The sequence below is a fragment of the Dasypus novemcinctus genome, chromosome 10 (genome assembly GCF_030445035.2).
Source record: "Dasypus novemcinctus isolate mDasNov1 chromosome 10, mDasNov1.1.hap2, whole genome shotgun sequence".
NCBI lineage: Eukaryota > Metazoa > Chordata > Mammalia > Cingulata > Dasypodidae > Dasypus > Dasypus novemcinctus.
Window position 1 is genome coordinate 89,144,330 of NC_080682.1, and position 144,179 is coordinate 89,288,508.

At 37.8% G+C, this 144,179-nt stretch overlaps 4 protein-coding genes, 1 long non-coding RNA gene and 2 pseudogenes across 6 annotated transcripts; 3 read left to right on the forward strand and 4 right to left on the reverse strand.

Annotated features, from left to right (window-relative positions):
* The first annotated feature begins 7,052 nt into the window (after nt 1–7,052).
* On the forward strand, nt 7,053–65,834 carry LOC139439875 (uncharacterized). Of its 2 annotated transcripts, none has more exons than XR_011649948.1 (4): nt 7,053–7,224; nt 19,813–19,966; nt 54,679–54,789; nt 64,886–65,834. It is a non-coding gene; the product is annotated as an uncharacterized lncRNA (long non-coding RNA). The 2 variants fall into 2 exon arrangements; XR_011649949.1 differs by lacking the exon at nt 64,886–65,834 and adding an exon at nt 55,067–55,252.
* LOC101418817 (monoacylglycerol lipase ABHD2 pseudogene) lies at nt 9,221–10,149 on the forward strand (annotated as a pseudogene).
* Nucleotides 22,095–53,022, reverse strand: ZNF215 (zinc finger protein 215). Its single transcript, XM_058306328.2, has 5 exons — nt 52,447–53,022; nt 44,285–44,373; nt 42,537–42,669; nt 42,130–42,225; nt 22,095–23,026 (listed from the first exon to the last, which is right to left on the reverse strand). Exons 1-5 carry the CDS (start codon nt 52,844–52,846, stop codon nt 22,095–22,097), a joined length of 1,650 nt encoding a protein of 549 aa, XP_058162311.1. The 5' UTR covers nt 52,847–53,022.
* Nucleotides 65,835–70,527: 4,693 nt separating the features above from the next.
* OR2D3 (olfactory receptor family 2 subfamily D member 3) lies at nt 70,528–71,499 on the reverse strand. The gene has a single exon (XM_004467403.3). The coding sequence runs from the start codon at nt 71,470–71,472 to the stop codon at nt 70,528–70,530; it is 945 nt and encodes a 314-aa protein (XP_004467460.1). The 5' UTR covers nt 71,473–71,499.
* A 29,763-nt stretch (nt 71,500–101,262) lies between these two features.
* OR2D2 (olfactory receptor family 2 subfamily D member 2) lies at nt 101,263–102,210 on the forward strand. Its single transcript, XM_004467404.1, has one exon. It carries the CDS (start codon nt 101,263–101,265, stop codon nt 102,208–102,210), a length of 948 nt encoding a protein of 315 aa, XP_004467461.1.
* Nucleotides 102,211–105,404: 3,194 nt separating this feature from the next.
* Nucleotides 105,405–106,352, reverse strand: OR10A4 (olfactory receptor family 10 subfamily A member 4). The gene has a single exon (XM_058306329.1). It carries the CDS (start codon nt 106,350–106,352, stop codon nt 105,405–105,407), a length of 948 nt encoding a protein of 315 aa, XP_058162312.1.
* Nucleotides 106,353–118,779: 12,427 nt separating this feature from the next.
* Nucleotides 118,780–119,702, reverse strand: LOC101424864 (olfactory receptor 10A5-like; annotated as a pseudogene).
* Between the last annotated feature and the right edge of the window lie 24,477 nt (nt 119,703–144,179).

Sequence of the window (144,179 nt, forward strand, 5' to 3'; positions counted from 1 at the left end):
TTTGGTTCACAAACTTCTCCCTGTCTCCTGTAAACCTATTTTCCAGACACTAGCTCTGTGAGTTTGCTCAATTTGCTTAATTCATATCAGTGAGGTCATGTAATATTTGTCCTTCAGTGCCTGGCTTGCTTCATTCAACATATGGTCTTCAAGATTCATCCATGTTATCCTGTGTGTTAATACAACATTTCTCCTTAACAGCTGAGTAATATTCCCTTTTATGTATATACCACAATTTGTTTATCCATTCATCTGTTGATGGACATTTGAGTTGTTTCCAACTTTTGGAAATAGTGAATAATGCCACTATGAATACTGGTGTGTGTGTGTCTGTTCATGGGTCTGCTTCAGTTCTACCCAGCAGTGGGATTGCTGGATCATATGGTAGTTCTATAGTTAGCTTCCTAAGGAACCTCCAAACTGTCCTCCACAATGGCTTGTACCATTCTATATTCCCACCAGCAATGGATAACGGTTCCAATTCCTCCACATCCTCTCCAACACTTGTAGTCCTTGGTTTTTTTTTCATTGCTGCCAGTCTAATGAGTTAAATTTCATAAAACTTTATAAAAGTATATGGTCCAAAATGTAAACCATAGTGTAAACCATTGACCATGGTTAGTAGCAATGATTCAATATTAGTACATCAACTGTAACAAATGTACCAGCTACATGTAAAATGTTATCAAAAGGGGAAAGGGGAAAAGCAGGAGGATGTTGTGTGTATGAGAATCCTCTATATTCTGTACATCACTTTTCTGTAACCTAAAGCTCCTTCGAAGACAAAATGAAAAAAAAAAGGCACTGGGGGAATAAATGGAAGAAAATGTCACTGTACCTACAAGACAACAGATCTTACAGTGAGGAATGATATAATGCAAAACAGTTTATTTAATTTTATATTTTAAAATAATTTTTAATTCCAATTTAAACTTTTTCTTGTATTTATTTTTAAAACTATCATTTCATTTTCTTATTAATTGTATTTGGTTATTTTGTTGGCTTCATTTTTTAAGAAGTTTTGGATTACAGAAGGGTTACAATTGTGGCAGGGGAAGACCAGTTGTGTGGGATGTCAAATATGGGGAATACAAAAGGAGCAGGTTCACATGGAGCATACCTATAGGGCATATAAATGTGCTCAAGTGTTCATGGGGTAATGTCACGGTGGGTGGAGATTCACACACTAACCAAAAGAATATTGAATTACCATCCTGGGGAGCTCTGCCTCATTCTCTAGTGGGACAGCAAGAATCCCCCAAGTACAGGGGCAGTGACTAGTGAAGGAGGATGGACCACTGATGGGCCTTGGTATCGATGACTATACTTATCAACCTTTACTTTTGAAATGGAAACTTAGCCTGGTATTATAGGGTGCCTAAGAGTTACCTCCTGAGAGCCTCCTTGTTGCTCAAATGTGGCCTCTCTGTAAGCCAAACTCAGCATATAAATGCATTACCTTCCCCTCCAGTGTGGGATATGACTCCTGGTGATGAGCCTTCCTGGCACTCAGGGATTACTACCAAGAACCAACTAGCAATACAATTGGAAAAAGACCTCTGCCAAAAGGGGGAAAAGGTAAAGACAAATGAGTTTAAATGGCTAAGAGACTTCAAAGTGAGTCAAGTGGTCATTCTAGAGGTTATGCTGATGCACGTTTCAGCGGGATCTCAATAATTGCCAAAGTAAATATTGCTTCAAGTAGCTGGGCTCCTGAGGGCTCTGGAGACATCCAGACAACAAAGGCAGGGCAGATAGCTCAGGAATTTGGTGCCCTACCTGTGGGCCCTACTTGGAAATTTATGGTCCCCAGTGTAACAGAATTGGACTCAGTTGTCGTTTCCTTACACATGGCTCTTCTGCCCCTTCCATTTGAACCTGTAGTTAGTACTAGAGTTAATAGGTGTATATCCAAGAGACTCAAATCTTTGGGTTGTCCATGTGCCAGCTGGGCCCTGAATCCCAAAAGAGTTGCACCACCTTCTCTCTAGTTCATTGGACTCACCCAGGAGATGATGATGGACAACGCCCATCCCAAGAGACAAAGAGAGTCTGCACCTGCAAGCAAGATAGTCCCATCTATCTGCCCCATGAGATCTAAGTCCATGCTCATTTAGAGGTGGAGCAGGCTTCACCATCTCAGAATCCTCAGTATTGGGGAATGAACAATGGACTAAAGTAAACTTACTGGTATTCGACCATAAACTTATTTTGATTCTAGCAATGGAAGAACTTTTTTTTTTCATTTTTTAAAATAAAATTTTATTGAAGTATATCATTCATACATGAACATACATAAACAATAAGTGTATAGTAAAAGTTGTGAATTTACAAAACAAACATATGCATGATTTTTCCCCTTTGACTAATAACACATGTTCCTGTGGCAAATTCATTCCAAGTGTTTCAAAGGGTCAGGACCACACACAAAACACAGGCAAACACACAGGTGTGCACAGATTCAGGCTTGGCCTATCAGAATACTTTATCCATCTAGCTATGGTGGTTCTGGGAACTGCAGTATGTCCCAGTATCATTCACCTCTGTGAAATGGAGATAATACATTAAAAACTACCTGTGATATACGTACTATTTTTTTATCTGTAAAATGGGGAGGAATAAATTAGTTAATATACATGAAGTGCTAGAACTGTGACAGGAACATACTAAACTACATAATTTTTGTGTATGTGACCCAAGCATGGCCAATGAGAAGATTCCAAGAAATTTTATGATGTGGATGCTGGAAGAGTATCATAAGCTGGAAGGACAATGTAAGATGAAAATGTTGTAGAATTTGAGAGAAGTTCAATTATTTGAGTATAGAGAGGCCAGGACTCAGGAATGATTTTGAGAAGGAAAAATGGTTTATTGACGGCCGGCCGGACTCGGGAGCTTTCTGTTTGAATCCCGAGCCCTGAACAAGATTTTCAAACGTCTTTTATACAGAGAGGAAAGGTCAAATGGTCCCTTTGTTTCAGTTCTCAATAGGCTTCAATTAGCATATATATCTTCCACATCTTAGGTAAGCTTTTAGCATGGACTCCAGAAGCTTTTAGCATATTTGGTTTTTGCATTTCCCCTAAATACTTAAAGTTTATAGCCCTTGCATTGTTAAACTGTTTCCTGGGACTGGAGCCGTTGCCATTGTCCCTAAGGGCAGGACTGCAGCCTCTTACTGTTCCACACCCACAAGTCAAACAGCTTAGGTTATCTCTGAAGAGACAAAGAGCCTTCCACCCATAGCCCACATCAAAACTACTTGTGGTCTCCATATTCTTAATTCCCTTTCAGGAAGCTGTCTACTAGGAAGAAATAAGTTCAACACACAAGCATCAAAATGTGTCAGTCCTTTCTGCCAGTCAACTCAAGTGTCCATTTGCTCCTTTCAACTTCTGTTTCTTTTCACTAGGCACTACAATGGCTTCACAAATGATTTCTTCATCCCTCTCTGTTAATTCACTCAGAAACATAGGTGTTGTTCAGGCAAACAAAGTTTTTGGTCCTGGCTTGTCAGTGAGGATGAAATAATAAGATAAAAACATGTCCCTTCCCTCATGGAGCTTATACAGTGGCTCAGATGTTATCCCCTTAAAGCATCACTTAGAATATTTTATTTCTCTATTTTAAAAGTTTCAATACTTCCCTAATCCCTTTAGGATTAAACCCATTTTCCTTGATTTGTAAGTCAATTTACTCTATAATCTAAAGTAGCCTTTACAGCAACTCCTCTAAGTGTTTAGCCCTTTTAATTCCAGGTAAATTGTATCCTTGGCTGACCACCTTTTATGCTTTTCTATCCCTGTAAGTCTCTTCCAGATACTCTTTTGAATTTTAAGACCCAACTTAAGCCTCTTCTTTGCTAAGAACTTCAAACCCACTTCAGCCTCAATGATTCTCCTCCTTCTGGTCTAGAAGCATGTATGGTTCCCATTTAATGGCTGGGTTAGGAGAGGAGATAGGACATGTTTTCTCCCAGGGTAGAGAATGGAGGCACTAGGTGTTGGTGAAACAAAGTGAAGTTTGGTTACCACCAGGAGGTGTATGCATTTCCTGGTAATCATGCAGTTTTGAAAAGGCACAATCACAGCAATATCTCACTCTGCAGCACACCCACAGTCCATATCTAAGACTGGGTACTCTTTTCTTGTTTCTTAATGAACTCTACTCCCTTGCCTACACTATGGTGTATCCTTAAATTCTTTTATGTGACATAAACTAAGAACCTAGAAGTCCAGAACCCAGAGCATTCTTTTAGAATATAGGCTATCCATGGCAGGAGATAGGCAAGTAATGATCCCTGACACCAGATGAGGACTGGTGAGTTTAAACTTTCAATTAAAGCCTGTCTGTGCCTTCTTTTGTTTTATTAATGAGGCCCCAAGGCTCTCACCTTGGGCTGTGCTGGGAGGTTTATTCCTTACTCAGCTCAAAGGAGGACCCCAAATTCTTCTCAATCCATTACCTCTGGGGCCCCTGAGGCTGTTTGCCTATAAGCTGCAGACCAGTCTCTGCTTCTTAATTGCCTCTTAATGTCTGGTTTAACTGCAAAACTTGGTCCCTGGCACTGGCTATAAACTGAACTCTCTCTCAGGGCCACTTTCTAAGACTTCTGTAAATGTAAGCCTAAAGAAAGGTCCCTAGTCAGTCCCTTTCCCAGTGGGAAAGCCCGGCTTGGAAGCCAAGGTCTGGGAACCAGACCCAGACACCTCCCAAGACCTGTAACACTCTGGGGATACCCAGAGACATAAGGCTCCTGATTCCTGGAATGTGGGGACAGTGAGCAGGACTCCTGGCTTTCAGGATTCTGACTCAGCAAGCAATCCATTCAAGCAGGTCTACCAGTGGGATGCTACCAAGGCTGATGAACGTGTATATCCTCTCCTAGGTTAACGGGCAGTTTCTAATTGGGAGAGCCTGCCTACTGATGGTCTAAAATTGAAGAAGCTAATCTTTTCCTGTCACACTAAGTGGCTGTAGTATTGCCAAGAGTGGGCTGTCTATGGGACCCTGAATTCCAGTTAAACCTGTGTAAGAGAGGAGGGAACAGACAGATCTGAGGGTCAGAGACCACGTGGTCATAGCTCCTTAAAGGGATGAGGAAATGCACTACTAAACCAGTCAATTATCAGCTCAGGGAAATCACTCAGAGGCAGACCTAGAAACCCAGCCTTATTTAAAAGAAAGCTCGTAGAGGCAATAAAAATACCCTCTGGTAGATCCTAACTCTAGAGAAGGACAAATCCTCTTAGGAACACCAGCTCTGCCTTGGATATTCTTAGAAAGCTGCAGAAACTTTCCCTGGGCCCCCAAACTTCCATCAATTCCTTTTCAGAAACAGCCTTCAGAGTTTTCATCAAGACTGAGCCACTGGGGAGAAGCAGGTGAGGAGGGTGCAGGTATAGGACCCAGAGGCATGCTCATCTTTGAACTGCCACTATTAAAGGCATTATCACCTCTGGGTTACCCAAATCCAGGCTCCACATCAGCAGGAATCTGGCCTCAAGCTGCCTCACCACCCCAACTGATGGGGCCTTGCCCCAGGGGAGGTTGGAAGGGGCCTGAAGCCATGCATGAACCATCAACCAGGAGGTGCTTTGGTTGATCCTAGACAGGGCAGGTAAGATTGCTAATTTCTTAATGAATATGCTAACCAATTACTTGGTGCTGGACTGCACTTTGGACTTCTCCAGCCCAGCTGTGCCTAAGAAGGGGAGTTAATGGGGAATCAAGATCTAGGCCATTTACCAAACCTCTCCCTCCTACCCCCTCGGGCCTGCAATTTAAAAGGTTCCTGGCTCTTCCTATCTCCCTGCCTATTCCCCTGCAAACACTCTAATCCTTCCAGTGATAAAGCCTTGCAGGGCTTTACCCCTTGGGGGTGGGGGAGAACTAATGGAATGCAGGCCCCAGGGCCGCCCCAATTCATGTCTTTTTAGGGATAGGGCCTCTCTCGACCCCTTAGCTCCACACCTAGCAGCTGCCCAGTGATTTTCCTGGAGGAACAAAGCTGGAGGGTCCTGCATGAGGTTTCTGCCCATTGGCAGACACTGTGAGCTTTGCGTTAAGGTGATTCAAAGTTCAGGTCTTTTCCTAAACTGAGTGTGTAAAATTCTCTCTTCTGTTCTAATCTGTGCTTGCTTTAATTTGTCAGTCTGCTTGTGCCTAGAAACTTGTAAATCAGATTTGGGGTTCAGCTATTACAAATTGGATAACAGTGAAAGGTAAATATGAGTCTTTAAATGTCATACTATTTTGCAGTTGAATTTGATGTAAAAATCACAAGTGGATTTAGTTCAATTGCTAGAAAAGTAGGAAAACTTACCAACATTGTTACTAATAAAATTGTTTTAGTTGCTTAGTTAAAAAACTAAAGTACCCAATTTGTTCTAAATTAAAAGCTTACTAGAAACTTTAAGAGTTAAGATAATTATATAGATGCCATTGTATTATAAACAGCAGAAGGATAATATCTAAAATTGCTATAACTGGGTGGATTTTGGCCTAGACCTACTATTAGACTAATTTACGTTTGATTAAGGTTACTTCACTAGCCTCACCCTTGTCTTTGCTTACGGTTATTTCCCGGCTGGCCTCACCTTTGTGATGGTAACTACTCTAGTCTTCCCAGTTTGTAACAAGGCAACTTCTGCCCCCTATGGCTCAGGGGAAGGTTAATTTGAGATCCCCCCTCTCCCTGTGGCAGTTTGATATTATTGATGAATTCCAAAAAAGTACTGATTGTGTTTGTAAACTTGTTTATTCCTCTGACCTAATGATACCCTTAGATTGTATTGAATTCAGAGGTTTCACTTTTGATTAAATTATGACTAGGGCTTTGAGTGGGCCATGTCAGTAGGATGTTGAGTCCCTGCCCACCAAGGGTGAGAAAATGACAAGGCAGAGGAGTTAGTTGGAGTTTGGATCCTGGAGCCTGGGAAGAGCAGCAGATTTGTGAGGAAAGAGAGAAGGCTCCCTTAGAGGAGGCAAAGGCTCTGGGAAGAGAGATAAGCTGTTTGCCTGACAGTGTACAGCTGGCCTTGCAGGGAGAACAGAGCAGCTGAGCCTGGAGAGAAACAAGCCCCGGGAGAGAGAAGAGACTTATGCCAGCCTACAGCTGATATTAGAAGAAGCTGGGACCATGGAGCATTAAGAGGGAGAGGAAGCCTGACTCCTTGCAGATGTTGGCAGCCATCTTGCTCCAACACATGACAACAGACTTTGGTGAGGGAAGCAACTTACATTTTATGGCCTGGTAACTGTAAGCTTCTACCCCAAATACATACCCTTTATAAAAGTCAACAGATTTCTGGTACTTTGCATCAGCACACATTTGGCTAATACATTCCCATATTTCCACTGGTGTTAAAACCCTGCTTTGCCTCGTGATTATCCAGGTGTGGACTAGATTGTTGCCTAGTGGAATTCTCGACCCTTGGAGTTGGACATCTGTTCTTTCAGTCCAGTGGCTGCCAGAGTACTGTTACCACTGAGGACTGGGAATGGGAGGCCTCCTACCTTGGGTGCTGAGGTTCCCAAAAGCAGCAAGTCATGAGAGAAATCAGATGCCCTGAGATTTAAATGACCTCAGTGAGTATTTATTGGAATTATTGTTGCTCATCCAAGGTCTGTTAAAGTCAAAATGGGAAATAAGCAAAGCTCTGAAGTAAAGGAAAATGTAAATTGTATTTTAAAGCATTGGGAACAATTTGGTTATAAGCCAGTAATTAAAAGGAATGAAATTCTTGTGCAAAACTGCATGGTCACAGTGTAGATTAATTAGAAATAGCCTTCAAAGAGATAATTTAAATGTTATTTTACAGTCAAACTTATAAGAGAGTGAAAATTGTAATTAACATTGAGTTGTGTGTGTCTGTGTCTAATTCTTTATTTGTGTCTACTACCTATTAGCTCAACTGTATATTTTCATACCTTGGGATGAAATGTTAGTTTAGCTTAAAACTCTGTCTTCTAAGCTGGGGAATTAAGAATCATAGTTTGCCCTGTGATTTCCCAATTTAAACCTTTTAACAGCCTTACAGTAAGGGTGGTCAAATTTCAGTAAGGAAAAGTCCTTGAAAGCTATGGAAAGGTCTTCCCTAAATTATGACTAAAACAAATTGAACAATATATTCCAGAACCTAGAAGTCAGTAAGCTTTTAATATTATTCACAGCTTTAGAATTTTATTAAAGAATAAGAGGGTTTATCCTTCTGTGAAGGAAGAGAAAAAGAACATCCCTTGCATAAACTATAATTGTTTCATTTTTATTTAGCTTGGATGTAATCTCCCTAGGTTTACAAAATTCCAACTAAATAAATTAACATTATATGTATTAAATCTTTAAGATGCTGAAAATTATAAGTTTATGTCTAATGAAATTAAGTAGGAAATGTAGATCTGTTCTCTCATAAATGGATAAAGTAAATTTCATTGGCTGCTAATTGTAATAATCTTATTTAAATAAAGTAACTAGTCTATGTGGCTATGGTTAATTATAAGGCATTTGTAAACACATTGTCTAATCTGAAGTACATAAATGGTAAGTTCCAGGAACCTATTATTAAGTAAAAACCTAAATTGGTAACAAAAAGTAGCTTCATAACAGAGAAACCTGTCAGAGGTCATCTCAATCTGCATATTAAAGTGGTGGTAAGGAAAGATAACCTTGATTCCATTTGGGAATATTTGGTTTTCATAAACAATGGAAAGAGTAGTTTCTCCTGTACTGCTAAAGTAAAATACCTGTTAATTAACATCACTATTGGTAAAGGTGTAGAATTAAAAAGTAAAGAAATAAAAATAAGTTCATTTGATATGTTATACATTACATTGGAAGTGTTTAGAAAATATATAAAAATTAAAAGAGACTTAATTTTTGAACTATCTTGTGCATTCAAACCAGGCCCAAATACACTGTATGGTATCTCTCCATTTGAGTTACTGGCTAGATCAGTCACTATAGCCCTGTATGTGTCTGCCAAGAGTGCTGATGAATAGTACCAGGCACTGGCCATGGGTACCTGCTGCATATCCATGAGCGCCACCGGCAGCCGCAGACTGCAGGAGCCAGACTGGGGGCCAGCTGGACTGTTGTCGTCACCCACACACAGCTTTTAGGTTAATTTGAATAAAAGAACTCCTCTGACCAGCCCAGCCATACACTCTTCAAGGATAATTACTATTTGTAGTAGAGAGGAGCAAGCCATATAGGATCAAGATGAATGCCTTGTTGGAGACCCCTGAGCTCCCACCTGTGTGTGACAGAGTGAAGCTGGCCGCGGTGGCAGCCGTGCTGTATGTGATCGTTGGCTGTTTGAATCTGAAGAGCCACACTGCCCCGCCCCCGACTTCTACTTCCAGGACTCAGGGCTCTCACGCTTTCTGCTCAAGTTCTGTCCTCTTCTGACCAAAGAATACATTCCACCGTTGATCTGGGGGAAATGTGGGCACATCCAGATGGCCCTGTATGGAAGATGGGAAGGGTGAGGTCGCCACACCCCTACGGACACTGCAAGTGCATCACCATGTCTGACGGAGCCACCTCCACCTTTGACCTCTTCCAGCCCTTGGCTGAGCACTAAGTTGGAGATGACATCACCATGGTCATCTGCCCTGGAATCGCCAATCACAGTGAGAAGCAGTACATCCGCACGTTTGTCGACTATTCCCAGAAAAATGGCTATCGGTGAGCTGTGCTGAACCACCTGGGTGCCCTCCCCAACATCGAACTGACCTCACCCTGCATGTTCACCTACGTGGGAATTTGGAGCCATGGTCAACTACATCAAGAAGACATACCCACTGACCCAGCTGGTCGTCGTGGGCTTTAGCCTGGGTGGTAAGATTATGTACAAATACTTGGGGGAGACTCAGGCCAACCAAGGAAAGGACCTGTGCTGCTTCAGCATGTGCCAAGGGTACAGTGCACTGAGGGCCCAGGAGACCTTCATGTAGTGGGACCAGTGCTGCAGGTTCTACAACGTCCTCATGGCTGACAACATGAAGAAAATCATCCTTTCACACAGGCAAGCTCTTTTTGGTGACCATGTTAAGAAACCCCGGAGCCTGGAGGACACGGACCTGAGCCAGCTTTACACAGCCACATCCCTGATGCAGATTGACGACAACGTGGTGAGTTCACAGTGATCCAAGTTACTCTTCCAGTAAGAACTCTATTGAAAAGGGAACTTCTAGGGAAGTGGATGTGGCTCAACTGATAGAGCGTCTGTCCACCATATGGAGGGTCCAGGATTCAATCCCCAGGGCCTACTGACCCCTGTGGTGAGCTGGCCCATGTGCAGTGCTGCCGCACACAAGTAGGCTGTGACATGCAGGGGCGCCCCTGCATAGGTGTGCCCAATGCGCAAGGTGTGCACCCCCTCCCCCATGAAAAAAAGCACAGCCTGCCCAGGAATGGTGCTGCACACAGCAAGATTAAGCAACAAAAAAGACATGCAGTTTCCCAGTGCCATCAGATAATGCAAGTGGACGCAGAAGAACACACAGCAAATGGACACAGAGAGCAGATAATGGGAGGGGAGGGAGAGAGAAATAAATCTTAAAAAAAAAAAAGAAGTACCAGAAATTCTGTTGGCTTTTATAAAAGGTATTTATTTGGGGGTAGAAGCTTAGAGTTAAAAGGCCCTAAAGAGCCAACTCAAGAATGCTTTCTCACCAACATCAACATGTGTTGAAGTGAGATGGTTACTGACAATCTCTGCCTAGTCTCTCAGGGCTTCCTATATCAGTCTGTGGCATAGAGCTTGTTTCTTTCCAGGCCTCTCAGCTGCTCTGTTCTCTTCAACTGCAAACTATCAGGCACATGGCTCATCTCTCCCTGGTGCCCCAGGATCACACACAACAGAGTTCTCTCTCTTCTTTTGTCTTCTTGAAAGTCCACCAAGGGCATGGGGACTCAACCTGACTCATGCCCTACTGACTTGGTTAAATCAAAACCCCTAATTGATTTTATCAAGTAAACTTAAAACCTTTGAATTTAATACATCAAAGGATATTATACAGAGGAATAGATTAGTTTACAAACATAATCTTTCTCTTTTAGGGATTCATAAATAATCTCAAACCGCCACACTCTACCCTCAGAATCCCCAAAAGACAATATTAAAAAAAAACCTTAATCATTTCAGTAACAATGCTGAGTATAAAACCACATCATAATCAGTTATAAGAACACAATTTGTCTTGGGGGCAAAGTCTCTTCTGCCTGTAGGCCTATGAAACTTATAAAAGTAGTTATCTGCTTCCAAATACAGATGGACAGACATAGGCTAAACATTTGCATTACCACAATGAGAATTTGGGAGGGAAATGTGAGTGAGAGGTCCCCAACAGTTTCATTAGATTCCAAAGTCATTCAGAATCACTTTTTTTTTTCTTAACACATTAAAAAAAAATTAAATAGATCACACAGAATGTTAGGTTAAAAAAACATAAGAGGTTCCCATATAACCCACTCCCGACCCCCACCCCCATCATTTTTGTAACTTGTATTATTTTGAAAATACATACATCACAAAAAATTTTACATTAAAAAAAAATGAGTTTCCCATATACCCCCCATCCCCCCACCCCACTCCCCCCACACCAACAACCTCCCGTCATTATGGCACACTTATCACACTCGGTGAACACATTTTGGAGCACTGCTGCACCACATGGATAATAGTTTACCCTGTAGTTCACACTCTCCCCCACTACATTCAGTGGGTTATGGCAGGATATATAATGTCCAGCATCTGACCCTGCAATATCATGTAGGACAACTCCAAGTCCCAAAAATGCCCCCACATCACATCTCTTCTTCTCTCTCCCTGCCCTCAGCAACTACTGTGGCCACTTTCTCCACATCAATGCTACAATTTCTTCCATTACTAGTCACAATAGTTTTATAGTAGAATATCAGTAAGTCCACTCTAATCTATATTTTATTCCTCCATTCTGTGGACCCTGGGATGATGATGTCATTTCTTCTCCTTGGGGCTTCATTGGGGCCCACCCTTTTCACAGGTTGGCACAATGGCCATTTTCTTGGTTCAACCCTCATCATGCATCTGGGTGGTGACTGAGCTCTTGACCTCACCCTCCAAGAAGAGTGGGGTGATGACCACACTTTCCCCAATCTCTGGGGTACAGTCTAAACCCCTTAGTACAGTGAGGTGGCAGCACATTCTCCCTAATCTCTGGCATTCAGGCCCAATCTCCTCAGAACAGTCAGGTGGTGACCTGGCCTTTCCTAATCTATGCAGCATAGGCCCACCCCTCTCAGAGCAATGGGGTGGTGACTTCACTGTCCCCAACCTAAGGGGAATGTGCTCCTCCTTCTCTGTAGCCTAGGACAGCAACACTCTCCCTGAACAGCAGGCTGGAACATTCAACCTCTTAAAATGCTGGGGCAAACTCACCCTCTCTGTACACATGGGTAGGAGTCCCTCTCTTGGTCCAAGGAAATATCTTAATTCCAGACCTCAGCTTCTGTGGTTTTCTCCTTAAAGTCATTTTCCCTTCCATTGCTCCTCCTACCATGTCTCTTTTAGTCCAGGATGACAGAGGTTTTGTTCATACAGATCTCTTAAAAAGCTTGTTGGTTTAGGATGCAGGAAGCATGGGTCCACATCATCAGACAGTAAAACTTCCCACAAATCTTTCCTGGTAATTGCATTTTCAAGCCTGTCTTAAAAGTTCCAAATTTAATTAATTTCTCAAATAATCTCTGGAATCAGTTTCTGTTTTCTTTGTGCCAAACAATTATCAGCTTATCTCTTTCCTCTAACATTTTGCTATAAGCTGCAAGGAGGTACTTTCTCACCCAAAGTCATTTGCCATGTACTGAAGCAAGATGGCAGGTGATGTCTGCAAGAATTCAGCCTTCCTTCTTCCTCTTAAAGCTCCGTGGTCCCAGCTTCTTCTGATCTCAGCTGTAGGCTGGCATAAGGTTCCTCTCTCAGGGCTTCTCAGCTGCTCTGTTTTCTTCAGCTGCAAACTATCTGGCTCATCTCTCTTCCTGAGACCCCTGCCTTGTCTGTGGAGCTGTCTCTCTTCCTCTGTGTTCTTCTAGGTGTATCTACTTCTGTGTTCTTGATTGAGCATACATTTACATAGCCCCACCAAGGGGGCAGGGACTCAACCCTGCAAGCCCTAATGATATGGTTGAATCAAAACCCTAATCTTGATTTAATCAAGTAAATGTAAAGCCTTTGAACTTAACATAATTAAACGGTATCACACCCAGAGAAACAGACCAGTTTATGAACATAATCAATATTTTTTGGAATTTATAAATATCAAACTGCCACAAGGGTGAGTTCAAGGTCTTCACAGACAGAAAAAAACTGATAGAATGTTACCAAAAGACCAGATTTACAAGTGATATTAAGGGGTTGCTATGACCTAAAAGGCAAAAAACAAAGGCAAGAGATTTGGAGAAGAGTTTGGAAATGAAGATTATTAGGAAGGGAAAATTAAAAGGTAAGAAGACAGACAATAGAATGATAGGACAACAGAGAGCCAAAGGAAAGGACAAAATGGATGAAGTAATGTCTTTACAGTAAAAACACTGAATGTTAATGGATTGAACCCCCCAATCAAAAGATATAGACTGATAAAATGCATTAAAAAAATATGAGCTGTCTATATGTTGTCTACAGGAGACCCACCTCAGATGTAAGGAAACAACCAGGTTAAAAGTGAAAGGTTGGAAAAGGTATCCCATGCAAATAATAACCCAAAAAGAGCTGGAGTACCAATACTGATATTGCACGAAACAGATTTCAAACTGTTATAATGGATGAAGAAGGTCATTATATATTAGTAAAAGGGGCAATTCACCAAGAATTAGGATATACTAGATATTTATGCACCTAACCAGAATGCCCCAAGATACATAAGGCACACACTGGCAAACTGAAGGGAGAAATAGATGTCTCTACAATAATAGTTGGAGACTTCAATACACCACTCTCAGTATTGGATAGAACATATGGACAAAGGATAAAGAAATAGAGAGCTTGAATAATATGATAAATGAACTAGAGCTAACAGACATCTATAGAGCACTGCACCCCGAAACAGCAGTTTTGCATCAGTTGATGGAAAGTGTTGTTGTCCAACCCAGGTGTCCATAAACTAATAAATGGATAAACAAATTGTGGTATATACACACAATGGAATAATACACAGTATTAAGAAGAAATGAAGTTGTGAAGCATATGACAACATGGATGAAATTGGAGAACATTATGTTGAGTGATACAAACCAGACACAAAAGGATAAATAAATACTGTATGCCTATGGTATTATGAACTAAATATACTGTGTAAACTCGTGAAGTTAATAATTAGAATATAGGTCACCAGAAAAGAGAAGGAGAGTAGACAATGGAAAGCTGAGGGTTAATCTGTGCAGAATTGTTAAAAAGATTGCTTGTAAATCTTCGGAAACGAATAGAAATGATAAAGCATATCATGGTATTTGTAACCAGCAGTCTATTGTATGGGTCAGATGGGGGTGGCAAAGGAAAGTCTAAGGCCATATATATTACTAGAAGGAAAACTAAAAACTGTAACATAGAAATGTTTAAGACAGTAAAGCCTCATGTAAAACATGAATATGGGTGATATTGCATACATAAGACTGTTTTTACAAAATATAAATACAAATGTACTAGAGAAGAGGAAAAAGAATAGCAGCTACGTATGCCAGATCAGGCATAGAGAGACTAAGAGTCATAAGTTTTGTTTTTTGTTTATTATTATTATTATTGGAATAGAGAGTGCTCTGGGAGTGACTGGGGTAATGAATGCACAAATATGTGATTACACTGAATACCTTTGGTTGTATTCTTTGGATGGATTTATGCTTTATTAATATGTACCAATAAAATTGGAAAGAAAACTACAATGAGATACCACTTCATACCCATTAGAATGGCTATTAAAAACATAAAAATAATAAGTGTTGGTGAGGATGCAGAGAAATAGGAACCCTCATGCACTGTTGATGGGAATATAAAATAATACGGCCTCTGTGGGAAATGGTTTGGCAGTTTCTCAGAAAGTCAAACATAGAATTATTGTATGACTTGATAATTCCACTTTTAGGTATATAACTAAAAGAACTGAAAGTAGGAACTCGGACAGGTATTTGAACACCAGTGTTTACCATGGCATTAGAGTCAAAAGGGAGAAGCAACCCAAGTGTCCATCAACAGATGAACTGGTAAACTAAATGTTGAATATACATAAATGGAATATTATTCAGCCATAAAAAGAAGTGGAGTGCTGGTTCATGCTACAACATGGATGAACCCTGAAGACATCCTGTTGAGTGAAATAAACAGATGCAAAGAACAAATATATTCTGATTTTTCTTATATGAAATAATTAAAATAAGCAAATTCTTAGAGACAAAAAGTAGAATAAGGGTTACCAGAGTTGAGAGAAGGGGTAATGAGGAATTATTGCTAAATGAGTATGATTTTCATTTGATTAGATGAAAATAGTCTGGAAATAGATAGTGGTGACTGTTACACAGTATTGTCAGTGTACTTAATGTCAAAGAATTGTCCATTTAAAATGGTTAAAATGATTTTTACATTATGCATATTTTACATACATAATACATACACACATAATACAAATAATTTTTTAAAAATCACAATCTCTATAAACTAGTAATGAACAATGTGAAAGGGAAATCAAGAAAAATACTCCATTACAATAGCAACTAAAAGAATCAACTATCTATGAATAAATTTAACCAATGATTTAAAGAACCTGCACATGGAAAACTATAAATCATTTGAAAGGAAGACCAAAATAAATGGAAGGACATTCCATTTTCATGGTTTAGAATACTAAATATTGTCAAGATTTCATAAATTCAAGCCAAAGAGATTTACAGATTCAACACAATCCCAATCAAAATTCCAACAGCCTTTTTGTAGAAATGGAAAAGCCAATCATCAAATTCATATGGAATGGCAAAGGGCCCCGAATAGCCAAAATCATCTTGAAAAAGAAAATATTGGAGGACTCATACCTTCCAATATTAATAACTACAAATCTACAGTTATCAAAATAGCATGGCACTGGCACATGTGCTGACATCTGTATAGAATCAAACTAAGTTCAAAAATAAACTGAATTTTGACTATGATGCTAAGTCCACTCAATTGGGAAGGAATAGTCTCTTAAAAAACAGTGCCAGGAAAACTATATACACATGCAAAAGAATGAAAGTAGACCTCTATATCACATCATATAAAAAAATTAACTCAAAAAGGCAACCAAAGGCCTAAATACAAGAACTACAACTATAAAACTCCCAGAAGAAAACAAAGGGAAGCATCTTTAGGACCTGGTATAAGGCAATGGTTTATTAGATTTTTCACCCAAGCAAGAGCAACAAAAGCAAAAATAGATAAATGGAACTCATGAGAAGTAAAAGCTTTTATGCATCAAAGGACATTATCAAGAAACTGAAAAGACAACAGAAATGATGAAAATATTTGGGAATCATGTATCTGGTAAAGGTTAATATCCAGAATATCTGAAGAATTGCTCAACCCAACAAAAAAGTACACAGAACCCAATTATAAAATTACTTTAATAGACATTTCCCCAAAGAAAATATACAAATGCCCAATAAAGCATATAAAAAGATGCTCAGGATCATTAGCCTTAGGGAAATGCAAATCAATGTTTGTAACTAGCCGCCTTATTATATGGGTATGACAGTGGTTGAAAGGGAAAGTCTAAAGTCATGTGTATTTCTAGAAAAAAAGATAAGAAATGTAACATGAGACTGTATAGCATAGTGAAACCTTGTGTGAAATATGCAAATGGTAATATTTCATATATAAAACTGTTTTTCTTTGAAACTGAACAAATATGTTAATGTTATAAGATGGTAATATGTCAAAAATAAAACCAAAGCAAACTATGGACAGTAGTATATAGTGATATATTGATAATCTTCTAGTAAAGGTAAAAAGAAAAAAAAGGGAAATATCTGAAGGAAAAGAAATTAGATACAAAGTACTACATGTTGCTTGGATTCATCTATACAAAATATATTTGGCCCAACAGATAGGGCATCCGCCTATAACATGGGAGGTCCAAGGTTCAAACCCAGGGCCTCCTGACCCATGTGATGAGCTGGCCCATGCGCAGTGCTAATGTGCGCAAGGAATGCTGTGCCACGCAGGGATGTCCCCTGCATAGGGGAGCCCCACATGCAAGGAGTGCGCCCTGTAAGGAGAGCCGCCCAGCGTGAAAAAATTGCAGCCTGCCCAGTAATGGCACCTCACACATGGAGAGATGACACAGCAAGATGACGCAACAAACAAGACACAGATTCCTAGTGCTGCTGACACAAGTGGACACAGAAGAACACAGGGCGAATGGACAGAGAGAGCAGACAAATGGGGTGCAGGGGGCAGGGAAGGGGAGAGAAATGAAATAATTTTGAGGAAGGCAAAAATTTAAAAATAAATAAATAAATACAAATAAACTAGAAAGAAACAGAACAGCAGCTTTGTATAGTATGGAAAGTATGGAGAAATTGACAGATGAAGGTTTTTTTGGTTGGTTGGTTTTTATTGTTGTTACTATTGGAATAATGAAAATGCTCTAATAATGATTGAATTCATGAACGCACAACTATGTGATTATACAAAATACCACTGATTGTTCACTTTGGATGGACTGTATGCTTTATAAATATGTATCAATAAAATTCTTTTGTTAAAAAAAAGAGCTATCATTTCACACCCACTAGATGGCTACTAGAGAAGAAATGAAAAATACCAAGTGCTGAAGAGGAGGTGGAGAAATAGTAACCCTGGCACACTGTTGGTGGGAATGTCAAATGTTGCAGCCATTGTGGAAGGCATTTTGGCAATTCTTCAGAATGTTAAGTATAGAATTACCATTTGACCCAGCAACCCCACTTCTAAGTATATATTCAAAAGAATTAAAAGCGGGGACTTGAGTAGATATTTGCAGACCAATGTTCACAGTAGTATTATACACAACTGTCCAAAGGCAGAAGCAACCCAAATATCCATCAACAGAAGATGAAGAAAATATGGTATGTATATATAATAGGATATTACTTAGTCATCAGAGGGAATAAAGTTCTGAAACATGCTATAATATGGATGAACTTGAAGGCATCATGTTGAGTAAAATAGGCCAGAAACAAGAGAATATTGCATGATTTCACTTATATGAAATAATTAAAATATGCAAATTTTTAGAGCCAGAAATTAGAATACAGGTCACTAGTGGCAGGATTTGGATTGGGGAATGGGAAGTTAATACTCAGTTGGTACATATTTTCTGTTTGGAGTAACGGAAAAGTTTTGGTAATGGATCATAACGGTGGTAGCACAACATTGTGAGTATTTTTAACACCAATGAATTGTACACTTGAAAATGGCTACAGTGATTAACTTTAGATTGTATATGTTACCTGAATGTACTTGTATAATACAAAGTATGAACTCCAATGTAAACTATGTACTCCAGTAAACAGCATAACTATAATAAAAATGTTTTATCAATTGTAAAAGATAGACTAACCCAAATGTTAATAACAGGGAAAACTGTGTGTGTGGGTGGTATGGTGAACTTTGTACTTTCCCAATGATTTGTCTGTAAACTTACACCCACTCTAGTTGAAATAAAAAAGACAAACAACCCAATTAAAAATTGGGCAAAGGACTTGAAAAGATATTTTCCATATCAGATATAAAAATGTCCAATAAGCACATGAAAAGATGCTCAACATAAGAGGTCCCCATATATCCCCAAGGGGGAATAAAAGATGCTCAACATCACCAGCCTTTAGGAAAATACAATTCAAAGTCACAGTGAAATACCATTTCATAACCATTATAATGGCTACCATTGAAAAAAAAGGAAAGTAACAAGTACTGGTGAGGATGCAGATAAATGCGAACTGTCATGCATTGCTAGTGGAAGACAGAGTGTGGAAATCAGTTTGGCAGTTCTTCAAAAAGTTGAACATAGATTCTGACATATGACCGAGCAATTCCACTTCTAGGTAAATACACAAAATAATTGATAGCAGGGTCTTGGATAAATATTTGTACACCAATGTTCATAATAACAAATATTTACAATGGTCAGAAGGTGGAAGCAATCCAAGTGTCCACCAAAAATGAATGGATAACAAAATGTAGTATATACCTTTCAATGGTAGAGTGTTCAGCAGTAAAAAGGAATGACATTCTGAAACATGCTACAACATAGAATAACTAGCATATACACATTCATAGTGACAGAAAGTAGAGGTTACTAGAGATTAAGGTAGGGAGAAGATAGGGATTTAATTGATAGTGGGTATAGGGTTTCTGTTTGGAGGGACGGAAAATTTTTGATAATGGACAGTGGTGCAACATTGTGTGCTTAATGCCACTGATTGTGTGCTTGGGAGTGGCTGAGATGGAAAATTTTATGTTGTTTATATGTTACCACAATTTTAAAAAGAAAGGGTAAAGAGACATGATAAATAAATGCAACACATGATCCTGGACAGGATCTAATAATGGAGGAGTAAATACCTAAAAGGACATTATTGGGACAACTGAAAAAATTAGAATATAGACTGTATGCTTCATATAAATGTTAAATTTCTTGAACTTGATAATTATACTTAAAGTAGCTACATAAGTGAGCTATGCTGAGGAGAAAGGAGGTTCATTAAAAGTTCCTTATCAGGTAAGTTTGGAACATGCCCCAGATATCTTCTTTTTGTCTTTCCAGATCCACTCTTCATCCTTCTCCACTCTGGGAGGCTGACCTGAATGGATTGTATCAATGGGCTCTTGTCTTCTGGTTTTGGCTGAGGTTGTCCAATAGTGATCCTTGATCGGATATTGGAAGACTGGTTTAAACTGACTGCTTTCCTAGATCAAAGGTAACAGCCCTTATGAAAGTGCCCTCTCTACATGACTGTCTCCTAATTCCTGATAATGGCTTCCTCCTCTTGCTTTTTGAGGCATAAGGATAAGACATCCCCCTTGCTACTCACACTTGAGTACTGCTCTATTTCTTGTGGTTTCCCTAAACTCTACCCACATCTTTAAAAAAATATATTTTTAAAGGAGCTGTAGATTACATAAATGCTACATCAAACATATAGGGAGGGAAGAGGATGCATGGGAGGTCCCAGGTTCAGTTCCCAGTGCCTCCTAATTAAGATGAGCAAGACAGCAAGCTGACATGATGGGCTGGTGTGAGCTGATACAACAAGATGATGCAATGAGATAACTCAATGAGGAAGCATAATTAGAGACACAACAAGCGGGGAGGTGAGGTGGCTCAAGCAATTAGGCATCTCCCTCCCACATGGGAGGTCCCGGGTTTGGTTCCCTGTGCCTCCTAAAAAGAAGATGAGCAGACACAGAAAGCAGACAGTGAGCACAATGGAGGTGGGGTGGGCAGAAATAAATCTTTAAAACAAAATATAGGGGATTCCCATATAAACCCACCCTTTCCCCCTCCCCTATTTTCCCTCATTAATGTCTTTCATTAGTACCTACCCACATCTTTTAAATTAAAAGTCCTACATTATTAAACCTTTTTTAAAAAATTTTATTTATCTCTACCCTCTCCCCACTTTGTTTGCACTTGCTGTCTGCTCTTTGTATTCACTTGTGTGCTGTGCCTGCTCATCTTCTCTTTAGGAGACACTGAGAACCAAACCTGGGACTTCACATGTGGGAGAGAACTGCAGCTCACTCTTGTCTCAAACTGTCTTCCCTCTTTGTTGTGTCATTTTTTTGCATCAGCTTGCTGTCTTGCTAGTGTTCTCCAGGAGGTACCAGGAACTGAACCTGGGACCTCCCATGTGGTAGGCAGGAGCTCAATTGCCTGAGCCACATCCACTTCCCTAAACCACTTTTAAAGTATCTTAAAGGTGATTGAATATAACACTGTTTCCAACTGGGAACCAGACGAAAATAATTACTGAGCCCAAAGTGGCCCTAGGAAACAGACTCTCTGAATGAGATTCAGGATTGGGTTGCAAGGAAGAATTGGGATAATCTCCTTCTGGGGAGAAACTGGCATTTGAGGGGCATCAGAAATTCTCAAATTATCACTGGTAGCAGAATAATATAAAAGTGCAGGTAGAAGACAAGGTGTTGGGAGGTCAACTGGCTGTGGCACTTGGTTGCTGTGGTGAAAATCAGAGGGTTTCACTCCAGTATACCTTTTCTGCATTTGAATAAGGTATGAACTGACTGAAAGTCTCTATTATCATTCATTGGGGATGTCTGTAATTTGAATCTTTTTGGGTAAATTAAGACATTTCTTGGCTCAAGAACCATTTGGGATCTTGAGGTAGCTTATAGAAGAGGCAGTTCTGTTAGACATAGTATTAGGAAACTTTATTGACCTTATAATGTCTAGAATAAATGATAGACCTAACCAATGGATATTTCTTAAACTTAGATAAGTATTTTTAAAAAATGCAGATTTTGAAGAATACATATACAGTAATATAACCAACACATCCATATGTTAACAATACCATTAACAACACATTGCAGTTGATAATCCTCTTCTAAGGCTAGCTCCCACGCTGCACCAGGAGAGCCAAGGATATCATCGGGGTGGAATAACTGTCTGTCACTGTTGTCTTTGTCATTCACAGATTTCAGTCCTTAAAGGATTCTTCTATATTCTCATGAATTCTTAGTTTCTTGTGACCTTCTCATAAGGACTGAAAGTTTGAGCTTTATTAAATATAAACTCTAAGGATAATGCTCAGGCTACTTCATCTAGAGATCAGATGACTATAAATGATATATATTCCATGTATCAATTTGGAAAAGGAGAGTGTAATGGATATCAAAAATGGATATCACAAAGTGATTTTATGTTTTACCTCCAAATCCTTGTGGCTTCATGTCACTGAAACAGATTTTTATCCAATAACAGATTTCTGTCCATTATTGATTCTGTCATATCAATTAAAGAATAGTCTCTGGCAAAGGTCTCCATACATTGACTACATTCACGGAATTCTCTCCAGCATGATTTCATGGATGCTGAATGAGTTCTTTACTCTGACTGAAAGTAAGCCTACATTTCTTCCTTTTATAAGACTTCTCTTGACTATGAAGTTTTTGGTGTTTAAAAAGGTTTGAACTCCTGTTGAAAGTTTGTTCACATTCCTTGCATTTGAATGGTTTCTCTCCTGTATGAATCATTTGATGTCGAATAAGGGAAGAGCTCCTGTTGAAGGATTTTCCACAGTTAACACATGCATAGGGATTATCTCCAGAACAGAGTCTTGGATCTTTATTACTGTTTTCGCCATTACTGAAGGCTCTTCCACATTTACCGTCTTCACTGGCTTTTGCTTCATTATGAATTTTTTGATGTTTAGTAAGGTTTGTACGTCGGTTGAAGAATTTCCCACATTCACTGCATTTATAGGGTTTCTCTCCTGTGTGAATGATCTCATGTCGAATAAGTGATGAACTCCGGCTGAAAGCTTTCCCACATTGATAACATTCATAGGGATTCTTTATGGCATGAGTTTTCTGGTGTTGAATAATATCTGCACTTTGGCTCAAGGCATTCCCATATTCGTTATATTCTGAATGTTGCTTACCTACAAAGTCTAAATTAAATTTGAAGTTAGTTTTTAATTTATCACACTTTAGGGGTTGTTTTCTCAACTCCTGTTGCATATCACAAATAGAATTAAGTGACTTAATATCAAAGCTTTTCTCATATTCAGTACCTTCAAAATCTCCTTCCTCAGTGTGGATTGTCTTATGAATGAAAGCTTCTTGTGGCAAACATATGTCCCTGCTTTCCTGATTCCTATATAACCAATCATCACTTTCACTGACATCTAAGGAAGATAATCCACTTTTGTCAAGTCTTGTCATAACCACTCCAGAAGATGATTCTTTTCTCACCTTTGGAACTGAATCTTGGTGTCCTGAAATAGTCTCCCTGTCTAAAAACATAAAAAATAAAAAGTTCCATAAACAAGGAGAGGAAAAATTGCTTAATTAGGAAAAAGAGGTTAAACCATACAAGGGTATATACAGATTTTTAGGTCTCAAATACAGATAGAAATATGAGAAGAGTAATTTATGAATATTAAGGAGAGTACATATGGCATGGGTAGCATATGAACATTATAGGTCAAATTATCACTCATTCATGATTGTCTGTGATTTTCCTTCTTCAGCAACTTGTCTCTTTTAACCCAGTGTTCAACAATAGTAAAGAAGCTCACCTAAAATACCAATTTAATCATATATTTAGGAACATATCTATATTCATAGGAACCATAAGTTAACCAACTGAAAGCAAACTCACAATGATGATGCCCCTATTTTCCATACAGCTACAATTACTCCCTGCATACACGGAAGGCAGAAAGAATTTGTAAAATAAGGCAGGAGAGAAACCACCCTTGTTCTGGGTTCAAAAATCACTACCAATTCTAGCATTTGTGTATGATATTTTCCCACTGTATTTCCTAGAACTCAAAACTTTAGTTGTTCTGATTAAGGCTGGGTTCTCTTCTTTAACTTTGTCTTCAGTTTCTGTTTAATTTAATAGTGTTCCAGTTCCCTTTCCAACATTCCTTTCTCATTTAGCTTCTAAATTAATATACTCAGTAGCTCTCTAGCAATTTTAAAAATTCACTGACTTCCATTTCTCCCTTTTCCACATAACTTCAGGTATGCCTAATGATTTTTTTTCTTTTCTTTTTTTTTTAAATTTTTTATTGATTTTGTAAAAATATTACATTTAAAAAAAAATTATATGAGGTCCCATTCAACCCCACCACTCCCCCCCGAGCAACACTCACTCCCTTCATCATGACACATCCATTGCATTTGGTAAGTACATCTCTGTGCATCTCTGCACCTCATGGTCAATGGCCCACATCATGGCCCATACTCTCCCACATTCCATCCAGTGGTCCCTGGGAAGATTTACAATGTCCGTTGATTGCCCCTGAAGCACCATCTAGGGCAACTCCAAGTCCCAAAGGCACCTCCACATCTCATCTCTTCCTGCCATTCCCCATATCCATCAGCCACCATGCCCACTTTTTCCATTCCAATGCCACCTTTTCTCTGTGGGCCTTGGATTGGTTGTGTCTGTTGCACCTCTATGTCAGGAGGAAGCTCAGATTCCACATAGATACTGGATGCAAACCTCCTGCTTTCAGTTGTAGGCACTCTAGGCTCCATGGTGTGGTGGTTGTCCTTCTTCAACTCCATCTTAGCTGAGTGAGGTGAGTCCAATAAATCCGATTGTAGGAGCTGGAGTCTGTTGACGTTCAGGGCCTGGCTATCCTATTGTCAGTCCAGAGATTCAAATCCCCTAAATATATCCTAAACATCAACACCAACCACAATTCCAGTAAAGTAGGATGAAAGTCTTATGAAAAGAGATTCCATCTGAGTCCAGTTCCATCACGCAGAAACACCAGCTCCAAAGAAGGGTCATCTGACATGGCAGTGAACCCCATCTGCCATGACCATAGAACCCGTGGGTCTCTTTAGCCCTCAAAGGAACCAACACCTGGGGATTGCATCCACTCCATCTATCTCCCACTCTGCTCAGCTGTGCACAGGGGCAATCCTTCTGACAGCCTCCAGACTGTTTTTTAGAGACTTGTAGCCATATAAACTCATTTCTGCTTTCCATTTCCCCCTTACATTAGGTCAAACAGCATTTTAAGGTCATGTTATTATATGTAGACAGGGATATTCTGCTGATCTGCATTGAATCTTTAATTCAAGGTCATTTTCTAGTTCCATCTTCAGCTGGTATTTGGTAGTGATCCCTTGGTGCCAGGGAGGCTCATCCCCGGGTGTCATGTCCCACGCTGGGGGGAATGCACTGCATCTACATGCTGAGTTTGGCTTCGAGACTGGCCACATTTGAGTAACATGAAGGCTGTCAGGAGGAAATTCCCAGGCACAGTGCTGCTCTAGGCCTTGTTCTTATTTCAGGCATATAGGCTCACAAGCATAGTCATTAGTATCATGCTCTCCCTGTTGGACCCTCATTCCTTCCTGGTCCTTACCGTTGCACCTGGGAGATTGCCGCTGTTCCCCTAGGGACCACAACAGAGCACCTCCAGCCAGGAACTCAGTACCCCACCAGCTGTAGTTTTTAATTTTTGCCACTATGAGTATATCCAAACATTACCATGCACCCTGGACATATGCCCTGTACAGCTCCCTGTCAGCCATATATCACCTGTCGATAGTATCCTATACCACTATTCCTCTGCTGCCATTGTTGAACCACTCTGTGATCCAAAACTTCCTGAAAATTGAAGCCCAATATAATGTCAGGTTCCCTTACTAGTAAAATGGCGTATAGCGATGGGTTTAAAGATTAGATATTGAATATGTGTTGACTTGGAAAAATTCTACATCCTATCTTTTTCTTTTTTTTTTTTCCCTAATTATTGAACTTCTCTTCACAAGAGCCCTAGTCCACAATAATTCACATATACAATATACAGTACTCCCCCACATCTACCATTAAACCTTTTCCCTTCCACAGCGATATTCTTATAGCTTATTCATATCATATTTACTTAAAGTGATGTATAGACTCTAAGACAATAGCTTTCAAACAAGGTGACATCCATGCTTACATTGTGTTCCATACTTTAGGATATACAGTTTTCTAAATATTTAGTATCCTATGTTTTACATTGTGTTTACTTTATTAGTCTGTCATCCCCTATATGTTTATGGTGTAATATTACATGTTTTATATCCATCCTTGTGTACTCGTGAAACTCCTCCCTTACCCCACATTTACTTTGGTTCCACACACTTAACATCCATTTTCCCCTCCCCTTGGTGCCCACAGCGACAGCCAACCTCCATTTCCCAAGGAGCCCCGTCCAGAGATACTTGCAACAGTGTTCAGGGCCTAACTTGCTCAACTACCCCAATGCCCTGGGAGCCACCCTTTCTCTCGAGAGATACAGTTCCCTCTATCTGATGGCATTAGTCCTCCCCAGGATGTGGGTCCACCCCCACTCTCATTACTTGGGTCTCTACCCAATGGTACCACCCACTCTGGCAAAATGAGCATTCAGACATTCCCCAGGAGCCCGTCTCGCATCCGACGTTCCCCTCCGAGCATCCTAAACAGGCAACCCTCTTAATTATATCTTGATACGATTTTCTCAGCATTTTACTCTCGACCAACACCTGACACTCTCCTATGTTCGTATGCTACCCCTTCCTTCCCCCACTTTTGGGCAATATTACCCATCCGCCCATCCCCAGCCCCGCTTAAACCCGCAAAGCCCCACCCAAAGGCAACCCCTTACCCCCATTTTATCTCTTCTTTGTGTTCATACTTACCGCCAGCTCATCATAAATTCCACCCCTGCAGACGTTGGCTCACATCCTTCCTCCACCCCCCGATTTCCTGTAAGCCTATCGTTCAGTCTCTAGCTCTCTGAGGCAGTTTTCTTATTTCATATCATTGAGTTCATGTAGTATTTGTCCTTCAATGCCTGGGTTGCTTCACTCAACATAAGATTCTCAAGATTCATCCATGTTATCATGTGTGTTTGTAGTGTATTTGTTCTTACAGCTGAGTAGTATTCCATTGTGTGTATATATCATATTTTATTGATCCACTCATCTGTTGATGGGCATTTGGGTTGATTCCAACTTTTGGCGATAGTGAACAATGCTGCTATGAACACTGGTGTACATATATTGGTTTGTGTCCTTCTTTTCAGTTCTGCTGGGTATATACCCAGCAGTGGTATTGCTGGGTCATATGGCAAATCTATGGTTAGTTTTTTGAGAAACTGCCAAACTGTCCTCCAGAATGGTTGGATCCTTCTGCATTCCCACCAGCAGTGGATGAGTGTTCCCCTTTCTTCACATCCTCTCCAGGATTTTGTATTCTTCTCTTTTTTTCATAGCTGCCAATCTTATGGGAGTAAGATGCTATCTCATTGTAGTTTTGATTTGCATTTCCCTGATAGCTAGAGATTTGGAGCATTTTTTCATGTGCTTTTTAGCCATTTGTATTTCTTCTTTGGAGAAGTGTCTGTTTAAGTCTTTTTCCCATTTTTTAAATGGATTGTTTATCTTTTTATTTTCAAGATATGGGAGTTCTTTATATATGCAAGTTATAAGTTTCTTATCAGATATATGGTTGCCAAATATTTTCTCCCATTGTGTGGGTTCCCTTTTTACTTTCTTGACAAACTCCTTTGAGGTGCAGAAGGATTTAATTTTGAGGAAGTCCCATTTATCTATTAGTTCTTTTGCTGCTCATGCTTTTGGTGTGATATTCATGAATCCATTTCCTATTACAAGGTCCTGTAGATGTTTCCCTACACTGCTTTCCAAGGTTTTTATGGTCTTGGCTCTTATATTTAGGTCTTTGATCCATCTTGAGTTGATCTCTGTATAAGGTGTGAGATGGTAATCCTCTTTCATTCTTCTACATATGGCTATCCAGTTCTCCAGGCACCATTTGTTGAATAGGCCACTCTCTCCCAGCTGAGAGGGTTTGATGGCTTTATTGAATAATATATGGCTATATATGTGAGGTTCTATATCTGAGCTTTCAATTCAATTCTATTGGTCTGTGTGTCTCTCCTTATGCCAATACCATGCTGTTTTCACTACTGTAGCTTTGTAGTATGTTTTGAAGTCAGGTAGTGTGATTCCTCCAATTTCGTTTTTCTTTTTCAGTATGTCTTTGGCTATTCAGGGTCTCTTTCCTTTCAAAATAAATGTCATAGTTAGTTTTTTCTAGTTCCTTAAAGAAGGCTGTGTTGATTTTTATTGGGATTGCATTGAATGTGTAGATCAGTTTTGGTAGGATAGACATCTTAATAATATTCAGTCTTCCTATCCATGAACAAGGAATATTCTTCCATTTATTTAGGTCTTCTTTGATTTCCTTGAACAGTCTTGTATAGTTCTCGGTGTATAAGATTTTTACCTCTTTAGTTAAATTTATTCCTAAGTATTTGATTTTTTTATTTACTATTGTGAATGGTATTTGTTTCTTGATTTCCTCCTGATCTTGCTCATTATTGGTGGACAGAAATGCTACCGATTTTTGCACATTGATCTTATAACCTGCGACTTTACTAAACTCATTTATGAATTTTAGAAGCTTTGTTATAGATCTCTCAGGGTTTTCTATGTATAGGATCATGTCATCTGCAAATAGTGAAATTTTGACTTCTTCCTTTCTGATTTGAATGCCTTTTATATCTGGTTCTTTCCTCAGTGCTCGAGCAAGTACTTCTAAGACAATGTTAAATAGGAGCGGAGACAATGGGCATCCTTGTCTTGTTCCTGAGTTTAGAGGGAAGGATTTTAGGATTTCTCCATTGTAAACAATGCTGGCTTTAAGTTGTTCATATATACTCTTTATCATGTTCAAAAAATTTCCTTGTATTCCAATCTTTTGGAGTGTTTTTATCAAGAAAGGGTGCTGTATTTTGTCAAATGCTTTTTCTGCATCAATAGATATAATCATGTGATTTTTTTCCTTCAGTCTGTTTATATGGTGTATTACATTGATTGATTTTCTTATGTTGAAACATCCTTGCATACCTGGAATAAATCCCACTTGGTCGTGGTGTGTAATTCGTTTAATGTATTGTTGGATACGATTACCAAGTATTTTGTTAAGTATTTTTGCGTCTAGGTTCATTAGAGAAATTGGTCTGTAATTTTCTTTTCTTGTGGTGTCTTTCTTTGGCTTTGGTACTAGGGTAATGTTGGCATTACAGAAGGAGTTCGGCAATGTTCCTTCTGCTTCAGTTTTCTGGAATAGTTTCAGCAGGATTGGTGTTAGTTCTTTCCGAAATGTTTTGTAGAATTCACCTGTGAAGCCATCTGGCCCTGGGCTCTTCTTAGTTGGGAGATTTTTAATGACTGATTCTATCTCTCTGCTTGTGATTGGTTTGTTAAGATCATCAATTTCTTCTTTCTTCAATATGTGTTGCTTATTTGTTTCTAGGAATTTGTCCATTTCCTCTAAATTGTCATTTTTGTTGGAATATAGTTTTTCAAAGTATCCTCTTTTGATAGTCTTTATCTCTGTGGGGTCAGTGGTGATATCGCCTATCTCATTTCTTATTTTGTGTATTTGCATCTTCTCTCTTTTTTTCTTTGTTAGTCTCGCTAAAGGTTTGTCAATTTTGTTGATCTTCTCAAAAAAACCAGCTCTTGGTCTTGTTTATCTTTTCAAGTGCTTTCTTATTTTCTATTTCATTTAGTTCTGCTCTTATCTTTGTTATTTCCTTCCTTCTTCTTCCTGTTGGGTTACTTTGTTGTTGTTTTTCTAATTCCTTCAAATGTGCAGTTAGTTCTTCAATTTTTGCTCTTCTTTTTTGATATATGAATTTATGGCTATAAATTTCCCTCTCAGTACTGCTTTTGCTGCATCCCATAAATTTTGGTATGTTGTGTTATCATTATCATTTGTTTCAAGGTAGTCATTGATTTCTTTTGATATTTCCTCTTTGACCCACTGTTTTTCTAAGATTGTGCAGTTTAATTTCCAAATCGTGGTGTGAAGCCTGGGCCTCTGTCCCTTGCAAATTTCCAGCTTGACTCCACTGTGGTCAGAGATATTGTTTTGTATGATTTCAATCTTTCTGAATTCATTAAGCTTTTCTTTGTGGCCTTGCATATGGTCTATCTTGGAGAATGATCCATGTGCGCTTGAGAAAAATGTATATCCTGCTGTGTTTGGGTGTAATGATCTATATATGACTATTAGACCCAGCTCCTCTAATATACTGTTCAAGTGTTTTGTTTCTTTAGTGATTCTCTTTTGAGATGTTCTGTCCAAGGTAGATAGTGGTGTATTAAAATCCCCCACTATAATTGTAGCTGCATCTATTGTTTCACTTAGTTTTTCCAGCATTTGCCTCACATATTTAGAGGCACCCTTGTTAGGAGCATAAATATTTATGATTGTTCAATCTTCTTGACAGATTTTTCTCTTTCACTAAAATGTAGTATCCTTCTTTGTCTCTCACAATTGTTTCCCATTTAAAGTCTATTTTATCTGATATTAAATATAGCTACTCCTGCCTTTTTTTGGTTATTGTTTGCTTGTATGATTGTTTTCCAGCCATTCACTTTCAATCTCCATGCATCTCTGGGTCTAAGATGTGTCTCTTGTAGACAGCGTACGGATGGGTCATATTTCCTTATCCAATGTGCCAGTCTGAATCTTTTGATGGGTGAGTTTAATCCGTTGACATTCAGTGTTATTACTTTCAAGGAATTATTTGTGTTAGCCATATTTTGATTGGATTTGTGTTTGTCATATTTTGTTTGTATTTTTTTTTCCCTTCTATTTTTGTCTTTTTTTGTTGCTCTAATACTCTCCTCCAACTCTGGCTGTCCTGTTTTTTCCTTTCTTCCTACAGAACTCCCTTTAAAATTTCTTGAAGGGGAGGTTTCTTGTTGGTATACTCTCTCAGTTTCTGTTTATCTGCGAATATTTTGAACTCTCCATCATGTTTGAATGCTAGTTTAGCTGGATAGAGTATTCTTGGTTGGAAATTTTTTTCCTTTAGTACTTTGATTATATCATACCACTGTCTTCTTGCCTCCATGGTTTCAGATGAGAAGTCAGCACTTAATCTTACGGAGCTTTCCTTGTATGTGATGGTTTTCTTTTCTCTTGCTGCTTTTAGGATTTTCTCTTTGTCTTGAGCATTGGATAATTTGACAAGTATGTGTCTTGGGGTGGGCCTGTTGGGGTTTATGAGTAGTGGAGTGCACTGTGCTTCTTGGACATGTACATCTGTCTCTTTCAGTAGATTTGGGAAGTTTTCAGCCATTATTTCCTGCAACACTCCTTCTGACCCCTTTCTCTTCTCTTCTCCTTCTGGAATGCCTATAATACGTATGTTTGAGCTTTTTGCATTGTCATTCAGGTCCCTGAGTCCTAGTTGGATTTTTTTCTATCTTTTTATCGACCCCTTCTACTATCTGTTTGATTTCTGATGTATTGTCTTCCACATCACTAATTCTCTGCTCTGCCTCTCCTAGTCTGCTGATATTTGCTGCAAGTGTATTTTTGATTTCTTGAACTGTGGTGTTCATTCCCATCATATCTGTTATCTTTTTGCATATGTCTGCAACTTCCCCTCCGAGTGTTGTCTTCATGTTGTTAACCTCTTTCATTACTTCATCAAATTTGTTGGTGATAAATGTTCTGAAATCTTTCATTGCTTGAGCGAAGTTCTGTTCCCCTTCCTGATTTTTAGTTTGTTGATTGGATTCAGCCATATTTTCCTGATTACTGGTTTGGTTTGTAGGTTTTTGTTGCTGTCTGGTCATCATTTTATCTTGACGTGTTTAATCAATTCCTTAGCTTCTTTGTCTACTCTTGGAGATTAATTAGCTGTTGCTTTTGCATAAGTGTTATATCTTCTCTTTGTCACTTTGTTCTTCTTATTCTAATTTCTTGTTGCTGGTTACATTCACTTTAAAGGAAAGTATTAGTGCCGGGGAAAGGTAATTGTGTAAGCAAGGAAAAAGTGTAAGGTAGTATTGGTGATATATGTTAACAAAGCAAGAATATGAGATCTGGGAGGATGGAGGTTATGTATAATTGTGTAAAGTTATAGCAGTAGGTAGAGTACCTGTTATGAGGTAGCTGACTTAATATGGGAGGAATATGGTATGAGCTAAAAAGCTATTGTTTTCATGAGATAGGGAAAGAGAAAAGAAAGGTAATAGTTCAAGAGTGGATAACAGACAGAAAACAAAACAAGGGTATTAGGAATTAAGAGTTAGATACTTTGTGGATCAAAGAAAGGGAGATGGGAGGTGGAATATAGGAGAGACAGTAGATGATGGCGGATATCAAGATGTAGGCAAAAGGGGATAGTGTAGGTAGCCTAAATCAGTTCACTTAGAAATGAGGCAGTGGAGGATGAGAGAACCCAGCAAATGTGAGGTGTTCCCTGCAGCACCTATTGTATAATTGAATTAAAATAAAATAAGTAGAAAAGGAGGGACAAGAGGGAGAGCAAAAACAGAAAAAGAAAAAATGAAAGAAAAGAATAGAAGAAAGGAAAAAAGAGAAAGGGGGGGCAAAGGGTGGGGAACAGGTAGGGGTAAGAAAAAACCAGATATACGCGAACCACAATTGCAACACCAACTACAACAACAACAACAAAAAACCCTAAATAACTGAATTAAAAAAAAGACTTTGGGGGATATGCTGGGAGAAAAGACTAGGGGATAATGCAATATTAGCAATCAGGACGTTAAAAAAAGTGAAAAATAAGATAAAATGAAAATAAGAACAAAACAAAATGAAATGGTAAAGAAAAAATGCAAACGTTGAAGGCAAGGGCATTCAAGGACCTCAGATGGACCTCAGGGCGTGATGGATTCAGGGGTGGAAAGTCTGAGATATTGAAGACTCAAGAGGTGTGAGTCTCTGGGGTGTGGGCCACCAGAGTTTAGGGGACTCAGACCTGGCCACCTCAAATCTGGTCAACAGGAAGCCTAGGAGCCCCGCAGTGTAACACAGCCCTCAGGGATCCCCGCAGCTGGGTGCCAGCCCTATGGGGGAAGTCAGATCCGCAAACTCTATATTATGTCTGAACCCTGCAATTCACTTACTCACTAGGGTTTATTTTTGTGGATATTTCGTCAATCCAGCTTTTGGACCGCTCTCACCCTATGATCCCACAAAACGGCCACCTGGGGGCACCTCTACACCGCAGCCAATTTAATGACGCAGCTCCGGAGCCCGGGCCATGGGTTGGGCTCCAGTTGCAAACGCCGAAAACAGATTCCACAACTGGAATTCCCAAGCCTCGCAAAATATTCCCTAATCGGCTTCCGGACATGTCTCCCTCCCTTGCCGCACCCTGTAACAACCTCCCAATTACGTCCCTTTATTGCCAACAATCTGATTCCTTTGCAGATCGGCAGCCGGGCCTGTGGGGGCGGGGCTCCAGGCGGAAGCGCTATTATTTGTGTCCGCAATCAAAAATTCCCCCGCTTCACAACAAAACACCGTCTGTCTCCCCAAATCGAGCTGCAAAGGCGTCCCGTCCCATCAACCCCCCAACAGCCCGCCCAGGACTCGCGAATTCCCCAATACCGCAGAGCCACCAAAAAGCACGGCTGCAGTGCGGGTTCTGCGGCTCCACCCACCCCCAAGGAGGGAGCAATCCGTGTGCAGGTCTCACCTCCGGGCAATAGAACCCAAATTATATCTTATAGACCAATCCTCTCCGTTACCTTCCCACCAAATCGATGTCCAGACACTTCCTGCCCTGCAAAAATCCTGAAAAAGCCTGGTCCCAGAGAACCTTCAGCGGTGCCCAGCTGCCTCTTCCCAGGAGAGATGGCAAGGCAAGCTCACTCAGCCACCATCTTGCCGGAAGTGCCTAATGATTTTATTCATTGTGCTTTATTGGTAACCAAATTAAATCTTCAGCTCTGCAGTCTCACATATATTATCATACCATTTTGTACCTGTCTCCAGGTACATATCTACTTATCTACTCTCTCTCAACTCTTTGGATGAGACTGAAGTTATCATCTATGTAGAAATAACTTCCTTTAATATCCTCATTTTTGTCAAATCATTGCTCCTCTAATATTTATACTATAGTCCATGGAGATACCTTGAATGACCATCATTCTTCATCTCTCATATTTAATCTGTGCTTAGTTACTATTATTTTATTTTATAAAATGACTTTTACCTCAAAGAAGCACAATGATATCTACAACTTTGTTAACCACATATCAGTTCAGTCTGGTGTAGTCTAATTTCTAGCAGAAATTATCATTTGTCTGTATAATAACAAAGCTGGAACTGGAAGCTAACTACTAAATCAGAATCTCCTGGGTGGAAGGTGGAAATAGGAATATATATGTATGTATATATACTATATACCTATACATTAGTTTATATATGTGTATATATATATTATAAACATACCCTTTTCAAGGCTTACCAAATGATTCAGATGAATGATTAGATTTAAGAACCAATGATCCTAGTTTATTAGAGACAGTAGAATGTGAATCGGATAGAGAATGTAAAGCCAAATTTTGGAGAGCTTTGGTTAACTAACAGAAATGTATGGATATTAATCTATAAGCACAGATAAGCTTGGAGTAATCTAAAGAGTTGGGGGAAACTGTCAGATCAGCCAAAGGAAGGCAGAGATGATCTGGCATGGGGGTAGTCTCCAATACAGAAGTAACAGAAGTACACAGAGGAAAAAGATTGGGATTGTAACTGTCAGATCAGCCAAAGGAAGGCAGAGATGATCTGGCATGGGGGTAATCTCCAATACAGAAGTAGACAGAGAAAAAAGATTGGGATTGTAAGCTAAAGTTTAAATTATTCATTCTTGTTTTAGGTTAGAGGCAGGAAAAAAAAGTCACATAGAACATTAAGATAAAGCAAAATTTCTGAGTTTGGAATTAGTGACCAGCAGAAGCCAATGATTTGAAATCTATGTATTGAGAGCAAAAGGAGAACACATTATGGGTTAATAGCATGTATAAAGCAAAAATAATAATATAGCCATTAAAATCAACAGATAAGAATGTCTGGAAACCCAGGTGCTGGTTCTCCTGAGGGCTGCAGCGATCCATAGGTTCTATGGTCAAGGCAGATGGCTCTGGAGTTCAGGGCCATATCAGTTGGCCCTATTTTGGAGTTTGTGTTCCTGAGTGTGATGGAGTTGGACTCAGATATAATCTTTCTACACATGCCTCTTCTGTTACTTTTACTGGACCTGTGGTTGGCGTTTGGGTTGGTGTATACTCAGGAGACCTGAATCTCTGAACTGTCCACGTGATGGCCAGGCCCTGGGCCTCAGCAGACTTGCAGCTCCTACCCTCTGGTTTGTTGGGCCTACCCTGGCCAGCTGACAGGGAGGTGAAGAGGGTCAACCACCACACCAGGGAGCCAAGAGTGCCTACAGCTGCAAGCAGGAGAATTGTATCCATCATCCATGTGGAATCTAAGCCCCCTCTTGATGTAGAGGGGGACCGGACATAGCCATCCTATGTCCACAAGATGGAGGAATAGAGTATGGATTAGAATGGACTTACTGGTGTTCTGCTGGGGAACTACTGTGATTAGTAAGGGAAGAAATTGTAGTAGTGATGTGGAGAGGGTGGCCACGGTGGCTGCTGATGGTTGGGAGAGGGAAGAAGGGATATGGTATGGGGATAGATGCTGGATATTGTGTGTCCTGTCGTGACCTACTAGGTGGACTGGCAAGAGTGTGGACTACAATGTGGATCACTGTTCATGTGCTGCAGCAGTTCTGCAGAATGTTTTCGCTGGGTGCAGTGGATGTGCCACAATGATGGAAGAGTTTGTTGATGTGGGAGGGGTGGCGTGGGTGGGGTGGGGGTTATATGGGGACCTCATATTTTTTGAATGTAACATTTAAAAGAAAATAAAGAAAAAAAAATGCCTATTACCACAGTTATTTAATATTGACCCAAAAGACTTAACTAATGAAAGAAAAATACGTGAAACAAAAATAAGAAATTTAATTATTAGAAATGAAGAAAAAGCTATTATTTTCAAATGATAACTTTCTATTTAGAAAATCCAAAAGACTGAACATCAATACTATTACATCTATTGAAAACTTTGAAAAGTGGGCAGATAGAAAATAAAAATACTAGTAGCTTTTCTACATATTAGAAGTGAGTGCCTTGAAAATTATAAAATACATGAAAATGATTTTAAAATTAAGAGTAAGGCAATTAGAAGCAAAGTGGGCATCACCATCTCTAAATCCTCAAGATGGTGGAATGAATGATGGACTAAGGCAGACTTATTACTCTACTATAGACTTATTATTCTAGTAATGGAATAACTCTTATTGATGTAAAGGGAGTGACCATCAGAGTTTCTGAGGGATGGGAAAGGGAATAGGTGTAATACTGGGGGCATTTTTGGGACTTTGGATTTGTCCTGCATGACATTGAAGTAATGGATACTGGCCATTGTCATAACTGACAAAATATAAACTATAATGTAAACTGTAGTCCATGGTTAGTAGCAATGCTTCAATATTCAATGGATTCATCAATTATAACAAATGTACCACACTAATGAAGGATGTTGTTAATGTGGGAAAGTGTGGAATGGGAGTGGGGTATAATGGAATCCCTTATATTTTTTATGTAACATTTACATAATCTAAAGCTTCTTTAAAAATAAAAAAAATTAGGGAAACAGATGTGGCTCAAGCGATTGGGCTCCCGTCTACTATATGGAAAACCCAGGTTTGATTCCCGGGGCCTCTGGGTGAAGGCAAGCTGGCCCACATTGTAGAGAGTTCACGCAGCAAGATGATGCAACAAAAGGGAGATGCAGAGGAGAGACAGTGAGAGATGCAGCAGATCAGGGAGATGAGGTGGCTCAAGCAATTCAGTGCCTCTCTCCCACACCAGAGGTCCTGAGATTGGTTCCTGGTGCCTCCTAAAGAGAAAGATGAGAAGACAAGCAGACACAGAAAGAACACACAGCGAATGGACACAAAGAGCAGACAGCAAGTGCAAACAGTAAGGGGGCGGGGGAGGAAAAAAAACTTAAAAAAATAAAATTAAATTAAGAGTAAGGAAATTTCATTAAAAAATGAGTTACACAAATATGAGGAGCATAAGGATTTACTTAGCGAAACAACAATGAAGAATTCTGCTATTCAATAAATACTGCTGGAATAATTACTGTTTTGGTTAAGTATTACTTCTAACAAACTACTCCAAAACTTAGTGACTTACCACAGTAATCCTTTTATTTTCACAATTTTGTGAACCATTTGGGGAGTTCTTCTGCTCCATGTGATCATGGCTGGGAATGCAATGATCCAGGGGCTCAAATGGAATGTCCAAGATGGCTTACTCACATGATTGGAAGTTGATGCTGGCTGTTTTTTGTAACTCAGTTGGTTCTGTGGACCAAAGCACCTCTACATGGTTTCATATGAAGCTTGGGCATTTCATAGCATGGTGGATGGGTTCTGAGAGGGAATTATCCTGAGAGGAACTGGAAGCTATCAGTTTCTTAAAGGCCAGGCCCAGAAATGGCATACTATCACTTCCAGCACATTTTGGTGCTTCTGCAGCCATAGGATAAGCCCAGATTCAAGGGGAGAAAAAATACATTCCATTTTACTATGGAGAGAATATCAAAGAATTGAAGGCCATTTTGGGTTGATCATAGTTTCTGTCCTTTGGCCACAAATTATTTATATTCTTACCCCTTGTAAAATACATTCACCTTCTCCTAAAATCCCCAAAGTCTCATCCCATTATGGCACCAAGCTTCAAGTCCAGGATCTCATCATTTAATTAGGTTCTAGTTTATAAGAGGCCTCTCAGGCATAGTTCCCCTCTGAAGATGTATGTATTAAAGAGAAAAGTTATCTGCCCCTCACACCCCATATACCCTGGTGAGGAAGAGAAGAAAAACTACAATAGGTAATTTCATTTTATGGAAGGCAGATAGTAATATAGGTTTCATAGCAATTTTGAAACACAGATGGGCACATACCACCAGTTTTTCAAGTGGCCCCCAAAATGCTCTATGAGATTGATTCTCTGTAGCTCTTGCCTCTGTATTCTAAGTTGCCCTACTTTTTGCATAAGAAATGGCCCAAGTTTGTAGCTGAGGTTTCTTGTTCTGCTTCCTGCTTATATGAAGTTGAGGACCTAAAGGCTCCTTTTTGTTTGAATTATGTCCCTTTCAGTTCAAGCTGTTATCATTCCTTTGAAAACTGTGTGAGTATCCCATTATTAAATTATAATCCACTCTATTAAGTAAAAGCCATTCCTACAAATCTCTTTAAGACACTTCCTTTCTACCTTGGGTGGGGAGTCATGATTCTTTGGGATGGGACTACTTAATATTCTTAGATGCACTCTAGTCTAGAGAGGATCTAAGAAGCATATACTTTTGTACAGCTGAGGTCTATAATGATCTCCTTAAATCTGAATTCTTAACAAAGGGTCTTAGAGCTGAAACCTGAAGATCTTGACCCTGAGAAATTTTACTGATAGCACCTTGGATTTAATCTTTGCCCTGACATCATTTCTTCCTTTGAGTGCTTTTTACTGTGAGAGATTATTGATGAGTTTTATTTTCAAACCCAACAACTTGTGGCTCGAAAATATTTCCTCTGGATTGTTCTTGAAAAATAACAGTTCTTTCTTTAGTTCATCTCCTTCTGTTTGTACCTGATCATGTGCAGCTAAAAGAAACCAGTTAGCACTTTCCACATTCTGCCTGGAAATTTCCTTAGCTAAATCTACAAGTTAATTAGGCATATCTTCTATTTCCCACATTACTGTAGGTGACAGTATTGCCATACCTTCCACCATTACACAACCCAAGTCACCTTTTATCCCCTGTCCACAGTAACAATTATCCTTCAATCACTTAGCCTTTGCTAAGTCTCCATGAGCCTTTTGCAGCTTCTACCTTCTGCTCGATCCCAAAGCAAATGCCACATATTTCAGGTTTTTATGATGGAAATACCCACTTCTAGGTAACAATGTCTGTTTCAGTTATCTACTGCTACATAAGAAACCACACCAAAACTTAACAGTTTAAAACCACAACCACTTTTTTTGCTCATAATTCCATGGATCAGGAATTCAGAACAGGGCAGAGTGGGGCTGGCTTGTCTCTACTTCATGGTACCTGGGGTCCCATCTAGAATAGCCTGAACAGCTGTGAGCTGACAAGAACAGCTTGACTGGATTCTTATGTCCAAGGTTTCTGATTTTTGCTATTGGCTGGGATCACTTGTCTGGATTTAGCAGTTTGCTGCCTGCAAGACCCAAGAATGTTTCACTCTGGTACCTTAATGCTGTTCCATATAGCCTTTATCATTTTTTTTTTTAATTGACTTTGTAATAATATTACATTAAAAGTATAGCCTTTATCATTTCATTAGCTTAGTTAGGCTTCACAGAGGCTCGGTGATATCAGGATAATTGATCTTCATACAATGGCTGCTGATTTGCAAAAAAGAGAGGTAGATGCTGCCAGACATATTAAAGGCTAGACCTAGAACTGGCACAGTGTCACTTCTGATTTTATTGGTTTAACATGATTTAACAGTCATACAGCTGACCCAGATTCACAGGGACTGGAAACAAAGCATATACCTTGATGGAAAGGGTGACAAAGATTTTGTGGTCATCTTCAACCCACCATAATTCATTAACTATTTGGGAAAATAATATTTACTGAAAAAAATTCCAGATAGACCTAAGCATTTTGTTTAAATGATGAAACAGATGAAATCAGAAGAAAATTGGGGAATATGCTTTATTGTCTTGGGTTAGAAAAATCAGGTATAAAATTAAAAGATAAAAAATAATGGGAGAAGATATCTGATGACATAAATAAAAAAATATGGTAGAACATCCATGAATAACATTTTTTAAAAAATAGAGAAATATCTCATTTGCTACAAGTGTGGTAATAATAATTGATATAAGATTTTAATATATCAAGTAAACACCCTTAAAGTTTTAATAGACAAAGGATATAAAAAACCATTTACTGAATCACATATGACTAACACAAATGAAATAACTTTTATCTTTCTCATATCTATCCATCCAGCTAAAGGCTGGAGATATAATGGCAGAGCAAAAAAGAGAGATGTTCCCTACCCTTAAGCAAAATACAGCATAGTATAGGAGTCAAAGACTCACACAGATACATGTAAAATATAATTGTGATGAATGCTAAAAGGAGAAGAATATGGTGCTATGTATGTATATTACAAAAAGAATTAATCTAATCAAGAAAGGCTTCTGTTTAGTTTGCCAAAACCTGCTGGGAGCAATATACCAGAAATGGTCTGGCTTTTCTAATGGGAATTTAAAAGCTTATAGCTCTGAGACTGTGAAAATGTCCATATTAAGGCATCATCAGAGATGCTGTTTCACCAAAGGGTGGCTGCTGGCAATCTTCAATTCTTCCCATGTGGCAAGACACAATGGTGGCTCTCCTGTGTGAGTGGGTCTCTGCCTTCTCCTACAGGCTTACTTCCTCCCCAAGCTCAGCTGTGGGCAATGAAGCATGTGGCTCATCTCTTCCATCTCTCTCTGTCTCTTTCAGGTTCTTGGAAGCCTGTTTCCATGTCTTTGTGCTTCACTGATTTCAGCCCCTGGCCTCCAGGACCTCTCTCTCTGCCTCTTGGGGTTTCTGTTTCTGCCACTTTTTTCTGCGTGTCTGCTGCTTTCAGATATCATTTATAAAGAACTCCAGCAGGAGGACCTACCTTGGGGTCATGACCCATTGAAGCAATCCAATCAAAGGCCCCACCAACTGAACCAAGTCCAAGCAATGGGTCCCACACTCACAGGAATGGATTAGCTCCAAGAATGTGATCTTTTCTGGGATCCACAAAAAAACTTTAAATGTCACAACTTGCCTGAATAAATGTAGATTTACTTGATATATGAAGGAAGAATAGGAGTCAACTATGTAAAAAATAGTTGGAAGAGCATTCTCCATAAAGCAGGGGTTCTTAATCTTTTTTGTTCCATGGACCCCTTTGCCAGCCAGGTGAAAACCACAGACCCCTTACTAAGTCCACACTATACTGTGTAGTTGTTTAATAAATATATCACACCCACATCAACACATCCCCAAAATAATTTTTTTCAAATTTCATTTCAAGTTCATGGATCTCTGGTTAACCCCTGATGTAAAGAAACACAGGTCCTGTAATGGGAGAGGGCAAGCCATACCCAAGGAAAATTGAAATATGTTCCCTATGGAATTGTCTTTTCTCTGCTGTATTCCCAAAAGCTATCAGAATGCGTAAGACACAGTAGACGCTTTGAAGATGGAGAGAAGTGGAGACATTCAAGAGAATTTTAAGAAGCTAACACTAAAAAAGAAAAAAAAAAAAAGATTAGAGAGATGAAGAAAAAGAAATCATGTCAAGATTAATACCTAAACTGTATTTTGCATAACTGGATAGATGATAGTACTCTTGCTCAGATGGGGAACAAAGGAAGAAAATTTGAAAGGAAAAGTCATGACCTTGGTTTTATGAAATTTAAGGCACTTTAAAATATCCAAGAGAAATGTCATGGTATACGTAAATCTTCAGCTCAGAGAAGATACATACATTTCTGGGCTGGAGATATAAATTTCTTAGTCATCTATGTATGTGTGCTAATTTAAACTGTAGGACCCAGGGAGGAAAATGTAGAGTAAGATGAAATGACAAAAATGACAAAATGAGATCAGATGTTGAGAAACTCTGACATTACTGGATAACTAAAGAAGAGTAAGTGTGCAATAGAGGTGGAATAGCTAGAAAAGAAAAAAAAAAAAAAAAAAAAGGAAAATCAGAAGAATTACAAGAACCTAAGAAAGTTTTAAGAATGGAAGAACAGTTAACAGTGTCATTTGCTATTGAGAAGTCAAGTGAGATAAGGAATGAAAAAATGTCTATTGGAAATAGCTATAATAAAGTCATTAATTAGCAAAACTGTTTCAGTTGAATGTTTGGGATTAAGCACTAATCTGGAATAGGGTGAGGAATAGGAGGTAAGAAAATGAAGGCAAATATAAAAACTCTTGAGAAGTTAGGCTGTAAAGAAGAGGTAAGAAATACAAATGGAAGCTAGAGAAGGATCTAAGGTTGATAGAAAACTTTAAAAAATAGTGATAACCTGAAATGTTAAAATGCCGCTGGGAGGATGAAGCAGAAATGGTGAAAATACAAGGGAGAGAAGGCAAGGAGAAATAGGATAAAAGAGTAATGGAATTTCTCTTAGAAAGGAGTAGAGTAATTCACTGTTCTCCAAATTCATGACACTATTTTCCCTGCCACATAAAAAAAAGAGCCTGTGAACAAAGGGCAATGATGACTTTTCTTCTTCAGGGTTTAGGTGACTTTGTCACCTCTCCAGCTAAAAACTCAGACATCATCATGAACTGGCTGGATTGCACAGGTCTGTGTGTTCATGAATAGAAATTTCTTACAATGCCTCATATCTCCTTCATTCTTACCAAAAATGGTCCTTCTTGGTATTTCTCCCTCCATTATCCATGTTTTTTTCTTACTCTCCAACTTGGCACTCTTGATTGGCTTGGGAAGTAGATGCCCTGTTCATGCAGGAAAAGACAAAACATGATAACTTTGGGCATTTTTACAGGGGAAAAAATCCCATACCAACCTAATGGTCTAAGAACTATCAAAGGCTAGAAGGGCACCATGGGTCTGTGTGTTTCTGGCTTTGTATCAGAAAAGACTTTCAACCAGATAGAGCAGAGAAATACACTATTGAGTCTAAAGGGAATCAGGAAACCTGGACCCAAACCCAAATGTACTTAAACCACTTCAGCAGTCCTACAGCTTTTAAGAATAGATGAAGAAGGCTACTAATAGGCAGATTAGGTAAATGCATAGACACCACCTTTATGCAATGAATTCAGGTTCCTAAAGTTCTCCAGCATCACATCCCTGTACAGGTTCTTTACAGCAGGATCCAGTTGGCCCCACTCTTCCTCGCTGAATTCCACAACCACATCTTTGAATGTCACTGGTTCCTAAAACATTAAATTCTTTTTTAAATGGAAGATCACTCCCAAAAATGTTAAGGGAGGAATGAAGTTGGGAAGAATAGGGTAGGTGTCCAGAATACATGAGAAACTGACAGGATAATGTTTGGGGTTCTAAATGATGAAAATCAAGTTGTATTAGGTGTCAATCAATTTAGTACTATATATACTCTGTGAGGGCTACCAAAGTAAAATGAAATGCAGTCCTTATTTTAGACTAGTTTACACTCTGGATGGAAAGAAAAAGATGGCTGAAATAATTATATAACAGATGATTACAATAGAGTATAAAGAATTTACATAAAAGGAGTTCAGAGCAGCAAGTGTTTAAGGTATATTTCAGGAAAATTTGTAATGAACATGTAGGATCCGTTAGAAGAAGTAGGACATTTTTAAAATTGAGAAATGCAGCCTGCTAGCTCCTTATTCAGATTCCAAAGCCCAATGTCACCTTGTCTGAGATGCCTTCCCTGACCACATGAACAAAGTAGCCTCCCTCCTAATCAGTCTCTATGCCATTATCTTTCTTTTCCTTTTATAATTATTGCTATCTGAAATGATCTTATTTGCATGTGTTTGCAAGAGCCACAAAGACAGGGATTTTGTCCTTTTTACCTACATATTCCCAACCTTTTGAAAAGTGCCTGGCATATTAGGTACTGAATAAATATTTGCTAATAAATAAACTCCCTCCTGTCTTATATGGGCCTTTATATCAATTATTCACTTTTTTCTCCAGTATATTCTACCTTGTCTTTATTGGCCCCTTCCAATACACTAACATATATTACACAAATCTTTTCTCTCTCCTTCAGAGCCAGTCTTTGTGAATAAGGTATCTATATTAATTTTGTCTCCTTCCTCATGTTCTCCTCGAGGTCTCAACCTACTGCAACCAGATTTCTATCCCTATGATATACTGACTCCTACCCATTAAATAACATCACTTAGGATTCTTCCCTTCTCCCCCTTCACTTTTTTAAAGAAGCTTTAGATTACAGGCTACATAAAAAATATAAGGGATTACCATATGCCCCACTTCCTCCTCCTCCCACATTCCCACATTAACAATATCCTTCATTACTGTGGTACATTTGTTACTATTAATGAAAATATATTGAAGCACTGCTACTAATCATGGACAGTTTACATTATAGTTTTTACTCTGTCCCACACAATTTTGCAGGTCATGACAAAGTATACAGTGGCCTGTATCTGTCACTGTAATGTCATGCAAGACAACTCCAGTGTCCCCAAAATGTCCCCATATTACAACTATTCTTCCCTCTCCCATCCCTCAGAACCTCTGGTGGTTACTGCCTTTATAAATGGAAACATTCTCTGGGTGGGCTCTAATCCTGTAGCTTCTATTATATTTTATATTCTTGAGATAAAAGATGTACAGGGAATATACAAGGTTAAGAGAAAATATATTCCAAGGGTATATCACCAATGAGAATAGGTCCAAAGGAGAAAAAGAGAATAAAGTCTCATGTCCTTGGATAAAATGATGTTTAGCAAAAGTTGAAGGACCAAAAAAGTAAAACCAGGTCATATTAAAAAAGACCATATATTTTCAGTAAAGGGTAGATTCATAACTCACCTGGGATTTGCCTGTTAGTGAGTCAGCTTCCATTTCCTCCTTCTTGATGCTCCCCTTCTGGAGAAGGACAGGCTTGTTATAGGATAGATCTGAGAAAAATGAAGGAAAACAAGTTTTGTCCTGGAGCACCTTTAAATGATTAGTGTTTATTTTCTGTCTAGGGTATGCCATGGCTATTATTAAGAATCATGTAGAATTTTGAAAAAATAACAGTGTCTGATCTTACGCAATCAGAATTTCCAAGGGTAGGGTCCAGATCTTGTACTTTTAAAAGGTTCTAAATGTGATTCTAATTTTTTGCCAGTGTTTGAGAACGCTGAATCAGAGAGAAGAGGGACAAAATAATATTTTGAGGTCTCATTTGTGGTTTAGCAGAGCCCCAAAAATAATTTTGACCCTCTCATAACTAAAACCTAGTGCTTTCCCACAACAAGCTGTTGAGTCTACTGGGAGCTAAGAATATTTCAGCCAACTCCTTCCTAAACTCACTGGGAAGAATTCTATTTGAGGGTTATTTTCCTCTAAGTTGCTCTGTGTATACTATACACAGACTTAGGCTGTCTGGCCACCTTAAACTGCTGACTCTTTCAGGATATAAGGATCTAAGAAACAACCAACTCTTTTCTCTAGCCCTACTCTATGGTCACTTTCTTAAAGTTTCTTATAAGTTATACCAGTAATTTTTAAATGCCAGACCATGGACCAAAACTGGTCATGAAGTTTTCCTTAAAACCAAGGTGAGACAAGAAAAATAGAAACAAATGTAGTAAACTTGTAATATCATTCAACTTTATTCCATTGAAAAGAGTATTTTTGATATTAAAATATCTTTTGTGTAATGATAATTGATTTAAAAAATGTTCTTACTTGAAAAATAAAAGGAATTGGCAAACCTACATCATTCCCATCCTCCCCGTTTTTTTTTTTTTTTTAACTTTTAATGACCTTTGATGGCCCCAAATCTGAGAACCCAGTTATATAATAACCATTAAACCTCCATTGTAAATGTACAATTGGATTTGATGATAATTCAAACAACTGCTTAGGGGGACTTCTTAAAATAAATCAGAATTTCTCAGTAATATGCCATCTGAATACTGCAAAAAGAATACTGTTACCTTTGTTAGGACTCTAACACCTTGTGGAACCTCTGTTCAGTACCATAATCGCTAGGACAGTCAATACAACATTGTTCTTTATTCTTGTCAAGTTATTGGAAATATGCGAGATGTTTTGGAAAGGTACAAAAACCTCCAGTCAGCTCTCTCCTTATTGTTCTCTCTGAATACTGTTCCTTCCCTTAATTCTCCTTCTCTGCCGATCTCCTTCTTAAATCTTTACAGGTATGTTCTCTGATACTCTCATATCGTTTTAAAGAAAATTCCATATACATTCATGAGTTCTTTACAAAATATTCTTTCTCCCTCTTTAAGTGGAACTTGGCCCTCACCAACTCACCAGGAACCATGCTCCAAGTATCATAGTTTTGCTTGCTGTTTTAATATACCTGTACTTTCCCATTCTCACCGAGCCATAGTTACTTTTCCTCTCTCATGCAAAAAATTCTTTTTACAGGGTCATGCCATCTAGCTAGCCCCTTCTTGGTTTTGTAACAATCTTAAGTTATTGTTCTTTCATTTATTCAAAAAGACATTTATTATCTCTTATGTTTGCTCTCTGAGAGCCCAGAGACTATTATGAATGACAAGAATTCAGTAAGTAGTTGTAATAGGTCAATAAAACTTTGGTTACTTGGCTCATATTGTTGCTTAATCCTCTCTTACAATCCTTTTTATTTATAGAAAGTCAGTAGTAACGTACCTTTTATTCCTGATTTTAGTAATTTTGAGTCTTCTCTTTTTTCCTTGGTCTTGCCAAAGGTTTGTCAATCTTATCTTTTCAAAGAACCAACTTTTACTTTCATTAAAGCTATTGTTTTTCTTTTCTTGATTTCATTTATCTTTTCTCTTACCTTTATTATTTACTTCCTTCTGCTTGTTTCTGGCTTAGTTTGCTCTTCTTTCCCCAGTTCCTCAAGGTGTGAAGTTTGGTTATTATTATTTTTTTTCCAAATAAGGAAGCACTTACTTGGTTTAAAATGAAATCATACAAATAAAATTTGTATAAACACAAATACACACAGAGGCATAGCACAGCAAAAGACAAAGTAAAAAGAAAGAAAACCTTGACAGCTATATACAGTTGGACATAGTTGTGTCCTGTACACTAGAGAGTCTCTTTACAAGATAATCATCTTAGATCACGAGAAGACCAATTTTCAACATCATTCTGCAAAGTGGGTTATGTTAGCATCTCCTCCTCTTTACCCCAATGCCCTCCTTTAGTTTAGCTGATAATTGCTTTGGTGATTGCCACCCACCCGTTTTAAGATGCTTTGCCCTATATGCTTAGTTGGCCACTGTAGTCTGTATATCCCTGTCCATTTTCATAGTTCCCATAGTTCTACCCAATATAATGTCTGCTATAGCCACTACAGTTTTGATTACCAATATAGGCACTACTATAATTTTCATATCCTTGCTCCTAACAGTTATGAAATCCTTGTTTCAGTTTTAGTCCTGACCTCATCACAACCCCTAGTACCATCTCACCCACCACTGCAGCCCCTCTTCCTCCTTTCTGTTGCTGCCTGTATACCACTTTGGGCTGTACAACTTTGATTTCACACTTCCTAGAACCAATATGATCATATCTGCTTTCTAATAATTTCTTTACTGGCTCTTCATATATATATGTGATACAACAAAATCTTTTTGTATCCATGGGAGTTCAATATTTTCAAATTTTCAAAATATTCTTTTATTTGTTCTTCAGAACTATGTGAACTTCGTCTATTAACAAAAACTTGTTTTGGGGTTCTTTCCCTTTTAAAGCCTTCACCCTTTGGGGGGGTCTATCAATTTGCCACCTAGTTTGTGTTCTTTTAGTTACAATACATTATCAACACTAGCAGCATCTTTGAAAAGCACAAATCCAAATTCTCGTAATCTTCCAGGGACTGGATCTGTTTTAATCGTGCAGTCTACGACCTTTCCAAATCGAGACAAATACTCAGATTTTCTTGCTTGTATCCCAGTTCAAGCCTCCAGTAAACATTTTACCATCACCCTGCCAATTCTTGCTTACATTGATCTTGGATCCCTGTGCGAATTCCTGTATATGTCATACTTGCTCACATCCTCCATGGTGACAGAGATACTGGCAGAGGGGTGCTGGCATGCAGAATGAGTCCCGGCAGAAGTGGTGGTAGAGCATTTTATAGAACTGGATATAAAATCTTTTTTTATGTAGGCATATACAGCTATAAATTTCCTTCTGAGCACTGCCTTTGCTGCATCCTATAAGTTTGGTGTGTTGTGCTTTCATTTTCATTGGTCTCTATTTTCTATTTTTTCTTGTGATTCCTTCTTTGACCTATTGGTTAAGCCTGTTGTTTAATTTCCACATATTTGTGTACTTTCCAGTTTTCATACTTTTAAAAAAAATTTTTTTAAAGATTTATTTCTCCCCACCTACCCCCCACCCTGGTTGTCTGTTCTGTGTCTATTTGCTGCGTCTTCTTTGTCCGCTTCTGTTGTTGTCAGCGGCACGGGAATCTGTTTCTTTTGGTTGCATCATCTTGTGTCAGCTCTCTGTGTGGGTGGCGCCATTTTGAGATGAGGCAGGCTGCACTTTCTTTCATCCTAGGCGGCTCTCCTTATAGGGCTCACTCCTTGCGCGTGGGGCTCCCCTACGCGGGGGACACCCCTGCGTGGCACGGCACTCCTTGCGAGTATCAGCACTGCGCATGGGCCAGCTGCACACGGGTCAAGGAGGCCCGGGATTTGAACTGCAGACCTCCCATGTGGTAGACGGATGCCCTAACCACTGGGCCAAGTCCGCCGCCTCGTACTGTTATTGAGTTCTAATTTTATTCTGTTGTGGTCAGATACATCATAAGGACTTTGATCTTTTAAAATTTATTGAGACTTGATTTGTAGTATAACCTTTGGCTTTTTTTGAATATGACATCCTATTCCCTGTATACTTAAGAAGAACATATATCCTGCTGTTGTTGGGTGGAGAGTTCTATAAATGTTAGGTATAGTTGGCTTATAGTATTATTCAAGACTTCTATTTCCTTATCCTGTGTGTTTGTTGAACTATTTATTTCTTCCCTTGTTGTCATTTTTTGCTTCACATATTTTGGGACTCTGTTGTTAGCTAGGTGTACATATTCACAATTGTTATATCTTATTGGTAGAATAATTCATATCATTATATAATGTCTGTTTTGTAACAATTTTTGTCTTAAAGTCTCTTTTGCCTATTAGTATAGTCACACTAGTTGTGTTTAATTTTAATTGTTACTATATATATTATCTAACATTTCCTTTTGAATCACATTCAGTGCTGTTAATTACTTTCACTGTGTTGTGCTACTCTCACCACCTCCAATATCAAAGCATTTCCATCATTCCAAATAGGAACCTTGTACATTGTAAGTCTTAACTTCCCATTCCTTATCCCCCTACCCCCATCCCTGGTAACCTATATTCTAGATTCTGAGTCTATGAATTTGCTTATTCTAATTATTTCCCAAAATATATCTAGTAGTGTGATTGCCAGGTCATACGGTATAAAGCTATACTAAGCATTCTGAGGAACTGCCATCAGCAATGAATGAGCATTGCTATTCCTATTTCTCCACATTCTCTCCAAAACGTATTTTCCATTTTTTAAATAGCACTTCTAATGTGTGTGTAAAGGTCATCTCATTGTGGTTTTGATTTGCATTTCCCTGGTGGCTAATAGTGTTGAGCATCTTTTTGTGCTTTCTGGTCATTTGTATATCATCTATGGAGAGATGTCTATTCAAGTCTTTTGCCCATTTTTGATTGGGTGGTTTATCTTTTTAAGTTCAAGATTTTTTATATATATTCTGGATATTACACCTTTATCAGATATGTGGTTCCCAAATGTTTTCTCCCATTGTGTGTATTGTTTTACTTTCATGATAAAGTTCTTTGAGGAAAAAGTTTTTTAATTTGATAAGGTCCCATTTATGTATTTTCTTCTTTTGTTGCTTGTACTTTCAGTGCAAAGTTTAAGAAAGTATAGCCCATCACAAGGTTCTGAGATGCTTCCCTAAGTTTTCTTCTAGGAGTTTAACAGTTTTGACTTCTGTATTTAGGTTTTGATACATTATAAATTGATTTTTGTGGAAGGTTGGAAATAGGGGACCTTTTTTTTTTTGTTGCAAATGGGGAGTTCCAGTTTTCCCAGAACCATTTGTTGAAGAGAGTATTCTTTCCCAATTGAGGGCTCTTTGCCACCTTGTCAAAAATCAGTTGGCCAAAATGTAAGGGTTGATTTCTGAGCTCTCAGTTCAACTTCATTAGTCTATATGACTGTCCTTGTCCCAGTACCATGATGTTTTGATTCTGATGGCTTTGTATTAAGTTTTAAGATTGGGAAGTGTGAATCCTCCAACTTCATTCTTATCAACATGGTTTCTGCTATTTGGGGCCCCTTATGCTTCCATATAAATTTGATGATTGGCTTTTCCATTTCTTCAAAGATTGCTGGAATTTCCATTGGGATTGCACTGAATCTATAAAACTGCTTTGAGTAGGACGGACATCATAACATTCAGTCTTCAAATTCATGAACATAGAATGAACTTCCTTTTATTTAGGTCTTCTTTGATTTGTTTTAGCAATGTTTTATAGTTTTCTGTGTGCAAATCTAACACCCTTAGATTTATTCCTAGATATATAATTCTTTTAGTTGCTATTGTGAATGAAATTTTCTTCTTGATTTCTTCCTTCAATTGTTCATTTCTTGTTTATAGAAAGACTACTGATTTTGGGTGTTGATGTTGTGCCCTACCATTTTACTGAATTCATGTATTAGCTCTAGGGGCTTTGTTGTGGATTTTTAGGAACTTCTATGTATAAGATCATACTGTCTACAAATAGAGTTTTATTCTTCATTTCCAATTGCGATGCATTTTAATTCTTTTTCTTTCCTAACTGCTCTGGCAATAATTTCCAGTACAATGTTGAATAACAGTGGTGACAGGGGCATCCTTGTCTTGTTCCTGATCTTAGAGGGATAGTTTTCTGTTGTTAGTTCTGGGATTTTCATATATATGCCCTTTATCATGTTAAGGAAGTTTCCTTCTATTCCTATTTTTCTGGCTTTTTTTATCAAGATGGGGTGATGGACTTTGTCAGATGCCTTTTCTGCATCAACCAAGATGATCATGTAGTTTTTATCCTTCGTTGTGTTAAGAAAATCAATTAATCTAATACACCATATTATGTTGAACCAATCTTGCACACCAAGGATAAATCCTACTTAATTATGGTACATAATTCTTTTTGATATGCTGTTGGATATCAACTAGTATTCTGACATCAACTAATAATTTGTTAATATTTTGTATAGGATTTTTGCATCTATATTCATAAGAGATATTGTTCTATAGGTTTTTTTTTCTTGTGGTTATCTTCACCTTGTTTTGGTATGAGGGTGATATTGGCCTTGCAAAATGAATTAGGGAATGCTCTTTCCTTTTCAAATTTTTTTGAAAAAGTTAGAGCAGAATATCTCCATTTCATCTAGGGTATCTAATTTATTTGCATACATTTGGTCATTTATCCCCTTAGAGTTCTTTTTATTTCAGCAGGACCAATAGTAATGTTTTCCTTTTCATTTCTGATTTTCATTATTTGTGTCATCTTTTTTTATCTATCTAGCTAAAGGTTTGCCAATTTTACTGATCTTTTCAAGGAACCAACTTTTGGTTTTGTTGTTTCTATCCCCACCCCCACCCCCGCCATTTCATTTAGCTCCACTCTAATTTTTGCTATTTCCTTCTGCTCACTTTGGGTTTAGTACGTGTGTGTATATCTATCTATCTATATTTAGATAGATAGATATATATTTTTTTCTTCTCCATTTTTTCACCTTTTAACCTACTTGTAGCTTTGAATTTAAGGTAAGTCTCTTGCAGACAGCATTTAGTTGGGTCATGCTTTTTTATCCATTGCCAATCTTTGCCTTTTGCCTGGCAAGTTCAGTCCATTTACATTTATAGCCACTACTGATAATGCAGGATTTTCTTCTGCCATTTTGTATTTAGTCTTTGTATATCTTATACCTTTTTGAACCTCAAGTCTTTCTTAAATGCCTATGTTCATATTTATTGGGTTTTTTTGTGTTGTACCGTATTGACTGCCTTCTCGGTTCTATCCGGGTATATTTCCCATATATTTTCCTATCAGGAAGGTCTGTCTAAGGCAAATCCAGCATGCAGGGTATCCCTGTCTTTCTGGGTCTGTTTTTTGTCCTGCGGTTTTCCTTAGTAGTTTTGGAGTTCCTAAACAGGAGTTTGGTTGTCCCTTCTGTTTCCTAGTATATGGGCCTCCCTCTACCAGGTGTTTGAAGCCCACATGCCTTTGCCCCTGATTGTCCATCTCTACAGTTTCTTACACTCCTTTTATTGCCTCAAGCTACTTTTACCTGGAGTGTAAATTCTCAGAGAAAAGGCACTGTTGAGATACTTTGATTTTAGTCCAGTGACTCCAGTGTTAGACCTGTGATCTATACAATTTTAGGGTAATAAATTCAAGTTGTTTTAAGCCACAGTTAGTTGTAATTTGTTATGGTGACAACAAAAAACGAATACAACCCAATATAAACAAGGACACTCCTCAACTTTCTCTGAAACTGCTCTAACTGAAGTTTGACAATGACTTCATAATCAATAACATCAATGCTATTTTCAATACTCATCTTAATGGGACATTCTTTGTGGCATCACTGTTGAACACTCCCTTCTTCTTTTTTTTTTTTTTTTTAGTTTAAGACACCAGTCTTGCTGGTTCATTGACTTCCTTGATTACTCCATTCTAGTCTGTTTATCTGGCTTCTTTTTTTTTGTTCAGCCTATCATTTTACATTTTTTAGGTAAGGATTAAACATAACCACAATATCAATAACATCAGTGTCTCTAATCAATAATAAATTCCTTGTCAAATATCTGGTCTATTACCTTGTGTCTTAAAAGATCCACATATTCACATGACTGGTTTATACATCTTTTAAATTTTTTTTTTAAATCTCTATATCTGTCCAATTTTTAATATCCTCACCTTCGCCTTTAAGTATTTTGATCACATCATCTATGAGTGTCATCACTTCTTTGCTGTTCCTTGGATGCTGTAAATTCACCCACATCCTGACTTCTTCAGGGAGGATTGTCAGGAATTGTTCCAGCACCAACAGCTCTAGGATCTGTGTCTTTGTATGAAGCTCTGGTCTCAGCCACTGAAGGCAGAGTTCCCAGAGTTGGCTTAGGGTTTCATGAGGCCCAGCCACTTCCAAATACTGGAATTGTCTGAACTTTTGACGAGAGACCTCAGAGTCATATTTCTCCAATACTGAGATGGTTTCCTGCTGCCAAGACACTTCTGCTTTCAGGAACTCACTTTGTAGGGCCAGGTTTTGAGGCTTTGGGGAGGCTATCAACTTGTTCAGAGGCTGCATCTTCATGGACAGAGTTCCCACTGTGGTTCAAATTTGTCTTACCAGAGGATTCCAACAATTTATAGGCATGGATTAAGTATCCATGTACTAGATGCAATGTGAATTGAATCAAATTATATCTCAGTAAGGAGAAAAGTTCCAGGAACTTCAGACACAAAGTCAATATTCAGGAACTTGAGCTACTGAAAAAAGACATAAATAGATAGTGAACAAGTATTAGTGTGGGACCAAAAGATAAAAGAATGCAAATGATAGTCTTAAAATTATGTAAGGGAAATACAAATAAATATTATGGGCTCTACTTTCATTTCCCCCCCTTTTTAGAACAGGAAAATATGTTTTCTCTTTCTTCTAGTTTCCTCCTAAAAAGAAACAAACACAGATAAACAGACATCCCAAAAGAGTAAGAAGAAAAATAGGCCATAGCTTTAAAAAAAACCTCACACTTCAATTGCAGTTAGATTTTATGGCACCAGGTAACAACTCATTTTTGCCTTACAACCAAGTGAAACAAATCTTCAGGCAGGATATTCAGGTTTTTAAGATTTTGGACTAAATATGACTGATAAACCTCTTCCTCACTTCTCATTTAAATGCCAATAAATTTATATAAAATGTGTAAAACTGACAATAGCACTAAAAATTAAGGTAAGGGATAATTATAAAAATATACTAGGATGAATATCCATTAGCTGTTTCATTTGTTAGGGATAGATTTAAAAGTACATATCTTGACTATAATAACTAAGTGTTTTCATTTGTTAAGGACTAACTTTGGGCCAGTCTGCAGGGGCCACCAAGGAGTCTTAGGCTAAACTAAATATTTATACTACCATAGGTTACATTTGGTACCAGTTTACTTGGAAGGCTATTAGATAGAAAAATATAGTAGGAACATAAAAAGCATTTTACTTTGCAGGAGTCCTTGCAGAGTATAGCTCAAGTGTAAGGAGATGAGACTCACGTAGGCAGGTGTGGGAGGCACCCTGATTGAAAAACCTTCCTATAAGAGTCAACTTTTGTAACTTGTTATATATATATGTGTTGTTTACTTCTTCACAAAGCCTGGGTACATTAGAAGAGCACACATCCAATTGTTTTTCTCATTCTGAATTCAATTTATTTTCTATTTTATAGCTTTTGACATTTTTTAAATACATGTTACAAATAATAATCTTTTGCATTTTCTCCCCCATCTCAACACCACAAAGTCACCTGTTTTACCTTGGCTATATTTTAATCCTTTAGAGTAGAATATGCTTATTAAGCCAGTTACACTCTAGTAAACTTGTCAATGTAAAAACTTTAAAGAATTAAGGAAAAATAATGGAGTCATCATTTCAGTGATCCAAATCAGCTATAATTCTGCCTGATAAATTCCTTCCATCTCTAAACAAAATCTGAAAGAAAAGAGAAATTTGGGAAACCTATGATATTTACCAGATATCCTGTGCTTTTTAAATAGCTCAACAGTGGTAAAACTTCGTAAGAATAAATTAATAAGCTAACATTTTAAATAGTATCCTTTAATAATTATAAAGCTTATAAATACTTAGGTAAGTTTGTGGAGAAGCTGACCAAGATATATAAATTAGGAGATATAAGTGTCTATCTGAATTTTTTCTTTTTTTTTACAGAATATTTTATTAAAGTTGTTCAGTTTATAATAGCTCATTTGTCATTTCGAAGTTCCGTTATTGTAAAGTTAATTCTTTTGTGTGATAATAAACAATAGCCTTGCTAGTGATTATTCTAGACCTTCACATTAGATAAATTTGATTTCTTCTTGAGACATGTTTCCTTCTGTATTTGAGGTAATTATTTCACTATTTCTATAGTATCTGGAGGACCCTAATACACCAGCAAATCTGATGACTTAATTCCCAGAGTAATGTGAAATCGCAGAAGAACGAGATGGTATTCCTGCTGGTCTCAAAGTTTCTGATACAGTAAGTTTAGAATGTATCTTGAGTCAGGGAACCTTATTAAGTGGCTTGACTATCTGAACGACCCTGTTGGCAGGTGCCATCTTGCTGCCCAACTGACCCCTGACTAAGTGGCAGCTTCTGGGGTGGGTGTTTTAAAAAACAGCCCAAATAAGCAACTTTTAGCCATTCAAAGTTAACCTGCTTTACATATCCTGTGAAATGGCCCAGCATCTGCTCTCAATTGATAAGACCCTGCACTTTATAAGGTTCCAAGCTGCTTCAGTCTCTTCTGGCCTAGGGATTCCCTGTTGTGCTGATTCTGCACCATCGCCGAAGACACTAAGCACCCCCTTTATTCTCCCTTCTCCCCAAGAAGTTTGGAAGTTTTTCTTGAGCTGTGCTTCCCCTCTGGTGGTTCTCTCACAACCTGGACTCTGGAAGGTTTCCTGCTGCAATCGCTGGCCCCACCAACAGCAATACTGTCAAAGCAGCATCTCCAATAAATAGCTTGTGTGTTACTGCTATCTAGTAGTCAATTTTTTTTCTTTTTTTTTTGGTCAAATCTAGTCTTTGAATTCAAACTCACTACACAACTTCATAGCCACAACTTAAAGGGTTCTTCCAAAGGGCTTGCCCAATTCGAGGAAGTCACTGCATTTGGTGACGTCTAGATACAGCTTCCTATCTGATTTCTAATTCTCCCAGTCCAGATTCATCTTGTCATTCAGGGGTCATTTTTTTTATAAGCATTGTTGCCTAGTAAAACAGTTGACATTCCCACACTTTATAAGTTTCCAGGAAAGAGACTAGAACTAGAGTTGAAGGAAGATCAAATGATCACGCAAAAGGGAAAAAGGGTTTTGTTAACCCTTTATCCACAATCACTTTGCTAAGTATTTCACAGATACTATCTTTAATCTACAACTTTATGAAGTATTAATGAATATTAATGTCTTCATTTTATAGGTGAGGTAACTGAAACTTAGAGAAGCTGGAGAAGCTAGGTAATTTCATCCACGGTCACAAAGTTTTTAAGTGACAAGAGCTGTGATCTGAGCCCATATCTGGCTCAAACGGTTTCCTTCTTAGCAGTACATTATAATACCTTAAGCCCCAAAACATAGATGCTTCATCCTCTGACCTACAGCCAGGAAATAGAGCATAAAATGAGACAGATAATTTAAATCACCTTTCACTCTCTATAGCTAACTCAGGAATACAGAGATTACCTTTACTTGTAAATATATAGCAATATACCAACTGAACCAAAATTATGAGCTGATCTTAACCAGGGTTTCACTTATACATACACATTGTTTCCATTAGTTAGCTAATCTGTTTATGTGAGGTACAACCCTAGGAGCTATCTATATGGTAGGTAGTAAGAGTATAGCTACAGGAAGGTAGCATCTTACGATACACACTTGCCTAAGAAAAACTGATAATAATAGATGAAAGAACTGGGAAGAATGCGGGCATCAACTTAGGTTGAGCATTATAGTATTTCAAAACTGCCAACAGCATCCAATTTTTTTTAGCATAGTCAGATCTCTGAAAGTCAGCTTAGGAGCCTATTAAGAAAGAGAGAGAGACATTTTTCAATACTGCAAAGTGGTATCTCGACCCTTCTAGGCTATTGGTTCTCAACAGGGGTGATTTTGTCCAAAGGGACTATTTGGCAAATATTGGAGACAGTTTTGGTTGTCACAACTGGAAGTTGTTACTGGCATCTAGTGAATGGAGGCCAGAAATGCTGTTAAACATTCTGAAATACAAAGAACAGGTTCCAACAACAAAGAATTAGCGGCACAAAAACCTCAATAGAGCAGAGGTTTAGCAACCCATTCTAAGTAATATTTAGTGGCTAAAAGTATATACTTTGGAATTCCACATGAATTTAAATCCCAGCTATACTAGTTACTATACATATGACTTTGTCCAGATTAATTAACCTAAACTTCAGTTTTCTCAACAATAAAATCAGGTAACAATACCTGTATGCTAGAATAACATATTATAAAAAAAGACCTTATTTTACTTTTTGGCACAGAGCAAGCACTCAGTAGACTATCATATGCACATGTAAGTGTCTGCATGTCAGTAAATATCACAATTGGCCAAAAGTTTGCGCATAAAAGTATTTCCTGACACCATCTATTTGCAAAGTCTCAATGAATAGATCATTCAACATTCAAGTACAGAGAAATCATACCTGGGGACCTAAGAAAAGACTGCTGTCTTTAGTAGAAGGAGAAAAGTACAATGCTCAAGAGTCCTGGCATGAGAACATTTTAGAATGTAATTTTCTTAAAAAAAAAAAAAACACACAACAAACCAGAAGGTGGAAATGAGTGGAATCTGTAAGACTAAGGGCAAAAGAAACTGTGCATAAGCACTGTACTCTAGTTGATAAAGCCGTTTCCCATGGGGGTAGATGTTAATTCTGATATCACTATACATCCATTCTGGAGTTAAATAATTAGAAAATGGATGGTGGGAACCAAATTTCTCAATGTTGGAGTGCAAATTTACAGAAAACCAAGACGAGGAAGCTAAAATGATCCAGGTGGTAATAGAGCAGAGTTGGAGATATCAATATAAATTTCTGTTTAACTTAATATAGATAGATGGTTACATACAGAAATATTTATAGAGATACACATACATATATTTCCTTGCTCTGTAAGCTGAAAGAACTGAGAAGGACACATCAGTAGCAATAACAACCCCTACCTCCTGAATCTTGGTTTCTAATACCATTCTTCAATAAAAGGAACTAGAGCTCACTAGAGAAAAGGCTGATTCTAGGACTGGGGCAGGAAATATACAATATGAAGTTGGAGCATCTTGTACAGAAAGTAAGGAAGTGCTCAAAATAAAACAAAAGGAAGAGCAAAAACAAAACACATTTTCAGATTATGTCAAAGGGACAGAGGAGCCAAATGAAAGAGTTCCCAATGGTCAAATTTGGAACAACTTCAGCAAGAGAATAAATATAGTAGTACTGGATTATAACCTGAGGTATACCCATGAGTCATACAGACATAAATGATTGAATAAATAAATGGGGGAGATTATACAAATATCCATGAAGAAGAATTCCAAATAATTTATGTGGATAATCTGCCCTCAGGAAGTGAAGCAAAACTTATACCTTGAGTGTGGGCTCCACATAGTGATTTTATTCCAAAGGGTATATTTGCAGTCAAGAAACCTGAGTCACAATATTTTGCCCAGGTTATCGAGGTTAACATCAACAGCGATAAGTCATGTTGATTGTACATACCCTTGATAAGATGTGATAAAAATGGCATTTCTGTGATCTCCCGCTCCAAAACTAATATACTCAGTGTTATTATGAGAAGATCAGACAATCTCTAGCAGAGGTGCATTTAAAAAAATATCTGACCAGTACTAAGGAAAATTTTTATGAAGGTCATCAAAGCAAAGAAAGTCTGAGAAAACGTCACAGCCAAGAGGAGCATATAGAGATGTAAAAACTAAATTGAACAAGGACATTAGGTAAAAACTAAAGAGATCTGAATAAATGGACTTTAGCTGACAATAATGTATCAATATTAGTTCATTATGTGTAACACATTTAAGATGCTAATAGCGGAAACCTAGTATGGATTATATGAGTACTCTCTGTACTATCTTTGCAACTTTTTTGTATATCTAAAACTGTTCAGAAATAAAAATATTATTAAAATAAAAATAAAAAAGAACACACTTGCCTAATATCTTCAAATAAAAAGGAATGCATGATAACTTTATAAAACAGAATCTGGTTGCCATTTGGTAAAACAGGATTAGATGAAAGTAAATATGAGTTGGCTAAATTAAGAAATGAGTGCAAGGAAATTAAAAATGGATTAGCAGATTTAAAATCTTCACTGGAAGCAGTAAAAAGCAGAAGGTATACTTCATTGAACCAGTGATGGGATGGAAAAAGCTAAAAATCTTTCTCAAAATACAGAGTTAAGAAGAAATAAAATTTTACAAAGAAAAACAAATTAAAGCCATGGAAATTTTTTATTTTCAATTGAAGTAGTACATGCTTATGGCAAAAATGAAATGGCACATAAGAACTTTTATGAAGAAAATCAATAATCTCCCAACATAACCCCCTTTCTATTTCAGATTTACTCCATAGGAGTTTTTGAGATGTTTTAGTTCTTTATTTTTTCTTTAAGTTATAAGAGTTTTTCATCTGAATTTCTAGTTTTTCTGTAATATTAAAAAAAAAAAACAAACATTTTGAAACTGGCTACAAGCCCCTTGTCTTGCCTCCTAGACCACTACCCTTGATTATCCTGGCCATGTCCCAGTAATGCCCCTAGCAGTCACCCTAATTCTTAGTAATGCCCTATCCTGCCCAGTCCCTATTTTTTACTTCTGCCCTATCTTCCAGTTCAAACTGAATGAAATAGAAGATTCTGGCTACACCTACCTGCACATGTGCAAAGCAACAAAATGCTGATCCAAAGTAACCTGTCCTTAATTATAGTACTAAGATCTCTGCCCCTCATCATGCTAAGGCCACCAGTTTTGATCATGTCATGTCTGGGCAGGCCTGATCGTCTAAGTGTGCACGCTCCACTTAACCCTATCTCCAGACCTATGTCATCTCACCACTCCCACGTCACATCATCCTACCTCCCAAAGCGAACCCCAAAGCGAACCCCAAATCTAGCTCAATAAAACCCTGCTTCTCCCCCAGCTCAGGGAGACAGATTTAAGGTGGGGTTTTTTTGTTTGTTTGTTTTTTGTGTTTTTTTTAAACCTCTGGCATTCTTGCTAGGGGCCTCACAATAAACTTTCTTTCCTCGAAATCCTTGTATCACACATTACTTCCGTGTGCATTGGGCAACAATCCCCCATTAGGTAATAGTTTCTACCATTTTTAAATTTAAGAGCTCTTCCTTGTTCATAGATGGTCCTTTTCCATAGCATTATGTTTTATCCATAGCATGCAGATAGTTTGTTGCAGTATCTTTTCAAATTTCTCTGAGGATTCTAATTATAGATTTCTGTTTCCTAAATTCTTTTTTTTCCTAGGGTCAGGGTTTCTACTTATCTTGGCTTTTAGACATTTGGTATTTCACAGTTTTCTTCAAGAATCAAGTATTAGGTTGATGATTCCAGAGAGTCATAAGAGTTTCTATTTCTGCTGTAGCAGTAGGTCAATTTTCTAATGTGTCTCTCCTCTGAATGGAGAACTGAGTAAAAGTCATGTGTCCATGGGTGACACATACAGAATAGGAGTTATCAATTTAGGGTGAGATGGGGAATTCATGTTTAGGCTATCCTTTCCCTGCCACCCTCCTATATAGCAGAGTGCAAAGGTTTTACTTTGGAATGTCAATACCCACACTAAAAACCATAGCTCTTCACATAGTTTATTCAATTTGTTTAGGGAAAAACTTTTTTTTGTTAGGTATGGGATCCTAGATTTAAATGGCCTCTGTTTGTAGGTGGGAAAGGGGAAGGGATGGTGGAAAGATAATGGAAATAGATGGCTGAGTGGGAGAGAGTAAACTACCATGTAAATTATAATCCATTCTTAGTGGCAGTGCTCCAAAATGTGTTTGTCAATTGCAATGAATATACCACACTGTATTAGTCAGTCAGAGAGGTGCTGATGCAAAATACCAGAAACTGGTTAGTTTTTATAAAGGGTATTTATTTGGGGTAGGAACTTATGGATACCAGGCCATAAAGCATAAGTTACTTCCCTTACCAAAGTCTATTTAGAGCAAGACGGTTGAGAACGTCTGTGAGGGTTCAGGCTTCCTGGGTTCCTATGTTCCTGAGGCTTACTTTTCTCTGGGTTCAAGGTTCCTTCCTTCCTGGTGCTGGCTTCTCTTTCCTCTGGGTGCTGACTTCCTGGGTCTTCAGCATCAAACTCTAACATCAAAAATCCTCAACTCTGTTCTTTGCTGTGCCTTTTATCTGTGAGTCCCCACCCACCAAAGGGTGGGAGTCAACGCCCTAATCATAACTCAATCATGCCCAGGTACAGATAAGATTACAAAAATAATCCAATATCTCTCTTTGGAATTCATCAATTATATCAAACTGTTACAGATAGGATGGTAGAAAGATGATGGAAATAGATGTTTCACATAAAGACCTTCACTTGATTCCTACTTTTTATTTGATTCTTAGTCCCACACCCTGTTGGATCCGCTAACTCTTAAGATTCACATAGGTAGATGGGCTTCCACCCTCACTGTGGTCACCTTATAGCATATTTTAAATTATGGCTTCATCTATGCTTTTTAAAAACCAATCTCTCTACTTCCCATTTTGTAGACGTGTACTGATAGCATTCTTCTGCTCATTAGCACCCCCATATCACATCTGCCAGACATAAGGCAAAGTGGACCACCTGAGGGAAGACGCTGAAATCCAAAATAAGGCATTTCTAAACTTAAGAAAAAAGTCAGATTCATTAAAAAAAGTTTCTAAAATCTTGAAGAGGTATTGAGTCCTAGCTGTAAAATGAACTACAGCCTCTGATATTTTAAAAAATATAAAGGGAAAAGGGGAGGAAAAAAGGTCACAGTCCATATGTAAAAATTTCATCAAAATTTCATCAGGCCATGTTAAATTTCATCAATATTTATAAAAGTGTATGGTCCAAAATGTAAACCATAATGTAAATCCTTGACCATGGTTAGTAGCAATGTTTCAGGATTTGTATATCAAGTATAACACAGATGTACCATCCACATGCAAAATGTTATCAATAGGGGAAGGGGAAAAGGGGAAGGATGTTGGGTATATGAGGAATCCCCTATAGTCTGTATGTGACTTTTCTATAATCTAAAGCTTCTCTGAAGACAAAATGAAAAAAATAAGACACTGGGGGAATAAATGGAAGAAAATGTCACTGTACATAGAACATATATTACAGTGATGAAAGACATAATGTCAATTTTTTTTTTAATTTTTAAAGAATTTTTTTTATTCCAAAACTTTAAAAAAACTTTATGTTTTATTTGTTATTTTTAAAACTATCATTATCTCATTTTCTTACTGATTGTATTTGGTTATTCTGTTGGCTTTTTTTGAAGAATTTTGGATCACAGAAGGGTTACAACTGTGGCAGGGAAGGATCATTGGTGCAGGGTATTAGTGATGGAGGATGCATGGGAGGAGGTTCATCTGGAGCATAAGGCATATAAATGTGTTCAAGGGGCACTGTCACTTTGGGTGGAAATTCACACACTAACTGAAAGAATATCGAATTCCCATCCTTGGGAGCTCTGCCACATTCTCTAATGGGAGAGCAATGGACCATTGATAGACCCTTGATATCGATAACTATACTTATGAACCTTTACTTTTGAAATGGAAACTTAGTCTAGTACTATAGGGTGCCTAAGAGTTACCTCCTGAGAGCCTCCTTGTTGCTCAAATGTGGTCATTCTCTAAGCCAAACTCAGTATATAAATGCATTACCTTCCCCCATAGTGTGGGACATGACTGCCTGGGATTAGTCTCCCTGGCACGAAATGATTACTATCAAGCATCAACTAGCAAAGCAAATGAAAAAAGACCTTGACCTAAAGGGGGAAAGGGTAAAAACAAATGAGTTTATATGGCTAAGAGACTTCAAAATGAGTCAGGAGGTCATTCTAGAGGTTACGCTAGGCATATCTCAGCAAGATCTTATTGACTGCCAAAATAAATATTGCCTCAAATAGTGGAGCTCCTGAGGGCTCTTGAGACATCCAAACACTATAAGCAGGGCAGACAACTCAGGAGTTTGGTGCCTTGCCAGTGGGCCCTACTTGGGAATTTATGTTCCACAGGGTGACAGAGTTGGACAAAGCTGGGGTTTCCCTACACAGGGTTCTTCTGCCCCTTCTGTTTGAACTTACAGTTAGTACTAGAGTTGAAAGGTGTATAACCAAGAGACTTAAACCTTTGGGCTGTTCACATGCCAGCTGGGCCCTGAATCTCAAAAGAGTTGCACCACCTACTCTCTTCATTGGACTCACCCAGGACAACTAACAAGGAGATGATGATGGACAATGCCCATCCCAAGGAACAGAGAGAGTCTGAAACTGTAAGCACAACAGTCCCATGTATTTGACCCATGGGATGTAAGCCCCTTCTCATTTAGAGGTGGAGTGGGCATCACCATTCAGAATTCTAAGAATTGGGAATGGACAATGGACTAGAGTAGACTTACTGTTATTTCACTATAGACTTATTGTGATTCTAGCAATGGAAGAACTTTTATAATTGACGTGGAGGAAGTGGCCACTGGAGGTTCTGAGGGGAGGGAGCACAAAAAACAGGTGTAATATTGGGGCATTTTCTGGACGTGGAAATTGTCCTGAAAGACATTACAGATATGACAGGTACAGGCCATTATATATCTTGTCATAACTTACAAAATTGTGAAGAAGAGAGTGTAAACTACAATGTAACCTATAATCCATGCTTAGTGGCAGTGCTCCAAAATTTGTTCATCAATTGTAACAAATGTACCACACTAATGAAGGATCTTGTTAATGTGGGAATACGAGGAAGGGGTAAGGAGCAGAATGTACGGGAATCCCCTATATTTTTTTATGTACCATTTATGTAATATAAGTATCTTTAAAAAAATTAAAAAGTATATATTTTAAAAAAAGCAAAACAAGGCAAAAAAAGAAAACATAAAAATGAAAAAGAAAAGGTAGAGAAATGATAACAAGATATCCATTGTATCCATTGTAACAATAACTGTACTAGATAAATAAATTTAAACTCAACTACATGAAAACTCAAAAGACATCCATAACAAAGGTACTCCAAAGTTAAAAGTAACAGGATCACTCAAAAAAAAAAAATTACCAGGCAAATGTAAACAATAATAAAGTATGCGAGGATACACACACACATATTATACCAAAGGTTAATTACAAGCACAAATACATTAAATGAGACAAAGAGGCTAACTGTAAGTGATTAAGGATGCAACTCATAATGAAGCAATTATCATTATCATTAAATGTACCAAATAACATACCTGAAACATATTTACAGCAAAAACTTCAGAAAACAAGGGATGAAATTAGCCATAATACAATAGAAATGTGACTAAGGAGACTTTCTCAGTCTCCTTAATAGATAAAGCAAACTAAAATTAATAGCACAGTGAATACTAATAATATTCTTAGTGTAATAGATCTATAAAACCATAGAGAACATACTTTATATTTAAGCACATATGGGAATCCTTTAAAATGCTGTCATTTATAGAGTTACAAAAAAAAAAACTCAATAAATAAGTAAACATGAACAACAGAGACCACATTTATTGATCAGAATGCAAAACTAGAAATCAACCCCAAACATAGAAAAAACATCGCGGCTACTTTGGAATTTATATTTTGCTTCTTAGGTTAAAAAAAACATAAGAACAATTGTCAAATATCTCAAAATAAAAATATACATCAAAATCTAAAGAGCGCAGCTCAAGCTCTTTTGTTAGGCAACAGCAAACTCTTCAACATTTAATTAAACAAGAATGAAATTAACTCAGTAAATGATAAAAAGCAACAAAACATACCTGGGGTAGGGGCTGGAGCGGGGAATATATTAGTTAAAAGCTTAAGTCGTCCATAAACAAGGAATAAAAAAAGCCAAAATCCATAAATTTAACTCTAAAGTGCTGAATGTATGTCTCTGAAGATAATATTGGGACTCAGGATGAAGAGTTGAGACAGTGATTCAGTGAGCCACTGAAAGGGTAGGACAGGTGCAGCAGGTGACAGGAAACTGGAAAATTAGATTAATAAACCAGGTGAGAGTTCGACGGAGTTTACGGTCTTAAGTAATTTGAACAGTTGCTAATAATGCGGGTAAAAAAGTAGCAACTATCTGGAGGAGGTGTGTGTGTGTTTCATAGAAGAGGTCATAGGTAGGGCAGTAGTAGCATGAGATAGGAGATCTTGAAAAAATTAGCTCAGATAAAGAGGAGCAGAAGGCAGTTTGCAAATGAGTGTCTGAATCAAAAAAGAAGCCTGGAAAATTTTAGATTTAGGGGGGTGGGTAGGAACGATTGGGAATACAAGGCAAAGTGGGATTAATTTTTCTCTATTTTCTTTTGCAGTTGATCCAACTAGTCACACTTGTATTTCCATGAGGTATCATTTAAGTCATTCCAAAACCGGCTGACGAAGAGTTATTTACAAAGTTAAGCGTCTGGAGATAGCCTCATTACAGAATGGAAGAGGGAACGACAGTGACGTTAAATTCCTAGTTTAGCAGAACAGAATCTAGAATCCAGCCGTCCTGTCTCACTCCTAACCCTCTTTTTCCCTGCTCTAGCATCCACTTCTAGCCTTTCTTTCGCACCTCAACACCTTCAGCTCATGCCTCATTCCCTCTCCACCAGCCGCGCCCTCCTGCAGGTTCTCCCGCAGAGAGCCGCGGCGGGCGGTGTTGGAAACCGGGTAAATTGCCAACAGCCGAGAACTTCCGCATAGACGCTCTCAAGCAAAATTGGTTCCCAGTTCCACGCAGCGCCCTCCTCACCGCACGCCGACCCGGGTAATACCTGCGAGCTCAATTCCCATCCAGGGCTCCGTTCAGTAACACCCAGGCGCCAGCTCCAACAGGAGCCGAAGAAGTCGCCGTCCTGACTGGTGAAGGGAGTAAGCGTGGTAATAACGCTGGAATTAGGAATCCCTGGCCACAGCCGGCTCTCAATCTTCGCGGCGGGCTAGGGGTCTCATTATAGCCGCTGTCCCAAGCCGCGCCCCCGCCCAGCCCTCGCGCACGCGCACCAGCCTGGATAGAGCTCCCAGAAGCCCCCGCTGCCCGGTCTGTAAAGTGGTTGAGGGGCCTCCCCTATCCCTCGCCGAGACCAGCCACGCCCCTTTCGCTAGGCCCCGCCCGTTCCCTAGACTTGACACTATCTCCGGGGTCGTCTCTGGTGTATTAGGAGAGGTACCTAATCCTCTTTCCCATCGTATGCGGTCCGGGAAAACTGGCCAAAACATTGGTTGTTTCCCACCCCCATTTGTCTGGGAAAAAAAAAAAGATTAATTTTGACCAGATATCGTCTGGTATGTTACATGGTTTTTGTTGATTTATTGAGTATTTGTTCATTCATTTTTGCATCGAGGTAAAGGATCACGCAGACCATGACATCAGTTTTGGCCTGCTGGATATGAGGTGCTCTGTGATATGCAAGAGACGTTGTCAAGAAGATAATTGGAAGTAAATACCTGGAGCTTAGAGATGTTTAGGACTAGACATATAAAATAGATGTCAATTCTGTATATATAGTAATTCATGAGTGGGGATAGGATGGCTGAAAAAGAGAGAGAAAATAAAAGAGAGAATAGAGTAATAGGATAGGAGCTATGATTGTGCTCCCAGGACTATCAACACCATTCGATTGGATGGATTGAAAGAAGATGGGACTGCAAAGGAGACAGAGAAGGATCAGCCTGAGCGGTAAGAAATCTGGAGGTGTGGAGACACAGAGGGAAGAGAAGTGCCAGTGACAAAGGATGGAGTCTCAGTCGTATTGATACATGATATTATGATTAGTGCTTGAAAAGAGGTATATACACTGTATTATGAGAGAAAACAATAAATAAAAACTAGTAAGTCAGGAAGAGCTTCCTAGAGGCGGGTTTAAATCTAGACCAGGGGTTCTTGACCTTTTTTGTTCCACGGACCCCTTTGCCAATCAGGTGAAAACCACAGGCCCCTTACTAAGTCCACACTGTACTGTGTATTATTTAATAAGTATATCACACCCACACCAACACATCCCCACAAGTATAATGTTTTTTGGAATTTCAGTTCGAGTTCACAGACCCCTGGTTAAGAACCCCTGATCTAGACCATGAGATGATCAAGGTAAAAGAAGAGGGGAACTGGTTTTAGTTTGTTTTTACCAACTACTTTGTGCTTCTTACTATCATAAACAAATTATAGATGCCATCTCTGTTGTAAGACCTGAGATTAAGATGCAGTATTAAAGTGCTACCATGACAAGTTTCAGCTCACAGTGCCCCCAAAGTCTTTATGGTAAGATCCTCTACTCTCTTCAGATATGCCCCTGATGGAAAAGACTCCTTATCTGGCTAATTCCCCTGTCAGCATGAACTAATGGGCTTCAGTTTCTTGAAAGCCTGCTAATTATTTAAACAAGCCAACCACATACTCTTGGGGGAACAAGGGTACCCCTTCCTCCTGTTGTTACAAAGCCTGCCTCCAATAGTACCTGTTGACTTATTCTGCTCCTGAGTGCAACACCCTGTGACCCTGCATAGTGTGTAGAGCTCTCCTCCCCTGAGCTGTACATATATGTAACCAGTAAACTGATGCCAGTCTCATCTGTCCAATGTTAGATGTCATGTATTTGGCCATCTGGTACTATTTAGGGCAGAGGATACCTAGGTAATCAGAATATCATCTCATTCAATCATTACCATAACACTGTAATGTAGAGATTATTATCATTAAATGTATTGAAACTAAAAGGTGGCAGAGTTGGGTTTCAAACTCGGATCATACATAGTGCACTGCTACCCACTCAATGTTTCAAGAGTTAGAGGACCATTTGTAATATATACAGTGTTGTGCAGTGGTACTTCTCAAAATTAGGAGTATGGTGTGTATAGTAGATTGAATTGTGTATCCCAATTTAGACATGTTCTTAATCTGCATTCCTGTGTGAATCCATTGTAATTAGGATCTCTTGAAGATGTTATTTTTAAGTAAGGTGTGGCCCAACTGAATGAGGGTCTTAATCTGGCTTACTGGAGTCCTTTATAAATGGAGGAAATTCAGACATAGTCAGAGAAAGCCAAAGAAAGGAAGCAGAAGCTGGAAGTCAGTAGAAAACTGGAAAGAAAGAGGAGGGCAGTGTTAATGACAATGGGAAGCGGAGATATAAGCCAAGGAGCCCCAAGATTGCCAAGCAGCCAGAATGCTACTGACCCCAGAGGAAGCAAGCATCCTAGCCTCTGAAATCATGAGTTAAAAATTCCTGTTGTTAACCTAACCCATTGTGTGTTATTTGTCTTAGCTTCTGGGAAACTAAGACAATGTAGGTTATGAATCGTTTGTGGTAGTGGTGGTGGGGGGAGTCGTCGACCTTTATGAAAGTTGTGTTTAGCTATACAGAATAAAAATCTTAGCTTGCAAACATTGCACCATCTAGTGCTGAATGGCAGTGACAGCCTCATCAGATTGATTCAGTTTTGGTCTGTGGTTTTAGCTACAGGGTCAGAATTACCTTTATTATTTCAATAATTTCCCTTTTAGCTTAAATTATTCAGAGTCAATTTCTGTTATTTGCAACTAAGAACCCTGATTGATATATCTTCTTTATTATTATTTTTGTGTGTGTGTACTCAATGTGTCTTCATTAGGCCCATTCTTGCCCTTTATTCCCCACTCCCTCCATGGCATTGAGAAGTAGTGGTTTCAAGCAGGCAGGTTTACCCAGCAATGTGGAGAAGCCCCGTTGACATCTGTATTGGTGGAATAACCGAGTGATTCTCCCATTGTTTGGTATCCATTGCTTTCTAACAAACCACCCCCAAAATTTAGTGCCTAAGAACAGCAATCATTTTATTTTGCTCATGATTCTGTGGATCAGGAATTCGAACAGGACACAATAGAGATGGCAGTTATTGGTAGTGGCAATATTTAGGATGTGAACTTGACAGTGAAAAGCTGAAATCATTAGAGAAGTGAGGAACAAGGAATCCTGAGAATCCAAAATATTTGAATATTTGATTCCATATGAAAATTAAAATCATCAAACATTGTAACTGGAGTAGTGTGTTGGAGAGTGACAATGAAACAGCAGCTAAAGGCTTCAAGGAAAGGGGGTGAACAACCGAGGAATCTAGAATAAAATAAAAATTTAAAAACTCACAACTCCATTTTCCTGATAGTACCCTAGTTCTTCCCTCTCCTTCATGATGAAATTTCTCCAAATTAGTGTTTATATTTGCTGTTTCCATTATCTCACTTTCCCTCCCTAAATGTACTCCATTGAGGCACCTTCCCCACCAACCTTATATTTAATGATTCTTTGCTACTACCCCACGTGATAGTATACTGAAATCAGTCTTATCTATGTTATCACTGGCAGCCATGTCACCAACAACAGCTAACAACTTTCTGTCCTTATATTAGCTCACCTCAACTAGCACATATTGTTTGAATGATCATAATATCCCATATTAGAGTTTGTCTATTGTACAAATCGAGTAATTTTAAAAGGATAGTTAACAAATCCAAACCTGTATATTAAACACACATTATGTGTCAGTCACTGCTCTGGGAGAATACAATACACTCAGAGTTGGAGATAATGAAATAAAAGCCCAATAAGTAGTTTTAAATAGATGCATGAATGTATGAATGTAAGCAATAAGAAGCAAGTTCATCTCCTAAATATCTATTTGCTGAGGAGGTCTTCTACTGTAGAGTCAATCTGAGGTCTGTGGCTCCCATATGCGCATAGTCATGATGATTGTAGAATGGTTACCATGGATTCCCCTAAAACATGTGATTGATTTGAACTTTGGGTGAAGGAGGGAAGTGTTCTCAGCCAGTTTATTTGAATTAAGAGTTTGTAATAACCTGAAGTGGCCAACTTCTAGAGAAGTTGAGCACCAGTGAGGCAGGGTGCACAAGTAACTAAGCCTACGGAGGGGTCAGCCTAGGATTGGTAAAACACTTAATTTCTAAATTATCAATTTTTTTTTTTGATTTCTGAAGAAAGACTCATTGGGTAAATTGTGTTCATTCAAAGGAGATGACTAGGATGAATTTAGGGCATGAAAGCATTCTAGATAAAGGAATTTTAAAGGAACAAAGGGTGGTTAGTTAAAATTAAATTTGGGCAAATAAAGGAACATACTTCAGTGAATTGTGATATATAAGAATAATGAAAATTGTTCTGGGGGTAAAACTAGGGGCAGTGGATTGAAGATACAGGGAAAATAATTTTGATTTATCATAAGGAATATATTTCTGATGGTGAAAACAACCTACGATGCATGAGAGTAGCAAGTTATATCACACTCTTGTTTATAAAGTGCTAGAGAATTACTTGATAGTGATTTAATGGAATAATTTAAAACCTCAGGTATATGGTTGGTTTAGATGACTGCTAATTCCCTTTCAGCTCTGATAATCTATGCTTATATGGAATTTGGGGGTGATTATGTAAAAAATTCAGTTTTGTAGGGATTTCAGAGGAGATTATCATGAACAAGGAAGTATTATTGTTCTCTAGTATCTTTTCACAACCTGAAAGGCTATGAGACACAAATGATTACACTATGAAAGTCTCTTCGAGATATTTTGATTGCTTTATTTAGAAACTGTTCCTAGGTTTGCATACCTGGACATTTCAAACTTGAAACATCTTTGATATTATAACCATGCATGCAACTCATATTTCATTTTGGAACAATCCAGTTTCAACCTCTTAAATTCAATTCTGATCATGCTTAAGACATGTCCAAGGAAGATGAATTAACCACAAGTTCCTCAAACTAGCACTTGAAGCCTTTTATAATCAGGAAGTAGCCTAACTTTTCACTCTTTTTTTCTTCCTACATTCTAGTTAGTGTGGAGTATTCTCAATTTTTAGAATGTGTCCTCCAATTTCTTGCTTCTTCCTGAAATGACCTAGTTTATTACTGACAACAAAATCCTGCTCCTCTTGTAAGGATATTAACCTTAATTAACCTAAAAGTAAGACTCAGGTCACTGCCTCTGAGAGAAGGACTTTTTTCCAGCTAGTTTCCTGAGAGCCCCTTTGACATCCTTGTTCCTTAGGCTATAAATTATGGGGTTTAGCATTGGAGTCAGCACTGTATAAAACACAGATATCATCTTATCCCTCTCCTTTGTCATCCTGGAGTTTGGCCTCATGTAGGTGAATATTCCTGACCCATAGAAGAAGACAACAACAATGAGATGGGAGCCACAGGTGGAAAAAGCTTTGAGCCTTCCCTCCCCTGATTGCATCTGGATGACGGTAGAGATGATGTTCCAGTAGGAGACAAGGATCAAAGAGACAGGAGCCAAGAGGATGACTACACCCATTGCAAAGATGGCCATTTCTGTGCTGTAAGTGTCTGCTGAAGCCAGCTTCAAAAGGGCAGGAGGTTCACAAAAGTAGTGGTTGATTATGTTATGTCCCCAGTAGGGAAGATGAAAAGTAAAGGTGGTGTCCACCAGAGACACTAGTGCACCACTGGCCCAGGACCCTATGGCCAATTGGAGACACACCTGCTGGGTCATGATGGTGGAGTAGTGCAGGGGCTTGCAGACAGCCACATACCTGTCATAGGACATCACCGCCAGCAGGGCACACTCTGTGCACCCAACCAGAAGAAAAACAATGATCTGTGTCATACATCCAAAAAAGGAAATAGTCTTCCTCTTTACCAGGAAGTGAACCAACACTTGAGGGACAATACTAGTAGAGAAGCATAGATCTGCAAAAGAGAGGTTTCTAAGAAAAAAGTACATGGGGGTATGAAGTTGAGAATCTAAGTGGATGAGAATGATGATGAGCAGGTTTCCAAGTACAGTCAGTAGATAAATGATGAGAAAAAGGATAAATAGCAGGATCTGGGTCTGCAAGTCCTGTGAAAGGCCCAGAAAGATAAATTCTGTCACAAAGGTTTTGTTTTCTTCTCCCATTGATGTTGATCCCTTTTTACCTGTTTGGCACAAGGAACAACAACAATGAAGAACAACTTTGTATGGCATCAAATCTCATACATGATGTCATGTTAAAATTGATAACAATATTTGTCTTTTTACTATGCAATTTGTACTAATTGATAATAAATATAATATTTTTGTTTCTTGTTGGTTGAAAATGACTTTTTTTTCAAATTCTCTCTGTTTGATGCAACTTCTTTGTAGATAGGGTCTGGCATTGTTTAAACCTTTTTGGCTAGTTCTGATGTGAGGATGTTAGAGTTAATATGGATTTTACTAAACGGTTATACACATATTATTAGTAAATGAATGTGTATATATTGTTAGGATTATCTCCATGCAGAAAATTGTGCTGTTTTATGTTCACACATATCTCAAATTTAATTATAACTTATGTTTGAAAAATGCAAAACAATTTTCAGGCAACAATCTTAAGTGGACCCTTGAAATAAAACCACAAACTTTTCCTGGGTTTAAAATGAAAGCCTGGGGGAGATGTGGCTCAAGCAATGGAGCTCCCACCTCCTACATGGGAGGTCCCGGGTTCAGTTCCTGGTGCCTCCTAAAGAAGACAAACAAACAAGGAGCAGACAATGAGCAAAAACAAACAAGTAGGGAGTGGATGTGGCTCAAGCAGTTGAGTGGCTGCCTCCCTCATGGGTGGTCCTGGGTTGAGTTCCCAGTGGGTTCTAAAGAAAAAACAAGCAGAAAATGAGAAAAAAACTAACAAACAAAAAACAAACAGACAATAATCACAAAAAATGAGTAAAAAACAACAAGCAAAAGCAATGAGCAAACAGAAAAGGGAGGCATGGGGGCGGGGGGGAGGCAGAGGCAGGGAATAAATCCTTCGTATATCATACACAAAAGACAATTCTATTTGGATTAAAGAATAAAATATTAAAACTTAAGCCCTAAACAGAAAATAGATTAAGATTGTTGTGATATCTGGATTAATGAACCAGACTTGAAAAACAGAAAACCCTTTTAAGAAACCACAACAGAAGGGAGTGGATGTGGCTCAAGCAGTTGAGCACTGCCTCCCACATGGGAGCTCCTGGGTTCAATTCTGGTGCCTCTTAAAGAAAACAAACAAACAACAAGCAGACACTGAGAAAAACAAAAGCAAAAACAAAATAAAAAAAAACAAAAAGGAAAAGATGTGTAGAGTTTACACCATAAATACCAAACTTCTGTGTCATAATGTCATAAGCAAAATTAAAAGACAAACCATAAACTGGGGAAAATATCTGAGTCCATATAAAACACTACAAAATTTTTATGATTTCAAGAAATTATGGCCAAGGACATGAAAAAAGAAAAATGGTAATAGCTACTAAATGTAAGAAAAAATATTCAATTTTATTATAACTCAATAATCACAATTAAAACAATGAGGCATATGTTTTTGACCTGGGAAATTAACTAAGATTTTAACAGTAACAACCATAACAACAAAAACAATAATATTTTTATTTATTATTTAACACATGAAATACATTAAGGATTTTATATGATTAATCCTTGCACTAATTTTATGTGGTGGGACTATTAATCTCATTTGCAGATGGGAAAAATAAGTTACTGTGTGAGTAACTTCCCCAAGGTCGTACAATTAATAAGTGGCAACATAAACTAATTATATAATGAGGGTATAGAGAAAAAAACACATTTATAAATGTTAGTGGGTAAGAAAATTGGTACAATATTTTTGGGAAAGTTTTGCCAAATATATTGAAAGACAAAATATTCATGTGCTTTGATCCATTTCTCAACAGTGTAAAGGAGAGAGAAATTCCCTTGTAACTAATCACTTTTTCCTCATAAAGAGTGAAAAAAAAATTGTAACATTCTAGGACATTGCCCATGTTTACCAGTAGGTCAGGTCATTGTGCTTTAAAAGGTCACATTTTTATCTTCTCTTTTCTTCAAATGATAGGACTGGTAAGTTAAACAAGGTCCCTTAAGAACTTGATTTGTTCTCTTCTCTTATTCAGTGGTGCCTATGTGTGGCCATCATCATTCTGTTCTTCTCTATCATATCTCCAGCTAGGAGGTAAAATGATGATACAATATGGATTTAAACTGTGAGGGAGTTTGCGGTCCTTGAAGGACTTTGGACTGGGCCATGTACCTTAACCCTGGCTGAGAGTTGAAGCTGATACCTGAGCTCTGAACTTGAAAGGTGTTTTAGTTTGCTAAAGGCAATATATCAGAAATGAGTTGGCTTTTACACGGGGATTTATTAGTTTAAAAGCTTACAGTTTTGAGGTTGAGATGAATGTCGAAATCAGGACCTTATCAGGCAATGATTTTCTCCCCAAAGACCGGATGTTGGTGTTCCTGGAATCCTCACTCCTATAGGCAGGGCATATGGAGACATCTGCTGGGGCTCTCCCTCCTCCTCCAGGCTCCATTGCCTACAGCTTCCTTCCTGGCTTTCTCCCTGCTTCTGTGTTCTGTTGAGTTCAGCTTCTGGTTTCCAGGGCTTTCTCAGGTTCTGGAAGTTTCTCCACTTATAGGGGTTTCTGTGTCTCTGCAGGCCCCCCTCTCTATATTCATCGTTTATAAAGGACTCCAATGAGAGGATTAAGAACCATCCTAGGTCACACCTTCCTGAAGTAATCTAATAAAACAGTCCCATCAATAGTTTCACACTCACAGGAATGGACCAATTTCAAGAATATGATATTCTGGATTACATGCAGTCTTAAGGGGCATTTGGGAGTAGCACAATTAATAAAAAGCATTGCCTTATTTTTTATTTCTTTTGTAGAAGTTTAAGGGGAGAACTGCCTCGGCCTAGAGTAGTATAAAGAATTACTGGGTCTCCTAGGCCTAATATCATCTAATACTGCCAAACTTTACCCCAATTCCTAAATCCACTTCTAGAAGTCTCTTCTAGATAAGTATTCTAAATTTCAGAAAGAATATTCACAAACAAAGATGTTTAGCACATCATATAAAATAATGGAAATAATTTAGGTAGCCGTCATTAGAAGATTAGGTAAATTGTATATCCACAGCATAGACTATTATGCAACTATTAAAATGATGTCTGTGAAGGGATTCCACTGATGCTGAAATGCCTTTTACATAATCTTAATTGAAAAATGCAGGACTCAAAATTTTATATGGTGTGTGCTTGCAAATAGATGTAACTGGAATAGTCCATGGGGGTATAATATGGACATAATATCATTTATATAAGGGCACAGTACCTATTTCTCTAGCTGTAACTAGGATTAAAAAAATTAGTGAAATATTTATCCCTAATCCTTTCCCACAGTTCCTTCTGAAATTCCACAGGAATAATTTACTTGTTCTCAGGAACATAGCACTCTCAACCTCAAAGTGATGCCTGTCATTTTCTTCTCCCTCTTTTCTGGTTGACTAGGTTTTATCTGAGCACTACTGTTTCCTTTGGATCCTACAGATAATGATTATGAAAATCATTAATAATAATAATGGCAATCAGCTCTGGCTGATATCTACCAAAGGAAGTTTTCCTTAGGGACTGTTGAGTAAAATAAAATTGTCACCTGCATTCAGCATTGCCGGGGAGGGAAACTTTTTAGAGGATGGCTTTTTTAGAAGACAAAAATAACGGACCTGCAGAGGCTTTCTGAGAAAATGGGACAATGGAGACCACCCTGTAGAACTGTAGATAAACAATTCCTGCTGTTAAATCAGTTTTGGTCCAGGACAGAGAGTTTATCAGATTAGATAAGCATATCATATTAATCAATATATATGTGCTCCTCACTTTGTAAGACTTTCAATGTAAAATGAAAATTTAATCTTAACCTATCAGAACATTTCATCACTTGATTCTGCATCCCCTTTCTACTCCCTTGGTGGAGCTCCCTTCTACTTTCTGAATGGGATGCTGCCTGATTCATGAACTGCTCAACAAAGCTGGTTAATCCTAAATTTAATGTTGTTGAAAAGTTTTTCTTTTAACAGAACCAATGCTAGTATATATTTTCAAAATGCACAAAAAAGGCTGGAAGAAAAAAAATTCCAAAATGTTGAGAATGGCTGATTCTGATACTGGGGTTATGAGCGGGTTATTTGTTCCCTGTACTTTAAAGTTTTTCTTTATGAGGCCATGTATTACCTATATAAGAAAAATATGAAAATAGGGACATCTAAACAGCACTTAATTAAGGATGCTCTAAACTAAGTCACTTCATTACTTCTACTTTCAGCCTTGATAAAATAACTGATGTAAGGTTATCCTTCTTGCTGGAAGAATTATAAAACAAAATAAATGGAACAACCATTTTTAGACATTGGACAACGGGCAGCTTGGAAAATGAGCACCAGGTTGGGAATGGGAAGGCCTTGCCCTGTGCCACAAACTGACTTCACTGCTCTAGCGCTGTCCTCTTGTCTTTGGTGATCTCTAAGGTCCTTCTAAATTTTCATATTCCAAATGAAAGAAGAAAATATTTTACTTGGATATAAAAAATATAACTACATAATTAGTGCTATAAACCATTGGAATGGAGTTCCCCGGGGCTGTAGGGATATTGGTCCCTGGAAAGCTTAGAGAAGTGATGGATACCCTTTATCCTGATTGTTCCCACATCTTGCCCCAAGATGAATCCTATAGATTACTCAGTGCTCAGATGAATAAAAACTGTGGAAAGGATTCTCCTTCTCTTGAACTCCAGATACCTTACAGTACCATCTAAAAACACTCTCCCATTGGGTTATGGGAAATAATTCAGTTTAGAGCTTTATATCAGGAGACACTCTCAAGGACGGTGGTACACAGAACTGGAACTTGAGCAAAGCATGATGACCTCGCTGAGCTGAGAAGACAGAGATCTATAATTGTACTGCCAAAGCACCTGAAAACTATTGAAGAGAGTACCAGGAAGGAGGAAGCTGCTCAGAGAAGGAGGTGTAATCTGTACAAGCCTTGGCTGAATATTAAGTTATGTATGTACAGGGTAAAACTTCCAAGCCCAAAAAAGAACAGCATCAGCTGTCTCATGTAAGGCTGCAAGATCTTGGAATTCCAACCAGCCAGAGTGGAGAACCTTCACTGAATATGCCTGATATAGAAGTGATACCCCAGAGAGGACAGGACTTAGGAGTAAGGCTGTGATAAGTTAAGGACACAGAGTAACCACTAACAATTTTTTTAAAAAGACTTGTAGTTCAAAAGAAAAGAGAAAATATAAAATGTAATGATAAAAAATACCCTATTCAAAAGAAAGCAAGAAAGGAGGATAACAGGGACAAAGACTAGATGGGAAAAATAGAGAGCAAATAACAAAATGGTAGCTATAAACCAAATAATATCCACAAGTACATGAAAAGTAAATAGGCTGAATATTCTAATTAAAAGGCAGATATTGTCAGACTGGATAAAAAAGCAAGACCTAACAACATGACTAAAGAGATGCATTTTAAATATAAAATCACAGCTGGGTGAAAGTAAAAGGATGGGAAAAGATATCCCGTGAAATGATCATCATAAGAAAACTGGAATGGCTATACTGATATCAGATAAAGTAATATATAATATAAGATGCATTTTCAGAAATAAGGACATATTTCAGAATGATAAGTGTCATTCATCAGGAAAACAAGGCAATGCTAAATGTATGTGTGTACTTAATAATGGAGCTTCAAAATATACAATAAAAAATTGATGGAACTGACAGGAGAACTGGAAAAATCCTGCTGATATAGTTGGAGATTTCAACACTCTTCTTAAAGGAATAAAGAGAGAAAATCAGTGAGAATATAGAAGTCTTGATAAACACTAATACTTAACTTAATCTAACTGGCATTTATAGATACTCCACCCAGCAAGTGCAGAATATGTATTCTTTTCAGATACAAAGGGAACATTCACCAAAGATAGCCTGTATGCCAGGCAATAAATCAAGTCAATAATATAGGATTGAAATTATGTAAAACATATTTTCTGGCCACAACAGAATTAAATTATAAATCAATAATTAAAATATACATCTGGGAAATCCTCAACAAACTTCTAAATATCCCAGGGTCAAAAAGGAAATCAGGTGAAATTATAAAATATTTTAAATTAAATATTAATGAAAGTATCAATACATTAACAGGTTCGAATTCTTTTGAATTTCCAAAGAATGGTGATTACTATTTCATTTTATCTGGTCCACAGAGAAAAAAAGAACTCAGTTCTTTCTTATGAAGCCAATATAAAACCAAGACCCATGAAAAAGATGCAAAGTCTAAATAAAATAATAGTACATAGACTACAGCAGTATTACAAAAGCATAAAGCATTACAGTCAAGTGAATTCATTTCATGAATGCTCAGATAGGTCAATATTAGTAAATTTATTAATGTAATTCTTCATATTAACTGATCAAAGTGGGAAAAAATTTCAATAGAGGCCTCAAAAGTCATGTGATAAAATTAACACTTCATTCCTGGTAGGCATTTTTAGTAAAATAGGGATTTAACTATACTTCTAAAATAAGAAATTTGAGTATACTTCTTTCTATTATAATAGGTTTTATTTGAACTCAAAAGCTAGCATCATGCTTGATGAAATATTTGAAACATCTGCATAAAAGTCTGGGTTAGAAAAAGGCATCTGCTTGTTTGCAAAGAGTTTGTTAATGTAATAGAAAAAAGAAATGAGAGATACTGTAACTATTAGAAAGGAGGGGATAAATTTATCATTATTTGTATATGATTTAATTTCTACCTGGAAATAATAAAATTCTACTGAAAGCTAATTAGAAACAATAAGAATAGTATAGTTACCAGTTATACACATGCACATATATGTATATAATTTATAATAGTTTTCTTATACATTTATAAGAACTCATTAAAAATATAACTTAAAATAGGTACAATGCATAACAGCAACCTCTCCAATACTTAGGTATGAATTTAAAAGAATATGATTAGTACTTCAATAGAGGGAAGATCCTTTAAACTAATGAGGAGCATAGGAGCCAACAATAATATATGGTAAAATATGCTTAATTCTAGGTGGGAAATCTAAATATTCCTAAGATGACCATTCTTCCCAAATAATTGATTCTCATATATTAATGTTTCTAATAATTCTCTTTGCAAGAGTTTATTGAAAGTAAAGATTTCTGGGCTCTAGAGATTTTCATTGGCTTTGCCATGTTTAACAAGTTCCCCAGGTGATTTTGATCTAGTATTTGTATTAGCTTCCTAGGGTGCTTAAAGAAATGGATTGGCTTTAACATGGGAATTTATTACCTTACAGTTTGAGACTGAGAAATCAAGCATCGTTGGGTGATGCTTTCTTCCCAAAGACCAGCTACGAGCAATCCTTGGCTTCTCTGACAAACTGGTAGGGAACATGGTGCCATCTGTTGGTCATTGCCTTCCCTCAGGTTTCATTGCTTTCAGCTTCTTGCTTCTGTGGCTTTTTCAGTCTTTGTCTGAATTTCATTCTCTTACACAGGCCTCCAATAATAGGATTAAGACCCATCCTGAATGATGTGGGTCACATCTTACCTGAAATAACCTCATCAGAAAGGCCCTTCTTACAATATGTTTATACCCAAAGGAATGGATTAGATTTAAGAACATGTTTTTCTGAGTTACACACAGTTTCGAACCACCACAGTATTCTATGGATTACTTTTTGAGAACCTTTTCAGGACACCATGAAAACCATAACAATTAACTAATGATTGGTATATTTTATTATATAACTATTTAAAACTGAGGGTAAGAAACATACATTTAAAATGTGATAAATTGGAAAATTATTTACCACATAAAAGAACTTTTAAAAATCAAGAATAAAAAGGTGAGGAAAGAGAGAAAACAAAATGAAGTTACTATGGCTAAGAGATTTAAAATGGATTCAGTTGTCCAATCAGGAAGTTACTCATATGTACCTCTTAGCCATATATCACAAACTGTCAAGGTATGCAAAACCAAAAGCAACGAAGTTTCTGAGGACATCTAGACACAATAAAGAAATGAGTAAACTGCCTAACTTGAAGGACATTTGGAAAGCCCCATATATCTACCAATCAATTCTTTACAAACAACCTATACAAACTTCTTTTTCTTTTCTTTAAAAACCCTTGCCTGGAACTCCCAAGACAGGAAACAGTCTGGTTGCTACCTGAATCTGTTCTCCCTGAACTGCCATTTTAAGATCCCAAATAAACACTTTTGCTCCTTGCAGCTCAGTCTGTAATTTCTGGGTCAGCAAAGTTAAACACTTCAATGGAAAGGATGGAAAAAGAACCTAGACAATTCATTGAAGAAATGCAAATGGCCAAAAACCTGACCATAAAAAAAATGTGTATCCTCACTTGCAATCAGAGAAATGTAAATAAAACAATATTGAGTTATTATTTCCTTCTTACCAGATTAGCAAAGGTGAAATCGATTGAAAAATTCATTATATTTTTGAGTGGGACAAACAAACATAAAAAATATAGACATGTGTGCTTATAAAATCTCTTTGTAAGAAAATCTGAAAAATATTTAAAAATTACAAAATTAACTTATTTTTCCCCATTTTCACAATTCCATTTTTAGAACTTTATATTTTAGAGATAATCATAGGTGTGCATAAAGCTCCGTTTCCAAGGGTGTTCACATATAGAATTGTTTCTAAGAACAAACAAAATCTACATGTCTAACGATAAGTGATGTGTTACATAGACTCTATGTAATAGAGTCTATGCAGTATAGAGAAGTGACTGAGTGCAGATGTCTGAAGCAGATAGACCTGGATGTTCCCTGTTCCTCCATTTCCTAGCTGAGTGGCCCTAGAGAGTTTAACTCCTTTATTCCTCAGTTTCCTGATCTGTAAAATGGATATAATACAGCTTCATAGTATGGATATAAAGATTAAATTGAGGACTTAATGGGAAGTAGTTTGCATAATGCCTGGCAAATACATTTTAAAAACATTGGGTCTGCTATGATGATAATGATGATGCTGTTACAAGGATAACCTGAAACCATTAAGAAATTAATAGATTTATATTTTGCATTGGAAGATATCTGACATACTTCTAATTTAAAAAGTAGTTGCAAAATAACATGTATGGCATTGGTGATATAGTGGTAAGTATAGCTGCCTTCCAAAATAGCATTTTGGTTATGATTTATATATTACTTTATCTATCTATCTATCTATCTATCTTTCTATCTATATATCTATCTACCTACCTATCCATCATCTCTATCTAGATGACTCTACTAAATAATACCCTTACCACTTTGATAAACTCTTAACACAATAAGGTAGAGAATCTCTCTCTCTCTCTCTCTCTCTCTCTCTCTCTCTCTCTCATAGTTCTGTCTCTAAAGGCAGAATTTGTGTGTTTATATGCATATGTTTATATGTATGAATTGAGGGTGAAGAACATGGTTGATCTCAAAACAGAAAAGGAGAATAAAACATCAGTGAAAAGGAGCCAAGTAAGATGAAATGTAGTATCCTTAAATTCCAAGGAAGGCCAGGGATAATTATTCTTTCATACTCTAAAAATTATATTGATAGTGAAAACTCTCCTAACTAAATAGTTGTGTCTCTCTGTCTGGAATGGAGAGAAAATTAGAAAGAAAAAAAATAAGTGGGAAATATAGAATAAAGAGAATAGACTTTAGAAGAAAGCAGTAGGGAAGGCTAAACATAAAGAACAGGAATCCAGAAATGTGAAGAGAAAGCAGAAGGCAAAAGGAGATACAGAAATCTGTAAATTTGGTTGTTTCCCTAAATTGAAAGGACAGGTGATGAATATTTTCTAAGGATCTAATAACTTTGTAACTAATCTGGCCTTTCCAGAAATCTTTTCTTAAAGATTGTCTTACACAAAAAAACACAAGTGCATACATAGGACTCTTCCTTGTCATACACAACCACCACAAGCATTCTCTCTTTCCAACTCACTCTCAACTTCACTTAATATCTCATGCACATATGCCGACATTCATGCTGTTATAGGAAACACAAGTATTTCATATTCTCATTTATTTACCCTCATGGTCACCAAACCTTTACCATAACAAAAAAGTCACAGAGTATTACTGGGCCATTGGATATTGACCAAGACTGGGTAATAAGGGAACCCACTACATCTGACTTGTATGGAATGGATTATTTGAGTATGGAGTGTGTGATGGTACCAGCAGTGGGGGTTGGTATCCTCTTCTGCAGTAGAAGGACAGAACTGATTATAATTGGAACAACTCTCCCTGTCTGCTGTAAGCCACCAGAGTATTGGAGCCAGCAGCGCCACTATTCCCAGAACAGTGTCCATGCGGTCCTGGTTCCTTCGCATCTCCTAGACCCAGGGCTTACTCAAGAACATAAAGCACTTGATGCCAGCCCCCAAAGCAAGATTCCTAGTTTCCTGCCAGCTCCTTGCCTGGGCTATCCATATAGGAAGATGGTGGAACCATATATCTGAGGGTAATAATGAAGATGGAAGTTCTAACACAGCAGAGGGTAGGAAAAAATCTGGCAGAGTTGCTGGCAAAAGCAAGAAGACAGTAATGTAGGAGTGTGCTACCTCTGTGATCTTTCTGCATATAGCCTCATTCCTGCAGGAGCAGGTTTGTAGATGGATTTTGATGCTGAGAATCTGGAGGAGACAACTAGGAATAGAATTGTTGTCTCTGGAAGTACAGTACTGAATAAATGATGTATAGGACAGTAAATGACAGTTCATCTTTCCCAGCACTTCTCCTAACTCCACCCAGGCCAACTCAATCCCAGTATTTCAGAATCCTGCAGACTCACACCCTCAGCAGCCTCTCACTCTCACCTGAGGGCAGAGATGTGGCAGGCACAAGGGTGTGGGGTTACTGGTGAAGGAACCAAGGATGGAGAGATTTCTGTAGTCTGCAAATCCATACTTGAAGGACAGCACCAATTGTAGGTTGGCTCCTGAGCAATACCTCCCAAAGGCCAGCATTAGGGTCCTATGAATTTGACTCTATCCTAAGCCTTTCTGCTTTGCTTGACTCATGTAACAAACTATGTCCCAGTTCTGAGCACAGCGTTTTCCTTTGAGGAAATATGTAAAGGTGATGTCCTGAGAGTGATGTAAACATACCATTCCCTGGAGCTTTAGAAGCCCTCAACTTTCTCTTTCCATCCTCTGAGACACTCTGGGAATACTCTGTAGTGTATCTGAAGTCACAGACCAGTTTCCAACTCATTTTATACCCCTTTTCAAAACTTATACCAATGTAATTCAAAATAGCATTACCAGATATTTTCTCAGGGGTTCACGAGTTACCAAACTTGTGTTTTTGTATATATGGTAATTCAGCAGAAATAACTTTGAGCAGATATGGGATCATCTGGATGGAGACTTTCTAACTGAATAATGCAACTCAATTTCAGGGCTTGCAGTTTCATTTTGGCTTTGGATTGTTTTGATGCCATGTGATCAGTCACCTTAGGGGCAGAATTTAATTTGCTTAACACTGTCCCAATAGCAACGTTATGCCAGGGGTTGTGAATGTGCTGTTATGTTAGAATTGTATACTTTTACTTAACTTGAAGTCACAACATTTCTTTTGTGGTGATTATTCACAGTAGAAGGACATTTTTATAGAAAGAGACTTTAGTTTTTTAACCTTCTAAGTGAACACTTTGTTTTGGCCTCATGAAAGTGGCAAAACTCCTACAAGTCTCTCAAGTTAATGAGAAAATCCTGAATAGAGGGTCATTTTTTAATGTAAGTGATGCAGCCATATGATATGAAGGTGAAAAGATTTAAGAGAAAAACGGTGGAAAAATTGGGTTATCAGATAATAGTATAGCCATGTGAGATTTAAAGAAATGCTCTGATGCTATCATTCTCAATCATAAGTGACAATTTAGTTTCAGCAAATCATCACCTATCACGTTAAGTAAACACTATTTGAATTTTTTTGTTTTATTGGTTTTGTGGTTTGTTTTACATGTTGTTTGTGGTTTTATAGCACAAGTAAATATAACACTAAAAATAAATGGATTATGTTCCATGGCAAAAAATGCCATGATTTATTTAACCACATCACTATTAATGGATGTTTTGATTGTTTCCAATCTTTAGATATTGAAAATGGTGACACAGTGAACATCTTGAACTTATGTCTTTGTGTCCTTGTCAAACATATTTGAAAGATAAGTTTCCTGATTTTTTATTGTCTAAAGATACATATTGTTTAAATATTGATGGATATGTCAAATTGCCTTCCAAAAAAAGGTGCATTAATTTACACTTCGATTAATTTAATTGCATGAAAGTTTCTATTTTTAGTTACCTCTTTACCAAAACTTGATATTGTGAAACTTTTCAATTTTACTAATCTGTTAGGTAAAAAGATGATATCTCATTATTTTGCTATATAGTAGTTTAAATAAATTGAGAATGAGCCTAATTTCATGTGTTTATTAATCATTTGTATTTATTTTTATGTGAAGTGACTTTATTTCCTTCTTATTTTCTTTTATTGGGCTGTTCAACTTTTATTTATTGATTTGTAAAATACTTGAATATTAAGAAAAATTGGCCATTTTATTTTGTCATAAGAATATGTGTTTTTTACTATTCTAGTTGACTTTCTTTATGGATTTTTGTATCACACTTATTTTATCATTTAATCTAGGCAAATCAGTCTTTTGGTTTATGACTTCTGACTTTTGTATTAAAAATGGAAAGATCTCTGTGGCTGAAAGAAATCACCCATTTTTCTTCTTTTTCCTGGCCTTGCTTACATATATGTATGTTCTGATAAAGCTAGAATTCATTTTAATGTAAGGAGGGAGGTAGGGATCCACATTGATATTTTCCCTAAATGCTCACTTGCTGCCATTTATGAACAATTATTTAAAAATTTCCCATAAATTTTAAATATTTTAAATCTTTTATATGAGATCCTAAATTTTTTTTTGATTAGCATGTATTTTTATTTTCTAGTCTGATCCTTTTCTGACTTCCTCACTACTTGCTGCAATACTATGATTACTGAGTTTAAGACTGCCTCTGGTCTGAGCCTTTTCTGACTTTCTACTTCTGTATCAGCACCACGCTTTCTTACTTTCTCCTATTTTTTTGTTTCTTTGATTCTCTGGAGAAGTATAATTGAGTTAATTATACTCCTCACTACTTGCCACATTACTATTTATGCATTTATTATATTTATTGTTTATACCAGTACCTCATTTCTGATGTCCCCGTCACATTCTAATGTATATAATATTTTTAATATGTTCTCACAAAAGGATTTTTTTGTTTTGTGCTTGTATTTTTAATTTATAAAACATAGTGATAAAAAATAGTGATATATGCTTCTTTATTTCTTACATTTTTCTCTCAGTTCTATATCTTTATGATCATTCAAATGGCCATATTGTTCATCTAGTCTCTTCTAAACTTCTGCGAGTATTCCTTGTTGTGCATTCACCACATTTTTATTCATCTCCTTGCCCAGTGAGGAACACCCAAATTTTATAACCCTTGACAATACAAACAACGGAGCAATAAATATTCCTTTTGTACCCAAATGTGTCAATTTGAGAATTTTTTTTGGCTGTATGTTTAGTAAAAATTGCTGCATCATAGGATATGCATGCTCGTAGCGTTACCACATAAGGCTGGATTTGCTCCCAGGATTGTTGTATCTCTCTACATTCTTCCCAGTGGTGAATGAGTGTTTGTCTAGTTTCTGCTTTCTCATCATTACTGTACAGGATATGACTTTCTAGTTTCCACAAGTTTAATAGGGGTAATGAGATATCTCTTTGTGGTTTTAAGTTGCATTCTTTGACTATTAATGAATTAGACTATTGCTTCATATTCTTGTAATCTTCTGAAGTTTTTCTTTTATAAATTCTCTGTTTATATCTTCTGCTCTTTTGTGTGTGGGGTGTGCTCCTTTCCTTGGTGATCTTTAGAAGCTTATTGTGTATTCCTACATTAAATTTTTATTTTTTTTTTCTTCCTCTCTATCCACCCCCCCCCCCACCTTGTTCTTTTTGCTGTTGGTGTCCATTCACTGTGTGATCTTCTGTATATTTTTCTCTTTTTGTCTTCTCATCTTTCTCCTCTAGGATTCATTAGAATTCTATCCTGGGGACCTCTGATGTGGCGAGAGGTTCCCTGTCAATTGTGCCACCTCATTTCCTGGTCTCTGCTGCACTTCACTTTGACTCTCCCCTTCTCTCTCTTTTGTCGCATCATCATCTTGCTTCATGACTCACTTGTGTGGGCATTGGCTCACCATGTGGGCACTTGACTTGCTGCACAGGCAGTCCCCTCACCACGCGGGCACTAACTCAGCACGTGGGCACCATGCGGGGACTTCGTTCATCACACAGGCACTGGCTCACCACACGGACATTTGACTCACCAGGCGGAGTGTGAGCACTCAGCTTGCCACATGGGTACTGGCTCACTGGGCAGGCATGCTTTCTCTTTTTTTCACCAGGAGGCCCCAGGAATCAACCCGGGTTTTCCCATATGGTAGGCGGAGGCCTTATCACATGAGCCATATCTGCTTCCCTCTTATTTCTTATTGGTTTCTGATATTGCACGTCTCATTCACTCTCTTGTCTTTTGTCTTTGTCCATGGTATTTTTTTTTGTTGGAGAGAACTCCTGTATTTTGATGAAAACAAATTCATCAAAATTTTCATTAAGATTTGTGCTCTAGAAGTTTTTCACTCTAGGTGAGAAAGATATTCTCTTATGTTTTCTTCTATTAATGGTATTGTTCTGTTTTCACTTTTAAGTATTTGATTCATATAGGATCTATCTTCTTGCATTGTGTTAGGTAGGAATTCAGCTTTATTTTTCTCTATATAATAAACAAATTTGACCAACACTATTTACTAAGCATGTTGTCCCATCCATAATGTACATTAAATACCTACAAAAAATGTGGGTATTCCAAGAGTTTTCAGTTCTGTTGCATTTACTTATGCATCTCTTTTTGTACCTGGTTTTTATTTTTGTGACTTGGCAAAATGTCAGTATCTGGTAAGGCATCCACCTCCCCTTTTAATATTCTGACTAATTGTTGATTTTTATTCCCCCACATAAATTTAAGAATAATTCTGAGTTCCTAAAAAAAAAAGCCCAAGGTTGCTTTGGCTAGCATTGTGGTTGATGTTGCACTAAATTTACAGATCAATTTGGAGAGAAATAATGTTTTTATAATATTAAATTATCTGATCCAAGAGATGAAATATCTCTCCATTTGTTGAGACCATTTCTTAACTAGATGTACTTTTTTTCCCCATAGAGGTCTTGTGTATTCTTGATTTGTAAATATACTCTGTAATTGTTGTTGCTATTGTGAATGGTACCTATGATGATTAATTTTGTGTGTCAGTTTGGCTAGGTTATGGTGTCCAGTTGTTTGGTCAAGCACTGGCCTGCTTGTTAATGTGAGGATATTTCGAGATGGGATTTGCATCTACAATCTGTTGATTGAATCTAAAATCAACAACAAAAAATTACCTTCAGCAATGTAGGGATTCTCTTTCAATCAGTTGGAGGCTGTGGTGGCTTGAGTTATGTACCCCAAATTTACATATGTTCTTGGTCTTAATCCACATTTCTGTGGGTATGAACCCATTGTAAATAGGATCTCTTGAAGATATTATTATTGTTTTTTAGTTGAGGTGTGGCCCAAATGACTGCAGTTGGGTCTTAATCCAGATCACTGGAGTCCTTTAAAAGCAGAAGAAATTCAAACACAGTGGGAGAAAGACACTGTGAGGAGTGGGAAGCCAGGGGTCAGCAGTACCTGGAAGAGGAAGAGAAAGGAGAGCACATCCCCACGTGATGATGGGAAGCAGAGATGCAAGCCAAGGAGCCCAGAGGGTTGCCTGGAGATAGCCAGAATGCTACTGTCCCTGGAAGAAGCAAGCTTCTAGTCTCTGAAACCATGAGTCAGAAGAGGAAATTGGACTGAGTTTTAGCATTAGCTGTTGCCAGAATTTTCAGTCAGTCAGCTTCTCCTAGGGAATTCAGACTAAGGGCTTCAGCAGTACATTTAACAGTTTGCAGCTGGCATTCTGTCCTATGGAGCTGGGAATTCTGCACTGTTGCATGAGCCAATTCTTTATAATAAATCTCCTAGTGTGTATATATGTGTGTGTGTGTGTGTACATATGTGTGTCATTCCCCAGACAATGTTCAACAGGCAAGAATGATTTCATTCTGGGTTTGTTATAATGGGGGAAAGAATAAAACTCACCTCCTTCAAACAAAGGACAGCAAGCTTTTTAAGAGCTGGGAGTGGCTTGGAAGAAAAGCCCTGGAAGATAGTAAGAGGGGTAGATCACTAGGGTAGGTGAGTGATTTACTGAAGGTGCTAATAGGACCGCTTGGTTCATAATGTTTTCCTTTGTGGTAATTAAGCATCATGGAGCTCTCAAAGGGGAGGTCCAGGACAAGGTTGATTTTTAGAATAGTTAAGGTCTGAAGTTATCTTTTTTCCATTGTGTTTCTTTTTTTTCCCCTCAAGTTTGAGTTGTTTTTCTTCAAGGCAGTCAGGATGGGTGAGGAAGTAGGTAGGAATATTCCAGGAGTAAATCTTGGTCAAGAGAAAGATAAACAGCCTTGGTCTAACTATATCTATATATCTGTATCTATTATGTCTATGTCTGTATATTATAATATATATTGTGTTCTGTTCTTTTGAGAACCATAATACATGACCTTGTTTAAAAAATTATATTTTCCAGTTGGTTATTGCTTTTTTCCCCCCACATTGAGCTCCTATGTGAAAAACTTACAAATCTTTCTTATTACTTAAAACAGTTCGTTGTTTGATTTTTCTCTAGGTGATAATCATATCTGCAAATAACAGTATTATTTCTTCTCTTCCAATTCTTACACTTCTTGTTTTCTTTATTCTTAGTGTCTTTAATGACTCTTAGTACTATGTTAAACAGTAATGGTGATGTAGCTGGATTTTCTCTAGGTTCTTGACTGTTACATAAGTGAATTTAAGAATATGCTGCGTTAGTTAGGCCTGTTGTTTGTTCAGGAACTGAGATAAGAATAGAAATGAGAGAAAATCACAGATTACAGGTCTCCAGGTATGCTTGCATGCTAGTCCAGGCAGAGAGAGGGAAAAAAAAAGGACAAAAAAGAGCAGATTTAGTCTCTGCACTTGCTTTTTAAACCATTAATTATTCCTCCCACTTACTAATGTTGCTGTTTTATTGATTACCCCACCCATCAGTTCTCTAGGGGGTCCAATGATAAGGCCCCTTGAGAATACCTGGGGCTTTTCCATGATCTCGGATGAAATCCTGTTCTAAATGTGGATTCTCGTGAGGTTCTTCTAGCCACATTCTGCTGTGTGTGTGGGTCTTTCTCTCAGAGGTTTTCCGGGTGGGTTCTATGACCATGTTTTTCATGGCCATGGTTTTCTGTCAGGTCCCATATTTGTCTTTTCATTCCCTAAACCTACCTGCTCCAACTCCTCCCTCAGAGGGTTTATACCTTTATTCTTAAAGGGGGGCTGAAGGACTATGGTCATTCTTCTGTAATTACTTCCTGCTGGTTAGGGTCAGTATGCCTTCCCTGACAAGGTATAAAGCCCTCTTGCTACTCTATCACAATTGGGAGAAGATGAACCTGGCACCAGGCGTGGAGCTGGATGAAATCCCTGTATGGCTAATAAGGCATTGATTCTGGAAGAAACAATCTGAATCAGGATCTTGAAGGTATAGGGTCCCACTGACAGGATACTGGACCACAGGTATAGAGAAAGCCAGGTGCCTGCAAAGGTTGCATTTTCCCAAAGTTGGTAGACTTTATCTTGCAGGTTTTGAATGCTGTTTAGGACTATTTCAGAGTGATTTACAGAGAGATAGCATTCCTCCTTAAGGAACAGATATGTTCCTCCCTGTGCTGCTGTTAGCATGTTAAGTGCCCTGCAATTTTGGAGCACCACAGCAGCAAGAAAGTCTGTTTGCTGTCTTAGAACTTCTAAGGCATGGCTAGTTTCTTCTATGCTGTTAGTTAGCTTTAGGGAGTGATTGTAATAGATAATGGGGTTTGGTATAAATTACCAATCCCAGTTTTCCATGGTGGTAGTTATGCCTAAGACAGCTAAGAAGGGGATGAGAAGAGGCACTGCCTTTTTAGTTATTGTATAGGGAGAAACTACAGGAAATGAAAACAGACAAGATTTCTTCTTAAGGGGTGTCTGTCTTGCCTTCCCTCTAGCAATAGGCATTTGGGCTAAAGTTAGAGGGAACAGCTGGCTTTGACAAAGACACTACTTAGCTTTGTCTCTTGAAGAGGTAGTACAGGCCATCCAATGACTGGAACTTGTGTATCCTGTTAGGTGTTTCTGGTGAGCTCGCACTTTCTTGGGCAGCTGGCTTCACTTGAGATAAGTGCATCCAGCTGGGAATTCCTTTAACTTTAACAACTGGGGGAGTAACCAGAACTACAGAGTAGGGCTCCTTCCATTTTGGCTCTAACTGTACGTAAGACTTGTTCTCATGCCAGATTTTAATCAGAAACTCATTTCCAGGTCCTGCGTGAGGAAAGGCTATACATAGACCATCTTGAAGGGGCTAAGCTGAAGTAGGTTCTAGCCACCTCATTTGCTGTTTCCCTTCTGATGAGAAAATGCCTAGCCCTGGCAGGATGACATGTGGGTCCGTCAGTCTTCTCCAGGATATGAGTGGGACAGGTTCTGGAATAAAGACTAGGAGGGAGACCTGGGTTAAGTATGTTCATTAACTACTTAAAAAATGAAGTTTACCAGGACTTTTAACATGTTCAATATCCCTCTACATATGATCTAGATTAGAAAAGATATCACCATAATCATCAGGCATATATCTAGAATAGGAAAGCTATAGTAACAGTACTTAATACTAATCAATGCTTAAGTTCCTCCTGTAGCTTTAATTAATAGACCTAAGCTCCAGGTTTGCAATACATTACATGCTATCTCTCCATGGGAGCAGGCCATAATGCCAATTGTGTTTTAGTTCTCCTCACCGTATTCTGTTCATCATTTCTCCACTTGATATGCCCTTCAAACAGCCAGCATGCTGTAGTACTTGACCCTAGAGAGAAGCTAGTAACGTAGACTCCATTATTTCAGTGGCCTGGTACATAGCACCCTTTGCCACTATGAAACGGAGCCCATCTGAAGGTGATATCCATTGTACATCTGGCCACTTTGAGCCATCCCCAGCTGCTGCAGGAATCCAAAACTGCAGTGTACTCTATCCATTTCAGGAGCATAACCAGAGCTGTAGAAGATACTTTTATTGTTTTAGGGGTTAGCGACTGACCTAGCAAATAAAGCAAATGGAGAGGAAAACTGCAGTGTAGTTGTGCCTGGCTTGAATGTACAAGAGAGTTTGATGATACTGAAGTTTCTCTCAATTTTCATACACTTTCTAAATACTTCCAATGTAATGTATAACAAATCAAGTGATTTGTACTTTTTTTTTTCAGTACTTTGCTTTTTACTAGCCAGTATTGACATTTAAAGACTCATTTTTAGGTTACCTTTGACTGTTATCCAATTTGTAACAGGTGAACCCCAAATCTGATTTCCTAGGCACAAGCAGACTGACAATGTTAAACACAGATTTAAAAGTTAAATGCAAAGTTAAACACAGATCAAAACAGAAGAATTTTATACCCTTAGCGTTTTCTAGGAACCCCCCCCCCCCCAGGTTATTTAAGTTATTTATTTTTTACACTTTTAAAATTAAAGTTAATAGTTCACAAAGAATGTTACATTAAAAAACATAAAAAACATAAGAGGTTCCCATATACCCCACTTCCCACCCCCTACCCCATAATTTTTGTAAATTGTATTTTTTGAAGATATATACATCACACAGAAAAAGTTACATTAAAAAATATAAGAAGTCCTGTATACCCTCCACCCCCCCACCCCACTCCTCCCACATCAGTAACCTCCCCCATTATCGCGACACACTCATCGCACTCAGTGAAAACGTTTTGGAGCACTGCTGCACCACATAGATAATAGTTTACCCTGTAGTTGACACTCTTCCCCAGTACATTCAATGGGTTATGGGAGGATATATAAAGTCCAGCATCTGACCCAGAATGTGTAAAATCCAGCATCTGATCCTGCAATAGGTGGTTCAGTGGTAGAATTCTCTAGGAACTTTTTAATCTTAATTGATGGCGTATAAGGAGGTCTCTTATTTTATAGGAGAGGTTTAGTAAACAGCCTGGATCTTGATCCCTATTCACTCCCCTTATTGGGCAGAACTGAGTTTAAAACTGAGTAGGCTGATTCTAAAAGGGAGTTAATGGAAGTCTGAGGTGCATTTCTTCATTTCTTTGAGGAGATATGACCATGTGGTTTATCGCCCTCAGATCTATCTTTCTACTCCTCTCAATATGGATTAAACTGGAATTCAGGGTCCTATACAGAGGCCACTCTCAGCTAATTGTGACCACATAGACCAGCAGTAGGCAAATTTTCCTGATCCCTGAGAAAACAACCCATGAGGAGTCTGCTGGTAGGCTAGAGGCCATGCCTATGATGCTAGGAAGTATGAAGACATATTTTTATTTATATCTTCCAAACTGAAGTGCCCATCCACTGAAGTCTCAGGGGATGTTTGGCTGCTCTGGTTCCTGGCACCCCTGGCATTCTAGGGTCCAAGACTGACTAAGACTTTGACCATTCCAAACCAAAGCCTCTAAAATAGATGCTGACTGCTTGAGGGTTGCATAAGTTTTGGAAGGTGTTTGGAGCTCCTGCTCCGGTCTCAGCATTCTGAGTATTCAGAGCCCTGCCAATGGACATCCTTGTGGCTGAATGAGGTCTTGGGAGCCACCTGCACCCAGAGTTCAGACCAAAGCCACCAAGCTGAATTTTGTGGGAGACATTGAGAGCAGTTACCTCCTAAATGAAGTCCCCAGAACACAAGATTCTTAGAACTTGTGAGATGCCCAAACCCAGAATTCAGACTAAAGCCCCCAAGCCAGATTTGTGGGAGACATTGGGAGCAGTTACCCCCCCCCCCAACTGAAGCCCCCAGAGTATGATTCTTCCTAGGAAAAGGGACATGAAACCTCCTCTTTTTCCTACCTATTCTTACAAAGATATTAAGGAGACCTGAATCTCTGGACTGTCCATGTGACGGCCAGGCCCTGGACCCCAGCAGACTTGTGGCTCCTACCCTCTGGTTTGTTGAACTTACCCTGGCCAGCTGACGGGAGGTGAAGAAGGTCAACCACCACATCAGGGAGCCAAGAGTGCCTACAGCTGCAAGCAGGAGAATTGCATCCATCATCCATTTGGAGTCTAAGCCCCCTCTTGATGTAGAGGGGGACTGGACATAACCATCCCAGGGGCTACAAGATAGAGGAATAGAGTATGGATTAGAGTAGACTTACTGGTGTTCTGCTGGGGAACTATTGTGATTAGTAAGGGAAGAAATCATAGTAGTGATGTGGAGAGGGTGGCCACGGTGGCTGCTGATGGTAGGGAGATGGAAGAAGAGATAGTTTGGGGGCATTTTCAGGATTTGGAGTTGTCCTGGGTGGTGCTGCTGGGATGGAGGCTGGACGTTCTGTGTCTTGTCGTGGTGCACTGGGTAGACTGGGCGAGAGTGTGGACTACAATGTGGACCACTGTCCATGTGATGCAGTGGTTCTCCAGAATGTATTTGCCAGGTGCAGTGGATGTGCTGTGATGATGAAAGAGGTTGTTGATGTGGGGTGGGGGAGTGGGGGGTATATGGGGACCTCATTTTTTTAAATGTAACATTTAAAAGAAAATAAAGAAAAAAAATTAAAGAAGCAGTATCATTTTATGGCTCTGCCTGGGAGTTTCACAGCTAAACCAGATATCAAAAGCTTTTTGAGATGGGGAGGGAAAGGGGAAAAATAGGTGTGATATGGGGCATTTTCAGGACATTGGAATTATCCTGAATCACATTGCAATGACAGATACAGGTTATTACCTATCTTGTCATAACTTACAAAATTGTGTGGGAGAGAATTTATATCATGAACTATAATCCACACTTAATGACAGTGCTCCAATAGGTGTTCACCAATTCTAACAAATGTATCACACTAATGAAGGATGCTGTTAATGTGGGAAAGTGTGGGAGGGGTAGGGAGTGGGGCATATGGGAATTCCCTACAGTTTTGTACTTTTTAAAAAAAGATTTATTTATTTATTTCTCTCCCCTCCCACCCCCACCCCGGTTGTCTGTTCTCTGTGTCTATTTGCTGTGTCTTCTTTTGTCAGCTTCTGTTATCAGCGGCATGGGAATCTGTGTCTCTTTTTTTGTTGCATCATCTTGTTGTGTCAGCTCTCCGTGTATGCAGCACCATTCCTGGGCAGGCTGCACTTTTCTTTCGCGCTGGGTGGCTCTCCTTATGGGGTGCACTCCTTGTGCGTGGGGCTCCCCTATGCAGGGGACACCCCTCTGTGGCACAGCACTCCTTGCGTGCATCAGCACTGCACATGGGCCAGTTCCACATGGGTCAAGGAGGCCCGGGGTTTGAACCGCAGACCTCCCATGTGGTAGACAGATGCCCTAACCACTGGGCCAAGTCTGCCGCCCCTACAGTTTTTATGTATCATTTATGTAATCTAAGTATCTTTATTTCGTTATTTTTAATAGATTTAAATTTTTAAAAAACTATACATAGATCATACAAAATATTACATTAAAATATAAAAGGATCCCATATACCCCCACTCCCCACTCCCCCCACTCCTCTCACAGCAACAAATTCATTCATTAGTGTGGCACATTCATTGTATTTGATGAATATATTTTGGACACTGCTACACAACATGGATTATAGTTTACATTGTAGTTCACACTCTCTCCCAGTCCATTCAGTGGTTTATGGCAGAATATATGATGTCCTGCCTTTGTCCCTGCAGTATTATTCAGGACAACTCTCAAGTCCTGAAAATGCCCCCATCTCACACCTCTTCTTCCCTCTCCCTGCCCTCAGCAGCTACCATAGCCACTGTCTCCATATCAATGATACAATTTCTTCCATTGCTAGAGTCACAATAGTTCTATAGTAGAATACCAGTAAGTCCACTGTAATCCATATTTTATTCCTCAATCCTGTGGACCCTGGGATGGTAATGTCCACTCCACCTCTAAATTGAGAAGGGGCTTAGATCCTACATGGTTGATGGATGTGACTCTCCTGCTTGCAGTAGTAGACTCTCTCAGTTCCCTGGTGTGGTGGTTGACCATCTCCACATCCTTGTTAGCTGACATGGGTAAGTCCAACGAACTGGAGAGTAGGTGCTGCAACTCTGTTGAGGCTCGGGGCCCAGCCAGCACACAGCCAGGCCACAGATTCAAGCCTCCCAAGCATAGACCAAACCCATCACCAACCACAGGTTCAGTAAAAGTGACAGAAGAGGCATGTGTAGAAAGGTCACATCAGACTCAAACTCTGTCACACACAGGAGCACAAATTCCACAGCAGGGCCCCCTGGCAGGGCACTGAACTCCAGAGCCATCTGTCACAACTATAGGATCTCGGTATCTCCGTAACCCTCAGGAACACCTCTATTTTGGTGCTCCTGAGTATCTTTAAAAAATAAAAAAAAATGTAAAAGTTAAAAAAATATTAAAATAGAAAAAAAATCCCATTAGCCCATTAAGAAATTAGAAATTAATTGTCCCAACTAACAGGCGTGGGGGAGGTGTGTGCAGTGCTGAGGCAATAACTTCCTCAGACTATGCGGTGGAGGCAAAACTTCACTAGGAAATGCATTTTCAGTTTCTAAGACATTCCAAAGCATTTTACAAACTCGAAATGAGGAATGCAGTAGCAGGGAGATTGAATGTAGAGTAGAGGTGAATTATGAATGCAACTCCTGGTCCATGACCCCCCTGGGAAAAGAAATGTGGATTGCCCTGCAGCACCCACCTTGGCCCTGCCACCACTGCTTTCCCTCCCATCCCAGACTGGGGAGCTGGGTGTGGTTGGTAGGAAGGTGGGGCAAGGTGTGGATGCATGGGGTGCGGCTCCAGAAGCTTTCTTCTATCACTGCTGCCACCACTGCCTTTGGGGGTGGGTGGGGGGAAAATGTGGTGGCAGCTAGCAGTGGAAGCTGGGGCTAGCTGCTAAAAATGCCAGGGCTTTAGCGTAGGCACACCACATCCAGGCCCAAAAAAGTGGCTCTGCTGCATCTGGAACTCATTCTGGGACCCATGTCTGGGTAGGATCCTATTTTGAGCCCATGCCCTATGCCCCCACCCTCCCAGCCAGGGTCAGGTCTAACAATTCTGGACACACGGTGCAGACATGGTAAGGTACCATGTCCCAGCTTCTGCCCTCGGCTGGGATTATGTCCTGTAGGGACCTATAGGGAAACCCAAAAGTGGGCATTGAACAGACTGTAATTCATAGTTTAGACTCACCAATATCTGCTTTTACTGGCTGGCTTGCCAAATATATGTTCCTGGATTTCTTCTAGGTTTTTAGCTATGTAACAAAAATGAATTTAAGAACATGCCAGTTTAGTTAGGCCAGTAGTTTATTAAGGAACTGAGAGAGGAAATAGAAACAGGAGAAAATAACAGATTACAAATCACCAGGTATATCTGCATGCTGGTCCAGGCAGAGAGAGAAAAAAATGGGCCAAAAAGGGCCAATTTAGTCTCTGTGCTTGTTTATTTTTTAAATGGCTAATTGATTTTTTTAACTTTATTTTGTACATTTAATAATTGAAAATATAAAAAATAAAAAAAACAGTTGAATAAAAACATACTTTTCTCAATTAAATGTACTGGATATAGTATAAATGTTTAAATCATTCAATATGTTACACAATATATTTGGTTCATAGTAATGTAATCATACAGTATTTAAACCATTAATTATTCCTCCCACCTGATAACGTTTGGAGGAGGGATCCCAGTGGTTTGCTGTTTTAATTGATTACCCCACATGTCAATTTCCTGTAGTCGGGGCCCAATGATAAGGCCCCTTAAGAATATCAGGGGCTTTTCCTTGATCCTGGATGAAAGATCATTCTACATGGGGGTTCTCATTAGGTCCTTCGAGCTGCTTTCTGCTATGTGTGGGCATGGTCTTATGTTAGAGGATTTCCAGGTGAATTCCATGGCCCCATGTTTCATGGCCATGGTTTTCTGCCAGGACCCAGATTTGTCTTTTCATTCCCTAAACTAACGTGCTCCAGTGATAGCAAAATTCTTGTCTTGTTCCTGATCTTTATAATTTATTTATTATGATATTTGGTGTTGGTTTTTCGGTTTAAGGTTACAAAGTAAACTATCTTTAGTTTACAAAGGTTAAAAAAATAATAGGCGTTTGTCTTGAACAAATATTTTCCTTACATCACTGAGATTATTATGTAGTTTTTCCTTCAGTATAATAATTGGTGAATTTCCATTAAGGTTTCTAGTGTTGAAGCACATTTGCATCCTAGAAATAAACCATATTTGATCATGACCTATTTTTTAAAATCCAATTTTAGATGTAATTAGCTTTTATTTTATTTAGGATATTTACATCCATATTGATAAGTAAAATGAGTCTATATTTTCATTTTCTTGTGTATGTTACTACATAGTTTTATACTGCTCAAGTTTATACAAACCTTATAAAATCAGCTGGGTAGTGTTGGGTCTTTTTTGACTCTTAGGGATAAATGAACTTTCTCAAAATCATAGTATGTGGTAGACCTGGGGTACAACTTAGTTTCTTTCCCAACAGAAACAGAACAATACCATGCTTCCCAAAAGAGAAGATATGTAATAGAAATTAGTGATGGCGCTGAAAACAGGGATTTTAGTATTAACTGCATGTTATTTTATGTCCTCTTTATAACCACTTGGGAGTCTCTGAAAAGAAACACAGCACAGGAGGCACATAATGATTCAGAAATCTTCCTGAGAACTTCAGCCCCTGCAGAGACCACTCCTAGTATCCCCCTGTTCACTTCATTTCCATGGAGCTACTGTGGCACAGTCTGCCCTGAGGGCTTGGGGATGGGCTTCTCCTTCCTCTTCCTCCTTGGTCTTGACGCCAGAGACTTTACCGATCTCCCTGCTCCTAGGACTAGATGCCCACAGTCCCCATTCTGCCCACTCAGCTGCTGTTGTACCAGCAACGCTTTGCCCAAAGGGGGGTGTTTTTTCTGGCTTTTGCAGATTTGATGTATTTTTCTACCAGATGAGAATATTTTGGCAAGATTGTTAGATGGAATGGAAGAGAAGTCATGTATTGAACAAAGAAGGTATAACCTGGCATATACAGGGAGTGAATTGGTTTCAATAGACTCATAGTTATGGTTTTAAATTTCAACTAATTTTGTTCAAACAACCTGATTAATAGGGTTAAATCTTTTGGATTCGATCTAACTTATGAAACCATAACTACAATGTCAATTTCCCTGTGAAGAAGAATCCTGGTTTTGCCTGATGAGACATAAGAGGAACATCCATGGAGTTAGTCTCGGTCCTTTAGGTAGGGATTCTTATCCCTGTGTTGAGAATGGATTTGTAAGGTAGTAAGGATGTATGGTGGATAAGGAACAAGTGATTTTGAGGTTGAAGACTCTTGGAATCAGAAGAGAAATACAATATTTTCCCTTGGTTCCTGTGGGTTTCCCTCCATCTCTTCTGTCATATTCGACAACGAATGACTCTGTGGCCTCATCTTCCAGTGGCACATGCCATTTTCGGGGAATGTGCTCCCACATTGAGAAAAAGTAATTAAGACTAAAGAAAGGTTGACAGTAAATATGATTTTCTTGCAGAAACTACCTGATACTAGGGGCAGATTCACAGACATTCCAAGGGGCATCTTCTCCATGTTTGCATGGGGGAAGAACATGTTTCTTTTTTTTTTTTTTTTAAATCAAATTAGGAGAGGTCAGGGGTACAGCCTTCAAATGCAGTAATTCCAGGGTCAGTGGGAACTTTCTATCATCTGACAAGTCACAGACTACACTCATCTCTGACTCCCATTCTCCTCCCTGTCTCCTGCTCCTTTGGCTCAGATAATACCAGCTCAAGTAACATGTGTTGAACACTTACCATATGCCAGGATTTATCCTACTTGCTCTGAATAGAAATGATTCAGATGTGTCTCTGTCATTGAACATCTTACTGTCACAGAGAAAGACAAATCATTTCTATATAATCTGTTCGAGCTAGGATGGGGGTAATTACATTGTACTGTAGACACACGTGTATCTACTATAGACTGTGTGAATACATTTGTGCATATCTATGTCTATGTATGTTGAGAATGGGAGTGAGGATTAGAGAAAATGGGTAGATCAGTAAGGAAAGTGTTCCTGGAGATCATTTTTTCTAAAGGGAATCTTGAAAGACTTAGTTATTAGTTGAATAGGGAACAGATAGAAACTGTAGGAATGTCCTATAATGGTCTTTCATTAAGTTACTCTCTTCTTATAGATATCACTTTGAGCTTTTAAACAAGTGCTTAGTTTTATGCTCTATATCGCTTTTCATCAAAACTGTGAAACATCATTTGTGTATCATTTAATTTTTGCCAAGACCTAGACATACAATTCATGTAGCTGCACTCACATTTGTACTCTGGGCAGAAGACAAATTGTGGCAGAGAGAGCAGCAAGTCTAACGTCAAACTGAGCCAGGGTTTGAAAATACTAAGATCTAAACAGGTAGCATTTTCCTTACATGCTCTGCCTTCATAATTCAGGAAGTACCTACCTTAAAATAGCTTTTGTTCCCAAAATTTACTTTTATATCAGCTGTTTTGATAATAGACTATATTTGCCTTTAGAAGCACTTTATATTAGTTTAAGTATCTGTTATATTGTATAGGCTTAGTTGGCCCACTGCTTTCATTCATCAAACCCATAATTGCTGTGAATTTATGATGTCCCAGGAAACACACTAGGCACTGGGGATAAAGCATCACTATGGTTTAGTCCCTTACACTAGGAGTCTTTGGCTTCAGGAGCTAGGTCTTTGGTCCAGTACCCAGCATATGCTTGGTCCATAGTATTTGCTCAATAAATAAAGTTGGTTGAATATTCCAAGTGTGATAAAAGTCCATGGAAAGTGGTGCATGTCTCTGAGTATAGGGACATGAGTATAGTTGAGCAAAACTGGTGAGTATAAAAATGGCAATGTGTCCTTGTTATGTGGTAGGGAAAATGGCTAGAAAGGTGGCCTGGGAATTCCTGTATAGCACAGGAATTCTTAAGCTGAAATTCAGGATTCCTTGATTTGGTTACAAAATGCCACGGTTACAAAATGCCACTTGTTTATTTTTACTTTTCTCTAAACAGAGTTTAACATGTTCTTTCCAAGTTTAAATGTAGGCGAGAAGACAACATCAGTATTAGCGGTCTATGAATTTTCACCAATAGAAATCAGCATTATTCTATGTTGCACTGAAGTTGTAGAAGACATCTCAAACTATCTTTTAAAATATCATTTAAACTCTTCATTATTTTGAAATTAAGGTAGTTATTAGACCCTCCACTACATTTTTAAATTTAATGTGTTAGTATAGAAGCACATGTATGATTATATAACAAAGGTGTTTTCAGAGATGATTTTGATGACTATATTTTGATGTAATTGGTTTCCTTAGTAATCCCATACATTTTATTTGACATATTTACAACATTATTCTGAGTCACCTCTGCCAGGAAGATACAGTGTTGATAGATCAATTATTGCATAATGCTTTAATATTTTAAGTAAAAATTCCTTCCCTTTCTTGTTGCAACAGCCCTATGAAATTTTATTATTGATCTTCAAATCTGAAAGGTCTCTTTAGGGATATTGGCAGTCTTTCTTACCACCTCAGCTAAATATGTGATCAAATTATTTTTTTAACTTCATTTAATTAACAATCACTTATCAAATGAAGCTTTATGCTATGTTTTACAAAAGGAACAAAGGTGAAAAAGACTTAGGTGCAATTTTCACAGGGGATTTTAATCCTGGGAGGAGTAAAGAGATAATGAAAGGCAGTGAAGGATGATGATGAGTTGGAGGTGGGGGAGCAGTGATGAATTTGGGCTGAAGAGGAATCTAGCTAAACTGGTAAAATGGAAACTTTGTTGTGATGTTGTGTCTTCTTTTTTTGGAAGCCCTTTCATAGTAAAAATCAATGTTAGAGAGCTCTAGCTGAAGCTGGAGATAGGATTACCAAAGAGATTATGGCACACCATTCAGAATTACTCTGGTTCCCCAGGTTATTTTCAAAACAGGTTATTTTCTTCAGGAAACACGTCAGGTCTACAAGGTACTTTCACTCTTACTGATTTTTATACCTTTATGACTATCTTTTCAAGAGATAACTGGAACAGTTGCATGTCCAAAGCATTAAAAAAAATCCACATTATTGTGGGATAGGGGACATGTGGCAAGAAAAGTATAAGATTGAAAATTAATTGAAATTAAATTACATGACTTTTCAGATGAATTCAGTGTCTGTTAAATGTTATTAATGTAAGAAATTGTTATGTTATTAGGAGTGTGATATTCAGAATAAGGATGACGATTCTTCTGATCTACTCTACATCTCTCAAATGACACCAACAATGAAATGAACCATCTTATAAAGTATTAAGTTTTACAACATTGGAAGTGTTACAACCACTAGGACCCTATAAAGAGGATTATTGAAATGGTTGGTAGTGATTGCAGGCCATTTCTCATCCTTCCAACTCAGAATTATAATTTTGCAGGTTTGCATGCTATTGTTTAACATATAGTAGAAATAAAGAGAGACTTATGAGCCAGACAAACCAGACCCAGGTGACAGAATTTCTCCTTCTTGGACTCTCTGATGACCCACTGACCCAGCAGTTCCTCTTTGTCTTGTTCTTGGGTATTTACCTGGTCACCGTGTTTGGAAATCTGCTTCTCATGTCCCTTGTTCAGGTTGACTCTCGACTTCATACTCCTATGTATTTTTTTCTCTGCAACTTGTCTCTGGCTGACCTCTGTTTCTCTACCAACATCGTTCCTCAGGCCCTAGTTCACCTGCTATCCAGGAAGAAGCTCATTTCATTCATGCAGTGTGCAGCTCAGCTTCTACTCTTCCTCATTTTTGGGTGTACACAGTGTGTCCTTCTAGCAGTCATGTCCTATGATCGGTTTGTGGCCATCTGCAACCCTTTGCATTATTCAAGCATCATGAACTGGCAGGTGTGTGTTCAGCTGGCCACAGGATCCTGGGCCAGTGGTATTCTGGTATCTGTGGTGGACACCACCTTTACACTACAGCTTCCCTACCAAGGCAGCAATAGTATTGCTCATTTCTTTTGTGAGGCCCCTGCACTGTTGACCCTGGCTTCCACAGACACCCGTACTTCAGAGATAGCCATTTTCATCATGGGGGTTGCGATTCTCCTTATACCTGTTTCCTTAATTCTTGTATCCTATGGCGTCATCATAGTGACTGTGGTCAGGATGAAGTCAGTTGTAAGGAGTCTCAAGGCAATCTCTACCTGTGGCTCCCACCTCATGGTGGTCATCCTTTTTTATGGGTCAGCAATTGTCACCTACATGACACCCAAGTCTTCCAAACTGCAGGGAAAACTAGTGTCTGTATTCTATGCAGTGGTGACTCCCATGCTTAATCCCCTCATCTATAGCCTGAGGAACAAGGATGTGAAGGGAGCTCTGAGGAAAATAGTCCAAGTGAATTTCCAACATAGTCTTGGAATCTCTCGCTGACTGTGAGTTGAGAGGCTCACTCGCTTCCTACTTGTAAGACTTGTTGAATAGTCTCCTTCCTTGTGAATATGGAATATGGTAAAATTCTCAACCTTCACCTTTGTTTATGGACCTCTCCTCCATCCTTTCATCCAGTACTTCCTATGTAGGAGAACAATAATTTGTGGAGTCAGAAGAAGGTCTGCTTTCTTTTGGTTGGTTTGTCCTTTTGTACCTAAGGTAATCCCCCTTGGGAAGCATTCACTTTTTATAAACCTGGAATTATAAAATCTTTTAAATCATGTTGTATATCACTATCCTTCCAAGATTCTGCTCCACCTTCTCTTCATACCATCAAATAAATAAGAGATTGTTAAACATTACTGAATTACTTTCTGTGACCTACATGCTCTTTGTGTGTGTGTGAATGCATGTGCATGTACATCAGTTTGAAGAGAGTGATAGAGAGTATGGTATAAAGAAGCAGAATATATGAGCTCTGCTGTCCTTCTTACACTCTTCTTCAAGACATGACTATTGTATCTTTTGAGATATGCAGTTATGAAATTGAAGACAGGGTTTTGGAAACCAGCAAGAAATAGTGACATATCCCATGGCTAGCAAGAGTGAGGAGGTGTCACCAAACCTAGGCCTGAAGGACCAAGAGGAAGGAAGAAGAACCTGGAGAGGATAGATGGTCACCAGGCCTGAATTGCTCATCATAGCTTCTTTCTGGTTTTCTTACTTTCTAATGGCACCTCAGTTGCTGGTGTACTTTACCTGGTGTGCTGACCTAAAACTTCTTTCCTAAATGATTTGAGTTTTTTGTGATCCTTTTTTTAAAAATAGGATTTCTGCAATTTCCCTTTGATCGTAGCTGTTGTTCAAGGAAGTGTTATAAGAAATAGCAGTGAATCCTCTGGACCCTAACCAAAGCCCTTTTTACCCCCAGTATGTATCAGCTATCGAGTTTGTCCTTGAAAATCAAGATTGGTCACATCAGGCAATAGAGTAACTCCCTTCGTGTGACTGCTGCTTCAGTAATATGAAGACGTCAATACCAGTGCACAGTCTTTGCTTCCAGTTAATTTATACCATGCATGAATTGTTCAGGACCATGGTTAAAGGATTCATTTTTTGGGGCACTAGAAACATGAAATCAACCAAGCCCAAGAAAGTGAGGACAGGTAGCAAAATTTCTCAGTGGATTACTTAGTGTGTTAATGAAAAGAGATGCTCTACCTGGTTCCTTTGATTTGCTCACCTTTACATTCTGCTATTTTAGAGACAGCACTATATATTGAACAATATTTTAAAACAGATACTAGGTTTCTGTAAGTTAGCACTAACTTCTAGGAGATTGTCTTTTTTTTTTGTCTTTATTCATTTTTTTAATATTACATTAAAAAAATATGAGGTCCCCATATACCCCCTACTTTGTAATTTCCCTTTTAAGTTCATCTTTGACCCATAGTTATTTAGAAGTGTGTAATTTTGTTTCTAATAATTTGGGTATTTCCCAGAGATTTTTTTTCTGTTATTCTGATTTAATTCCATGTGGTCATATAACATACTTTATATGATTTGAATCCTTTTAAATTTATTGCTACTAGTTTTATTGCCTCAAACATCATCTATCTTAGTGAATATTCTGCAATTATTCCTAAATTATAGCCCTTCTGGGTTCTCAAGTGAAAGCCAAGTGTTATGTACCTAGTAAGACTTAAAATCCAACCTCTCAGCAATACTCATTCCCCAAATATTTATCTTAGAGTTTTAAAAAACTTTTTGTAGTAATAACATATATATAGCTCAAAATTTCCCTTTTTAAGCTTTTATGTTTTACTTTCTTTTGGGTTCTTGAAGTCTTTTCTTGTGCATAAACTAATTCAGAGTTGGCAAACACCTCATTAGGACATTGCATGTAGATTTTGGACTTAATTCTCTGTGGTTCCATCATCTTTATTATTTTGACCCTCAATTCCAAGGTGCTGTGGTAATGCCAAATTCTAATTTACATCTTCTTATTCCAGTGAGACTGTCACTTTATGTTATGACTCACTTTCTCCCATTCAAGAATTGGCGAATGTACTTAGAGAAAACCCTGTGTAGAGAAGAAACTTACATTATTTTTTCTTCCCTCCTCTTACCTTGCTCCCCAAGTCTTATTTTTTTGGTCTCTAAAGTCTTAAAAACACCTATTTTGTGTGTTTAAAATATTTTATAGTTGTGTTGCTCTTTTTTGGGAGATGGGTAAAATAGAAGTGATGACATTAAGAATTTCTTTAAAGTTCTTCAGGTGATACTGATTGCAGTTGAAAAACATGGGAATCTATCAATGTGATTGAGGGGCCAAGTGCTTTTAGAGCAGGCTGGAAAGGTGTATAGAGGACAGCACATACTGGGCATGTAGATTTAGTAGAGTTTCCAAAATTTATTCTAACAGGTATGGGAAGGTGTGGAAATTTTTTTGAGCAAGGGAGTGACATGATCTGATGACGTTTTGAAAAGTCTACCTTGGATCATCTGTGGATATTGGATTATAGGGCAGTGAGATAGAAATAGGAAGATCTCTTACAACAGGGGTTCTTAACCTTTATCATTCCACGGACCCCTTTGCCAGTCAGGGGAAAACCACGGACCCCTTACTAAGTCCACACTATACCGTGTATTATCTAATAAATATATCACATCTCAACCAACACATCCCGAAAGGAATAAAGTGTTTTTTTGAATTTCATTTCAAGCTTATGGGCCCCTTGTTAAGAACCCCTGTCCTACAAGGCTACTACAGTAATACAATAGTCAAGGTAAAGAATAATTGTAGCTCGGTCTAGGATGGCAGCAGTCTAGATGGAGAAAAGTTATATATAGCATATATTTTGGAAATAATTTGGTAGGCTTTCTTGTAAGTATAATATGAGGAATGAGGAATACTAAATAAATAAGGATGGTTTCTAGAGCTTTTGCTAGAGCTGTTGAATGAATGGTAATGTTATTTACTAATAAATAAATGGAAGAGTAGAATATGAATACGTTTTATGGAGCTCTTTTTGGCCAAATTAAATTATAGATGATTACTTGACATTCATGTAGAGGTGTGAAGAATGTAATTGGGTATACTGTGGCTCCTGAGTAGAAAGAGTAGAAACTAAAAATTCATTTTTATTTCCTTTCATCATTACATTCCACCCTGTAGTTTCTGTCTAAGTTAGTTATGGTTTCTGAGGGCCCAGGGCCCTGCGTACAGCCCTCTTCAGTGCAGCCTTTACTTCAATGTTCCTTAAACTATAGATGATGGGGTTCAGCATGGGTGTTACCACTGTATAGGAGAGTGACAGCAACTTCTTGTTTTCAGGAGAGGTGCTGGACCGAGGTCGGAAGTACATGAGGATGGCAGTGCTGTAGAAGAGGGACACAACCAGGAGGTGGGAGGAACATGTGGAGAAGGCCTTGTGTTTCCCCTCGGCCGAAGGCATCCTGAAGATGGTGGAGAGGATGCCGACATAGGACCCCAGGATCAGCAGGAAAGGGAAGAGGATGAATAGGACTGTAGCTGTCAGGGCCTCCAGTTCAAACAGGGAGGTATCAGCACAGACCAAAGCAATGACAGGGGGGCTGTCACAGAAGAAGTGGTTCACCCTGTTGGGTCCACAAAATGGGAAGCTGAAAATCCATGTGGTTTGCACACTGGCAACTGGAAATCCTGAGAACCAAGAGGCAGCTGCCAGCTGGGCACAGGCTCTGTGACCCATGATAATTGGATAGTGCAAAGGATTGCAGATGGCTACGTAGCGGTCATATGCCATGGTGGCCAGGAGGCAGCACTCAGCAGCCCCAAAGAAGAAGAAGAAATACATCTGAACAGCACAGCCAAGGAAGGAGATGGTTGTGTCATGCATGATCAGGGTCTCCAGCATCTTGGGCACAATGACCAAGTTGAATCCAATCTCTAGGAAGGACAAGTTTCTAAGGAAGAAGTACATAGGGCTTTGTAGGGCAGAGTCAGCTGTGGTGACCAGGATGATGAGGATGTTACCCACTAGCGTAACCAGGTAAATGGACAAAAAAAGGACAAACAGTAGAGCCTGTAGCTCAGTGGACAGGGCCGAGAAACTCACAAGAACAAACTCACGGACAATTGTCCAGTTTCCCCACATCATTCTTCTGCCCACGATTTCAATGGACATTCAAACCTCAGGAAGGTAGAAGTTTTCCTATGTTATTTTAATCTATATTATGGCTTAGAAAAGGAAACTCCCATGGCCTCATTCTCTGCTCTTCTTATTCTAGTTGATATTCAAAAAACTGTACTTTCCAATATGTAACAAACAAAAACAAATCATACTATTGGATTCACAGTTTGTTTTGAAAAAATACTTTCTTTTTGTTACTGAATTGAGACCTACTATATATATATATCTATACATGGTCTGACTTTGCTCTGTAGGAGATGGTCACAATTGCAGTATCACTTTTGTTCCTCTATAAGATAACTTTTTTAATCGTCAGTGTTATTAAAAACAAGCCAGACTCAAACATTTCTGAAGAGGGAGGTCTTGATGCACAATGAGGGGTGGTGAGGTCAAGAAGGGTATCTTCACTGCAAAATTAAAGGGTGGGAAAGAAAAAAAATTTTAATAAAGAATTACAAAATGGTTTTGAGGAGGAGATCTGAATGTGCCCTAGTGTTGAGAAGCTCATTCACAGGAAGAGTTCAGTATGTTGAATGAATCACTGCTCTTAATTTTAGAAAATTGCAGGTTAAGCAGGAAAACACACAATATAGAAAATGAGGTTTATCTTGATTCCAGGTCTAAATATTCTCCATGTGTGTATGTGATTAGGCAGTGAAAACATAGACTCAGATAATCTGTCAAAATCATAGTGATAATCTGGACATGTTAAGCATAAATCCTTTCATTATCTTCTTTTGGTTGACTTGTGTAGAACACAGTCTTGAGTCTTAAGAAATTTAGAACTCAGGTTTTACATGTTAATAACATCCAACTCAGATATGGAGATGCGACTAATAAAATTACATCCAGTGAAAAAGAAACAGAAATTTTTATCATTTCCTCAATAATTCAGCCTCAAAATTGAGACTCTGAAGTTATTTTTGATGACTACACAATTAAATGGAAGAATAACTCCAAAGTATTTAACATGATGTCTGGCACATTGGAATCCTTAATAAATGCTGTTACTATTATTACAGTGTAACATTAGAACTACCTTATCCTAAAGCCTGCTTCTTATCCATACCATTGCCCAAAGTCATTATAGCACTTGCTATTCAATCTCTAAGACAAAAGAATCATGTATTGAATAAAATAAATATTGATTATCCTCTATACGCCAGGCACTGTTCTAGATACTGAGATGATACATCAGTAAACAAAACACAAATCTCTGCCTCACAGAACTCACCTACTAGGAAAGACAGATAATAAACAAACAAAGTCAGCAGAAAAGGAGGTAGACATCTGGGTTGTAGGAAGTGTCAGGGAAGCCTCCACCAAGGTGATATTTGTGCAGAGTAAGGGGGTGAGATCAAGAATAAAAAAAAGGGAGGAAACACTATTAAAATTGCTGATCCCTATTCATTAAAAAAAAAAAAAATTTGACCAGGGTATTCTATCTTCTCTGAAAATGTCTTTGATATATCAGCTATCTTCATAGAAAGAATTAACATTTATCAAACACTAAATGACTGCCAGACACTATTATAAGTGTTTTCCATGTATCTTATTTAGTTCTCACTGCAACTTGATGATACAGGTACTATTAGCCCCTTTTAACAACCAAGGAATCGGAAGCACAGAGAATACTTTCCCCAAGATTAGTCAGTTAGCAAGTCTCGGCATCAGGTTATGCATCCTGGGTAATGTGACTGCAGAGTATGGATTTACCACCAGGCATCAGTTCCTTCCATTCTCTCACTCTGAGTCCATTTTGAGGGCAAGTACTAGTACCTGTGATAGGGTGGGGACTAAGAGAACAGAAAGCAAGACAATTTCTAAAGATGAGCAAGAAGTATTTAGCAGCTAATTACATAACACATAACATAACATGACAACACAACACAAAATCCATAACAATATAATATAGATCTGGAAAACTACTTTCATAGTCCTTATATTAGAATAACCATTAATTTATGTCTGTCTCATAGTGTAAATGGCATATTCTTTCACAGTAGAAATTTTGTCATTCAATTTTTAACTCAATGCTTAGCAAGGTAGATGCCCAGTCAATTGTTATTGAATGAATAAGGAAGAAGATGTGGTAAATAATCAGGAAAATATATAAATATTTTCTCTACAGGAAAATGTTCTCTATAATGAGATAATTTAGGCACAGTGAGCCCCATTCATTAAGAATTTAGACACAAAAGAATATCATACAGCCTCATTCAATTATTCTGATTAAAGAGTGATAAGAGTTATAAATTGTACTCATTTTCCTCTACCTCAGCCTCTTCCTTGTGTCCACCCTATTTCAATAAATGGCACCACCCAGTTGTACAATCCAGAAACTGGGACATAATCTATTAATTCATAGAACTTGATTATTCTCCTTCTAAGTATTGATTCAGTGTCAACTTCTCCATCCCTACTGCACTGTCTTTAGTTCTACCTTGTATTTTCTCTGGTCTGGACTATTGTAGGAACCTGCTTCAAATCCATTCTCCGTTTGAGGGGATCTTTCTGAAAGCAACTCTGATTAAGCCATTTAACCTGCTCACCATCTCTCAATCACTTCTATTGCCTCCAGGATAAAGTGCAAACTTTTCAACAGTATCTGTTCTCTGCTTATTTTATTTGTCCAGTTTTAAATCCCCTTCAGAGCCCATGCACTAGTCACCTAAACTACTTGCTGGTCCTGTCATATATAATGTTCTCTCACCCCTCTTTGCAGTTCTCCACCCTTAAAAATCTCTCCCTGCAACTGTATGTAACTTTCTATTCCTCTCAGGACAGAGCTGAAATATTATTTTCTTTGTCAATTTTCCTTGCCTTCCCCTGGAGAATCAAGGGACGCCTCTTTCTCTTATAGCAAACCTTGCAAAGTTCTGTTTGAGCACTTTTATAACTGAATATGTGAGTATGTATGTGTGCATCTATTTACATTGTGTAATTTTTAACACTATGAGCAGAAATCTGTCTGCTCATCATTGCTTTTCTTGTACTAAGCAGAGTGCTTAACTCTGTAAGTGCTTAGTAACTAATGTAGCCTAAGATTTAATTATTTTTACTGCAGTTTGATGAGCCTATTGAATGTCTAGTTGAGCCTACAGTCAAGCAAAACCTCTTAATGTTGTTGATTCTTTCTACAGCTGATGCATTAGCTTTTCTCTTTCAGGTTCAAAATGTTTGGCTATATTTATGTCTAGTCTGAGAAGATATTTTTAAAACTTTGTTATAACAGCCTTTGGTCACTCAGTATGCCATGGATGTCCACTCCTCTCCAGTATTTAACCAAAATATTTTCGAGTCAGAGCTGAGACCCCGAGGCACATCACTTAAGCCAATTCTCCAAATCTATATTCTTTGTGTGAATTTGTTTGTCATAGTGCAAAGCCATCTATTAACAACCTTAAATCATTTTAGACATGGATTGAATACCAATAAACACAGTTGTGTGTAGTGTCATCTAGAGCATCTCTTTAGTGTTGCTACAAAGATCTCCTGAACGAGCTCATCTAAAGCCTTAGTGGAAAGCAGATAAACCACAGAGACACTCGTTTCTTAACCCAAGTTCTAGCGTCAACTGCCTTGTAAAGCCTTTTCTGAACAACCCCCACTCCCAACAGGTATAGTTAATTATTCTCTCCCTTGTATACCTTGTAGCATTTTAAAACCTTTATTTTAACAGTGGTTTAGTATCATAATATCATAATTATTGTTTTATGAATGTCCTCTACTACAACTTATACTCTCCTTGAGGACCCAAACCAATTCCTTTTTATCACTGTATCCCTTTTACATTGCCAGGCACCTAGTAAGCAACAATAAATGTTGATATAATTACTAATTAAATTTATTTTAATAACATTAATTAATTGGTCCAATATATTATATTTGTCTCAAAAAGTTAATGGGGTTATCATGAAATTTTTAGTGAGTCTATGATATATTAAATTAATCACTATTAATTCTTAAGTTTTTGTAAAAATCCGTTTAACAGGGTTCTAAATTATCATCTGGTAAGGGATGTGGAAATAAGTGTAGAAATATAAAGTGCTATACAAATGTGAATTCTAATTTTCATTATTATTATTATTGCCATTAATTTCTGTTGTTTCAAAAACTTTTCATAAAGCAGTGTTTTATAGATAAAAACCAATCCAATGAAAAGTAACTAAGATTTGTGACAGTTGAAACCAGAGGAAAACTGCAGCACAGCATAGTTTGCAAATTTCTTACAGACACGTAAGTAGCTGAAACTATTTAGACACTGGCCAAAATACTGAAAGGCTAGGAAGAAAAAGGTTCGCAGGCCCAAAATGCAGATGTTATCAAAAGAAAATCTCTGAATATTCAATTAATGAAGCTGAAGGAATTTGCATATGCTTAGCAGCAGCTTTTTCAACTTGTAAAGCATGTTAATCTTTTCCCTCTTTTTTCCAAACAAAATCTTACAGGGAATCCTAATACGTAAATCCAGTAAGTTTAATCAAGGGGCAGAACCTCAGAAACTTCATTCTTCTTCTATCCCTTGAAATGGCTCCTCATCTATCTTCTTAGGACCTTAGGGTTATAAGAAATACAATATGAAAACATAATTCAAGACTTTATATCTACCTCCTCCTAGAGTTGTAAATCCAGTTTTTCCCTTTATTTGTTTATTCCTTCTCTTACCCTCCCCTTCATATTTCCTTTTTTGGATCTATCATCCCCTCTTTTTCTCTTTCATACATTCCTTCTTTCTTTTCACTTTCTAATTTTCTATTTCTTCTTTTCCTTCCTAAGCAGAGGAGATGTTGCTGAGAATATTTTGAAGACTTTACTTTCCTATAACTGTGTGAGTATAGCTGTGGTTGTAAGAGTGTGACTGGAGCAGTATAATTCAGGTACTGTTTTGCTGCTGGTATTGTGAAGTTCAAAGCCTGTGATAAGTGTGCTGTTACTGCAGCCATCAGAGAGAGGGAAAGAGGGATCCTTGGTTGGAAGGGTTAGGCAGCTTAAGTTATGGGGAAACTTAGTTGAGGTTAAGTTTGCCTGGTCAGCTCATCTGTGAATAGAGTTCCCTTTCAGGAATAATATCATGGAGGTTCCGTGTATTGTTTCAGGAAGGAAAAACTAGATAACATATTTATTTAAAAGAAATTTTGTGAAACAAATAAACAATGGTGTGAGCTTAAATAGTTATAATGGCAAGAGCACAGGACTTGGAAGTCATAAGTTCCTAGTTAAATTCTCGGTTATTATTTTTTAGCTTTGAGACATTGAGCTACTGGCATGACTTTTTCTGACTTGTGATTTTCTCTACTGTAAATTGTTGATAATAAAAAATATCTTACCCACCTTACCGGGTGGTGTGAGAATGAAATGAGATGATATATGTGCACTTCAAACATTCTGAAGCACAATATGAATATTATTATTATCATAGTTTTCTACACTTTCCCAACATCTCTGATTTCTCAAGCCCTGTATATCACTTCATGTCCTTTGTTTAAGACTCCTGATCTCCTTTCTTGTTTCTAAAGAATGTGTGAACACATCCTTTTTCCAGGAACTTTCAAGTCTGTGCCCTGTCCTCTCACACTTTACTCACCTTCTACCAGTGATACTTGTGTGTATCACATTCCAGAGAAGACCTGGTCTATGTCAGTCACGTTAGGGAAGTCTTAGGTTAGGTCTGAATGAGTGACTCCAGAGGAGTCCTGAATTATGCCTTCATCAGTTCAAGTCATTCCAGAGAAGCCCTGGCCTGTGTCCATGTAGGTTCTTCCAAAGACACCCTGGGCTGGGCTTGTCTTTGTCCGCACTGCTGTTGAGCCTATTTCACATTCTCAAAGAAGCTTTAATCTGGGGGTTGTGTCAGGCACCCTGGCTAAGTCCTGGACTATGGTTGTGTTGGTCCCTGTAAAGAAGCTCTGGTCTGTGCCTGTGTCATTCACTTGAGGATTCCTGACTGTGTCTCAGGACCATGTTGGTCCCTGATGTTTATGTTGGAAAGCAATTCCCCCAACGCTTCCTCTTTCTGTGGTGAGGTCATAGATTCACTTCCTGACTGGTGCGAGTTTGAGATAGTTCCCAGGGTGCAAAAATTCATGCAGATTATGTAGTCCCATGACTGGAGGAAGCTCTTTATTGCAGCTCCAACTTATTCTGTACTTGAGAGTCTGAAAGAATAAAGGGACAAACCCAGGGGTCTGTCTGTCCTCCAAGTTTTGTATCCTGAGGTTAGAAGAGCATGGCAGTCTTCTTTTCCACCTTCACTCACTTTTGAGTCTCATTGGTCTTGTTTTCAGCAGTGTCTCTGACCTCAATCCAGGAGTTTGCAGGCATGGGGAAGAGAGCCCATTGATCATTTTCTAAACCAACTGGAGAATATTAATGAAAACCATAGCACTTGATTAAAAATGCTAATGATTGGGCTATTAAATCCAGGTTAAGATGAGGAGAGGGAAGTCTGACTGACAATCCAAACTCCAGCCTTTCTTGAATAAGAGTTCATGCCTTGGAATAAAACTTCTCCTTGATAGCCAAGGTTTCATACAAATACCTCTGAAATTAATTTTTCAGTCCTTATGAAGCATACTTTTGATTGTATGTTTGTACTGAAAAGTAGTAAGCATCTCTGACTTGTTCATTATTTATACCTAGCATGGTGTCCACACATACGACCTTGAATTTGTCAACAAGACGTATTTAAAAACACTGACCTTCCTTTTTACCTCCCACCTACATGACTTGAGATTTTTCATTTTTGTTGATGAGGATAGCACATTCATCTTCCATTTTGCTTTAAGGAAATGCCCCACTTTCTTAACAAAATTAATCATAGAGAGGGAGAATTAACAAAAGTAATCATAGGATAAAAATAATGACTATGTATTTATAGCAGTTTGATATGGTTATGAATTCTGAAAATAGATACTGGATTATGTTTGTAATCTGGTCTGTACCTGGACATGATTATGTTATGATTAGGGCTTTGATTTGGCCAGGTCATTAGGGCATTGAGTCCCCAGTCCTTGGTGCGTGGGGACTCACATTTAAAAGACATGGAAAAGGACAATTTTGAGAGTTTTTGATGTTGACGTTTTGATATTGGTGTTTGATGCTGAAGTCTTAAGCTGGAGCCCCAGGAAGTATACATGCAGAGGAAAGAGAAGTAAGTCCCAGGAAGAGAGGATCTTAGCTAGGAGAAGATCACAGAGGAATAGAGATGGCTACTAAGACACTGCAGAAACCCCAGGGAGAGAGACAGAGCCATTCACCTGATAGTCTACAGCTGACCTTGTAGAGAAAACAGAGGCGATGAGTCCAGAGGAACCCAGGAAGTCTGAACCCTCACAGACATCAGCAGCCATCTTATTCCAACACGTGAAAATAGACATTTGTGAGGGAAGTAAATTATGCTTTATGGCCTGGTATCTGTAAGCCTCTACCCCAGATAAATACCCTTTATGCAAACCAACCAATTTCTGGTATCATGCATCAGCACCCCTTTGGCTGACTAGTACATATTGTTCCCCTTGATAGTCTTTTTCTTTGTTTCGTTTTTTATCTAAATCCCTATTAGCTCCCATGCTTGCTTGGGATAATGACCAAAAATAGTGTGAAATTAACAATGGCTACATGACTTCTCTCTGCCATTCTTCCTTCCTTCATCCTCTCCTTCCTTTGCTAGCATTTGGAGGAGGAGCAATCATATTATGTGTTTCATTGGCCAATGAAAAAATTCTCAAGATACATTTTGAATGTTCATTGATACATTCAACACATATATATTGGATGTTTGATATGTACCAGGTACTGGGGATTCTTTAATAAACTTAATATACATTGCCCTTGGCCTTACAGAACATTCAATTTAGAGGGGAAGACAAACATCAAATAATTTTTTAAAAATATAAAATACAAATGTGATTAATATGTAGCTAGAAGAAAAGGATGAAGAAGGAAAAAAATGCTATCTTTCCTCCACCATTTCCTTTCCCCAGACATAAACTGATGAGCATGAAGGACTTGGATAATAATTTAAGTTATTATGAACAGCAATCTCAAAGATTCAGCCATTGTTATAGACCAGCGATATCGACCAGACTCAGACTCTGAATAAAGTTCAATTGAGAGCTTTATTAGCCACACAGCGACTGCCTCTCCTACGCAGAGGGGAGAGCAGCCCCGAGTCGTGGGGGGAGTTTGCTTATATAGGCTTTTAGGTTCAGGGCAGGGGGCAATAGCTCAGCAAGCAAGCATGTACAGAAGCAGATGTTTGCGGTTAATCAAGCGCTGGGAATTCTATCAGGGGAGATAAATGGTTGGGGAGTTTTTGTTATTTATAAGGGTCTGAGTCAAGCTGGTTTAGGGGCTGACGACACTTTCTACAGGAGGCCTTGAGATAAGGTTTTACAGTCGAGCAAGCTTGTTACAGAAGCGAGATATGTGCGGTTAGGGGGCTGTGGAATTTTCCTCTCGGGTGGGGGTGGTCACAGGCTCCTACTTCTCCACACCATGTCTTCAGATGGCTGAGAGAAAAGTCCTTAAGATGTAAAGGATTCAGCAAGAGCTACCTTCTCAGTCCCAGCAATCTCAAAGGGACCCACAGTGAAGATGAGAGACGAAGAAAAAGAACTATTCTTGCCCTATACAATGATGTGTAGTTCTGCGTCCATTGTGAAAAGCAAAGGTGTTTGAAAAAAATAGAGATGGTAAGCAACTATTTATCTCCTACTTATGTTTTGTGGTCTACTGCTTATGCTAATTAATGTATATCCTTGGGAAATGAGTTTGCATATTGTGCGTTTGGTTCAAATTACACATGGAACAATCTGGAGAAAAATAGATGTGTCAGCAACTCATACTGGTGGGTAGATATTGAACTTAGAGCGGTCACCACACATTGAACTGTGTTCTAAGATTTAGGGTTTCTATGTTCATTTATTCACTGGTCATTTTTTATGTTCTGATTAAAATCTTTGGAGGTTTTTTCTTAAGTCAAAGACTCAGACTTGATGGAAAGCACTTGTGAAGGGACAACTGTAGTGGACAATGTTAAAGTTCCTCTTCAATCCTCTTGAGACACTTTACCAATTCTGTACATCTTCCACCAGCTTTTGGAAAATTTGCTTCCACCAGAATTGTACCTGAGGCCTGCAGAAGAACGCGCTTGTACACCAGATCCCCTCTCCTGTAAGGAGAGCCAGAGGTGACTGGGAGTTTTGCTTCTCCCCTCCTTCCTGCCCAATAGGCCACCAGCTAATTGATAACTGGAATAGTAGTACAAAAGTCCAGTTCTTATGACTTGGGGCAGTGAAAATTCTGAGGTCTACTTATGCTCCTGAGCTTGTCACTGGATCAGAGTGAGCCTGGAACTTTACTTGAAACTGCTCCCCTGCTTAGCTTCTTCCCCATTTACACCCAGCTTTCCCCCTCACTTAATGGTTTTTCCTCAATAAACCACTTCCACTTGAATCTATTTGGCTCCATATATGATTCTGGCCTATGATAAAGGCTTTTGATCCTGAGGCAAACCAATTCCTGTGGGCTGGGGTTAGATATTCCTAAAAGGTGGAAAAGGTTTTATCACTCAAAGATATGGAATAGAAAGCATTAAGTTTGACCTTATCTGAAACTATTATTAATTCATATCTCTTTTGTGGACCTCTTCAGATCTTCAGAACACCTATGCTCTACCTCAGGGATTAATCTTGTTCCAGAATTAACCCTGCTCTTTTGGACAGTGCATTTCTCCTCATGTAATCCACTGTCAAATCCTGTCAATTCTTCCTGAAAAATATTTAGAATTTATTTCTAATGCACCTATTCTATTTCAAGGTTATTTTTCAGTTGGAACACCCATCTATTTATTCACCTTTAATACATACTTGAAAAATTGGAGAATGATTTCATGAAAATGTGAAAGTTTTCCTCAAGCAAGGCAATCCAGAATAGATGGTGTAAAGTGCTAGCCTTCAACACTAGTCTGAAGATCCTGGAACCAGGAATCCTCTTGGTTTTTTTTTTTTTTTTTAATTTAAGAAATGTACCTCCACCTAAAGCTCCATCCCCAGAGAGGTGGACCTCTTGCTTTGTTTAGCTCTTGGCCCCTGACAAGTGTCACTGACCCCATTACCATGTAATGGCTGCTCTACTGATTCAGAGCACCACATCCATCTATATCATCTCAGCATCAACCAGCCTGTTCATTAAAGTCTTGTGGGTATTTTCATTCTATTGTTTCTGTATGTTTTAAATATTTAGTGTGGTATCCTCTAGCCACACTGAGCTATCTGTCTGAGTAGGATTTATTGTCTCCCCAGGTACTCAATGTCGGTTTTGTTGCATATACTTTTGAGTAGTCTCTCCTATCCTATTTCCCTGTAATATATTTAGGGCAGAGTTTTTCAGAACATAAGGTTTTCAGGAATGCACAAGCCATATTAAAACAGAAATACTTGTGCAGCTTTCATTCTTAAAGAGTCCCAGGTACATAGGGGAAGACAGATACATAAAAGTAAGTCAAGCGTATATGAAATCAATTTAGCTTATTAGTTGATAAGTGTGGAATGAGTGCATATAGGAGAGGGTATTCACTCTCCTTAAGAGATCACAGCTGTGTCTTGAAAAACGAGATGGATTTGGCTAAAATAAATGTGAAAAGAACCTTTCAAGTAGAGAAAATAGAATATCAATGACACCAACTGCTAATCATCTTAACTATGAACTCAGAAGCTGAATGAAATATATACCTCTTCTCTGATACTTATTCTTTTCTTCCTTATTCTTAAAATTTGTTTCATTCTAATTAAAATTTCACTGAGCTATTATTTTTAACCTGTTTAATTATCAAAATTCCACATATTTGATAACATGTTATTGACCATACTGTTGGGAAACAAATGCCATCATAAATTGCTGGTGGGAATGTAAAATGGTGCAATCTCTTTGGAGAGAAATTTGCTAGTATATGGCAAAATTACATATGTATCTAATCTTTTCCCAAGAAATACAATTTCTGGATTTTCATCTTTGTGTATACTGGCAGAAATATAAAAAGACATATAAATACGTCTATCCTTAAAGTATGAATTGTAATGATGAAAAGGTTGGTTAAATAAACTATGTTATATCCACAAAATGGAGTACTATGAAATTATAAAAACAATGAGGATCTTTTTCTTGTTTAGAAGAAACCCATACTGGAGTCAACTGTGAATATTTTGAGCTATGGAGAAAGTAGCATCATGGTTGAAATTTATGAAATTACTTCAACAAGGCATATTGTGTTATACATGTAGTATCTTAAACCTGACTGAGAATTGGCCCTGTCCTTCAGACATCCCTTCCCATAATGCCCTGGAAGTATGCTGAGCTTTGGCTGCTATAACTTTTATTGCAACCCACCCCTAGTACATCTTGTGTGGGAAAAGAGCACATACCAAGATGTTTTCCCAATACTTGCTTAAGTTCTTCAATCATATGTAAACCCTTGGTACTTAGTCGCCTTTGTTCCTCAATCATATGTAATCTATACAGTGGTTGACATAAACACAGACATACTCAAGTGAACTTCTTGCAAGTTAGCTGCAGCCTTCTGTATATAAGTTCTTCTACTACATGCTTTTGTTCTGATCATTCTAGCATTTAGATTTTTATCAGAATCTCAACCAGTCTTGTTATAGCATGGTTTGGGTGAGTCCCAGAAGGGTCTTTGCTTATTTCTTCAGTGGGAGACAACACATAAGGACCTGAAAATGGGATTGATAGAGTCCATGGAAATTTAGGTTCTTTCATGAGAAGAAGAGACTGAGGAAGGAAATAATTATTGGGGTTGTAAAGACACATGCATGAGGATTATTGAGCCATTTTCCTGTATCTACACTAAATCCCAATAAGCTTAATAGAAAAACACTGCTGCAAGGGCATGAAAACAGAAATAATAGAGTAATGAGAGTCATGAATTGGGATGGATGATAGGTTTTTCTATCTGATGAGTTAGATTTGTCCAAAACAAGAGAAAGTGATAAGATGAATTTTGAGAGGTTTTGCTTCTCTAACTCTATGTGTGCTCAAGTTCAAATTACAAGCAGTTTCATACTGTCCACGATATATGCCATGTAGGGGTGGATTAGAAATGTGGAATGATTTGACCATGGGAGTGCTGAAATGCCAATTGCACCAATAAGAAGCTGGATGTAAGCCTAGAATGGGTAAGCAGAGGAGTTTGAAAGACAGTAGTAATAGGGGTAAATTCTCTCTGTGCTTCCTTGTTTCCAGTAAGCTGTTCAATAGTCATTTCAGCAGCAAGATTTTTTCCCAATGGAAATATGGAGAGAGGCAGGCAGGAATCCCAAAGATAAAATTGATGGTTCTCTTTTCAGTAGACTCTAGTGTTGCTTCGTTGTGTCTACAGGATGAAATTTCTAAAACCTAGAGTCTTGCAGAAGGTCTGGCAGAGAGCATTTTTCATCTCTTTATTTCTCAAACTGTAGATGTTGGGGTTCAACATGGGAGTCACAACAGTGTAGGACAATGATAGAAGCTTCTTGCTCTCAGTATAATTATTGGATTTAGGCCTGATGTATGTGAGACTTAAAGATACATAGAAAAGGTAGACAAGGAGGTGGGAAGAGCAGGTAGAGAAGGCTTTTTGCTTCCCTCTAGCTGAGGAAATCTTAAGGATGGCAGCAGCAATGCGAGTGTAGGAACACAGGATCAACAAGCAGGGAATCATGACAACAAGAATAGTTGGCATAGGTCTCAACAATGCAGTGTCTGCACAGACTAGCCTCAGCACAGGTGGGCTATCACAGAAGAAGTGGTTTACCTTGTTGGTGCTGCAGAATGGGAAGCTGAAGAGCCATGTGGTCTGCACAGTTGCTACTGGAAAGCCCAGAAACCAGGAGGCAGCAGCCAATTTGGCACAAGTCCTTTGGCTCATGATAACTGGGTAATGCAGGGGATTGCAGATGGCTACAAAGCGGTGGCTAGCAGGCAGCACTCAGCAACCTCAAAGAAGAATAAGAAATATGTCTGAGCAACACATCCAAGGAAGGAGATGGTTGTGTCCTGGGTAGGCAGGGTCCCCAACATCTTGGGCACAAGGTTGAAGCCAATCTCTAAGAAGGACAAGTTCCTAAGGAAGACGTACATGGAACTGTGTAGCATGGGGTCAGCCAGTGCAACCAGAGTGATGAGGCTGTTTTCCATCAGAGCGACCAGGTAAATTATCGGGAACATCAGGAAGAGTAAGGACTATATTTCAGTAGGTAAGGAGGAGAAGCTCATGAGGATAAACTCACTCACTCTTGTCCAGTTTCCTCCAGCCATAGGTATAGGCATAAATCTCCAGCTGTGGACCTGGAGAGAGATGCTTGATTGGGAGAGTCAGATTCTGTGTTTGTTGTTCAGATGCCTTCTCAATGTCATGGAAAGAGGCAAGATCAAGATCTCAGTTGGAAGAAGAAAGACTACACTGACTAAAATTAAAGAGACAAGGACAAATGGTTAGTGCCTCAGCCCTGGAGGAATTGATAATTTCCCTATTGCACATTAACATGTAGAGAAAGGCTGTATAAACAGAAACATGAGCTTTTCAGTCCATGGCCCACAAAGAAACATTTTGGATGACAGTGATATTCCTGAAAACACCTAAAATTTTTGTGAAGCATGCTTAATAGTTCTGGTTTCACTAAGCATTCACATGCATGTGAATTTAGGAAAAGTTTAAAAATGTATTTTAATTAAAAATGCACATTAGTGCACGTGATCATTTTTCTACTTGATGAGTATTCTGTGCCAGGTTAGAATTTGTGAGGAGTAATATGTATTGAGGACTAACTATATGCTGGACAGTTTAAATATGCTATGGCATGAATTTTGTCCTCTTATATCTCAGGTAAGGAAATGGGTTCAGAGAAGTTAAGAACAGCAATTAAATGGCATGTCTTGAATTCAAACCCCAACCTATTTGTCACCCAAATCCTGATTTTTGCTAAACTATGCTTTACTGAACTCGTCTGCCTTGAACTGAGGACTATTCTTTAGAGTATAAGGTAATTAGAATTGGGATTTCTACAAAATCACAGTGAAGACAGAAGCAAATAATCAAGCAAACCAGCGATCTGAACTTCAAGATGTGTAGGTTCCCTGGACTCCCCTGGATCCTGATTTTGTATAATTTGTTTCTTATTTGAAGCTGATTATCAAGGGGTTCTTTGCTTTGTCTTATCTTGGTAATCTAGATCATTGAATTCTCAAGGAGAAATTATGAAATAGGGTTGGAAAATAAAATTGTCTTAGAGGCTAGGATAAGTGAAAAAGCAATTGGATGTGGTTAGGAAACAATTGGAAGAAAAATAAAAATTAAATAACAGAAATAAAACCACAGTTTCGGAGCAGTGAAAAAGAGAAATGACACAAAATAAAATCACCAACAATGTGGTCGACATTTTGGACTCGTTGCAATGTCAATGGGCTTTTATTTCATGCAAGGAATATGGACCTTATTCTATAGAAGAAGACGATTTACCTGAATATTTGAGGCAGGAAGTGACATACATCATCAGATATATCAGATAGAAAGGTTACTATGACATTTTTGTGAGAATGGGTGGCATAATGCAGGAGTAGGAGAGAGATCAACAGAGCTAAGTCTTGGGATCAAGGAGATTAACTGACATGCTCATCCTTCACTACTGTCAGTTTTCATTTACAATCCATTTTTAAGCAGCAGGCAAACAATGAAGAAAGACTAGCAATTAGTCAGAACCTAATGAACAATTTGCATTTCAAGGTTATATTTAAAAAATATATAAAGCATCCATTCAGGGAAAAATCACTCTTACAAAAGAATAATTATCAGACTAACTCCAGATTTCTCTGAAGCACTACAATTTTATTGAAGTATTGTCTACAGTTTGGAGCTTAACTTCTGAAAAACCAAGTACAAATTCAAAAGATGCAGCAAATAGAGAATCTCAACTAGAAACTCTTTTAATGTTATTTCCAGACAAGTCAACCCTCTGTCTTTGAGAATAAGTAAACAGAGAAAATCTTGGAAGATATGAAGACACAACTGATTAGATTAGTGGATATCAAAGCAGTCATACCTTTTTAAAAAAAATTTTAAAAAAATCTAGAAGAAATTGGAGAGACATTGAACTGCTTTTAATCTGATCTCTCGACAAAGCCCTAATAAGAAATTAAATGTTCAGTAGGTCGTCATGAAAATGGCTTTGGTTAAAAAAGAACATCTGAGGGAAAATGTATTTTATCAAAATAAAAGGCAATTGAGAACAGTGCTAGAAAGCAAAGAAAGCTGAAGTAATGAATTAGAATACAGGTTTAAGACATTATACCCAAATTATTAGAGAAAATTATGATAAGATAAAAATAATGAGAAGAACAATGAAGCTAAATCTGGAAATAAATTTCATAGGAATTCCAGAATGACAGAACAAAGAGGGAAGAGAGACAATGTTCAAGGGAGAACTGGAGAAGGAATAAACATTTCTGAGTTAAATGGAAACGTGACTTTCTGAACTGAAAGAATCTAAATACCAAACAAAATGAATTTTTTAAAGATTCGCATAAGTATATTCTTTTATATTAGTGAAAGTTTTTCTTTCTTTTAATTTTGAGGATAATGAAAAATTCTGTTATATATTCCTATAGGAAAATGATAGAAAACAAAACACTAAACCAAACCAACAAACAGAAAACACAGATCACAACCAAAGACTCTATTCTAACGGCAAAGAAAATATTCCAGTTAGGTAACTTCTTTTCCTTAGAAGACGAAACAGACATACCTTTCTCTATTCCTTTCACTAAGTATAACTAGAAACCCTAGATATTATATGTGAAAGAAATCTCTTAGACTCTAAAAGGTGGAGAGAAGAAGGCCAACCAGTTAGGGACCTCAGAACCCAGGAAACAGCATGGTGGTGAGGTCTGATAAGTTTTCTTTTTGCTTTGACTCCCGATGTGGAACTGGAGAAGACAGCGACATTGAAATGCCAATGGACACAGACAGAAAAACCTGAATAACAGCCTGCTCTCTCTTGCCAAAGGTCCAGGAAAGGGGCAGCCTAGCAAGACTTTTAATTCAATTCTCAGCCCCTGGTACCTCAAAACAAGCAAACAAACAAACAAAACCCAGGAAGCAACAGGATAGTAATACTGTACCAATCAATAGCATAATATACATTTTTTTTCAACACATATCAAAAGAGACCACATCTTAGGTCCAAAAAACCTCAACAAATTTAAAATCATTAAAATCAGAGTGTTCTCCAATCACAATGGAAGCAAACTAGCAATCAATCACAGAAAGATAACATAAGATAACAGGAAAATCTCCAAAAATTTAGAAACTAAACATATTTCTAAATAATTCATAGATCAAAGGTGAAATTTGAAAGGCAATAAAAATACACTGAAATGAATTAAAATGTTTTTATTTTATTTTTGCTGCTATAATGTTGTGGAATTTAAGAGAAGTTCAATTATTTGAGTATAGAGAGGCCAGGACTCAGTAATGATTTTGAGAAGGAAAAATGGTTTATTGACGGCCGGCCGGACTCGGGAGCTTTCAGTTTGAATCTTTCAGTTTGAATCCCGAGCCCCAAACAAGATTTTCAAACGTCTTTTATACAGAGAGGAAAGGCCAAATGGTCCCTTTGTTTCAGTTCTCAATAGGCTTCAATTAGCATATATCTCTTCCACATCTTAGGTAAGCTTTTAGCATGGACTCCAGACATTCTAGATAAGCCTTGGTTTTTGCATTTCCCCTAAATACTTAAAGTTTATAGCCCTTGCATTGTTAAACATTTCCTGGGACTGGAGCCGCTGTCACTGTCCCTAAGGGCAGGACTGCAGCCTCTTACCGTTCCACACCCACAAGTCAAACAACTTAGTTATCTCTGAAGAGACACAGAAACTTCCACCCATAGCCCACATCATTCCCCCCCTTTTGCCAAAGTTTACTTGCTAAGCTTTGGCATAATTATTGTTGGAGCTATGAGGTGGATGGCTGTTTGTTGTCTTGATTGATTATTTATCAGTCTTTAGTACAGCATCCAGGACTGTTTTTAGAAGTTTAGAACTTTTCATTCTGGACAGCAGAATCTTGGGCAGGGGCCTCCTGCAGTTATTCTGCTGCCACTGGCACTCACGTGGATTTCCAGTCAGGTTCCAGATCCATCTATTACTTTTATTTTACTCTTAAAGAGTTTACACCTTTAATTTAAAAGGGGTGCTGAAGGGAGACGATCTCTTTTCTGTAACTGCTTCCTGCTGGCCATGGGCTGTAGTCATTGCCTAATAAGGTGTAAAAACTCTTTAATTTATTCTAACTGGAGGAAGATGGATCTGGCATTCTGTACGAAGTTGGATGAAGTTTTCATATGGTTAATAAGATGTTCACTCTGAAAGAAACAAACTTAATTAAAAATTTGGAGTACCTGTTTTTAAAAGAGGACACATTGGATTACAGAGGTAGACAAGGTTAGGTGCCTATAAAGATGGCATTCCTTAAAAGCTGGTGGGAACAGCATATATATTCATTTTTAAGTTATCCATCTTTAGAGAGAAATTGCAACAGACACTTAGCTTTGTCTGAAGACACATTCCAAGCTGTTCAATGATTGACACTCATTCGATCTGTCAGATGCTCCTGGTGAACTGGCACTCCTTGGGCAACTGGCTTCACTCAGGATTAGAACACTAATTTGGAAATACTCTTAGTTTTCACCTGTGGGAGTGATCAGAACTACAGAATAAAGATTTTTACACCTTGGTTTTCATTGTACAATTTCTAGCAATTTTGACTTGTTCAATAGGTGACTCACCATCAGCAAGCAAGCCTCACTTTTGCTACACAGCAGAGTACAGCAGAATATAGAAGTTGACTGAGACTGGCTGAGACTGCCACCTTATTCTATAGACATGTTATTAACTGTTTAGAAAATGATTTTACCAGGAATTTAACATGTCTAATATACTTCTGCACTTGATCCAAAATAGAAAAGATAACATTACAATTATTAGGCATATATTTAGTACAGGATAAAAGTACAGCACTTAATATTAACTAATGTATTACTTAATGCATAAGGATTCAGAGTTGCAATTATTAGTTTTGAGTTTCAGGTTTGTAATACCTTACATGTTATCTCTCCATGAGAGCAGGCCATAATGCCAATTGTGTTTAAGTTTTACTTACAGTATCCTGGTATCATGGCTCCACTTAGCATGTTCTTCAATGCAGTGAGCAAGTTGCAGCATCCTTCATCTTAGAGAGATTTTCCAGTATTCTACTAGCCTGGTGCATAGTGCTCTCTGGCACCATGGAACAGTGCCAGTCTGGAGGCGATATCCATTGTACACTTGGCTGTACCGAGTCATTATTGGCTGCTGCAGGAGCTTGAAACTGCAATATAGTTTCCATCGACTTCAGGAGCAGAACCAGAGACTGATATAGCACATATTTTTAATTGAGGGGTCAGTGACCAGCCTAGCCAATAACTCACATGGAGAGGCCACCTGTAATGTATACAAGGCCTGGTTCGAATGCACAAGAGTTTGACAATGTTAAAGTTTATTCCTTGTTTTATATATATTTTAAACAACTTAACGCAATACATATATCAAATGACTATTTACTTACACAATTTTACTATGAAGATAACAGTAGGTACTTTACTTTAGTAATAGAGGAAAAATATTTTTCATTGTTAGAATGAAAACAGAATATTTCCAATAGAATCAAGACAACTTTTTACTACCATTTACTTAAATGTGTATTTTGCAGTGGCCTTCAGACAGGTTTATTATCATGAAGTTATTTCTGCTACCAATACCAATCTAAGTTTCTTTAGTTAACAATGACTTCTACAACTAGAACTATTTAAACATTTTCAGTTTGGAATATGTTTTACAAACTCTTTATAATTGACTATAACCGCATTGACTAGACACCTCATGTTTAAATAAACTTACTAAATTACAATTACCAATGAAAGAAATTTACTCTTTATTTAAGAGAGCATATCTACAATCTTTTTCCTTTAGCCTAATTTCACCAATGTGAACTTACAATTTTCATTACTCTAAAGATTTTGTACATAATGTTAATTTAGTTTATAAATTAACTATGGGAGATTACACTCAAGTTAAATAAAATTGAAACCATAATAGTTTATGCAAGGAATGTTCTCTTTTTCCCTTACAGGAAGCTAAAAACTTCTTTTCTTTAAGTTATGAAAATTATTAATTTAAAAGCATAACTGACTACCAGGTTTTAAAACACATGCATACTGACTACCAGGTTTTAAAACACATTACACAATTACTTAATTTTTTAAAAATCATAATCCAGGAAAGATTTCTCCATAGTTTTTATGGACTTTCCTTTACTTACTGAAATTTGTTAATAGAGCCACTAATTACCTTTATTTTGTTGGAAAGAAATCTTCTGGAAGAAATTAAGGCTCACCAGATTGTGGAGAAGAAAATAATTTATTCTCAATCTTGCAAGAAGGGGTGCAGAGCCAGATATGGCTGGTGCCACGAACAAAGAAAAATGACACAATTTATATATACCCCTAAGCCTAGCATGCAAGCTCTTCCTGTTTTTCCATAGATTGGATACTTCAGAAGTTACAGCTTATCTGAGATTTAACTTTCCCACGCAAAAGTTTGATTTAACTGCTTCCTCTATCACATTCCAACCATTTTAGTTTTTACCTGCTCCCCCCTTTTTCAAATAAGGAATAGAATTTAGTGCTGAAATGGCACCGACTTAGTTAGCTCCTTCTTGGGCATCCTTCCACTGCCCATAGGACTGGCCTAAACTGGTCTCCTCCACTGCTGTCCAACCCGGGAGTGGGAGACTGAGGCAGCAGGCCGCCAGGTTACATCAACATTTTTCTTATGTGAAAATTAACCTAATCTTTGTGTGTTTTTTTTTTTTGCAATTTATGGCTGACAAAGGTTTAAACTGGGAAATTACCAGGCAAACTGATTCTTAATTCCCTAGCCTAGTAGATAGGTTTAATCTGCCACACCTAGTCTTGCCTTAAAAGCTCTTGCAAAGAGGAGGCCCTTTCCCAATTGTTTCCATAATCAGATTTCTACGACTTTTTCATCCTGCTTAGTTCAATTTGGGCTTTAAGAATATTTATAAATATAACTGCATATTTAATTTTTAACAATTTGAATAGACCTCTTTTAAGAATTTTTATTTGTTAATTTGATATTATCCTGATGTATGAAGACATACATTGAGCATTTTTTTTTAAATGGGCAGACACAAAGAGGTAGACACAAACACAACTCATTGATATTACTTGTAATTTGCATTATTTTATATACTGTTTAGCTTAATTAATTAGGGGTCCAGAAATACATATTACTTATATAACTGCATATTTAACCTCAACAATTTGAGCAAATAGGCAGACATGAATAGTTTGACACAGCAACATGACTTTAGTTACTTTAAACTTTTCAAAGACTTTTGAAACTCTTCTTAATTTGCACTATGACCATGCAGTTTACCACAAGAATTTTCTTTCTTACTTAATGGATTGTAATAACCAAAATGTTCTCAATGCCTTAGCACCATTTTGTTTTAGAACTTTATATTTTACTTTGAAATTAGCAGAATTTTGGATAAGCAACAAGATTAATTTTATATATATTTACTGAGGCTATTTGAAGCCTCAGGGAGACAGACTGCTTTCTCTCATGAATTGCCACTCTTAGGAACACTGACCGTCAAGGCAGGAGACTTCTCCCCCTCCACCCCCCTTTTGATTTTGGAGATAATAAAACTCCAGTGGCCATTTAACCTTATTCTATCAGGCAGCCATTTATTTAGTTTACACTTGAATTCATGAGAGAAAGGGTTACTAATACCAGAAGAGGAGACAGTGATGTCCCAGCTCTTCTCAATTATGAAATAACCGTAGGCAAAGGCAAAGGGTGAGGTTAGGCTTGAAGTAACCATAAACAAAGGAAAGGTTAGTGTAGAATTTACACTTAAATAATAGTTTCAGGCTAAATTCACCCAGCTATAATCTCAGTTATTGTCTTTCCACTGTTTTATAATATAAATGCATTTATAAATGATTTTAACTCTTAGTTACAGTTTTTATTAATTTTTTTAAAACCTATTAATTTTATAACACCTTTAAATACCTTTCATTCGACTTATAACATATTAAATGAACTTATTACCTTAATTTTTCCTTTAAAGTAAAAGAATGAATCTCTTGCAGTTTGAAATAAAAAACTACTTTTCAGGATTTGATTTCTAGAACATAAATGTTCTTTTAAAAGAGGTAAGACTCTTCTTTAAACACTGAGGAAATGATGAGGTTAAAGCACAAGAAGCTATTGATAAAAGATTTTCTTTGTATATTGATCTTGTTCAATTTTAATCATAAAAATTTCCCTTCCACAAACCTTCTACACTTTCAGTATTCATTCAGGTTCTGTCCCACACTCTACTCTTTCCAATAATCAATCATTTTATCTTAGGACAAAATCATCTTCTGTTTCCTTAACAATAAAAGCACACTCCATATATCCCACATACTAAGTTACCAGGCAAACTTCTTACAACATATAATTGCCATTAATACTAAACAAGTTTGTTAAAATAATGAACTTTTCTTCACTTTAAATACTTAGTAGCATGTAATAATACCAGAAACAGTTTTTTGGAAGCAAGTTGGCAGGGGAGATTGGCTGCCGAATAAGTTTGTTATAAAATTGCCTTTTATTATTATTATTATCAATTCAGTTTTGTTAAATAATGACTTTCTGCAATTAGCCACTTAAATACCTTAAACAATGCTTTGTAAAACTTTTATAATTATTTATACCCTTAAGACAAATTTTACCTTCACAGAACACATTCTCTTACTTAAGGTTACTAAAATACCTTCTAAGAACCTGAGCAGAATGCAAACGTATTTTGGCTTTGACACCCTAAGGAGGGAACTTTACTGCATTTATTCTGATTCTGCTTTTCACCTCCTTCACTTCCCCCCCTTCCAGGCAGTCGGGTGCACAAGAAACAGGAATGCGGCTTATGAATAGAAGGGTGGACTCACTGGAAAGGGGCAAGCCGCTCCCCCCTTTCCAGCTTTCAGCCAAAATGGGCAGACAGAACCTACTCAAATTTGGCAACTCTCCCAGGAACCCAGCCGCCCTGACTGGGACATTCCCAACAAACTTGGGTGCTTGGCGCGGACACAGATGGCCTCCAAGCCCCGGCAAAGGACCAGACCAGAGACAAGACAGCAGAGCATGCACAAACATCTAGACTCCACAAACAGCCAGACTCCTCAGCTTTTGCCCCAGAATCATTTCACTCCCTTGCCAATGGCAAGGGAGGGCTCCAGCTCAGCTGTAATTCCACTTTACATAAGGACACAACTCCAACACTAGCCTTGAGCTGACACAGACAGAAGCACAAAGGTCACTAATCTGACCCACAAGTTTATATATTTATTTTCACCATGGCTGCCCCCACAGCCATCAAAAACCTCAGAACACTTAACATTTGGTATAAAGCGAATTCATTCACAAATTAGCACCATAACAAAAGATTTCAGCTAGACTTTTCCACTGTTTAAACTTTACACCCAGACCAAGCTCCACCAGAAAAGCCGATCCATTTTCCTGTAACCAAGTTTTGTTTTCCTTAATCTAGACCAATTTCCAGGACATTAGGACTTGAACCTATAAATAGCCCTTCCTATTAAAATCGAGACTCCACTCCTTTAGTGGATATAAGACCAGTACCAGATTCTAACATGCAGTTAGACAAACCCAAAACACCAGGGCCTTTCCCCGGTTTTCCTCCTTTTCCCAAGCCTAGAGAGAACGGCTTCCCCCCAGCCTTCTGGGGCTACTAGGGTTCTCTCAGGAGGTGATCAGCCTCCCCTTCCTAGCAGTTAAAGCTAGGGCCTTCCAGACTGTGCTCACCCGGGGAGTCTTACCTTCCTCCATGTTCGGAGTTCTTTTTCGTTCCCAGAATCTTTCTCTTCAGACCTTCCATTGCCCTCGATTTTGTCGGGAAGATTCTGGTGGAGCCCACATCTTTTCTGGATTAAATTTTAATCCAGGGGCACCCAGATTTGGGGTTCACCCGAGTCCTCCCGGCTTCCTCGGGGATTTGGAAGGGGCAGCAAAATGCTACCGTCTCTGGCCTTCATTTATTGTCCCACCAGAGTCGCCAAAAATGTTGTGGAATTTAAGAGAAGTTCAATTATTTGAGTATAGAGAGGCCAGGACTCAGGAATGATTTTGAGAAGGAAAAATGGTTTATTGACGGCCGGCCGGACTCGGGAGCTTTCAGTTTGAATCCCGAGCCCCGAACAAGATTTTCAAATGTCTTTTATACAGAGAGGAAAGGCCAAATGGTCCCTTTGTTTCAGTTCTCAATAGGCTTCAATTAGCATATATCTCTTCCACATCTTAGGTAAGCTTTTAGCATGGACTCCAGACATTCTAGATAAGCCTTGGTTTTTGCATTTCCCCTAAGTACTTAAAGTTTATAGCCCTTGCATTGTTAAACATTTCCTAGGACTGGAGCCGCTGTCACTGTCCCTAAGGGCAGGACTGCAGCCTCTTAGCGTTCCACACCCACAAGTCAAACAACTTAGTTATCTCTGAAGAGACACAGAGCCTTCCACCCATAGCCCACATCAATAACATGGGAGAAAATATTTGCAAGCCACATATCTAACAAAGGACAATGGATCTAAAATATATAATAAACTCACAATACTCACAAGTAAAAATAACCCAACAACTGTATAAGATAGTAAAACCATATGTAAAACACGAAAATAGGTGATATTGCATATATCATACTTTTTATAAAATAGAAATATACTATAGGGAAGGACACAGGATAGCATCTATGTACGGTAGGCAGATGCACAGAGAAATTGAAAGGTGATGAGTTTTTTTGTTTGTTTGTTGTTTGTTATTATTATTATTGGAATAATGAAAGTTCTCTGAGAGTGATTGAAGTGATGAATGTACAAATATGTGATTACACCGAATACCATTGATTTTATACTTTGATGGCTTTATACTTTATTAATATGTATCAATAAAATTTAAAAAAATAACCCAACCATCCTAACAGAAAATGGGCAAAAGACGTTGGAGATATTTTCCTGAAGAGACATTTTACTGAAGACAGTTGGCAAATAAGAACATGAAAAAATGCTCACAATCATCAGCTATTAGTGAAATGTATATTAAAACCTCAATGATATCACTACACACATATCACAAGGGGTAGAATAAGAAGACCTCAAATGCTGGTCCAGATGCAGCATGTATTTTAAAATAGAATCTATAAAAGGAATAGTTCTTTGATCTGTCTGTAAAAAAATTAATCTATTTAAAACCCCAAATAGAAAGTTAAAAGATTAGTAAGAAATGCGGAGCATATGTATAAGATAGATAAGATATTCTTACTGATTCCATAAAGAAAATTAGGCAAATATATAATCATATAATCTTCAGTATACAAGATCATAAAACAAAATGCGTAAAAACAATACAATACAGTTTTCAGAAAGCAAATACAAATTTTTAAAAAGGATGTTATTTTGTATTTTAATTTTCTAAATATGATAACACTTATTTTGGGTAAAAGTGAAAGGACATAAACCCTCAAACACAGTGAATCCAAAGAGTAAGTGGATTTCACAGTATGTATCAGAGCCTCTTTGAACTAGAAATTCCATAACTACAATTTTATATTAAGATTTTGTGCAAATTTCACGTACACTAATGCTACTCTCATTGTTATTTGTAATAGAGTATTTGAAACAAACAAAAATCCAATCAACCTAATTACATAAAAATAGAAGATTTTTGAAATACTTTTGTTGCATTTTATTTTATTTAAGACCATGTAAATTAGTATAATTTATCTGAAAAACACTTTGTCAGATTTGAATGAGGTCCTTAACTGTTCATACTTTTTTTTTGTTTTTTAGGTAATAGGGGCTAGGGATCAAAACTGGAACCTTGTATGTGGGAAGCCAGTGCTCAACTACTGAGCCATATCAGCTTCCCTGAGTTGATTTTTTCATTTATTTACCTTGTCTGTTTCTGGTTTATCAGGAGGCACTGAGAACCAAACCTGGGACTTCCCATGTGGGAGGCAGGAGCTCAACTGCTTGAGCCATATCCACTCCGTGTTCATACATTTTAATTCAAGAACCCCTTCTGGGAGAAGAGATGGAAGCAATGATTTTACTTTAACTTTGTTCACTCCTGGCCCAGCATTAGAGTGATAAATTGGAAACAATCATTAATTGATAGATGAATGGTTAAATTATAAAGCATGCATTTAAGGAAATACCATGTAAACACTTAAGCAGTTTTGAAGGGCATTTAATGTTGTAGTGTAAGACCATATAAGATTAAATAAAATGATCAAACATTACACTGTAAACATAAAATTCCAAATTGGTAAATACACGCATGTATAAAAAGACAGAGAGCATATGCAAAATTTTAGAAATCACCATGTTCAAGTGGCAAAAGGAGACTTATTTTCTTATTTTCAATTTCCTAGTTAACCAAATTTTCTATAGTGAGCTACATTTGTTACATAATAGCAACAAAAACATTATAATGAAAATGATCATAATGGTGATGAAATTGGCAACATTTCCTGAGTATGTAATAGAATTATGCTTTGTGCTTTACATTACATTTCATTTTCTTCTTCTAAAACTTTTTAATGCAACATTCTGTGGGATTTATGTATCTTTTTAAAAAAGATAATAATAAAAACTTTTTTTAAGTTAAAAAAAAACAAAACTGCATGATTTAAATGACATTATCTCCCCATATCAGAGATTACTCAACTGAATTTAGTGCAGATAAGTAATTTGGTTGCTGAGGAAATTTCAAATTATTTAAGTGGAGAGTAATTGGCAGAGCCTGCTCTTAAAATCATAACTACAGAAATTTATAATAAAAACAACACTTTTCCAACAAGTTAAATAATATGAATGTAGCCAATCCCTTAACTCTCATCTCTGGTCCCCCACGTTCCTGTAACTTCCTCTCCTTCAGTGCTGAGCTACTTATAATTTATTGAGCAAATCAGTTCCTCTCATGATTCTGCCTTAGCTCTTGACATAACCTTTGATTGAACATGCCCCCTCCTCCACCTACCTCACTTCTTTCTCAAGACTCAGTTCTGTCTCTATTGTGATACTTCTAGATAAGACTAAGTATTTTTCTATATGTTTTAAAAATGTGTTAATTACCTGCTTACATATGAATTTCCCAGGCCAATCTGTAAACTCTGTCAGAGCAGGAAATATCTTAGGCATATCTGTAGAATGAAGCCCATTGCTCATCCAAGATAAACTATTAATATATTTTTTTGGATGACTAATTGGATGAATGACAAATTTTACAGAGTCCTTTTCTGTGGAATTTCCATTCACCATTAGATTTCTTACTTTTCTTAGTGACTTAATTTTTTTTAGGTCAGAACTGCATTTTTACTAGAAACTCCATTTTGCACAGCCATGTAGTGTGTTTTGCTTCTGGAGAATGATTGGGAAGGAGGAGAGATGGGAGACCAAAGGGCCTGCTGTGTTTCCCACAAAGCACCTGGAAACTACAGGAAGAGCTGACCCTCTGGCTCCAGTGCCAGAGACATTGCAGAAGCCGGGGCCCCACAGTCTGCCCACAGCCTTCTTGTTAGCCCCTCTGGAACTTCCACAGGAATATCTCTTTGCTAATCACATGATTTACCATCATTGGGAATAGGCACCTGCTGTTGCAGGACTTCACTATCTGTAGAATTGCCCCAAATAGGCTATGTTCCCTGATTTCCTCTGCCCCATGAATGATCCTACTGAGGCAAGTTTATCCTGAGTTACTTGGTATAAAATCAAGACCTGAAGGAGGATATGTGGCCTATTGAGAGCCCAGTGCTTTAGAGAGAGAAAAGAACAACAAGTGGGTAATCTCAATAGTCTTTGGCCTAAGTTACCACTTATCCTATGACATAGCGATGAGCTCCAGGGAAGAGAGGAACTGGAGTGATCTTCCCATTTAGGCATTGGAGTAGAATTAGGTGTCCTGCCAAATGGTGCCCAAACCTTATCCAGTTGAGCTGCTGAATGTGGACTGGGCCCCCTGGCTGATCTGACCCTTGGTGGGGAGTCTTATCTGAGCCCATTAGGGGGATCTGCCTTCCTCAGCTCTGCTCCACACCCTATGCTTTGTGCATGTCCCGAGTAGTTGAAAAGCTCTGACTCTGTTGTTGGAAGAGCCAGAAGAGAGACATGGGAAGTTAGAGTCCCTGTCATGGTTGATCTATTAATGGTTGGAGTTGCAGCCAGGGCATGCCTGCCTTCTCTGTTTCAAATGTGAGTGAGCACACTGTACTGGTGGGCCATGCTCCCAGTCTGACTTTAGGAAATTTATTTCCAGGTGTGTCTCTTTTGTCCTCAGGGCCAGTTGAAGGGCTGCCACTTATATTTTCCTCTAAGTATTTCCCCTAGGACCACCCTAACTCCTCTTTCTTTCCTTCTTCATGGGAATACGTCAGTCCATGAATCTTCTGCCGTTTGGGACCTTGATGATACAAAAAGAATGAGGTTCAATCATGGAAACCATGTCCTAGGGAAGTAGTGGTAAGTAGAGAAAAACACAAAAGTTATGAAATCAGAGTCATCTAAATTTATTCCCAGGAGTAGAACTCTCTGTCTTGTGATAAATAACAATTTTGTTAAACCTTTTTTTTTCAATACTTGGGAACTCTCTGAGTTTCAGTTTCTATATTGTTTGGATGATGTGCTTATTTTATAGGGTTGTTGTTATGATTTGATAAGATGACATACTAATAAAATTCATCATATGGTGAATAAGTTTTCATTCATTCAACAAATATTTATTGAGTATCTACTAAATGGCAGGTGCTCTTATAGCCAATAGGATATAGAAGCTAAAAGAAAAAGATTTTCCTGTGGTCACTTGGCTTACATTTTAATGGGAAGTCCAGGAGGCAAAATGCAAGTAAGCAATTAAGGACATAAGACTAAGTGGCTGTTACTGACAAAATCCAGGAGAGGGTATATAGGAAACCATGGAGGAAAAAAAAAGTCTCAAGCAAGTAAAAATTTTTTTAAATTTTTAAAAAATTAAAAATAGATCACAAGGGATGTTACATTAAAAAACATAAAAAACAAGAAACGTAAGAGGTTCCCATATAACCCACTCCCCACCACATCATTTTTGTAAATTGTAATTTTTTGAAGATATATACATCACAAAAAAAATGTTACACTAAAAAATATAAGAGGTTCCTGCATACCCCCCTAACCCCACCCCACTCCTCCCACACCAACAACCTCCCTCATCATTGCAGCACCCTCGTCGCACTCAGTGAACACATTTTGGGGCACTGCTGCACTACATAGATAATAGCTGACCCTGTAGTTCACACCTCCTCCAGTACATTCAGTGAACAACTAAGTAAAATTTAACATAGGAACTATTTTGTTATTCTTGTTGAGTCTTACACTGTTGATTGTTAGGGAAAATGTGTAAGTAGAAGATAAAATGCTATGTCCCAAAGGTATTCAGGTGAATTGAGGCTATCAGATTTTGCTCAGGTAAATTGAGCCTAGTGAACAGTACAAGATAGAGAGAAATCCTTATTGAATTGCTTTAATCAGTCTTTTAACATTCAACTTTATAAAAGGGAATGAATATACATATTTTTATTGTACTCAGTTTTAATTGCAAAACAATGGGAAAAAATACCTTTATCCAATGAATAGGTACTGATTAAAAATTGTGGACTTTTTATATAATGAAATACTATGCGTCTGAGTTTATATTAATATTTATGTTAAAAATCAAGGTGAATGCCTAATGCCCAGATCTTTGTTACGAATTAAAGAAACCAGGCCTTTTTGGAGAAATGGCTGATTCTAGGACTGAAGCAGATATGTAAGATATGCATAGGGCACCTTGTAGTGCTATAAAATAACAGAAGTGCTAAAAAAATAAAAAATAAAAAACCCACAACAACCACATTTATTATTGTATATCAAAGTGACACAGGAACAATTTGAAAGAGCTCCCAATGGTCAAGTCTGGAATAATTTTAGTAATAAAGTAGTATGGATTAAAACACAAAGAGTAAAATTAATATCCATGAGTCCATGCTGATATAAATAAATGATTGCATAAGTAAATACGAGAAAAATCATAAATAATTTATATAGATACTGTCCGCAAGGAGCTAGAGCATAGTGACACCTTTCCAAAGAAGGCAGTATGGAAAGGAGGAAAAAGAGTAACTTTACAGTAGAGAAACGTGACAAACAACACTTCAGCAGTTGTGTCACATTTGTAATATAAACATCTTTTGATACGATGTAAGTAGAATGATACTTGACCTCTGTGATCTCCTTCCAAAAGCCATTACGCCTGTCTAATCGTGAGAAAACATCAGGCAAATCCCAGTGGATGGACATTCTACAAAATTCCTGGCCACTGGCACTCATCAGACTTGTTTAGGTGAAAACCAGGAAAATCTGAGCAACTGTCACAGCTGAGAGAAGCCTAAGGAGACATATTACTTAATGTAATTTGCTGTTCTGGATAGGTTCCTGGAACATACAAAGAACATTAGGTAAAAGCTAAGGAAATTTGCATGAAGTATGTACTTTAGTTAATAATAATCTGTAAACATTTGCACATTAATTGTGACAAATGTACCACATTAAAGTATCTGTTAATAATAGGGGAAACTGGTTGCAAGCTATATAGAAACTTTCTGTACCAACTTTGCAACTCTTTTGTAAGTCTAAAACTGTTCTAAAATTTTAAAAATCATGAAAATCAAAGAGAATATTATATATACTCACTACATATATCTTACAGAAAAATTACAAATGTATAAATGAAACATATTATCAGAAAATTTCTGAAGGGATGCACAAAAAAATTGATGAATTATTGCATCTGAGCAAGGAAATGGAGGAACAGAAATCAGTATTCAGAGGGAAATCTACTTTTGGTTGTATATAATTTTGGACTAATTTAATTTTTTTACTTGAAAATTACTTTATTTTTAAATAACTTTATATTTACAGAAGAGTTATAAAGATAGCAAGGAGAGTTCCACTATATAGTACACCCAGGTTCCCATAGTTTTAGCATCTTACATAAGCCTGGTTCATTTGTCAGAACTAAAAAAAGTTAACATTTGTACAACACTTTTAACAAACTACAGGTTTCCAAATATCTTTTTTCTCTTCCAGGATTAAATCCAGGAGACCACATTCAATTTATTTGCCATGTATTCCTAATTTCCTCCAGTCTGTGATATTTTGTCATGTTCCTTTCTTTTTCATGCTTTGATACTTCTGAATAGCACTGGTCAGGTATTTTGTAGTATGCTCTCCATTAGAATTTGTCTGTTTTTATTTTTTCCTTCAGGAATAGACTGGTTTTACTGATTTTTTTGCAAATAATACCACAGAGGTGAAGGATCCTCCACATCACATCATATCAGATGCTGCATAATATCAACATGACTTATCACTGATTATGGCAACCTCGGGCACTTTGGTTAAGATGGTGTCTGCCAGTTTTCTTCACTGTAAAGTTAATATTTTTCCCTTTGCATGCACTATTTCTCAAGAGTGAATTACTATGCCCAATCCACATGCAAGGAACTGGAATTAATCTCCACCTCCAGGAGGAAGGTATCTAACTGAATTTTTATCATGTTCAAGCATTCATTATTTTTAATTAAAAAAAAATTTGAAACAAAACAAAAATTCTATTTTGGCTTCTCCTCCATTGACCCCTTACCTGATGACCTAGAAAAAATTGGTCCATTTCTCAGGTTCTCATATATAAAATGCAAGATCAAATACCTACTGTGAAAAGAAAATGAGATAAAGTATAGAAGACATGCTAAGCCCTGGCCAATGCTATATAAATAAGGTTCCCTCATGGTGCTGTCTGACCTGGGACTGGATGTTGCCTTCAAGGAGGGGAAGGGGTGTTCCACTTGATTACTAATACTGCCACAAACAGCATTTCTGCACTTACTCTAAATTTTCATTGGATTGACTTCCTCCTTTTCCTTTAATGCACCAGACCTTTTCTTCTCTTGGATTTTTGTGTATGTTGAAACATTTGTTTTGAATGTTTTCCCTTTTAATTTTGACCTGGTTTACTCTAGTGAACTACAGATCTTCTGATACCACTATAAATGTCACTTCCCCAGTGAGGTCTTTTTTCTTTCTCTGAGCACGATGTTCTTTTCCATCATAGCAATGATAGCAACTTGTAACTACGCATTTATTTGTGCAATTATTTAATGTCTCTCTTCCCCAATAGATTGTAATGTCCCTGAGGGCACAGTAAATTCAAGACTTAACAATTGGGTGTGAAGGAGGGTTGGCAGTGAGAAGTGTGAAAAGGTTTTTATAAAAATAATTCAGAAATAAGGGCTTAGCTAGGTCAATGGCAGTGGCAATGGAAATAGTAATTGAACCAAAGGATATAAGAATTTTGCCAAGGAAGAATTACCAGAATTAGGAGACTAGTTGAATACTTCTGCAATAGTACTTTAAAAACTGTTGAATTATAACATAGTAAAGTACTTTGAATGGCATTGTCTTTTTTTTCTTTTTCTATAGCTGTTTGCTTGTATGTCTCACTGCGGGGTGCAGGAACTCCTGAAGAGCGCACCTTGTTCATTATTGTACTCTCAGGATTCAGTATATGCCTGTTCACTGATTAAATGAAATAATATGTCAATGAAAGGTGGGGAATCAGGAAGTGGAAGCTTTTTTTTCGAGATTAGGAGACAGGGAGAATGAGTGAGTCCAGGATCAATGGTGTTAGATGTATACTTCAACAAAATTGTCTTAGAGGCAACCAGAAATAAGGAACTTGCATTCAGGGGAGAAGTCAGGGTTAGAGAAAACAATGTAGGGATTACATTGTTTAATCATTTAGTGAGCACCTACTTTGTATTGGACAAGACCTCAGGAATACAAGCTTGAGTGAAATGTCTTTACTGTTTCCTCTTGCCTATAAAAATTATAATTACATCTTTTACTCCTAATAGTTATATACCCAAGATAACATATGTGTACAAAGGAGTGTTAATTCCTGTTTTCCCAGAGGACTCAGCAGAGATTCAAGAAGATAACAGGAGTTAACTTGATATGGAGAGGATAGGGAGAGAGGCAGGAATTCCAGACAGAAGAACTGAGTAAACCTATAGAGACTTAGTAATAATTTCTACCTTTTATTGAGGACTTGCGCTGATCTAAGTAGCTTTCTTTAGAGAATGAGTAGTTTTATTAGTCCTTTCATTGATCCCAAATGAAATATATACTACAGATCTTCCATATATGTATATAAGCCTCAATGTTTTTTCCTCTTATGACCCTCCTGAAGCTCTCACAGCCTTCCATGTTTCTTACCATTCCCCTCCTTTCCCCTTAACTTCTTTCCAGCTTCTGCCTTTATGATTTAGAGAAAGCATGTTATATTGATAAGAATATGATATTTTGGAGCCCTATAGAGTGAGATTAAAACCTAAGTTCTGACACTTAGTAGTTGTGGTTTTGTCCTGCTCTATATATTGTGATGAAACTTGTGAGGATTAAATGATACTTTATTTGCAACAATGGGGTACATACTGACAGTAACAAAGTGTGAGATCCCTTCTTTCTCCTTTTCTCTGGGAGATAGGCAGCTTACAAAGTTTTCTTATGTTAAATTTAGTGGCAAATACCTGTCAGAAATTCTGCCTAACTGATCACCTATTTTAAATTAGAATCATAGACCTCCACAAGTAGGAGTGTTTGGTTAATGGTATTTGATTTGCCCACATGGTGCCTCTGCTGCCACAGAACTAGTTTTAACTCTTTCACAGTAGATTTCATTCTTCCTGTTTACTCTTTACATCAACCCCATGAGATAAGTATTATCACCCTTTTATAGATGAGGAAACAGGAATAGAAACTTAGAGTAATTTGCATGAGTTCGCATAACTGGTAATAGCACACACAGGGTTTGTACATTGGTCTTTCAGACTTCAAATTGTTGAGGTGAATTTAAAAAAAAAACAAATACTTGAGAGGAATTCAAGTGTTTCCTTTTAACTTGCCATTTTTATTTTATTTTACTATGAATATATTATTTAATCATGAAAAATAAATGAGAAAATAAATGTTCATTAAAATTTAGGATTTTTAATGTTTATATTCACATCCATACATTAAAAGATATTTGTTTTATGTTCTAGAGAAAACTGATTTCTTTGAATAAAATCTCATGCACTTTCTACATTAGAGAACTACAAAAGCTTGGTGAGGGAAAGGAAGTAATTCAGTGTGACTGCGCTCTACTTTCACTGACGTCTATCGTCAGCTCCCTCACCCTTGGGGTTGCAGACTAACCATCTATTAATGAGCAGTCAAGGATTGGGGACCTCATTAAAAAGTTGTTAATGAGGCACACTACTGTTTAGGGAACACCCTTGACTAAAGCTCCCAGTGGCCTATCCTGGGCCTGGAGGGAAAGCGAGGTGAACAGACAGGTAAAGATCTGGGATGTCCTCAGCCTGCAGAGCCACCCCTCCTACAGAAATGGGCTTTGCAAACAGGCCAGCTTTGAAGCTCAAGTTCCTGCTGAAGTGAGTGAGGTCCAGTGGAGTAGAGGTTTCCCTCTGAGCCCTCAGCTCACTTTAATGATCTCTGCTGACCCACTTTCATGGAGGATTTCAATTTCTGATCTTAAGAGGTAGTTTTGTGTTGCACTGAGTTTTGGCCTCATGATTTCTCAACCGCCCAATTGCAAAAGACTTTTGACTGGTATATGCCTTATATGTTGGGTCCTCTTGCTATTCATTCTCCACATCTTTGCCTGAGTAATGTTTCCAGAATATAGATCTTATTGTTTTTTCATGCCAAAAACCCTTTAATTGATTCACATAGTTCCCAAAACAGTGTTCAAAACACCTTGTCATAGGAGACCTTTCAAGATTTGAGTCCTAGCTACTTCCCTGTCCTCATCTCCCTCCAGTTTTCCCTTTCATGTTACAGTTTTCATTATTCTTATCATCATCATCAATACCACTATCATGACCATCAGCATCATCATCATAATTAATATTTCTGTAGAAATCACTGTGAAAGCATTCTTTAGTGATTTACAAATACCTTATTAACCGCATTGTGAAGTAGGTGCTATGATTATCTCAATTTTATAGAAGAGCAAACTGACTTAATAGGATGCTATGTAACATGCTCAGAGTCACAGAAGAGCTAAGTAACAGGCACAGGATTAAAACTCAGGAGGCTTCAGAGTTCATCCTCTTCCCCAGCTGTTTACAAACTGCCGCCCATGGGCTAAATCCAATTATCCACTGGTATTTATATGGTCCATGAATTAATAATGGATTTTACATTTTAAAATTTTGAAAAAAATCAAAAGAAGAACAATATTTTGTGACTCATGTAAATTATGTGAAATTCAAATTTCAGTAACCATAAGTAAAATTTTATTGGTTCACAGCCGTACTCATTCATTTTATGTATTATCTATGACTGCTTTCATGCTACAAGAGCAAGCTGAGTACTGTGACAGAATCCATACATGGTGATGCTCTTATTGTTTTGTATATGATGCTGCCTCTTATCACTTTACCCTCCTGCATGGTGCACTAAAAATCACAGTGATGCTGTAACAACTTGACAGTTTTTCCAGCACCATGGGTAGCTCTGTACTGCAACATTTTGTTTATTTATTTCATTATCAGAGCATATCCATCATGAAAAAACTGGAAAAGTAGACTTCAAATGTTGCACTTTTAGGGACAGTGGAATTTGGATTACTTTGTTATCAAATTAGATGGCAAAGCATAGTATTCATCATGCTTTATAAATTTAACTGTGCTAAAATTACAACCTGCATTGCTATCACCAGACTAAACACTCATCCCAAACTTTCCAACTCACAGAAAGCAATTAGGAAAAATTAGAAAATTTTAAATGGAATATCTCATCACAGCAGAATTTCCTCACAAAAGTACAAAATGAAAATGAGGCGTCAACTAAACTAAGTTCTGAAGTTTTCATTTGTTAGCCAAACAAGGAAAGCCTTAACTGATGATGGGTTAATTAAATCATGTTTGTTTGATTGCAAAAGTCAAAGAAATGTGTCCAGAGAAAATAAACTTAACACCAATTATCCTTTTGGAGAAAACTGATTCTCAAACATGTGAAGTCATTGGGAGCAATGTCAATAATCAATTAAAGAATAATGCAAGGGATTTTAAGTAGTTTTCAGACTATTTGACAGATGTTACTGATACTGCTCAGTTGTTGGTTATTCAGAGTTAATACTGAGTTTGAAAAACCTGAGGAAGAATCATGTCCAGTGAAGTTGAGAAAACACTAGATGGATTACGCCTTGAAGTGATATTGTGTATTACAACTATTGGTGTTAAAAATACTCATGGAACAGAAATAGGCTTAGTTCAACAAATTTATAAAGCTTATGAAAATGTAAATTATTTAAAGCCCCTGGTTATCCATTGTATTATTCACCATCAGGTACTTAAAGGAAAATATTTGAATCTATCATTTGTTATTGAATAGGAGTTTCAACAGCAAACTTCTTGCAATTTTGTTGACATAACTATTTTCAGTTATGGTAAATTTTTGTCACCAAAATTGTGACTTGCCCTACCACAGAACAGTTTGATAGCTTAGCAGTGGGAGAATTTATTGCAAATTTTTAAAGTGTGATGTCAAGATTAAAATTTTTCTGAGCAGAAAGAACCTCCCTCAACCATTATCACTGAACAATAAATGGCTTTGGAAATTTAAGTTTTGATACAGACTTGATATTGTTTCTTAATGAATTAACATTAAAAGGCAAACCAGTATTTACATGTGAAACTTATACTATGGTAAGATAATTTCGATGAGAACTAATGTTTGAATCATAAGTAAAATCAAGCTTCTTTCTATACTCCCATGCTGTCAAAAATGAAAACAGTGGACTGGATGTGGCTCAAGCCGTTGAGTGCCCACTTCCCATTTGGGAGGTCCCAGGTTTGGTTCACAGTACTTCCTAAAAGAAAAAAAAAACATAGTGTGAGCAGACAATGAGCCAAAACAAAAGCAGACAATGAGCAAAAAATAATGAGCAGACAATGAGCAAAAACAAAATGAGCCAACAAGCAAAACAAATGAGGGACCAATGCAGGGGAGCTGATAAAAAAAAAAGAAAACAAGAAGGGATATCTCCATTCCTACACAAATTTGTGTCAGATATACTTCCCCAAGTTCAAACTAGAACGCTAGCAGTATGTTTTAGGAACTGGATGCCATTCAAAGGAGATTTCTGTATTTCACAATACATTAAGTTGTGGAATTGAGAAGATTCCACGTAACCTTCTGTTGGAAGGCATTAATTTGCAATGTAATGGTTTGTTAAAAGCAAATATCAAGACAAGACTAATAGAATTGTATAGATGACTTGCAAGTGATGAATAGGCTCAATTAAAACCATTTACTTTGATTTGCATTTCCCTAATTGCTAGTGATGTTGGACATTTTTTCATCTGTTTCTTCGTCATTTGTATTTCTTCTTTGGACAGTTGTCTTTTCAAGTTTTTGCCCATTTTTAAATCAGATACTTTGTCTTTTTATTTTTGAGTTTGATGATTTCCTTATATATCATGGATATTAAACCCTTATCAGATATGTGATTGCCAAATATCTTCTCCCATTGATTTGGCTGTCTTTTCACCCTTTTGACAAAGTCCTTTGAAGTGCAAAAGTGTTGAATTTTGAGTAGGCCCCATTTATCTATTTTTTCTTTTGCTGCTCATGCTTTGGGTTTAAGGTTTAAGAAACTACCACATACCACAAGATTTTGATGATGTTTTCCTATCTTTTCTCCTAGGAGTTTTATGATTGTCACTGTTATATTTAAGTCCTTGATTCATTTTGAGTTAATTTTTATATACGGTATGAGATAGAGGTCTTCTTTCTTTCTTTTAGAAATGGATATCCAGTTCTCCCAGCACCATTTGTTGAATACACTGTTCTGGCCCAGCTGGGTGGGCTTAATAGCCTTGTCAAAATAAAAAATACAATGAGATATCATTTCACATCTATGAGATAGGCTGCTATTAAAAAGGCAGAAAACCATGAATGTTGGAGAGGATGTGGAGAGAAAGAAACTCTCATTCACTGTTGGTGTGAGTGTAGAATGATACAGCCACTGTGGAGGATGGTTTGTCAGTTCCTAAGGTGGTCAAATATAGACTTGCTGTGGGACCTGGCAATACCATTGCTAGGTATATACCCAGAAGAATGGAGAGCAGGGACATGAATAGATATCTGCACACTGATGTTGAGAGTAGCGTTATTCATGATAGCCAGAAGTTGGAAACAATCCAGGTATCCATCAATTGATGAATGGATAAACAAATTGTGGAGTATATACAAGGTGGAATATTATGCAGCAGTAAGAAGAAATGAAGTCGTGACAAAATGGATGAACCTGGAGGACATTATGTTGAGTGAAGCAAGCCAGAAACAAAATGACGAATACTGTATGATTGCCCTATTATGAATTAAATATATTATGAGAACTATAAATATGTGATTTATGAATATGGGTAGTATTGCATATATAAGACCATTTTACTTTGAAGCTGAACAAATATATGTC

What these genes read in the sequence shown, in the direction of transcription:
- ZNF215 (XM_058306328.2), bottom strand. Translation starts at nt 52,846, where the DNA reads ATGAAGATGCAGCCTCTGAACAAGTTGATAGCCTCCCCAAAGCCTCAA. An exon ending in CAAAATACTTAAAGGCGAAG is followed by an intron (nt 44,374 to 52,446) that starts GTGAGGATATTA and finishes CATTTTTCTCAG; the next exon opens with ATCTATCCTATAACAAGCCT. An exon ending in ACCAAGAAGGACCATTTTTG is followed by an intron (nt 23,027 to 42,129) that starts GTAAGAATGAAG and finishes TTATGTTTTTAG; the next exon opens with ACAGGGAGACTATTTCAGGA.
- OR2D3 (XM_004467403.3), bottom strand. Translation starts at nt 71,472, where the DNA reads ATGGGAGAAGAAAACAAAACCTTTGTGACAGAATTTATCTTTCTGGGC.
- OR2D2 (XM_004467404.1), top strand. Translation starts at nt 101,263, where the DNA reads ATGAGCCAGACAAACCAGACCCAGGTGACAGAATTTCTCCTTCTTGGA.
- OR10A4 (XM_058306329.1), bottom strand. Translation starts at nt 106,352, where the DNA reads ATGATGTGGGGAAACTGGACAATTGTCCGTGAGTTTGTTCTTGTGAGT.